At 51.1% G+C, this 140,043-nt stretch overlaps 7 protein-coding genes and 3 pseudogenes across 12 annotated transcripts in view; 7 read left to right on the top strand and 3 right to left on the bottom strand.

The window, feature by feature from the left end:
* Positions 1-47,738: 47,738 nt before the first annotated feature.
* Positions 47,739-108,450, bottom strand: LOC310891824 (olfactory receptor 14C36-like; annotated as a pseudogene). Its single transcript has 2 exons — positions 108,125-108,450; positions 47,739-48,880 (listed from the first exon to the last, which is right to left on the bottom strand). The product of its transcript is annotated as an olfactory receptor 14C36-like (transcript).
* LOC310891831 (uncharacterized protein) lies at positions 60,602-65,101 on the bottom strand (the record flags this gene model as incomplete). Its single annotated transcript, XM_083854058.1, has 7 exons — positions 60,602-60,757; positions 60,943-61,057; positions 61,328-61,453; positions 61,733-61,878; positions 62,186-62,323; positions 64,564-64,634; positions 65,033-65,101. The coding sequence occupies 7 exons, from the start codon at positions 65,099-65,101 to the stop codon at positions 60,637-60,639; spliced, it is 786 nt and encodes a 261-aa protein (XP_083710184.1). The 3' UTR covers positions 60,602-60,636.
* LOC310891829 (uncharacterized protein) lies at positions 65,062-75,941 on the bottom strand. 3 transcript variants are annotated; one of them, XM_083854056.1, is made up of 5 exons: positions 75,460-75,896; positions 73,082-73,219; positions 72,629-72,774; positions 72,224-72,349; positions 71,423-71,653 (listed from the first exon to the last, which is right to left on the bottom strand). In XM_083854056.1, exons 1-5 carry the CDS (start codon positions 75,693-75,695, stop codon positions 71,583-71,585), a joined length of 717 nt encoding a protein of 238 aa, XP_083710182.1. In that variant the 5' UTR covers positions 75,696-75,896; the 3' UTR covers positions 71,423-71,582. The 3 variants fall into 3 exon arrangements, 2 of the variants coding, with proteins under 2 accessions (XP_083710182.1, XP_083710183.1); XM_083854057.1 differs by lacking the exon at positions 75,460-75,896 and adding an exon at positions 73,688-73,811; XR_014577740.1 differs by lacking the exons at positions 71,423-71,653; positions 72,224-72,349; positions 72,629-72,774; positions 73,082-73,219 and adding exons at positions 65,062-65,289; positions 74,711-75,033; positions 75,929-75,941 and having other exon boundaries at positions 75,460-75,530.
* Positions 91,267-94,895, top strand: LOC310891828 (olfactory receptor 14C36-like; the record flags this gene model as incomplete). Its single annotated transcript, XM_083854055.1, has 1 exon — positions 91,267-94,895. Exon 1 carries the CDS (start codon positions 93,939-93,941, stop codon positions 94,893-94,895), a length of 957 nt encoding a protein of 318 aa, XP_083710181.1. The 5' UTR covers positions 91,267-93,938.
* LOC310891827 (olfactory receptor 14C36-like) lies at positions 96,913-98,811 on the top strand (annotated as a pseudogene). The gene has a single exon. The product of its transcript is annotated as an olfactory receptor 14C36-like (transcript).
* Positions 100,330-102,241, top strand: LOC310891825 (olfactory receptor 14C36-like; annotated as a pseudogene). Its single transcript has one exon. The product of its transcript is annotated as an olfactory receptor 14C36-like (transcript).
* A 9,642-nt stretch (positions 108,451-118,092) lies between the features above and the next one.
* Positions 118,093-119,007, top strand: LOC310891826 (olfactory receptor 14C36-like; the record flags this gene model as incomplete). The annotated part of the gene is made up of 1 exon (XM_083854054.1): positions 118,093-119,007. One exon carries the CDS (start codon positions 118,093-118,095, stop codon positions 119,005-119,007), a length of 915 nt encoding a protein of 304 aa, XP_083710180.1.
* A 5,511-nt stretch (positions 119,008-124,518) lies between these two features.
* LOC310891834 (olfactory receptor 14C36-like) lies at positions 124,519-125,463 on the top strand (the record flags this gene model as incomplete). Its single annotated transcript, XM_083854061.1, has 1 exon — positions 124,519-125,463. One exon carries the CDS (start codon positions 124,519-124,521, stop codon positions 125,461-125,463), a length of 945 nt encoding a protein of 314 aa, XP_083710187.1.
* Positions 125,464-129,771: 4,308 nt separating this feature from the next.
* Positions 129,772-137,581, top strand: LOC310891833 (uncharacterized protein; the record flags this gene model as incomplete). Its single annotated transcript, XM_083854060.1, has 5 exons — positions 129,772-129,792; positions 130,258-130,398; positions 134,568-135,344; positions 135,573-135,668; positions 137,290-137,581. 5 exons carry the CDS (start codon positions 129,772-129,774, stop codon positions 137,554-137,556), a joined length of 1,302 nt encoding a protein of 433 aa, XP_083710186.1. The 3' UTR covers positions 137,557-137,581.
* A 1,304-nt stretch (positions 137,582-138,885) lies between these two features.
* The window catches only part of LOC310891832 (kinesin-like protein KIF22), a gene marked incomplete at its 3' end in the record, with an annotated part of 2,507 nt that continues 1,349 nt past the window's right edge, over positions 138,886-140,043 (top strand). Inside the window, exon 1 of the mRNA XM_083854059.1 lies at positions 138,886-139,702. Within this exon, the coding sequence (XP_083710185.1) occupies positions 139,618-139,702 (85 nt within the window). The 5' untranslated portion in view covers positions 138,886-139,617. The remainder of the gene's footprint in view (positions 139,703-140,043) is intronic.

Below are 140,043 nucleotides of genomic sequence, written 5' to 3'. Positions count from 1 at the left end.
CATCTTCCTCTCTCAAGAGGGAACCGTGAGGCCATCTGCTTTTGTAATGAGAACGCTTATGTGACCTGCTGGAGTAAGGCTGAGTCAATTTGTCAAAGTCTTTATCACCGTGAGAGAACTTTCTCTCTCTACTGTCTCCTGCTGCATGAGGTGAACAGTAATCCTTGTAATATCTACATTTTTCCCATTTCCGTGGTTCATCTTGATAGTATCTTTCTCTGCTCCAACTTCCTTCCCCTTTGGAATGGTAATAGCTAGTGCTATCTTGTTCTGATCTTCCTCTGCTTCGAGATCTGTACTTTGAATCTTTTACTGGTCTTCTGCCACTATCAGGGCTGTTCCTTTCACTATGGAAAGATCTGTACCTGCTGCCCTCCCAATACTCCTGCTTGTGACGCTTTTGCTTAACGACTTCCACACTCTGAGAGCACCTTCTCTTGCTGGAATGACCATCTTTTTGACTCTCCTTCTCTTCAGTAGGAGAATGTTCCCTCTTTCTCTGGTAATGCTCTTTGTCAGGTTTTTTAGTCTCGTCCTTTGTATCTTGGCATCTACCTGTAACAGCTAAGGAGGAAAGGTTTTTAGAACTACATTCAGCGTCAGACTTTAGAGAGGAAGTTTGCCGCAATTTCTCACCAGTCTCAGAAGACTCTTTCATGTAGAAAACATTTTCTTTTGAAATCAGTTCATGTGCAACTCGTGTGCAATGTGAATCATGCAATGTGAATTCATGTGCAATGTGAATCAACGATGTGGCAGCCGGGACTCCTGGGTCCTGATGCTAGGGCTGCCCTGAGCCCCAGGGCTCCTCTGGCCATGGCTCAGAATTCTCCTGATGGGGGACAGTCCAGGGCCAGGTTTCCCTGGGAGCTGGTGCCTCTTTGGGATCTGGCTCTGGGAGGAAAGACCTCTGGTGTCCCAGGGACTGGCATGGCCTGCAGCTCCCACAGGCCTCTCAGGAATGTCCCAGGAGTGCCTGCATGGTGTTTTTCTGGGGTGCTTGTGTATGCCTGCATGTGTCATCGCCTGGGTGAGGTGCTTGCCAAGAGGTTGTGAGCTGGCTGGCCTGGAGCCTGACCTGTCTTTTCCTTGCTTTCCAGAGACTGAGGCTATCTGGGATGCTGTATCCAAGTACATTCTGGAAGAGCTGAAGCGGGATAAGGTGGGTTGGTGTCCTGGGCCCTGCAAAGCAATCCCACCATGGCAGTGCACTGAGACTGCCCAGGGTGCCCAGAGCAGCTTCTTGGCTAGCTGGGAGAGAAACCAAGGCCAGATGTGCTCTGCCTCTCAGGTGTTTGGCACACCCTAGGGCTTCACTCTTCCCTGCGGTCTGAGTGGGGAGGGCGAGCAGAGAGAGGGGGGAATATCCTGGCTCCGTGCCTAGGACAATTGCTGGGAGTCAGTCGCAGGCCTAATCCGTGTGCTGGAAACCTCCGGGTGCTTCTCTAGCCAAGGGATGTTGGCAAATCCTGTGGGGGGGGGTGATGAAAGAAACAGAGGATGTGGCTCTTTTGCAAAGCTTTCCAAAGTGCCCCACCTTGCCCCATTGTCCCTCAGGAGTGGGCAGGGCACAGAGCAGTGTCCCCCTGCTCTGACAGTCATCCCTTTTCCCGTCTCTCAAGAACTCCCTCATCAGCCTTTCTGTCTTTTCTGTGTGCAGAGCGTTCGGGTTGCAGGACTCGGGACCTTTGCTGTTGTCCAAGAGCAATTCCATAGCAAAGAAGAGCCGCTCTTGGTTCGAAGGCCTTTCTTCGAGCTGGACATCGATGAGTTGTGGCTGGAGGAGATCTACTGTCCCACTGAGCTCCTCCCTGGTGAGAAGGCAGCAGCCCCCCTCTTCCTGCCCCATGTCCGGAACGGTTTGTTCTCCCTGCTCTTTGGAAAGGCCTGGGAGTAGTAGAGGATTGTCTCCAACGGTCAGGGTACAGCTTGAGTTCCCCAAAAGAAACCGTGCCCCAGGAGCTCTTTCTCTTAGCGACCCTTTCTCTGGGAACTTGTCTGAACGTTGCAAGCAACTTGGGCTTGCCGTGGCACTGAGGACTTTGCTTCTCCTTGCAGATGGTGTCAAGATTGAGCCGCTGAACTACATGCAGCTATCACGAGCCACCTCCTTCCCACTGCACGTGGTGAAGAACTGTGTGCAAGAGACCATCCTCTTGTACTGCTTCCTCCTGAGGAGCAAGGAGCACATCCCCTTTGCCTTCAGGGACATTGGTGTTCTGACGTGCGAAGACGGTTTCCTGTGCATGAAGTTTTATCTGGACTGTGTCAAATGTCTGGAGAGCACTGCGGACCTGGTCGCACTGCTCCACAGGGTAAGTTGGTGAGGTTTTGGGGCTACTTCAATTTCTTTGGGAATCCTAGCGAAGGGTGAGCAATCTGACTGCTATTGGCCAGCCTGGACGTGGCAGGCCAGTCAAATGCCTTTCCCCACGCTTGCCCCCTTAGCTGCTTTCTCCATTAACAAAGAGAGTTTCTTCTGAGCATCTGGGCGCTTGCCCCTGCAAAAAGCCTGGCAGTGTTACTGTACAGCCTCCATATTCTGCCATGCAGCTCCTGCAGAGCAGAACAAAGGTTCATGGAAGAGGCTTTGGAGGAGGGCTTTGTAGAGAAGTCTTTCTTTTGGCTTGGGAGACAGGTTTGCTTCCTGTCAATGAGAGCCGTGAGAAAACCGCCTCAGAAACCCTCCAGCAGGTCTGTCTCTCTTTGCAGAGAATGTGGCCGGCGCATCCGACTACCTTCAGTGGAGAGACCACCACTCGTGGGATCCCGATGTTCCCAAGGTGAGTGCGTTTCCTCCGCAGCCCTTGGCTGACCCAGAGGGAGGCTTCCCACCTCCTGCTTTGGAACGTGCGCGGCTGGGTCTCCACCTTCAGCACCCAGTCAGGGCTAAATCCCGGGGGACTGGTTCCTGCTTAACTAATGCTGAGTTTCGGCTACGAGTGTCTTCACCTGGAGGGGAGGGGCATTGTGGTTGTGTTCCTTGTGCCCGCGCTGCCGCAATTCCCGTCAGAGAGAGTTGCCTGCATGTGGAGGGGAATTTAGGCTACCTTTTCTGGTGCTGCGGGAAGACTGACAACAAACCCCATGCATGGACATGACGGAAAAGGGATGCCATGCCTTGTGCGACACCAGGAGGATTACTGCCAGCAAGCTGCAACGGGTAGGAGGCCAGCCTTCTTCAAGCCCGTGTCATCGTTTGTTTGCCAGGTTTCATCTGACTGTGAGGAGAAGGCCAGAGGCCAAAGTTTCCACCACCTCGCAGGAGGAAGCTGCAGGAGAGCGCAGGATGAGAAGAGGTAAGGGAACAGGTCCCTGCTGTCTGGAGGTGGTCCCTGTCCCGTGCTGGCTGACTTGAACCAGGTTAAAAGGCAGTGCCCACGCAGCTGCTCTGAAGAGCTTCCTCCTTTTCTAGTTTCAGAGTGCCATCCTGGCAAGCTGCTGCAGAGGAGGAAGAGGCTTTCCGACCCCATCCTGACAAGCTGGGAGCCGGGCACAAGGCAGCAAGACGTGGAGAAGTTTCTTTTGAAATCAGTTCATGTTCTTTTGAACTTCTTGGTTTCTCCTTGCCTCCACGGTCATCACATTGGTACTGTTCAAGGTATTCATCATTCGCAGTAGATTTTGGAGGTCCCAGGACACTGCACAAAATAAAAACACAGTTCTCACTTTTGCTGAAGGAGGTGAATATTAAGAGTAAAACCTTCTTAAGTAAAAAAAAAAAAAACAACAACAGCAACAAAAAAAAACCACTCAGGACTGCAGGAAAACTCTAAAAGATATGCCATTTAGAAAGCTATCCTGTGATTATTACACCTTCTTCAGCTCCCAGAGAAAGTGTTTTTTCCCCTCTTGCTTCTGAAGCCAATGCACTAAAAAACCAAACACATCTGTCTCCCTCCACCTGCTGCTCTGAATAATAGCCAAAATATGCAAAACCACTGGATTTGTTCTCCCCACAGAGCTGAAAAAACAACAGTTGAAACATATTTTTCTACCTCTCTCCCAAGAATATACAGTCACATATCCTATGGCTGAAAAAAAAGGGGGGGGGGGGGGGGCTGAGGAGGAACAGCCAATGTTGAAAATGAAGAAAAGCAGCCCATTTCTCTATAAGTCTTAAGCCTATGCTAGTAGGAAAACAAAACAAAACAACACAAAACAAAACAAAAACAGTAGAACAATAGCAGGAAGTTTACATATTCTCCAGGTTTTAAATTGCAAAGCCTCCTCTGGAGGATCAAGAGCTGTGGGTTCAGTGTGCTTAGGAGAAATCAGACCTACATCTGAACCAAAAATATTTCAGTATTATCACTCCGAATAAGCAGTCAGCACTGTTTCTATGTTATGAAATAGCTGAACATAGCATGTTATTCAAATGAATTATTCAGGCAGGTTTTTTTAGGAAGACTGTGTTTCACTAGAACATTACTAGCCTGTAAGCCTCAAGTCATCATCTGGCATCTTGACTACTAAACCTCCTTTCTACCTACTATATTCTTTTCCAAGATACAGCTGCCCAAATTTATTTTTCCTACTTGGTTGGCCTGAATTTAATAAGGCATCTTGCAACTCTTCCTCTTGTTTGACACTTAATCATCAAGTCAAATTACAATTATTTGCCTTTAACCTCTTTATTTCAAGCTTTCTTTCCTAGTGGTCATTCAAAAATGGAAAAAAAAAAAAACTCCATCAACCTTCTTTTTTAATATCCAGCAGACTGTTCAGTCATCAAGCATTTAAAGACTGCTTTAAATAATCTCTAGATTAATCTAAAAGGAAACCCATAAACATGCTGCAGCTGCTTACCTTTAATATACTCGCTGGATGCGATGGAGCTCTATTTCTTGCTTTCACCTGCACTGGAAGGCTTTCCTTCTTTGTCAGGTTGTTCACTGCCCTCACTTCTGCATTGCTCTCATAAAGAGCCATCTGGAGGACGGGATTCTTCCTTCTTCTCCCGGGTTTTCTTCTGGAAACGAGGATCTAAGTATTCCAAGAAGCCGTTCGCTTTCCTGATGTTTCTCCTTTTTCTTCTTTTTGTTACGCTTGCGATTGGCATTGTCAAAGTGGAGCGCAGAGAAATACAAATCATAAAGTCTGAAACAAACACGCAAGTTAAAAAGAGAAAAAAAGGTGTGGCACTTGTTGCATATAGGAAACTTTATTTATTTTACCACAGGGGATGATTTGCCGCATGGCAGCTATTTTGTGGTACTTTTATGCACATGTAACTTCCTTTAGATGCAGCAAACTTAAGCCCTCAGATTGAAGGACCGTAGGTCCTGGTTGGGACACAGATCATTAACAATGGGTAGCTCTGCAATATGTGCAAGTAAACAAAAAAAAAAGTTTTAACCTAATCCAGAATGGTGTGCAGATGTGATTCGAACTACGTGGTCCAAAGCTAGTGCTCTGACACAATTCAGCAATATCTTTCCTGTCTTCACTGATCAACCTAATGATCCCCAGTCATGATCCCCAGCCAGATTATGCTATCTAAATAACGTAGAAACTATGAAAAAAACCAAAACATGAGAAGCCCCCAGAAAAGAATTAGGAAAAAAAATGCTGCTTATGCTGGAATCCCTGCTTACTTGGAATCCTTCTCTCCCTGTTTATCTTCAGACTTCTTTTTCTTCTAGAACTTCTTATATTTTTTCATGTTTTCGCCACCTAAAAGCTCCTTTTCTACCTTTCCGCGTTTCCTTTCTATTTCACTTTCACTACCTCCTGCACGAGTATATTGTCTTTTTCTGTTTCCTTCTTTTGCCCTTTTCTGGCGACAGTTCTCCAAATGAGCTGACACAGGTGGAAGTGCATGTCTCTCACGCGAATGTTTTCCAGAATGTTGCTGAGCTACTGAGCGACGATGCGAGTCTGCTCTGGGTGTGCTGAAGTGATGTACATCTTCCTCTCTCAAGAGGGAACCGTGAGGCCATCTGCTTTTGTAATGAGAACGCTTATGTGACCTGCTGGAGTAAGGCTGAGTCAATTTGTCAAAGTCTTTATCACCGTGAGAGAACTTTCTCTCTCTACTGTCTCCTGCTGCATGAGGTGAACAGTAATCCTTGTAATATCTACATTTTTCCCATTTCCGTGGTTCATCTTGATAGTATCTTTCTCTGCTCCAACTTCCTTCCCCTTTGGAATGGTAATAGCTAGTGCTATCTTGTTCTGCTCTTCCTCTGCTTCGAGATCTGTACTTTGAATCTTTTACTGGTCTTCTGCCATTATCAGGGCTGTTCCTTTCACTATGGAAAGATCTGTACCTGCTGCCCTCCCAATACTCCTGCTTGTGACGCTTTTGCTTAACGACTTCCACACTCTGAGAGCACCTTCTCTTGCTGGAATGACCATCTTTTTGACTCTCCTTCTCTTCAGTAGGAGAATGTTCCCTCTTTCTCTGGTAATGCTCTTTGTCAGGTTTTTTAGTCTCGTCCTTTGTATCTTGGCATCTACCTGTAACAGCTAAGGAGGAAAGGTTTTTAGAACTACATTCAGCGTCAGACTTTAGAGAGGAAGTTTGCCGCAATTTCTCACCAGTCTCAGAAGACTCTTTGATGTAGAAAACATTTTCTTTTGAAATCAGTTCATGTGCAACTCGTGTGCAATGTGAATCATGCAATGTGAATTCATGTGCAATGTGAATCAACGATGTGGCAGCCGGGACTCCTGGGTCCTGATGCTAGGGCTGCCCTGAGCCCCAGGGCTCCTCTGGCCATGGCTCAGAATTCTCCTGATGGGGGACAGTCCAGGGCCAGGTTTCCCTGGGAGCTGGTGCCTCTTTGGGATCTGGCTCTGGGAGGAAAGACCTCTGGTGTCCCAGGGACTGGCATGGCCTGCAGCTCCCACAGGCCTCTCAGGAATGTCCCAGGAGTGCCTGCATGGTGTTTTTCTGGGGTGCTTGTGTATGCCTGCATGTGTCATCGCCTGGGTGAGGTGCTTGCCAAGAGGTTGTGAGCTGGCTGGCCTGGAGCCTGACCTGTCTTTTCCTTGCTTTCCAGAGACTGAGGCTATCTGGGATGCTGTATCCAAGTACATCCTGGAAGAGCTGAAGCGGGATAAGGTGGGTTGGTGTCCTGGGCCCTGCAAAGCAATCCCACCATGGCAGTGCACTGAGACTGCCCAGGGTGCCCAGAGCAGCTTCTTGGCTAGCTGGGAGAGAAACCAAGGCCAGATGTGCTCTGCCTCTCAGGTGTTTGGCACACCCTAGGGCTTCCCTCTTCCCTGCGGTCTGAGTGGGGAGGGCGAGCAGAGAGAGGGGGGAATATCCTGGCTCCGTGCCTAGGACAATTGCTGGGAGTCAGTCGCAGGCCTAATCCGTGTGCTGGAAACCTCCGGGCGCTTCTCTAGCCAAGGGATGTTGGCAAATCCTGTGGGGGGGGTGATGAAAGAAACAGAGGATGTGGCTCTTTTGCAAAGCTTTCCAAAGTGCCCCACCTTGCCCCATTGTCCCTCAGGAGTGGGCAGGGCACAGAGCAGTGTCCCCCTGCTCTGACAGTCATCCCTTTTCCCGTCTCTCAAGAACTCCCTCATCAGCCTTTCTGTCTTTTCTGTGTGCAGGGCGTTCGGGTTGCAGGACTCGGGACCTTTGCTGTTGTCCAAGAGCAATTCCATGGCAAAGAAGAGCCGCTCTTGGTTCGAAGGCCTTTCTTCGAGCTGGACATCGACGAGTTGTGGCTGGAGGAGATCTACTGTCCCACTGAGCTCCTCCCTGGTGAGAAGGCAGCAGCCCCCCTCTTCCTGCCCCATGTCCGGAACGGTTTGTTCTCCCTGCTCTTTGGAAAGGCCTGGGAGTAGTAGAGGATTGTCTCCAACGGTCAGGGTACAGCTTGAGTTCCCCAAAAGAAACCGTGCCCCAGGAGCTCTTTCTCTTAGCGACCCTTTCTCTGGGAACTTGTCTGAACGTTGCAAGCAACTTGGGCTTGCCGTGGCACTGAGGACTTTGCTTCTCCTTGCAGATGGTGTCAAGATCGAGCCGCTGAACTACATGCAGCTATCACGAGCCACCTCCTTCCCACTGCACGTGGTGAAGAACTGTGTGCAAGAGACCATCCTCTTGTACTGCTTCCTCCTGAGGAGCAAGGAGCACATCCCCTTTGCCTTCAGGGACATTGGTGTTCTGACGTGCGAAGACGGTTTCCTGTGCATGAAGTTTTATCTGGACTGTGTCAAATGTCTGGAGAGCACTGCGGACCTGGTCGCACTGCTCCACAGGGTAAGTTGGTGAGGTTTTGGGGCTACTTCAATTTCTTTGGGAATCCTAGCGAAGGGTGAGCAATCTGACTGCTATTGGCCAGCCTGGACGTGGCAGGCCAGTCAAATGCCTTTCCCCACGCTTGCCCCCTTAGCTGCTTTCTCCATTAACAAAGAGAGTTTCTTCTGAGCATCTGGGCGCTTGCCCCTGCAAAAAGCCTGGCAATGTTACTGTACAGCCTCCATATTCTGCCATGCAGCTCCTGCAGAGCAGAACAAAGGTTCATGGAAGAGGCTTTGGAGGAGGGCTTTGTAGAGAAGTCTTTCTTTTGGCTTGGGAGACAGGTTTGCTTCCTGTCAATGAGAGCCGTGAGAAAACCGCCTCAGAAACCCTCCAGCAGGTCTGTCTCTCTTTGCAGAGAATGTGGCCGGCGCATCCGACTACCTTCAGTGGAGAGACCACCACTCGTGGGATCCCGATGTTCCCAAGGTGAGTGCGTTTCCTCCGCAGCCCTTGGCTGACCCAGAGGGAGGCTTCCCACCTCCTGCTTTGGAACGTGCGCGGCTGGGTCTCCACCTTCAGCACCCAGTCAGGGCTAAATCCCGGGGGACTGGTTCCTGCTTAACTAATGCTGAGTTTTGGCTACGAGTGTCTTCACCTGGAGGGGAGGGGCATTGTGGTTGTGTTTCTTGTGCCCACGCTGCCGCAATTCCCGTCAGAGAGAGTTGCCTGCATGTGGAGGGGAATTTAGGCTACCTTTTCTGGTGCTGCGGGAAGACTGACAACAAACCCCATGCATGGACATGACGGAAAAGGGATGCCATGCCTTGTGCGACACCAGGAGGATTACTGCCAGCAAGCTGCAACGGGTAGGAGGCCAGCCTTCTTCAAGCCCGTGTCATCGTTTGTTTGCCAGGTTTCATCTGACTGTGAGGAGAAGGCCAGAGGCCAAAGTTTCCACCACCTCGCAGGAGGAAGCTGCAGGAGAGCGCAGGATGAGAAGAGGTAAGGGAACAGGTCCCTGCTGTCTGGAGGTGGTCCCTGTCCCGTGCTGGCTGACTTGAACCAGGTTAAAAGGCAGTGCCCACGCGGCTGCTCTGAAGAGCTTCCTCCTTTTCTAGTTTCAGAGTGCCATCCTGGCAAGCTGCTGCAGAGGAGGAAGAGGCTTTCCGACCCCATCCTGACAAGCTGGGAGCCGGGCACAAGGCAGCAAGACGTGGAGAAGTTTCTTTTGAAATCAGTTCATGTTCTTTTGAACTTCTTGGTTTCTCCTTGCCTCCACGGTCATCACATTGGTACTGTTCAAGGTATTCATCATTCGCAGTAGATTTTGGAGGTCCCAGGACACTGCACAAAATAAAAACACAGTTCTCACTTTTGCTGAAGGAGGTGAATATTAAGAGTAAAACCTTCTTAAGTAAAAAAAAAAAAAACAACAACAGCAACAAAAAAAAACCACTCAGGACTGCAGGAAAACTCTAAAAGATATGCCATTTAGAAAGCTATCCTGTGATTATTACACCTTCTTCAGCTCCCAGAGAAAGTGTTTTTTCCCCTCTTGCTTCTGAAGCCAATGCAGTAAAAAAACCAAACACATCTGTCTCCCTCCACCTGCTGCTCTGAATAATAGCCAAAATATGCAAAACCACTGGATTTGTTCTCCCCACAGAGCTGAAAAAACAACAGTTGAAACATATTTTTCTACCTCTCTCCCAAGAATATACAGTCACATATCCTATGGCTGAAAAAAAAGGGGGGTGGGGGGGCTGAGGAGGAACAGCCAATGTTGAAAATGAAGAAAAGCAGCCCATTTCTCTATAAGTCTTAAGCCTATGCTAGTAGGAAAACAAAACAAAACAAAAACAGTAGAACAATAGCAGGAAGTTTACATATTCTCCAGGTTTTAAATTGCAAAGCCTCCTCTGGAGGATCAAGAGCTGTGGGTTCAGTGTGCTTAGGAGAAATCAGACCTACATCTGAACCAAAAATATTTCAGTATTATCACTCCGAATAAGCAGTCAGCACCGTTTCTATGTTATGAAATAGCTGAACATAGCATGTTATTCAAATGAATTATTCAGGCAGGTGTTTTTAGGAAGACTGTGTTTCACTAGAACATTACTAGCCTGTAAGCCTCAAGTCATCATCTGGCATCTTGACTACTAAACCTCCTTTCTACCTACTATATTCTTTTCCAAGATACAGCTGTCCAAATTTATTTTTCCTACTTGGTTGGCCTGAATTTAATAAGGCATCTTGCAACTCTTCCTCTTGTTTGACACTTAATCATCAAGTCAAATTACAATTATTTGCCTTTAACCTCTTTATTTCAAGCTTTCTTTCCTAGTGGTCATTCAAAAATGGAAAAAAAAAACCTCCATCAACCTTCTTTTTTAATATCCAGCAGACTGTTCAGTCATCAAGCATTTAAAGACTGCTTTAAATAATCTCTAGATTAATCTAAAAGGAAACCCATAAACATGCTGCAGCTGCTTACCTTTAATATACTCGCTGGATGCGATGGAGCTCTATTTCTTGCTTTCACCTGCACTGGAAGGCTTTCCTTCTTTGTCAGGTTGTTCACTGCCCTCACTTCTGCATTGCTCTCATAAAGAGCCATCTGGAGGATGGGATTCTTCCTTCTTCTCCCGGGTTTTCTTCTGGAAACGAGGATCTAAGTATTTCAAGAAGCCATTCGCTTTCCTGATGTTTCTCCTTTTTCTTCTTTTTGTTACGCTTGCGATTGGCATTGTCAAAGTGGAGCGCAGAGAAATACAAATCATAAAGTCTGAAACAAACACGCAAGTTAAAAAGAGAAAAAAAGGTGTGGCACTTGTTGCATATAGGAAACTTTATTTATTTTACCACAGGGGATGATTTGCCGCATGGCAGCTATTTTGTGGTACTTTTATGCACATGTAACTTCCTTTAGATGCAGCAAACTTAAGCCCTCAGATTGAAGGACCGTAGGTCCTGGTTGGGACACAGATCATTAACAATGGGTAGCTCTGCAATATGTGCAAGTAAACAAAAAAAAAAGTTTTAACCTAATCCAGAATGGTGTGCAGATGTGATTCGAACTACGTGGTCCAAAGCTAGTGCTCTGACACAATTCAGCAACATCTTTCCTGTCTTCACTGATCAACCTAATGATCCCCAGTCATGATCCCCAGCCAGATTATGCTATCTAAATAACGTAGAAACTATGAAAAAAAACAAAACATGAGAAGCCCCCAGAAAAGAATTAGGAAAAAAAATGCTGCTTATGCTGGAATCCCTGCTTACTTGGAATCCTTCTCTCCCTGTTTATCTTCAGACTTCTTTTTCTTCTAGAACTTCTTATATTTTTTCATGTTTTCGCCACCTAAAAGCTCCTTTTCTACCTTTCCGCGTTTCCTTTCTATTTCACTTTCACTACCTCCTGCACGAGTATATTGTCTTTTTCTGTTTCCTTCTTTTGCCCTTTTCTGGCGACAGTTCTCCAAATGAGCTGACACAGGTGGAAGTGCATGTCTCTCACGCGAATGTTTTCCAGAATGTTGCTGAGCTACTGAGCGACGATGCGAGTCTGCTCTGGGTGTGCTGAAGTGATGTACATCTTCCTCTCTCAAGAGGGAACCGTGAGGCCATCTGCTTTTGTAATGAGAACGCTTATGTGACCTGCTGGAGTAAGGCTGAGTCAATTTGTCAAAGTCTTTATCACCGTGAGAGAACTTTCTCTCTCTACTGTCTCCTGCTGCATGAGGTGAACAGTAATCCTTGTAATATCTACATTTTTCCCATTTCCGTGGTTCATCTTGATAGTATCTTTCTCTGCTCCAACTTCCTTCCCCTTTGGAATGGTAATAGCTAGTGCTATCTTGTTCTGCTCTTCCTCTGCTTCGAGATCTGTACTTTGAATCTTTTACTGGTCTTCTGCCATTATCAGGGCTGTTCCTTTCACTATGGAAAGATCTGTACCTGCTGCCCTCCCAATACTCCTGCTTGTGACGCTTTTGCTTAACGACTTCCACACTCTGAGAGCACCTTCTCTTGCTGGAATGACCATCTTTTTGACTCTCCTTCTCTTCAGTAGGAGAATGTTCCCTCTTTCTCTGGTAATGCTCTTTGTCAGGTTTTTTAGTCTCGTCCTTTGTATCTTGGCATCTACCTGTAACAGCTAAGGAGGAAAGGTTTTTAGAACTACATTCAGCGTCAGACTTTAGAGAGGAAGTTTGCCGCAATTTCTCACCAGTCTCAGAAGACTCTTTGATGTAGAAAACATTTTCTTTTGAAATCAGTTCATGTGCAACTCGTGTGCAATGTGAATCATGCAATGTGAATTCATGTGCAATGTGAATCAACGATGTGGCAGCCGGGACTCCTGGGTCCTGATGCTAGGGCTGCCCTGAGCCCCAGGGCTCCTCTGGCCATGGCTCAGAATTCTCCTGATGGGGGACAGTCCAGGGCCAGGTTTCCCTGGGAGCTGGTGCCTCTTTGGGATCTGGCTCTGGGAGGAAAGACCTCTGGTGTCCCAGGGACTGGCATGGCCTGCAGCTCCCACAGGCCTCTCAGGAATGTCCCAGGAGTGCCTGCATGGTGTTTTTCTGGGGTGCTTGTGTATGCCTGCATGTGTCATCGCCTGGGTGAGGTGCTTGCCAAGAGGTTGTGAGCTGGCTGGCCTGGAGCCTGACCTGTCTTTTCCTTGCTTTCCAGAGACTGAGGCTATCTGGGATGCTGTATCCAAGTACATCCTGGAAGAGCTGAAGCGGGATAAGGTGGGTTGGTGTCCTGGGCCCTGCAAAGCAATCCCACCATGGCAGTGCACTGAGACTGCCCAGGGTGCCCAGAGCAGCTTCTTGGCTAGCTGGGAGAGAAACCAAGGCCAGATGTGCTCTGCCTCTCAGGTGTTTGGCACACCCTAGGGCTTCACTCTTCCCTGCGGTCTGAGTGGGGAGGGCGAGCAGAGAGAGGGGGGAATATCCTGGCTCCGTGCCTAGGACAATTGCTGGGAGTCAGTCGCAGGCCTAATCCGTGTGCTGGAAACCTCCGGGTGCTTCTCTAGCCAAGGGATGTTGGCAAATCCTGTGGGGGGGGGTGATGAAAGAAACAGAGGATGTGGCTCTTTTGCAAAGCTTTCCAAAGTGCCCCACCTTGCCCCATTGTCCCTCAGGAGTGGGCAGGGCACAGAGCAGTGTCCCCCTGCTCTGACAGTCATCCCTTTTCCCGTCTCTCAAGAACTCCCTCCTCAGCCTTTCTGTCTTTTCTGTGTGCAGGGCGTTCGGGTTGCAGGACTCGGGACCTTTGCTGTTGTCCAAGAGCAATTCCATGGCAAAGAAGAGCCGCTCTTGGTTCGAAGGCCTTTCTTTGAGCTGGACATCGATGAGTTGTGGCTGGAGGAGATCTACTGTCCCACTGAGCTCCTCCCTGGTGAGAAGGCAGCAGCCCCCCTCTTCCTGCCCCATGTCCGGAACGGTTTGTTCTCCCTGCTCTTTGGAAAGGCCTGGGAGTAGTAGAGGATTGTCTCCAACGGTCAGGGTACAGCTTGAGTTCCCCAAAAGAAACCGTGCCCCAGGAGCTCTTTCTCTTAGCGACCCTTTCTCTGGGAACTTGTCTGAACGTTGCAAGCAACTTGGGCTTGCCGTGGCACTGAGGACTTTGCTTCTCCTTGCAGATGGTGTCAAGATTGAGCCGCTGAACTACATGCAGCTATCACGAGCCACCTCCTTCCCACTGCACGTGGTGAAGAACTGTGTGCAAGAGACCATCCTCTTGTACTGCTTCCTCCTGAGGAGCAAGGAGCACATCCCCTTTGCCTTCAGGGACATTGGTGTTCTGACGTGCGAAGACGGTTTCCTGTGCATGAAGTTTTATCTGGACTGTGTCAAATGTCTGGAGAGCACTGCGGACCTGGTCGCACTGCTCCACAGGGTAAGTTGGTGAGGTTTTGGGGCTACTTCAATTTCTTTGGGAATCCTAGCGAAGGGTGAGCAATCTGACTGCTATTGGCCAGCCTGGACGTGGCAGGCCAGTCAAATGCCTTTCCCCACGCTTGCCCCCTTAGCTGCTTTCTCCATTAACAAAGAGAGTTTCTTCTGAGCATCTGGGCGCTTGCCCCTGCAAAAAGCCTGGCAATGTTACTGTACAGCCTCCATATTCTGCCATGCAGCTCCTGCAGAGCAGAACAAAGGTTCATGGAAGAGGCTTTGGAGGAGGGCTTTGTAGAGAAGTCTTTCTTTTGGCTTGGGAGACAGGTTTGCTTCCTGTCAATGAGAGCCGTGAGAAAACCGCCTCAGAAACCCTCCAGCAGGTCTGTCTCTCTTTGCAGAGAATGTGGCCGGCGCATCCGACTACCTTCAGTGGAGAGACCACCACTCGTGGGATCCCGATGTTCCCAAGGTGAGTGCGTTTCCTCCGCAGCCCTTGGCTGACCCAGAGGGAGGCTTCCCACCTCCTGCTTTGGAACGTGCGCGGCTGGGTCTCCACCTTCAGCACCCAGTCAGGGCTAAATCCCGGGGGACTGGTTCCTGCTTAACTAATGCTGAGTTTCGGCTACGAGTGTCTTCACCTGGAGGGGAGGGGCATTGTGGTTGTGTTTCTTGTGCCCACGCTGCTGCGATTCCCGTCAGAGAGAGTTGCCTGCATGTGGAGGGGAATTTAGGCTACCTTTTCTGGTGCTGCGGGAAGACTGACAACAAACCCCATGCATGGACATGACGGAAAAGGGATGCCATGCCTTGTGCGACACCAGGAGGATTACTGCCAGCAAGCTGCAACGGGTAGGAGGCCAGCCTTCTTCAAGCCCGTGTCATCGTTTGTTTGCCAGGTTTCATCTGACTGTGAGGAGAAGGCCAGAGGCCAAAGTTTCTACCCCCTCGCAGGAGGAAGCTGCAGGAGAGCGCAGGATGAGAAGAGGTAAGGGAACAGGTCCCTGCTGTCTGGAGGTGGTCCCTGTCCCGTGCTGGCTGACTTGAACCAGGTTAAAAGGCAGTGCCCACGCAGCTGCTCTGAAGAGCTTCCTCCTTTTCTAGTTTCAGAGTGCCATCCTGGCAAGCTGCTGCAGAGGAGGAAGAGGCTTTCCGACCCCATCCTGACAAGCTGGGAGCCGGGCACAAGGCAGCAAGACGTGGAGAAGTTTCTTTTGAAATCAGTTCATGTTCTTTTGAACTTCTTGGTTTCTCCTTGCCTCCACGGTCATCACATTGGTACTGTTCAAGGTATTCATCATTCGCAGTAGATTTTGGAGGTCCCAGGACACTGCACAAAATAAAAACACAGTTCTCACTTTTGCTGAAGGAGGTGAATATTAAGAGTAAAACCTTCTTAAGTAAAAAAAAAAAAACAACAACAGCAACAAAAAAAAACCACTCAGGACTGCAGGAAAACTCTAAAAGATATGCCATTTAGAAAGCTATCCTGTTGATTATTACACCTTCTTCAGCTCCCAGAGAAAGTGTTTTTTCCCCTCTTGCTTCTGAAGCCAATGCAGTAAAAAACCAAACACATCTGTCTCCCTCCACCTGCTGCTCTGAATAATAGCCAAAATATGCAAAACCACTGGATTTGTTCTCCCCACAGAGCTGAAAAAACAACAGTTGAAACATATTTTTCTACCTCTCTCCCAAGAATATACAGTCACATATCCTATGGCTGAAAAAAAAAGGGGGGGGGGGGGGGGGGCTGAGGAGGAACAGCCAATGTTGAAAATGAAGAAAAGCAGCCCATTTCTCTATAAGTCTTAAGCCTATGCTAGTAGGAAAACAAAACAAAACAACACAAAACAAAACAAAAACAGTAGAACAATAGCAGGAAGTTTACATATTCTCCAGGTTTTAAATTGCAAAGCCTCCTCTGGAGGATCAAGAGCTGTGAGTTCAGTGTGCTTAGGAGAAATCAGACCTACATCTGAACCAAAAATATTTCAGTATTATCACCAACTTATGTTACTCTGAATAAGCAGTCAGCACTGTTTCTATGTTATGAAATAGCTGAACATAGCATGTTATTCAAATGAATTATTCAGGCAGGTTTTTTTAGGAAGACTGTGTTTCACTAGAACATTACTAGCCTGTAAGCCTCAAGTCATCATCTGGCATCTTGACTACTAAACCTCCTTTCTACCTACTATATTCTTTTCCAAGATACAGCTGCCCAAATTTATTTTTCCTACTTGGTTGGCCTGAATTTAATAAGGCATCTTGCAACTCTTCCTCTTGTTTGACACTTAATCATCAAGTCAAATTACAATTATTTGCCTTTAACCTCTTTATTTCAAGCTTTCTTTCCTAGTGGTCATTCAAAAATGGAAAAAAAAAAAAACTCCATCAACCTTCTTTTTTAATATCCAGCAGACTCTTCAGTCATCAAGCATTTAAAGACTGCTTTAAATAATCTCTAGATTAATCTAAAAGGAAACCCATAAACATGCTGCAGCTGCTTACCTTTAATATACTCGCTGGATGCGATGGAGCTCTATTTCTTGCTTTCACCTGCACTGGAAGGCTTTCCTTCTTTGTCAGGTTGTTCACTGCCCTCACTTCTGCATTGCTCTCATAAAGAGCCATCTGGAGGACGGGATTCTTCCTTCTTCTCCCGGGTTTTCTTCTGGAAACGAGGATCTAAGTATTCCAAGAAGCCGTTCGCTTTCCTGATGTTTCTCCTTTTTCTTCTTTTTGTTACGCTTGCGATTGGCATTGTCAAAGTGGAGCGCAGAGAAATACAAATCATAAAGTCTGAAACAAACACGCAAGTTAAAAAGAGAAAAAAAGGTGTGGCACTTGTTGCATATAGGAAACTTTATTTATTTTACCACAGGGGATGATTTGCCGCATGGCAGCTATTTTGTGGTACTTTTATGCACATGTAACTTCCTTTAGATGCAGCAAACTTAAGCCCTCAGATTGAAGGACCGTAGGTCCTGGTTGGGACACAGATCATTAACAATGGGTAGCTCTGCAATATGTGCAAGTAAACAAAAAAAAAAGTTTTAACCTAATCCAGAATGGTGTGCAGATGTGATTCGAACTACGTGGCCCAAAGCAAGTGCTCTGACACAATTCAGCAATATCTTTCCTGTCTTCACTGATCAACCTAATGATCCCCAGTCATGATCCCCAGCCAGATTATGCTATCTAAATAACGTAGAAACTATGAAAAAAACCAAAACATGAGAAGCCCCCAGAAAAGAATTAGGAAAAAAAATGCTGCTTATGCTGGAATCCCTGCTTACTTGGAATCCTTCTCTCCCTGTTTATCTTCAGACTTCTTTTTCTTCTAGAACTTCTTATATTTTTTCATCTTTTCGCCACCTAAAAGCTCCTTTTCTACCTTTCCGCGTTTCCTTTCTATTTCACTTTCACTACCTCCTGCACGAGTATATTGTCTTTTTCTGTTTCCTTCTTTTGCCCTTTTCTGGCGACAGTTCTCCAAATGAGCTGACACAGGTGGAAGTGCATGTCTCTCACGCGAATGTTTTCCAGAATGTTGCTGAGCTACTGAGCGACGATGCGAGTCTGCTCTGGGTGTGCTGAAGTGATGTACATCTTCCTCTCTCAAGAGGGAACCGTGAGGCCATCTGCTTTTGTAATGAGAACGCTTATGTGACCTGCTGGAGTAAGGCTGAGTCAATTTGTCAAAGTCTTTATCACCGTGAGAGAACTTTCTCTCTCTACTGTCTCCTGCTGCATGAGGTGAACAGTAATCCTTGTAATATCTACATTTTTCCCATTTCCGTGGTTCATCTTGATAGTATCTTTCTCTGCTCCAACTTCCTTCCCCTTTGGAATGGTAATAGCTAGTGCTATCTTGTTCTGATCTTCCTCTGCTTCGAGATCTGTACTTTGAATCTTTTACTGGTCTTCTGCCATTATCAGGGCTGTTCCTTTCACTATGGAAAGATCTGTACCTGCTGCCCTCCCAATACTCCTGCTTGTGACGCTTTTGCTTAACGACTTCCACACTCTGAGAGCACCTTCTCTTGCTGGAATGACCATCTTTTTGACTCTCCTTCTCTTCAGTAGGAGAATGTTCCCTCTTTCTCTGGTAATGCTCTTTGTCAGGTTTTTTAGTCTCGTCCTTTGTATCTTGGCATCTACCTGTAACAGCTAAGGAGGAAAGGTTTTTAGAACTACATTCAGCGTCAGACTTTAGAGAGGAAGTTTGCCGCAATTTCTCACCAGTCTCAGAAGACTCTTTGATGTAGAAAACATTTTCTTTTGAAATCAGTTCATGTGCAACTCGTGTGCAATGTGAATCATGCAATGTGAATTCATGTGCAATGTGAATCAACGATGTGGCAGCCGGGACTCCTGGGTCCTGATGCTAGGGCTGCCCTGAGCCCCAGGGCTCCTCTGGCCATGGCTCAGAATTCTCCTGATGGGGGACAGTCCAGGGCCAGGTTTCCCTGGGAGCTGGTGCCTCTTTGGGATCTGGCTCTGGGAGGAAAGACCTCTGGTGTCCCAGGGACTGGCATGGCCTGCAGCTCCCACAGGCCTCTCAGGAATGTCCCAGGAGTGCCTGCATGGTGTTTTTCTGGGGTGCTTGTGTATGCCTGCATGTGTCATCGCCTGGGTGAGGTGCTTGCCAAGAGGTTGTGAGCTGGCTGGCCTGGAGCCTGACCTGTCTTTTCCTTGCTTTCCAGAGACTGAGGCTATCTGGGATGCTGTATCCAAGTACATTCTGGAAGAGCTGAAGCGGGATAAGGTGGGTTGGTGTCCTGGGCCCTGCAAAGCAATCCCACCATGGCAGTGCACTGAGACTGCCCAGGGTGCCCAGAGCAGCTTCTTGGCTAGCTGGGAGAGAAACCAAGGCCAGATGTGCTCTGCCTCTCAGGTGTTTGGCACACCCTAGGGCTTCACTCTTCCCTGCGGTCTGAGTGGGGAGGGCGAGCAGAGAGATGGGGGAATATCCTGGCTCCGTGCCTAGGACAATTGCTGGGAGTCAGTCGCAGGCCTAATCCGTGTGCTGGAAACCTCCGGGTGCTTCTCTAGCCAAGGGATGTTGGCAAATCCTGTGAGGGGGGTGACGAAAGAAACAGAGGATGCGGCTCTTTTGCAAAGCTTTCCAAAGTGCCCCACCTTGCCCCATTGTCCCTCAGGAGTGGGCAGGGCACAGAGCAGTGTCCCCCTGCTCTGACAGTCATCCCTTTTCCCGTCTCTCAAGAACTCCCTCATCAGCCTTTCTGTCTTTTCTGTGTGCAGGGCGTTCGGGTTGCAGGACTCGGGACCTTTGCTGTTGTCCAAGAGCAATTCCATGGCAAAGAAGAGCCGCTCTTGGTTCGAAGGCCTTTCTTCGAGCTGGACATCGATGAGTTGTGGCTGGAGGAGATCTACTGTCCCACTGAGCTCCTCCCTGGTGAGAAGGCAGCAGCCCCCCTCTTCCTGCCCCATGTCCGGAACGGTTTGTTCTCCCTGCTCTTTGGAAAGGCCTGGGAGTAGTAGAGGATTGTCTCCAACGGTCAGGGTACAGCTTGAGTTCCCCAAAAGAAACCGTGCCCCAGGAGCTCTTTCTCTTAGCGACCCTTTCTCTGGGAACTTGTCTGAACGTTGCAAGCAACTTGGGCTTGCCGTGGCACTGAGGACTTTGCTTCTCCTTGCAGATGGTGTCAAGATTGAGCCGCTGAACTACATGCAGCTATCGCGAGCCACCTCCTTCCCACTGCACGTGGTGAAGAACTGTGTGCAAGAGACCATCCTCTTGTACTGCTTCCTCCTGAGGAGCAAGGAGCACATCCCCTTTGCCTTCAGGGACATTGGTGTTCTGACGTGCGAAGACGGTTTCCTGTGCATGAAGTTTTATCTGGACTGTGTCAAATGTCTGGAGAGCACTGCGGACCTGGTCGCACTGCTCCACAGGGTAAGTTGGTGAGGTTTTGGGGCTACTTCAATTTCTTTGGGAATCCTAGCGAAGGGTGAGCAATCTGACTGCTATTGGCCAGCCTGGACGTGGCAGGCCAGTCAAATGCCTTTCCCCACGCTTGCCCCCTTAGCTGCTTTCTCCATTAACAAAGAGAGTTTCTTCTGAGCATCTGGGCGCTTGCCCCTGCAAAAAGCCTGGCAATGTTACTGTACAGCCTCCATATTCTGCCATGCAGCTCCTGCAGAGCAGAACAAAGGTTCATGGAAGAGGCTTTGGAGGAGGGCTTTGTAGAGAAGTCTTTCTTTTGGCTTGGGAGACAGGTTTGCTTCCTGTCAATGAGAGCCGTGAGAAAACCGCCTCAGAAACCCTCCAGCAGGTCTGTCTCTCTTTGCAGAGAATGTGGCCGGCGCATCCGACTACCTTCAGTGGAGAGACCACCACTCGTGGGATCCCGATGTTCCCAAGGTGAGTGCGTTTCCTCCGCAGCCCTTGGCTGACCCAGAGGGAGGCTTCCCACCTCCTGCTTTGGAACGTGCGCGGCTGGGTCTCCACCTTCAGCACCCAGTCAGGGCTAAATCCCGGGGGACTGGTTCCTGCTTAACTAATGCTGAGTTTCGGCTACGAGTGTCTTCACCTGGAGGGGAGGGGCATTGTGGTTGTGTTTCTTGTGCCCGCGCTGCCGCAATTCCCGTCAGAGAGAGTTGCCTGCATGTGGAGGGGAATTTAGGCTACCTTTTCTGGTGCTGCGGGAAGACTGACAACAAACCCCATGCATGGACATGACGGAAAAGGGATGCCATGCCTTGTGCGACACCAGGAGGATTACTGCCAGCAAGCTGCAACGGGTAGGAGGCCAGCCTTCTTCAAGCCCGTGTCATCGTTTGTTTGCCAGGTTTCATCTGACTGTGAGGAGAAGGCCAGAGGCCAAAGTTTCCACCCCCTCGCAGGAGGAAGCTGCAGGAGAGCGCAGGATGAGAAGAGGTAAGGGAACAGGTCCCTGCTGTCTGGAGGTGGTCCCTGTCCCGTGCTGGCTGACTTGAACCAGGTTAAAAGGCAGTGCCCACGCAGCTGCTCTGAAGAGCTTCCTCCTTTTCTAGTTTCAGAGTGCCATCCTGGCAAGCTGCTGCAGAGGAGGAAGAGGCTTTCCGACCCCATCCTGACAAGCTGGGAGCCGGGCACAAGGCAGCAAGACGTGGAGAAGTTTCTTTTGAAATCAGTTCATGTTCTTTTGAACTTCTTGGTTTCTCCTTGCCTCCACGGTCATCACATTGGTACTGTTCAAGGTATTCATCATTCGCAGTAGATTTTGGAGGTCCCAGGACACTGCACAAAATAAAAACACAGTTCTCACTTTTGCTGAAGGAGGTGAATATTAAGAGTAAAACCTTCTTAAGTAAAAAAAAAAAAACAACAACAGCAACAAAAAAAAAACACTCAGGACTGCAGGAAAACTCTAAAAGATATGCCATTTAGAAAGCTATCCTGTTGATTATTACACCTTCTTCAGCTCCCAGAGAAAGTGTTTTTTCCCCTCTTGCTTCTGAAGCCAATGCAGTAAAAAACCAAACACATCTGTCTCCCTCCACCTGCTGCTCTGAATAATAGCCAAAATATGCAAAACCACTGTATTTGTTCTCCCCACAGAGCTGAAAAAACAACAGTTGAAACATATTTTTCTACCTCTCTCCCAAGAATATACAGTCACATATCCTATGGCTGAAAAAAAAAGGGGGGGGGGGGGGGGGGCTGAGGAGGAACAGCCAATGTTGAAAATGAAGAAAAGCAGCCCATTTCTCTATAAGTCTTAAGCCTATGCTAGTAGGAAAACAAAACAAAACAACACAAAACAAAACAAAAACAGTAGAACAATAGCAGGAAGTTTACATATTCTCCAGGTTTTAAATTGCAAAGCCTCCTCTGGAGGATCAAGAGCTGTGAGTTCAGTGTGCTTAGGAGAAATCAGACCTACATCTGAACCAAAAATATTTCAGTATTATCACCAACTTATGTTACTCTGAATAAGCAGTCAGCACTGTTTCTATGTTATGAAATAGCTGAACAGAGCATGTTATTCAAATGAATTATTCAGGCAGGTTTTTTTAGGAAGACTGTGTTTCACTAGAACATTACTAGCCTGTAAGCCTCAAGTCATCATCTGGCATCTTGACTACTAAACCTCCTTTCTACCTACTATATTCTTTTCCAAGATACAGCTGCCCAAATTTATTTTTCCTACTTGGTTGGCCTGAATTTAATAAGGCATCTTGCAACTCTTCCTCTTGTTTGACACTTAATCATCAAGTCAAATTACAATTATTTGCCTTTAACCTCTTTATTTCAAGCTTTCTTTCCTAGTGGTCATTCAAAAATGGAAAAAAAAAAAAACTCCATCAACCTTCTTTTTTAATATCCAGCAGACTGTTCAGTCATCAAGCATTTAAAGACTGCTTTAAATAATCTCTAGATTAATCTAAAAGGAAACCCATAAACATGCTGCAGCTGCTTACCTTTAATATACTCGCTGGATGCGATGGAGCTATATTTCTTGCTTTCACCTGCACTGGAAGGCTTTCCTTCTTTGTCAGGTTGTTCACTGCCCTCACTTCTGCATTGCTCTCATAAAGAGCCATCTGGAGGATGGGATTCTTCCTTCTTCTCCCGGGTTTTCTTCTGGAAACGAGGATCTAAGTATTCCAAGAAGCCGTTCGCTTTCCTGATGTTTCTCCTTTTTCTTCTTTTTGTTACGCTTGCGATTGGCATTGTCAAAGTGGAGCGCAGAGAAATACAAATCATAAAGTCTGAAACAAACACGCAAGTTAAAAAGAGAAAAAAAGGTGTGGCACTTGTTGCATATAGGAAACTTTATTTATTTTACCACAGGGGATGATTTGCCGCATGGCAGCTATTTTGTGGTACGCTGTGCACATGTAACTTCCTTTAGATGCAGCAAACTTAAGCCCTCAGATTGAAGGACCGTAGGTCCTGGTTGGGACACAGATCATTAACAATGGGTAGCTCTGCAATATGTGCAAGTAAACAAAAAAAAAAGTTTTAACCTAATCCAGAATGGTGTGCAGATGTGATTCGAACTACGTGGTCCAAAGCTAGTGCTCTGACACAATTCAGCAATATCTTTCCTGTCTTCACTGATCAACCTAATGATCCCCAGTCATGATCCCCAGCCAGATTATGCTATCTAAATAATGTAGAAACTATGAAAAAAAACAAAACATGAGAAGCCCCCAGAAAAGAATTAGGAAAAAAAATGCTGCTTATGCTGGAATCCCTGCTTACTTGGAATCCTTCTCTCCCTGTTTATCTTCAGACTTCTTTTTCTTCTAGAACTTCTTATATTTTTTCATGTTTTCGCCACCTAAAAGCTCCTTTTCTACCTTTCCGCGTTTCCTTTCTATTTCACTTTCACTACCTTCTGCACGAGTATATTGTCTTTTTCTGTTTCCTTCTTTTGCCCTTTTCTGGCGACAGTTCTCCAAATGAGCTGACACAGGTGGAAGTGCATGTCTCTCACGCGAATGTTTTCCAGAATGTTGCTGAGCTACTGAGCGACGATGCGAGTCTGCTCTGGGTGTGCTGAAGTGATGTACATCTTCCTCTCTCAAGAGGGAACCGTGAGGCCATCTGCTTTTGTAATGAGAACGCTTATGTGACCTGCTGGAGTAAGGCTGAGTCAATTTGTCAAAGTCTTTATCACCGTGAGAGAACCTTCTCTCTCTACTGTCTCCTGCTGCATGAGGTGAACAGTAATCCTTGTAATATCTACATTTTTCCCATTTCCGTGGTTCATCTTGATAGTATCTTTCTCTGCTCCAACTTCCTTCCCCTTTGGAATGGTAATAGCTAGTGCTATCTTGTTCTGATCTTCCTCTGCTTCGAGATCTGTACTTTGAATCTTTTACTGGTCTTCTGCCATTATCAGGGCTGTTCCTTTCACTATGGAAAGATCTGTACCTGCTGCCCTCCCAATACTCCTGCTTGTGACGCTTTTGCTTAACGACTTCCACACTCTGAGAGCACCTTCTCTTGCTGGAATGACCATCTTTTTGACTCTCCTTCTCTTCAGTAGGAGAATGTTCCCTCTTTCTCTGGTAATGCTCTTTGTCAGGTTTTTTAGTCTCGTCCTTTGTATCTTGGCATCTACCTGTAATAGCTAAGGAGGAAAGGTTTTTAGAACTACATTCAGTGTCAGACTTTAGAGAGGAAGTTTGCCGCAATTTCTCACCAGTCTCAGAAGACTCTTTCATGTAGAAAACATTTTCTTTTGAAATCAGTTCATGTTCTTTTGAACTTCTTGGTTTCTCCTTGCCTCCACGGTCATCACATTGGTACTGTTCAAGGTATTCATCATTCGCAGTAGATTTTGGAGGTCCCAGGACACTGCACAAAATAAAAACACAGTTCTCACTTTTGCTGAAGGAGGTGAATATTAAGAGTAAAACCTTCTTAAGTAAAAAAAAAAAAACAACAACAGCAACAAAAAAAAAACCACTCAGGACTGCAGGAAAACTCTAAAAGATATGCCATTTAGAAACCTATCCTGTGATTATTACACCTTCTTCAGCTCCCAGAGAAAGTGTTTTTTCCCCTCTTGCTTCTGAAGCCAATGCAGTAAAAAACCAAACACATCTGTCTCCCTCCACCTGCTGCTCTGAATAATAGCCAAAATATGCAAAACCACTGTATTTGTTCTCCCCACAGAGCTGAAAAAACAACAGTTGAAACATATTTTTCTACCTCTCTCCCAAGAATATACAGTCACATATCCTATGGCTGAAAAAAAAGGGGGGGGGGGGGCTGAGGAGGAACAGCCAATGTTGAAAATGAAGAAAAGCAGCCCATTTCTCTATAAGTCTTAAGCCTATGCTAGTAGGAAAACAAAACAAAACAAAAACAGTAGAACAATAGCAGGAAGTTTACATATTCTCCAGGTTTTAAATTGCAAAGCCTCCTCTGGAGGATCAAGAGCTGTGGGTTCAGTGTGCTTAGGAGAAATCAGACCTACATCTAAACCAAAAATATTTCAGTATTATCACTCCGAATAAGCAGTCAGCACCGTTTCTATGTTATGAAATAGCTGAACATAGCATGTTATTCAAATGAATTATTCAGGCAGGTTTTTTTAGGAAGACTGTGTTTCACTAGAACATTACTAGCCTGTAAGCCTCAAGTCATCATCTGGCATCTTGACTACTAAACCTCCTTTCTACCTACTATATTCTTTTCCAAGATACAGCTGTCCAAATTTATTTTTCCTACTTGGTTGGCCTGAATTTAATAAGGCATCTTGCAACTCTTCCTCTTGTTTGACACTTAATCATCAAGTCAAATTACAATTATTTGCCTTTAACCTCTTTATTTCAAGCTTTCTTTCCTAGTGGTCATTCAAAAATGGAAAAAAAAAAACCTCCATCAACCTTCTTTTTTAATATCCAGCAGACTGTTCAGTCATCAAGCATTTAAAGACTGCTTTAAATAATCTCTAGATTAATCTAAAAGGAAACCCATAAACATGCTGCAGCTGCTTACCTTTAATATACTCGCTGGATGCGATGGAGCTCTATTTCTTGCTTTCACCTGCACTGGAAGGCTTTCCTTCTTTGTCAGGTTGTTCACTGCCCTCACTTCTGCATTGCTCTCATAAAGAGCCATCTGGAGGACGGGATTCTTCCTTCTTCTCCCGGGTTTTCTTCTGGAAACGAGGATCTAAGTATTCCAAGAAGCCGTTCGCTTTCCTGATGTTTCTCCTTTTTCTTCTTTTTGTTACGCTTGCGATTGGCATTGTCAAAGTGGAGCGCAGAGAAATACAAATCATAAAGTCTGAAACAAACACGCAAGTTAAAAAGAGAAAAAAAGGTGTGGCACTTGTTGCATATAGGAAACTTTATTTATTTTACCACAGGGGATGATTTGCCGCATGGCAGCTATTTTGTGGTACTTTTATGCACATGTAACTTCCTTTAGATGCAGCAAACTTAAGCCCTCAGACTGAAGGACCGTAGGTCCTGGTTGGGACACAGATCATTAACAATGGGTAGCTCTGCAATATGTGCAAGTAAACAAAAAAAAAAGTTTTAACCTAATCCAGAATGGTGTGCAGATGTGATTCGAACTACGTGGTCCAAAGCTAGTGCTCTGACACAATTCAGCAATATCTTTCCTGTCTTCACTGATCAACCTAATGATCCCCAGTCATGATCCCCAGCCAGATTATGCTATCTAAATAATGTAGAAACTATGAAAAAAAACAAAACATGAGAAGCCCCCAGAAAAGAATTAGGAAAAAAAATGCTGCTTATGCTGGAATCCCTGCTTACTTGGAATCCTTCTCTCCCTGTTTATCTTCAGACTTCTTTTTCTTCTAGAACTTCTTATATTTTTTCATCTTTTCGCCACCTAAAAGCTCCTTTTCTACCTTTCCGCGTTTCCTTTCTATTTCACTTTCACTACCTCCTGCACGAGTATATTGTCTTTTTCTGTTTCCTTCTTTTGCCCTTTTCTGGCGACAGTTCTCCAAATGAGCTGACACAGGTGGAAGTGCATGTCTCTCACGCGAATGTTTTCCAGAATGTTGCTGAGCTACTGAGCGACGATGCGAGTCTGCTCTGGGTGTGCTGAAGTGATGTACATCTTCCTCTCTCAAGAGGGAACCGTGAGGCCATCTGCTTTTGTAATGAGAACGCTTATGTGACCTGCTGGAGTAAGGCTGAGTCAATTTGTCAAAGTCTTTATCACCGTGAGAGAACTTTCTCTCTCTACTGTCTCCTGCTGCATGAGGTGAACAGTAATCCTTGTAATATCTACATTTTTCCCATTTCCGTGGTTCATCTTGATAGTATCTTTCTCTGCTCCAACTTCCTTCCCCTTTGGAATGGTAATAGCTAGTGCTATCTTGTTCTGATCTTCCTCTGCTTCGAGATCTGTACTTTGAATCTTTTACTGGTCTTCTGCCATTATCAGGGCTGTTCCTTTCACTATGGAAAGATCTGTACCTGCTGCCCTCCCAATACTCCTGCTTGTGACGCTTTTGCTTAACGACTTCCACACTCTGAGAGCACCTTCTCTTGCTGGAATGACCATCTTTTTGACTCTCCTTCTCTTCAGTAGGAGAATGTTCCCTCTTTCTCTGGTAATGCTCTTTGTCAGGTTTTTTAGTCTCGTCCTTTGTATCTTGGCATCTACCTGTAATAGCTAAGGAGGAAAGGTTTTTAGAACTACATTCAGTGTCAGACTTTAGAGAGGAAGTTTGCCGCAATTTCTCACCAGTCTCAGAAGACTCTTTCATGTAGAAAACATTTTCTTTTGAAATCAGTTCATGTTCTTTTGAACTTCTTGGTTTCTCCTTGCCTCCACGGTCATCACATTGGTACTGTTCAAGGTATTCATCATTCGCAGTAGATTTTGGAGGTCCCAGGACACTGCACAAAATAAAAACACAGTTCTCACTTTTGCTGAAGGAGGTGAATATTAAGAGTAAAACCTTCTTAAGTAAAAAAAAAAAAAACAACAACAGCAACAAAAAAAAAACCACTCAGGACTGCAGGAAAACTCTAAAAGATATGCCATTTAGAAACCTATCCTGTGATTATTACACCTTCTTCAGCTCCCAGAGAAAGTGTTTTTTCCCCTCTTGCTTCTGAAGCCAATGCAGTAAAAAACCAAACACATCTGTCTCCCTCCACCTGCTGCTCTGAATAATAGCCAAAATATGCAAAACCACTGGATTTGTTCTCCCCACAGAGCTGAAAAAACAACAGTTGAAACATATTTTTCTACCTCTCTCCCAAGAATATACAGTCACATATCCTATGGCTGAAAAAAAAGGGGGGTGGGGGGGCTGAGGAGGAACAGCCAATGTTGAAAATGAAGAAAAGCAGCCCATTTCTCTATAAGTCTTAAGCCTATGCTAGTAGGAAAACAAAACAAAACAAAAACAGTAGAACAATAGCAGGAAGTTTACATATTCTCCAGGTTTTAAATTGCAAAGCCTCCTCTGGAGGATCAAGAGCTGTGGGTTCAGTGTGCTTAGGAGAAATCAGACCTACATCTAAACCAAAAATATTTCAGTATTATCACTCCGAATAAGCAGTCAGCACCGTTTCTATGTTATGAAATAGCTGAACATAGCATGTTATTCAAATGAATTATTCAGGCAGGTTTTTTTAGGAAGACTGTGTTTCACTAGAACATTACTAGCCTGTAAGCCTCAAGTCATCATCTGGCATCTTGACTACTAAACCTCCTTTCTACCTACTATATTCTTTTCCAAGATACAGCTGTCCAAATTTATTTTTCCTACTTGGTTGGCCTGAATTTAATAAGGCATCTTGCAACTCTTCCTCTTGTTTGACACTTAATCATCAAGTCAAATTACAATTATTTGCCTTTAACCTCTTTATTTCAAGCTTTCTTTCCTAGTGGTCATTCAAAAATGGAAAAAAAAAAACCTCCATCAACCTTCTTTTTTAATATCCAGCAGACTGTTCAGTCATCAAGCATTTAAAGACTGCTTTAAATAATCTCTAGATTAATCTAAAAGGAAACCCATAAACATGCTGCAGCTGCTTACCTTTAATATACTCGCTGGATGCGATGGAGCTCTATTTCTTGCTTTCACCTGCACTGGAAGGCTTTCCTTCTTTGTCAGGTTGTTCACTGCCCTCACTTCTGCATTGCTCTCATAAAGAGCCATCTGGAGGACGGGATTCTTCCTTCTTCTCCCGGGTTTTCTTCTGGAAACGAGGATCTAAGTATTCCAAGAAGCCGTTCGCTTTCCTGATGTTTCTCCTTTTTCTTCTTTTTGTTACGCTTGCGATTGGCATTGTCAAAGTGGAGCGCAGAGAAATACAAATCATAAAGTCTGAAACAAACACGCAAGTTAAAAAGAGAAAAAAAGGTGTGGCACTTGTTGCATATAGGAAACTTTATTTATTTTACCACAGGGGATGATTTGCCGCATGGCAGCTATTTTGTGGTACTTTTATGCACATGTAACTTCCTTTAGATGCAGCAAACTTAAGCCCTCAGACTGAAGGACCGTAGGTCCTGGTTGGGACACAGATCATTAACAATGGGTAGCTCTGCAATATGTGCAAGTAAACAAAAAAAAAAGTTTTAACCTAATCCAGAATGGTGTGCAGATGTGATTCGAACTACGTGGCCCAAAGCTAGTGCTCTGACACAATTCAGCAATATCTTTCCTGTCTTCACTGATCAACCTAATGATCCCCAGTCATGATCCCCAGCCAGATTATGCTATCTAAATAACATAGAAACTATGAAAAAAAACAAAACATGAGAAGCACCCAGAAAAGAATTAGGAAAAAAAATGCTGCTTATGCTGGAATCCCTGCTTACTTGGAATCCTTCTCTCCCTGTTTATCTTCAGACTTCTTTTTCTTCTAGAACTTCTTATATTTTTTCATGTTTTCGCCACCTAAAAGCTCCTTTTCTACCTTTCTGCGTTTCCTTTCTATTTCACTTTCACTACCTCCTGCACGAGTATATTGTCTTTTTCTGTTTCCTTCTTTTGCCCTTTTCTGGCGACAGTTCTCCAAATGAGCTGACACAGGTGGAAGTGCATGTCTCTCACGCGAATGTTTTCCAGAATGTTGCTGAGCTACTGAGCGACGATGCGAGTCTGCTCTGGGTGTGCTGAAGTGATGTACATCTTCCTCTCTCAAGAGGGAACCGTGAGGCCATCTGCTTTTGTAATGAGAACGCTTATGTGACCTGCTGGAGTAAGGCTGAGTCAATTTGTCAAAGTCTTTATCACCGTGAGAGAACTTTCTCTCTCTACTGTCTCCTGCTGCATGAGGTGAACAGTAATCCTTGTAATATCTACATTTTTCCCATTTCCGTGGTTCATCTTGATAGTATCTTTCTCTGCTCCAACTTCCTTCCCCTTTGGAATGGTAATAGCTAGTGCTATCTTGTTCTGATCTTCCTCTGCTTCGAGATCTGTACTTTGAATCTTTTACTGGTCTTCTGCCATTATCAGGGCTGTTCCTTTCACTATGGAAAGATCTGTACCTGCTGCCCTCCCAATACTCCTGCTTGTGACGCTTTTGCTTAACGACTTCCACACTCTGAGAGCACCTTCTCTTGCTGGAATGACCATCTTTTTGACTCTCCTTCTCTTCAGTAGGAGAATGTTCCCTCTTTCTCTGGTAATGCTCTTTGTCAGGTTTTTTAGTCTCGTCCTTTGTATCTTGGCATCTACCTGTAATAGCTAAGGAGGAAAGGTTTTTAGAACTACATTCAGTGTCAGACTTTAGAGAGGAAGTTTGCCGCAATTTCTCACCAGTCTCAGAAGACTCTTTCATGTAGAAAACATTTTCTTTTGAAATCAGTTCATGTTCTTTTGAACTTCTTGGTTTCTCCTTGCCTCCACGGTCATCACATTGGTACTGTTCAAGGTATTCATCATTCGCAGTAGATTTTGGAGGTCCCAGGACACTGCACAAAATAAAAACACAGTTCTCACTTTTGCTGAAGGAGGTGAATGTTAAGAGTAAAACCTTCTTAAGTAAAAAAAAAAAAAAACAACAACAGCAACAAAAAAAAACCACTCAGCACTGCAGGAAAACTCTAAAAGATATGCCATTTAGAAACCTATCCTGTGATTATTACACCTTCTTCAGCTCCCAGAGAAAGTGTTTTTTCCCCTCTTGCTTCTGAAGCCAATGCAGTAAAAAACCAAACGCATCTGTCTCCCTCCACCTGCTGCTCTGAGTAATAGCCAAAATATGCAAAACCACTGGATTTGTTCTCCCCACAGAGCTGAAAAAACAACAGTTGAAACATATTTTTCTACCTCTCTCCCAAGAATATACAGTCACATATCCTATGGCTGAAAAAAAAGGGGGGGGGGGGGGTTGAGGAGGAACAGCCAATGTTGAAAATGAAGAAAAGCAGCCCATTTCTCTATAAGTCTTAAGCCTATGCTAGTAGGAAAACAAAACAAAACAAAAACAGTAGAACAATAGCAGGAAGTTTACATATTCTCCAGGTTTTAAATTGCAAAGCCTCCTCTGGAGGATCAAGAGCTGTGGGTTCAGTGTGCTTAGGAGAAATCAGACCTACATCTGAACCAAAAATATTTCAGTATTATCACTCCGAATAAGCAGTCAGCACCGTTTCTATGTTATGAAATAGCTGAACATAGCATGTTATTCAAATGAATTATTCAGGCAGGTTTTTTTAGGAAGACTGTGTTTCACTAGAACATTACTAGCCTGTAAGCCTCAAGTCATCATCTGGCATCTTGACTACTAAACCTCCTTTCTACCTACTATATTCTTTTCCAAGATACAGCTGTCCAAATTTATTTTTCCTACTTGGTTGGCCTGAATTTAATAAGGCATCTTGCAACTCTTCCTCTTGTTTGACACTTAATCATCAAGTCAAATTACAATTATTTGCCTTTAACCTCTTTATTTCAAGCTTTCTTTCCTAGTGGTCATTCAAAAATGGAAAAAAAAAAACCTCCATCAACCTTCTTTTTTAATATCCAGCAGACTGTTCAGTCATCAAGCATTTAAAGACTGCTTTAAATAATCTCTAGATTAATCTAAAAGGAAACCCATAAACATGCTGCAGCTGCTTACCTTTAATATACTCGCTGGATGCGATGGAGCTCTATTTCTTGCTTTCACCTGCACTGGAAGGCTTTCCTTCTTTGTCAGGTTGTTCACTGCCCTCACTTCTGCATTGCTCTCATAAAGAGCCATCTGGAGGATGGGATTCTTCCTACTTCTCCCGGGTTTTCTTCTGGAAACGAGGATCTAAGTATTCCAAGAAGCCGTTCGCTTTCCTGATGTTTCTCCTTTTTCTTCTTTTTGTTACGCTTGCGATTGGCATTGTCAAAGTGGAGCGCAGAGAAATACAAATCATAAAGTCTGAAACAAACACGCAAGTTAAAAAGAGAAAAAAAGGTGTGGCACTTGTTGCATATAGGAAACTTTATTTATTTTACCACAGGGGATGATTTGCCGCATGGCAGCTATTTTGTGGTACGCTGTGCACATGTAACTTCCTTTAGATGCAGCAAACTTAAGCCCTCAGATTGAAGGACCGTAGGTCCTGGTTGGGACACAGATCATTAACAATGGGTAGCTCTGCAATATGTGCAAGTAAACAAAAAAAAAAGTTTTAACCTAATCCAGAATGGTGTGCAGATGTGATTCGAACTACGTGGTCCAAAGCTAGTGCTCTGACACAATTCAGCAATATCTTTCCTGTCTTCACTGATCAACCTAATGATCCCCAGTCATGATCCCCAGCCAGATTATGCTATCTAAATAACGTAGAAACTATGAAAAAAAACAAAACATGAGAAGCCCCCAGAAAAGAATTAGGAAAAAAAATGCTGCTTATGCTGGAATCCCTGCTTACTTGGAATCCTTCTCTCCCTGTTTATCTTCAGACTTCTTTTTCTTCTAGAACTTCTTATATTTTTTCATGTTTTCGCCACCTAAAAGCTCCTTTTCTACCTTTCCGCGTTTCCTTTCTATTTCACTTTCACTACCTTCTGCACGAGTATATTGTCTTTTTCTGTTTCCTTCTTTTGCCCTTTTCTGGCGACAGTTCTCCAAATGAGCTGACACAGGTGGAAGTGCATGTCTCTCACGCGAATGTTTTCCAGCATGTTGCTGAGCTACTGAGCGACGATGCGAGTCTGCTCTGGGTGTGCTGAAGTGATGTACATCTTCCTCTCTCAAGAGGGAACCGTGAGGCCATCTGCTTTTGTAATGAGAACGCTTATGTGACCTGCTGGAGTAAGGCTGAGTCAATTTGTCAAAGTCTTTATCACCGTGAGAGAACTTTCTCTCTCTACTGTCTCCTGCTGCATGAGGTGAACAGTAATCCTTGTAATATCTACATTTTTCCCATTTCCGTGGTTCATCTTGATAGTATCTTTCTCTGCTCCAACTTCCTTCCCCTTTGGAATGGTAATAGCTAGTGCTATCTTGTTCTGATCTTCCTCTGCTTCGAGATCTGTACTTTGAATCTTTTACTGGTCTTCTGCCATTATCAGGGCTGTTCCTTTCACTATGGAAAGATCTGTACCTGCTGCCCTCCCAATACTCCTGCTTGTGACGCTTTTGCTTAACGACTTCCACACTCTGAGAGCACCTTCTCTTGCTGGAATGACCATCTTTTTGACTCTCCTTCTCTTCAGTAGGAGAATGTTCCCTCTTTCTCTGGTAATGCTCTTTGTCAGGTTTTTTAGTCTCGTCCTTTGTATCTTGGCATCTACCTGTAATAGCTAAGGAGGAAAGGTTTTTAGAACTACATTCAGTGTCAGACTTTAGAGAGGAAGTTTGCCGCAATTTCTCACCAGTCTCAGAAGACTCTTTCATGTAGAAAACATTTTCTTTTGAAATCAGTTCATGTTCTTTTGAACTTCTTGGTTTCTCCTTGCCTCCACGGTCATCACATTGGTACTGTTCAAGGTATTCATCATTCGCAGTAGATTTTGGAGGTCCCAGGACACTGCACAAAATAAAAACACAGTTCTCACTTTTGCTGAAGGAGGTGAATGTTAAGAGTAAAACCTTCTTAAGTAAAAAAAAAAAAACAACAGGAACAAAAAAAAAACCACTCAGGATCGCAGGAAAACTCTAAAAGATATGCCATTTAGAAACCTATCCTGTGATTATTACACCTTCTTCAGCTCCCAGAGAAAGTGTTTTTTCCCCTCTTGCTTCTGAAGCCAATGCAGTAAAAAACCAAACGCATCTGTCTCCCTCCACCTGCTGCTCTGAATAATAGCCAAAATATGCAAAACCACTGTATTTGTTCTCCCCACAGAGCTGAAAAAACAACAGTTGAAACATATTTTTCTACCTCTCTCCCAAGAATATACAGTCACATATCCTATGGCTGAAAAAAAAGGGGGGTGGGGGGGCTGAGGAGGAACAGCCAATGTTGAAAATGAAGAAAAGCAGCCCATTTCTCTGTAAGTCTTAAGCCTATGCTAGTAGGAAAACAAAACAAAACAAAAACAGTAGAACAATAGCAGGAAGTTTACATATTCTCCAGGTTTTAAATTGCAAAGCCTCCTCTGGAGGATCAAGAGCTGTGGGTTCAGTGTGCTTAGGAGAAATCAGACCTACATCTGAACCAAAAATATTTCAGTATTATCACTCCGAATAAGCAGTCAGCACCGTTTCTATGTTATGAAATAGCTGAACATAGCATGTTATTCAAATGAATTATTCAGGCAGGTTTTTTTAGGAAGACTGTGTTTCACTAGAACATTACTAGCCTGTAAGCCTCAAGTCATCATCTGGCATCTTGACTACTAAACCTCCTTTCTACCTACTATATTCTTTTCCAAGATACAGCTGTCCAAATTTATTTTTCCTACTTGGTTGGCCTGAATTTAATAAGGCATCTTGCAACTCTTCCTCTTGTTTGACACTTAATCATCAAGTCAAATTACAATTATTTGCCTTTAACCTCTTTATTTCAAGCTTTCTTTCCTAGTGGTCATTCAAAAATGGAAAAAAAAAAACCTCCATCAACCTTCTTTTTTAATATCCAGCAGACTGTTCAGTCATCAAGCATTTAAAGACTGCTTTAAATAATCTCTAGATTAATCTAAAAGGAAACCCATAAACATGCTGCAGCTGCTTACCTTTAATATACTCGCTGGATGCGATGGAGCTCTATTTCTTGCTTTCACCTGCACTGGAAGGCTTTCCTTCTTTGTCAGGTTGTTCACTGCCCTCACTTCTGCATTGCTCTCATAAAGAGCCATCTGGAGGACGGGATTCTTCCTACTTCTCCCGGGTTTTCTTCTGGAAACGAGGATCTAAGTATTCCAAGAAGCCGTTCGCTTTCCTGATGTTTCTCCTTTTTCTTCTTTTTGTTACGCTTGCGATTGGCATTGTCAAAGTGGAGCGCAGAGAAATACAAATCATAAAGTCTGAAAGAAACACGCAAGTTAAAAAGAGAAAAAAAGGTGTGGCACTTGTTGCATATAGGAAACTTTATTTATTTTACCACAGGGGATGATTTGCCGCATGGCAGCTATTTTGTGGTACGCTGTGCACATGTAACTTCCTTTAGATGCAGCAAACTTAAGCCCTCAGATTGAAGGACCGTAGGTCCTGGTTGGGACACAGATCATTAACAATGGGTAGCTCTGCAATATGTGCAAGTAAACAAAAAAAAAAGTTTTAACCTAATCCAGAATGGTGTGCAGATGTGATTCGAACTACGTGGCCCAAAGCTAGTGCTCTGACACAATTCAGCAACATCTTTCCTGTCTTCACTGATCAACCTAATGATCCCCAGTCATGATCCCCAGCCAGATTATGCTATCTAAATAACGTAGAAACTATGAAAAAAAAACAAAACATGAGAAGCCCCCAGAAAAGAATTAGGAAAAAAAATGCTGCTTATGCTGGAATCCCTGCTTACTTGGAATCCTTCTCTCCCTGTTTATCTTCAGACTTCTTTTTCTTCTAGAACTTCTTATATTTTTTCATGTTTTCGCCACCTAAAAGCTCCTTTTCTACCTTTCCGCGTTTCCTTTCTATTTCACTTTCACTACCTTCTGCACGAGTATATTGTCTTTTTCTGTTTCCTTCTTTTGCCCTTTTCTGGCGACAGTTCTCCAAATGAGCTGACACAGGTGGAAGTGCATGTCTCTCACGCGAATGTTTTCCAGAATGTTGCTGAGCTACTGAGCGACGATGCGAGTCTGCTCTGGGTGTGCTGAAGTGATGTACATCTTCCTCTCTCAAGAGGGAACCGTGAGGCCATCTGCTTTTGTAATGAGAACGCTTATGTGACCTGCTGGAGTAAGGCTGAGTCAATTTGTCAAAGTCTTTATCACCGTGAGAGAACTTTCTCTCTCTACTGTCTCCTGCTGCATGAGGTGAACAGTAATCCTTGTAATATCTACATTTTTCCCATTTCCGTGGTTCATCTTGATAGTATCTTTCTCTGCTCCAACTTCCTTCCCCTTTGGAATGGTAATAGCTAGTGCTATCTTGTTCTGATCTTCCTCTGCTTCAAGATCTGTACTTTGAATCTTTTACTGGTCTTCTGCCATTATCAGGGCTGTTCCTTTCACTATGGAAAGATCTGTACCTGCTGCCCTCCCAATACTCCTGCTTGTGACGCTTTTGCTTAACGACTTCCACACTCTGAGAGCACCTTCTCTTGCTGGAATGACCATCTTTTTGACTCTCCTTCTCTTCAGTAGGAGAATGTTCCCTCTTTCTCTGGTAATGCTCTTTGTCAGGTTTTTTAGTCTCGTCCTTTGTATCTTGGCATCTACCTGTAACAGCTAAGGAGGAAAGGTTTTTAGAACTACATTCAGCGTCAGACTTTAGAGAGGAAGTTTGCCGCAATTTCTCACCAGTCTCAGAAGACTCTTTCATGTAGAAAACATTTTCTTTTGAAATCAGTTCATGTTCTTTTGAACTTCTTGGTTTCTCCTTGCCTCCACGGTCATCACATTGGTACTGTTCAAGGTATTCATCATTCGCAGTAGATTTTGGAGGTCCCAGGACACTGCACAAAATAAAAACACAGTTCTCACTTTTGCTGAAGGAGGTGAATATTAAGAGTAAAACCTTCTTAAGTAAAAAAAAAAAAACAACAACAGCAACAAAAAAAAACCACTCAGCACTGCAGGAAAACTCTAAAAGATATGCCATTTAGAAACCTATCCTGTGATTATTACACCTTCTTCAGCTCCCAGAGAAAGTGTTTTTTCCCCTCTTGCTTCTGAAGCCAATGCAGTAAAAAAACCAAACACATCTGTCTCCCTCCACCTGCTGCTCTGAATAATAGCCAAAATATGCAAAACCACTGTATTTGTTCTCCCCACAGAGCTGAAAAAACAACAGTTGAAACATATTTTTCTACCTCTCTCCCAAGAATATACAGTCACATATCCTATGGCTGAAAAAAAAGGGGGGTGGGGGGGCTGAGGAGGAACAGCCAATGTTGAAAATGAAGAAAAGCAGCCCATTTCTCTGTAAGTCTTAAGCCTATGCTAGTAGGAAAACAAAACAAAACAAAAACAGTAGAACAATAGCAGGAAGTTTACATATTCTCCAGGTTTTAAATTGCAAAGCCTCCTCTGGAGGATCAAGAGCTGTGAGTTCAGTGTGCTTAGGAGAAATCAGACCTACATCTGAACCAAAAATATTTCAGTATTATCACCAACTTATGTTACTCTGAATAAGCAGTCAGCACTGTTTCTATGTTATGAAATAGCTGAACATAGCATGTTATTCAAATGAATTATTCAGGCAGGTTTTTTTAGGAAGACTGTGTTTCACTAGAACATTACTAGCCTGTAAGCCTCAAGTCATCATCTGGCATCTTGACTACTAAACCTCCTTTCTACCTACTATATTCTTTTCCAAGATACAGCTGTCCAAATTTATTTTTCCTACTTGGTTGGCCTGAATTTAATAAGGCATCTTGCAACTCTTCCTCTTGTTTGACACTTAATCATCAAGTCAAATTACAATTATTTGCCTTTAACCTCTTTATTTCAAGCTTTCTTTCCTAGTGGTCATTCAAAAATGAAAAAAAAAAAACCTCCATCAACCTTCTTTTTTAATATCCAGCAGACTGTTCAGTCATCAAGCATTTAAAGACTGCTTTAAATAATCTCTAGATTAATCTAAAAGGAAACCCATAAACATGCTGCAGCTGCTTACCTTTAATATACTCGCTGGATGCGATGGAGCTCTATTTCTTGCTTTCACCTGCACTGGAAGGCTTTCCTTCTTTGTCAGGTTGTTCACTGCCCTCACTTCTGCATTGCTCTCATAAAGAGCCATCTGGAGGACGGGATTCTTCCTACTTCTCCCGGGTTTTCTTCTGGAAACGAGGATCTAAGTATTCCAAGAAGCCGTTCGCTTTCCTGATGTTTCTCCTTTTTCTTCTTTTTGTTACGCTTGCGATTGGCATTGTCAAAGTGGAGCGCAGAGAAATACAAATCATAAAGTCTGAAAGAAACACGCAAGTTAAAAAGAGAAAAAAAGGTGTGGCACTTGTTGCATATAGGAAACTTTATTTATTTTACCACAGGGGATGATTTGCCGCATGGCAGCTATTTTGTGGTACTTTTATGCACATGTAACTTCCTTTAGATGCAGCAAACTTAAGCCCTCAGATTGAAGGACCGTAGGTCCTGGTTGGGACACAGATCATTAACAATGGGTAGCTCTGCAATATGTGCAAGTAAACAAAAAAAAAAGTTTTAACCTAATCCAGAATGGTGTGCAGATGTGATTCGAACTACGTGGTCCAAAGCTAGTGCTCTGACACAATTCAGCAACATCTTTCCTGTCTTCACTGATCAACCTAATGATCCCCAGTCATGATCCCCAGCCAGATTATGCTATCTAAATAACGTAGAAACTATGAAAAAAAACAAAACATGAGAAGCCCCCAGAAAAGAATTAGGAAAAAAAATGCTGCTTATGCTGGAATCCCTGCTTACTTGGAATCCTTCTCTCCCTGTTTATCTTCAGACTTCTTTTTCTTCTAGAACTTCTTATATTTTTTCATGTTTTCGCCACCTAAAAGCTCCTTTTCTACCTTTCCGCGTTTCCTTTCTATTTCACTTTCACTACCTTCTGCACGAGTATATTGTCTTTTTCTGTTTCCTTCTTTTGCCCTTTTCTGGCGACAGTTCTCCAAATGAGCTGACACAGGTGGAAGTGCATGTCTCTCACGCGAATGTTTTCCAGAATGTTGCTGAGCTACTGAGCGACGATGCGAGTCTGCTCTGGGTGTGCTGAAGTGATGTACATCTTCCTCTCTCAAGAGGGAACCGTGAGGCCATCTGCTTTTGTAATGAGAACGCTTATGTGACCTGCTGGAGTAAGGCTGAGTCAATTTGTCAAAGTCTTTATCACCGTGAGAGAACTTTCTCTCTCTACTGTCTCCTGCTGCATGAGGTGAACAGTAATCCTTGTAATATCTACATTTTTCCCATTTCCGTGGTTCATCTTGATAGTATCTTTCTCTGCTCCAACTTCCTTCCCCTTTGGAATGGTAATAGCTAGTGCTATCTTGTTCTGATCTTCCTCTGCTTCGAGATCTGTACTTTGAATCTTTTACTGGTCTTCTGCCATTATCAGGGCTGTTCCTTTCACTATGGAAAGATCTGTACCTGCTGCCCTCCCAATACTCCTGCTTGTGACGCTTTTGCTTAACGACTTCCACACTCTGAGAGCACCTTCTCTTGCTGGAATGACCATCTTTTTGACTCTCCTTCTCTTCAGTAGGAGAATGTTCCCTCTTTCTCTGGTAATGCTCTTTGTCAGGTTTTTTAGTCTCGTCCTTTGTATCTTGGCATCTACCTGTAATAGCTAAGGAGGAAAGGTTTTTAGAACTACATTCAGTGTCAGACTTTAGAGAGGAAGTTTGCCGCAATTTCTCACCAGTCTCAGAAGACTCTTTCATGTAGAAAACATTTTCTTTTGAAATCAGTTCATGTTCTTTTGAACTTCTTGGTTTCTCCTTGCCTCCACGGTCATCACATTGGTACTGTTCAAGGTATTCATCATTCGCAGTAGATTTTGGAGGTCCCAGGACACTGCACAAAATAAAAACACAGTTCTCACTTTTGCTGAAGGAGGTGAATATTAAGAGTAAAACCTTCTTAAGTAAAAAAAAAAAAACAACAACAGCAACAAAAAAAAACCACTCAGCACTGCAGGAAAACTCTAAAAGATATGCCATTTAGAAACCTATCCTGTGATTATTACACCTTCTTTAGCTCCCAGAGAAAGTGTTTTTTCCCCTCTTGCTTCTGAAGCCAATGCAGTAAAAAACCAAACGCATCTGTCTCCCTCCACCTGCTGCTCTGAGTAATAGCCAAAATATGCAAAACCACTGTATTTGTTCTCCCCACAGAGCTGAAAAAACAACAGTTGAAACATATTTTTCTACCTCTCTCCCAAGAATATACAGTCACATATCCTATGGCTGAAAAAAAAAGGGGGGGGGGGGGGGCTGAGGAGGAACAGCCAATGTTGAAAATGAAGAAAAGCAGCCCATTTCTCTGTAAGTCTTAAGCCTATGCTAGTAGGAAAACAAAACAAAACAAAAACAGTAGAACAATAGCAGGAAGTTTACATATTCTCCAGGTTTTAAATTGCAAAGCCTCCTCTGGAGGATCAAGAGCTGTGGGTTCAGTGTGCTTAGGAGAAATCAGACCTACATCTGAACCAAAAATATTTCAGTATTATCACTCCGAATAAGCAGTCAGCACCGTTTCTATGTTATGAAATAGCTGAACATAGCATGTTATTCAAATGAATTATTCAGGCAGGTTTTTTTAGGAAGACTGTGTTTCACTAGAACATTACTAGCCTGTAAGCCTCAAGTCATCATCTGGCATCTTGACTACTAAACCTCCTTTCTACCTACTATATTCTTTTCCAAGATACAGCTGTCCAAATTTATTTTTCCTACTTGGTTGGCCTGAATTTAATAAGGCATCTTGCAACTCTTCCTCTTGTTTGACACTTAATCATCAAGTCAAATTACAATTATTTGCCTTTAACCTCTTTATTTCAAGCTTTCTTTCCTAGTGGTCATTCAAAAATGGAAAAAAAAAAACCTCCATCAACCTTCTTTTTTAATATCCAGCAGACTGTTCAGTCATCAAGCATTTAAAGACTGCTTTAAATAATCTCTAGATTAATCTAAAAGGAAACCCATAAACATGCTGCAGCTGCTTACCTTTAATATACTCGCTGGATGCGATGGAGCTCTATTTCTTGCTTTCACCTGCACTGGAAGGCTTTCCTTCTTTGTCAGGTTGTTCACTGCCCTCACTTCTGCATTGCTCTCATAAAGAGCCATCTGGAGGATGGGATTCTTCCTACTTCTCCCGGGTTTTCTTCTGGAAACGAGGATCTAAGTATTCCAAGAAGCCGTTCGCTTTCCTGATGTTTCTCCTTTTTCTTCTTTTTGTTACGCTTGCGATTGGCATTGTCAAAGTGGAGCGCAGAGAAATACAAATCATAAAGTCTGAAACAAACACGCAAGTTAAAAAGAGAAAAAAAGGTGTGGCACTTGTTGCATATAGGAAACTTTATTTATTTTACCACAGGGGATGATTTGCCGCATGGCAGCTATTTTGTGGTACGCTGTGCACATGTAACTTCCTTTAGATGCAGCAAACTTAAGCCCTCAGATTGAAGGACCGTAGGTCCTGGTTGGGACACAGATCATTAACAATGGGTAGCTCTGCAATATGTGCAAGTAAACAAAAAAAAAATTTTTAACCTAATCCAGAATGGTGTGCAGATGTGATTCGAACTACGTGGTCCAAAGCTAGTGCTCTGACACAATTCAGCAATATCTTTCCTGTCTTCACTGATCAACCTAATGATCCCCAGTCATGATCCCCAGCCAGATTATGCTATCTAAATAACGTAGAAACTATGAAAAAAAAACAAAACATGAGAAGCACCCAGAAAAGAATTAGGAAAAAAAATGCTGCTTATGCTGGAATCCCTGCTTACTTGGAATCCTTCTCTCCCTGTTTATCTTCAGACTTCTTTTTCTTCTAGAACTTCTTATATTTTTTCATCTTTTCGCCACCTAAAAGCTCCTTTTCTACCTTTCCGCGTTTCCTTTCTATTTCACTTTCACTACCTTCTGCACGAGTATATTGTCTTTTTCTGTTTCCTTCTTTTGCCCTTTTCTGGCGACAGTTCTCCAAATGAGCTGACACAGGTGGAAGTGCATGTCTCTCACGCGAATGTTTTCCAGAATGTTGCTGAGCTACTGAGCGACGATGCGAGTCTGCTCTGGGTGTGCTGAAGTGATGTACATCTTCCTCTCTCAAGAGGGAACCGTGAGGCCATCTGCTTTTGTAATGAGAACGCTTATGTGACCTGCTGGAGTAAGGCTGAGTCAATTTGTCAAAGTCTTTATCACCGTGAGAGAACTTTCTCTCTCTACTGTCTCCTGCTGCATGAGGTGAACAGTAATCCTTGTAATATCTACATTTTTCCCATTTCCGTGGTTCATCTTGATAGTATCTTTCTCTGCTCCAACTTCCTTCCCCTTTGGAATGGTAATAGCTAGTGCTATCTTGTTCTGATCTTCCTCTGCTTCGAGATCTGTACTTTGAATCTTTTACTGGTCTTCTGCCATTATCAGGGCTGTTCCTTTCACTATGGAAAGATCTGTACCTGCTGCCCTCCCAATACTCCTGCTTGTGACGCTTTTGCTTAACGACTTCCACACTCTGAGAGCACCTTCTCTTGCTGGAATGACCATCTTTTTGACTCTCCTTCTCTTCAGTAGGAGAATGTTCCCTCTTTCTCTGGTAATGCTCTTTGTCAGGTTTTTTAGTCTCGTCCTTTGTATCTTGGCATCTACCTGTAATAGCTAAGGAGGAAAGGTTTTTAGAACTACATTCAGTGTCAGACTTTAGAGAGGAAGTTTGCCGCAATTTCTCACCAGTCTCAGAAGACTCTTTCATGTAGAAAACATTTTCTTTTGAAATCAGTTCATGTTCTTTTGAACTTCTTGGTTTCTCCTTGCCTCCACGGTCATCACATTGGTACTGTTCAAGGTATTCATCATTCGCAGTAGATTTTGGAGGTCCCAGGACACTGCACAAAATAAAAACACAGTTCTCACTTTTGCTGAAGGAGGTGAATATTAAGAGTAAAACCTTCTTAAGTAAAAAAAAAAAAACAACAACAGCAACAAAAAAAAACCACTCAGCACTGCAGGAAAACTCTAAAAGATATGCCATTTAGAAACCTATCCTGTGATTATTACACCTTCTTCAGCTCCCAGAGAAAGTGTTTTTTCCCCTCTTGCTTCTGAAGCCAATGCAGTAAAAAACCAAACGCATCTGTCTCCCTCCACCTGCTGCTCTGAATAATAGCCAAAATATGCAAAACCACTGTATTTGTTCTCCCCACAGAGCTGAAAAAACAACAGTTGAAACATATTTTTCTACCTCTCTCCCAAGAATATACAGTCACATATCCTATGGCTGAAAAAAAAGGGGGGTGGGGGGGCTGAGGAGGAACAGCCAATGTTGAAAATGAAGAAAAGCAGCCCATTTCTCTATAAGTCTTAAGCCTATGCTAGTAGGAAAACAAAACAAAACAAAAACAGTAGAACAATAGCAGGAAGTTTACATATTCTCCAGGTTTTAAATTGCAAAGCCTCCTCTGGAGGATCAAGAGCTGTGGGTTCAGTGTGCTTAGGAGAAATCAGACCTACATCTGAACCAAAAATATTTCAGTATTATCACTCCGAATAAGCAGTCAGCACCGTTTCTATGTTATGAAATAGCTGAACATAGCATGTTATTCAAATGAATTATTCAGGCAGGTTTTTTTAGGAAGACTGTGTTTCACTAGAACATTACTAGCCTGTAAGCCTCAAGTCATCATCTGGCATCTTGACTACTAAACCTCCTTTCTACCTACTATATTCTTTTCCAAGATACAGCTGTCCAAATTTATTTTTCCTACTTGGTTGGCCTGAATTTAATAAGGCATCTTGCAACTCTTCCTCTTGTTTGACACTTAATCATCAAGTCAAATTACAATTATTTGCCTTTAACCTCTTTATTTCAAGCTTTCTTTCCTAGTGGTCATTCAAAAATGGAAAAAAAAAAACTCCATCAACCTTCTTTTTTAATATCCAGCAGACTGTTCAGTCATCAAGCATTTAAAGACTGCTTTAAATAATCTCTAGATTGATCTAAAAGGAAACCCATAAACATGCTGCAGCTGCTTACCTTTAATATACTCGCTGGATGCGATGGAGCTCTATTTCTTGCTTTCACCTGCACTGGAAGGCTTTCCTTCTTTGTCAGGTTGTTCACTGCCCTCACTTCTGCATTGCTCTCATAAAGAGCCATCTGGAGGATGGGATTCTTCCTACTTCTCCCGGGTTTTCTTCTGGAAACGAGGATCTAAGTATTCCAAGAAGCCGTTCGCTTTCCTGATGTTTCTCCTTTTTCTTCTTTTTGTTATGCTTGCGATTGGCATTGTCAAAGTGGAGCGCAGAGAAATACAAATCATAAAGTCTGAAACAAACACGCAAGTTAAAAAGAGAAAAAAAGGTGTGGCACTTGTTGCATATAGGAAACTTTATTTATTTTACCACAGGGGATGATTTGCCGCATGGCAGCTATTTTGTGGTACTTTTATGCACATGTAACTTCCTTTAGATGCAGCAAACTTAAGCCCTCAGATTGAAGGACCGTAGGTCCTGGTTGGGACACAGATCATTAACAATGGGTAGCTCTGCAATATGTGCAAGTAAACAAAAAAAAAAGTTTTAACCTAATCCAGAATGGTGTGCAGATGTGATTCGAACTACGTGGTCCAAAGCTAGTGCTCTGACACAATTCAGCAACATCTTTCCTGTCTTCACTGATCAACCTAATGATCCCCAGTCATGATCCCCAGCCAGATTATGCTATCTAAATAACGTAGAAACTATGAAAAAAAACAAAACATGAGAAGCCCCCAGAAAAGAATTAGGAAAAAAAATGCTGCTTATGCTGGAATCCCTGCTTACTTGGAATCCTTCTCTCCCTGTTTATCTTCAGACTTCTTTTTCTTCTAGAACTTCTTATATTTTTTCATCTTTTCGCCACCTAAAAGCTCCTTTTCTACCTTTCCGCGTTTCCTTTCTATTTCACTTTCACTACCTTCTGCACGAGTATATTGTCTTTTTCTGTTTCCTTCTTTTGCCCTTTTCTGCAACAATGCTTGGACTCCCCATCCTCCAGCCCAGCCCAGGAGCAAGGAGGTCAGGAAGAGGTGGAGGAAGGCTGAGAACCCTGCCCCAACAGAGGATTTGGGAGCAGCAGCCAAGCTGGAGAGACTCCAGCCTGAGTAAGTGTGTGCCGGCTCCGTTCCCGTCGTGGGGCACTCAGTACCTGTTGAGTGATGTCAGGACATGTCCAGGAGCCCGGTCCCTGAGTCCTGGGGTTGCCTCTGACACCCTTTGATTCCTCCTAAAACGGGCGTGACCTTGGTTACCGCCAAGGCCTAAAACTCATCACAGGTTGGAAGGGTGGGTGCACGTGGCACCGCATGGGTGCAGGGTCTGGATGAGGGGAGAGGCAGAAGGGGTGTCTGACAGAGGCTGAGGGATCCCTTTCTCCTGTGGAGGCACTCCCACCTTCCTGCCCTCTGCCCACCTTCCTGCCCTCTGCCCAGCCCAGCCCAGCCTCTCATGCTGGGCTGGCCCCAGGGCAGTGCCCACCACAGGCTGCTGCAGGTCTCTGGGCACTGCCACCACAGCCCCAGCCCCTCTGAAGGGCACGGCAGCTCCTGGGGGCACAGAGGGCTCAGCCCCACAGATGGGACATCCAAGGCACAAGCCAGCCCCCGGGAGGCCTGCAGCCCCTCCGTGCCATCCCTGGGGGTCTTCAGGCAGCTCCTCCTGCCCCAGGGCCAGGGCAGCCGGGCCCGAGCTGCTGGAGCCAGAAAGGGTTTGCTGGTCCCGTTACTTCCTCATCAGCTGAGATCAGGTCTCAGACAAAGAAGAGGCTGTAGCTGCATTTAGTTTGCTTAAATATGCCGAGAGCCTGGGGATAGCTTCTGCCGAGAGGCAAAACCCCTCTCTCAGCAGATGGGATGAGGAACAAAGCCTTCATCCTGTTAGCCTGATCTCACAGTGATACCCAGGCACAAAGCTGCCAGGCTGTCACCGTGACTGTGGCAGGGTGCCGCCCTGGCCAGCAACAAGCAGCATTCCAGGAGCATCCAGCCCTATTGCTTCTTGTGCAACTGAATGGCCGCCTTCCTGAGCCTGTCGGGCTTCTCGGGCGTTCGACACCGCAAAGAAAAGGGAAGACAAGGCGGTGAGGCACAGGGAGCGAGCAAAGGCAGGGGCGGGCAGGGGCGCCCCGGGCACACAGGCCAGGTCCCCCCCTCAGGCCCCGAGACGCCCCCAGCCCGCCCACGACTCCTAAGATGGCGGCGCCCGCCCTGCCTGGTCAGGCGGTCGCACGGTTGCCATGGCAGCGAGCCCCAGGCAGCCGGCAGGGGGTGGGGCTCCGTTTGCCTGGCGGCTCTGGCAGCCAATCGGAGCCCGGCAACCGGTGCTGCTTCTTTCCTCTGCTCTCACTTCCGCGCTCTCCTCCGGGGCCTTGTGTTGGGTTGGGCCCGATTGCTCCTGGAGCTTGGGCACAGTGCTGCTGTGTGGCAGTCCTGTGACTGCAGGCGGGGACGAGCAAGGGATAAGTCTTTGCCACAGCATTTGCATCACGTGAAGGGAAGCTGCTCGGGATAGCACCTGAGGGCTTGGGTCTTCTTGCGCAGTTGCTGTCAAACACACTCACCAGAAAACAGACTCTAAATAGGGACCTTGTTTTGCTTGTTTCCACACGGGCTCAGGGTGATAAGGGACGTTTTTAGCCTAGAGAAGAGGAGGGTCTGAAGGGATCTCACCAATGCCTATAAATACGAGATGAAGGTGTTTTTTTTTCATATTTGTTTTTCCCCTTATATTTGTTGGTTTTTGTCTTTCTTATGAAGTTGTTAACTATCTGAACCCACGAGTTCTCACACTTTTACCTTTTTCAATTCTCTCATTCATCCTGCTGTGAGGGGAGAGGGGAAAAAATGGCTGTGCGGTGCTTAGGTGCCTGGCAGGTTTTACAGCATCAGTCCCTGTGTGTCTTCCCTTCCTTGTGCATGCTGTCTCCCACTGGAGCTGCAGAGTCATCTTTTGCCTGTGGACATCTTAATGCGGTACTGTCCCTATGGGTGACTCCAGCTTGACTGATCTCTCTCTTTGTGAGGCTCCAGTCACTGCCTACCCTGGGCAAATGCTGTTCCCAGTTGAACCGGTTTGTGTGTGCTCAGCTGTATCCGTGTGTGCACGTTTGTGTGTGTGTACAAGACGGTGTGTTTATGTACACACATGGGCGTATTTGCTTGTTAGCGCAAGAGTGTTGGGTACTCTGGGGCAATTTCTCCTGGTTGCTGATGCAACAAGAAGCTGGGCTGGATCTTAGGACTGAGGGACCTTTCCTGATGGCCTGAGGGGATGGTATATGGAGCATCAGGATGTTCTCAGTAGGCTCTCTTTTCCCATGGGGCTTGCAGAGGCTTCCAGCCATGCAGAGATCCAAGGATGTTGCAAGGATCCAAGGGCTTGCTCTTTCTGTGATCACAGCTTCACTCCAGTCCTTCAAGTGTACATGAGCTGAGAAGCCTCGTCCGGTGGTGACTTTTGAGGTAAGGGCCAACAGATAGCTTGGGGGAAACTGTCTCAAGGATGCGTGCTGGCCCTGGGAACTGAAGGACAGAAGCAAACAGACACAGCTGCACAGGGTGAGAAGTAGACCCAGCTGGGTTGGGATCACTGCTGCCAAACCCTCTCACTGGGTTCCATGGTTGTGGCAGGTGCTCGGAAAGACTAGGGAACATTTCAAGGACACCAGAGGTTTCCAGCTGTCTTTCTAGATCCACCTGATGGTAATTCCTCGGAGATGACAGCAATTCCTCTCCATACTCCCCACCTTGTGCGTGATGGTCCCCCACTGAATCCCCCAGGCATTGCAGAGTCCTTGTGTGCCTGTGGACATCTAAGTTTGGCACTCTCCCTATGGAGACTTCATCTTGGGGGAAGTGATCTCTCACTTTGTGGGGCTCCAGTCACTGACCACTCTGGGCACATGCTACTCAGGGAGAACACCTGGGCTCTTCAGGCAGCTCCCCATTAATTTCCTGGAGGATGTCCTCTGCCCTGACAGTTGTGGGACAGTCACGGCTGTGTACCTCAGTGACTGTTCACCATTTCTGCTGTCATCAGACACCAACAGGTTACTCCTAAATCCTACCCTCGGTCTCTCACAGCTCACAAAATGAGCTTTTTCTTTCCCTTATCCGTGGAGCAACAGGCTTTTCGGGGAGCAGCTGCTCAGCCCTGGTCTTGGCACCAGCTTTGAAAGAAGAACCAAGTCTTCAAGAAGAGCACTGGGGAGATGCAATTTTATTAGGCAGATGCTATCACAGAGTTTACTCTGGCCTGCTGTTATACACATATTATAAAGCCTCAAGAGTAAACAGAACAGTTTCATTCCGCAGTAGATGGCCGATGAATAAAGAAACATATTTCTAAGAAATTAGTAAATGCAAATGATACTGAGGATAAAAACTTCAATAATGATAAACAAGGAGCAGGCCTGCAAGGGAAGTCGTTTGTGTAGATAGAGGGGAAATTTATCACTAATCAGAAATATCCATGCAATCACTTTCCTAACAGCACTCTTAAGCTCCTTGTTTCTCATGCTGTAGATGAGGGGGTTCAATGCTGGAGGTACAACCGAGTACAGAACTGCCACTACCAGGTCCAGAGATGGTGAGATGGAGGGGGACTTTAGGTAGGCAAATATGGTCATGCTGAGAAACAGGGAGACCACGGCCAGGTGAGGGAGGCACGTGGAAAAAGCTTTGAGCTGTCCCTGCTCAGAGGGCATCCTCAGTACAGCCCTGAAAATCTGCACATAGGACAGCACGATGAAAACAAAACACCCAGACGCTAAACAGAATCCAACCATAATTATCCAAACTTTCCTGAGGTAGGAGTTTGAGCAGGAGAGCTTGAGGACCTTTGGAACTTCACAGAAGAACTGGTCCACAGCATTGCCTTGGCAAAGTGTCAGAGAAAATGCATTAGCAGTGTGCAGCACAGCATGGAGAAAGCCACTGCCCCAGGCAGCTGCTGCCATCTGGGCACAAGCTCTGCTGCCCAGGAGGGTCCCGTAGTGCAGGGGCTTGCAGATGGCAACGTAGCGGTCGTAGGACATGACAGTGAGAAGATAATACTCTGCTGAAAACAAAAAGACCTGGGCAGCACATCCTGCATAGGAAATGGCCCTGGTGTCCCAGAGGCAATTGACCACGGCTTTGGGGAGAGTGGTGGAGATGCAGCCCAAGTCGAGGAGGGCGAGGTTGAGGAGGAAGAAGTACATGGGGGTGTGGAGGCAGTGGTCGCAGGCTACGGCGGTGAGGATGAGGCCGTTGCCCAGGAGGGCAGCCAGGTAGATGGCCAGGAAGAGCCCAGAGTGCAGGAGCTGCAGCTCCCGCGTGTCTGCGAATGGCAGGAGGAGGAACTCGCTGATGGAGCTGCTGTTGGACATCTGACGCCTGTTGGGTATGGAGATGTGTACATGTAGTAAAAGGCAATGAAAAGTTAGGACAGGTTTCTCTGAGTGAACCCTGTGCCATTTCTTGTAGACCTCCCCCTGCCATACTCAAATGCTTTTTGTTTCTCTGCTGGAATCTTTCATTTAGCTCCATGACACGAGCTTCATTTTTAAGGTTCAGTGTGCAATGAGGAGCAGGCGCCTCTGCTGCTGGTCTCGCGAGGGAATCAGTCCTGACCCAGTGCAGGGAGTACATAGGAACATAGCAGGAGGGCAAGGTTTTATTTTCAGATTTTGTCAGATGAAATCCCTTCTTACGCAAAAGAGCATAGAATCACAGAATGGCTCGGGTTGGAAGAGACCTTACAGATAATCCATTTCCAAACGCCTTGCCATGGGCAGGGATGCTACCCACTAGGTCAGGATGTCCAGGACCTCATCCAACCTGGTCCTGAACACCTCTAGGAATAGGACATTCACAGCCTATCTGGGCAATATGTTTCAGTACCTCGCCTCCCTCTGAGTGAAGAATTTCCTGCTAATCTCTAATCTAAATCTCCCCTCTTTTAGTTTAACAAATTTCCCCTGATCCTGTCATGATTTGATTGATCAAAAAAATAGCTCTCCATCTTTTTTATAAGACCCCTTTAAATATGGAAAAGCTGCAGTGAGGTCACCCTGATCAGCCCCAGCTCTCTCAGCCTTTCTTCGAAGGAGAGGTGCTCCAGCATGCTGATCATCTTCATGTCAGCATGTTAACATCTGCATTCCGGAGCTACATAATGTAGTTGGCAGAAAGGAGTTTTAGGGGCAATTTTTTATACACATTCTCTTCCCCCTCTTCATGCCCAAACAGTGTTCTCTAAAGTCAGAAATCCTGAGCATTTCTGCTGCACTCACAGGGAATGGTTGTGAGACCTGAGAGGCAAAGGGATTCCCTGTGGCTCAGAGCAGAGTGAGGGAGCTGGCTGGACTTGTCTCCAATGGCCCAGAGCTTTTGTAGATGGAGGGCAATCACATTTATGTTACCCTGAAAAGAAGCCAGATGCTGCTGAGACCAGATGAATCCACTGCCAATCTGTCAATGCCCAGCCTTTCTCAAGGTACCTGAACAAGGTCGCAGCACCACACCTCTAGTCAAGGACACCCATCATTCGTTTCACCAACCCGACAGTTGCATGTAGCATCTCTCTGCTTCTTCCCTGGGTTTCACATAACACAGAGATGCTATGGAAAAGATTTGCATCCTGCAGGACAGCTCACAGATTGAAAGGACACCCCAAGGAGATAACCAAATGGCCTAGTGATGGTCTTTCGTGAAGGGAAAGTCAACTCTCTCCCCAGCCTCAAAAACTGCATTGCCCACGACCCCCAGGCAGCTGACCCCCTCTGCAGTTGCAGCACAGGTGGAAATGGGCGCATGGCTGGAGAGATGCACCTCTGCTCTGCTGGAGCTCTGGCTGCAGAAGACATGCCCCATGCCTTGGACCCATGGGCGTGAGGGCAGAGGGTTTTCTGGGTGGGAGAGGAGGCAAGGGGGCATGCTCAGAGGAAGGGGTCTGCACTGAATGGAAATAATATGGAGTTTTCTGATGAATTCTCCCTCTGACAAGATTTCTGATTAACTTTCCCCTCATTCCTTGATCATATCCCTGATGCCTGAAGGTTTTATTTCTGGGAGTTGTTTCCCTGTCTCATGTCTTATTCCTGTTTCTGCTCACAGCCTCAACCAAATCTGTGTGCAGTAATCGTTGCCCTTCAGAAACCTGCCTGTATGCAAGAGACTGCCTAGGTGCATGTGCATCTTTGCAGGTGCAAAAGGACCTGTCAGAAAGCCCTGCTGGGTTCAGCAAAGTTGATGCTGTCACTTTCAGTATGAAGAGGAGAGGCTGAAGGTACATTTGGGGCAGCTCACAAACATACCGATCCTCAGAGTTACAGTTCAGGAGTCTCAGCAATGTGCTCAAACTCACAGCTCCTCTTCCACTTCTTCCTGCTTCCCCTCCTGTCCAGTAGAGTAGGCAATTGAAAAGAGGGCAGAAAATCCCTATTTTGACCTTGTTTGCTTAGAAAAAATTGCTTGGGAAATGCCCTTGTCGTACAATGGAGCTGTGAGCAGGCTGCCCCAGGCAGCAGCCTCCCGCCAGCAGCAGGACCCTGCCCTGCCGGGGGGGCTCCTTCCACCCGCAGCTTCTCCGCGCAGCGCCCTGGGCAGCTCCCCGGGCAGGCTGAGTGCTGAGCCTGGCAGGCGGCAGAGGCCCTGCCCCGGCACACAGCCCCTGGGGCACAGCAGGGACCCTGCTCTGCACCACAGCCCTGGGCACCCCTGCCTGCACCCGCGGCTTCTCCTTCCTCCAGGAGCTGCGGCTGCATTGCCCTCCAGCCAGAGACTTACCGGGGTCAGGGCTGGCAAGTGTTCTCCCCCAGTGAGCTCTGTGCATCCTGCCACTTCTGCCTGCCTTTACCCACTCTGTCTCTGCAGGCAGTGCCCCCAGCCCTGCTGCGCTGGGCAGAGGAGCTGCTCCTGGGCAGAGCTGGCTCTCTGCAGCGCTGCCCGCTTGCCAGGAGCTCCCCTTGGGCCCAGGAGCCCGGCCCAGCTCAGCAGCACAGGCCCAGCCCAAGGCCTCCCTTGCTCTGCCCCCCACCAGGCTCCCTGCCCATGGCCCTGGGGCTGCAGGGGAACCTGCTGGGAAACAGCCCAAAGGGATCCCTGGGGTTCCCTCCCTCACCTGGCACACACACTTCTTCACACCTGGGTCATTTCTCCTAGCAGAAAACCAATTTAAGTGTAACAATCTCATCTTGTTGTCCCAGTATCAGTTTGGACATGAAGTCGTGGTCAGGGACTGATCTCCTTCATCCCCACTTGAGGAAGGAATTCAGCAGAGTCAGTCGAGGCATCTCATGCTGCTTGTTATTCCTGGGGCTGGAAGGGGTCTCAGCTCCCTCCCATGTCTGCCGCAGACCCGCAGGAGCTGGGATTCCTCTGGCCTCAGTTCAGGTGTCCACAACATAGGCAGCTTAATGCGAATTACTGAGCCACGATAGCTCCTTAGTGGAGATGGAGGACAGGCAGGAGCTGTTCAGATGCAAACATCTGGTGAAATTTGTGGATGATCCCCTGGGAGTGTGGTGGAGGCATATGTCCTTTGGGTAACTGAAATGGCAGCAGATGCCACATGTAGGACAACTGAACCTGTCCCTACTCCTTTTGTGCAGGGCAGCCTGCAGAGGCTGTCAGCAGAGCAAAAGGAGTCATGTGTCACAGGGAGAGCTAAACCTATTCTGTTCTCTTTTAAATGTTCTGTTCTCTTTTAACTGTTCTGTTCTCTTTTAAATGTTCTCTTTTTCCTTTCTCTTCTACATGTCCCTTGGCTGTAATGGCTGTTGTGTCACGGACATCTCCACAGGGCCTCAGCTCTCACCAGCAAGGTCTCCCTGCCCTTTGTGCCTTGAGGCAGGACTCTGCAGGGGTACAACAGCTGGTGGGTGGGGACAAAATCAGTGGTTACTTTGCAAACTACACCCTTAACAGTTCATGGGACCTTAGGGCGTGCATCCACGGGTACAGGGAGAGTGTTCTGGCCTGGAGGTACTGGTTCCTTATGATCCCAGGAAGGGATCGGACAGCAGCATTCAGATACTGTAAGGGATCATTTAACTGCTCTTAGAGCTAAGACTGTAAGGAGAGAAGACTATAGATGACCTACTGAATCTGGTGTGACTTCATTCTAGACTCAGTACTCCACTGTTAGTTGCAGCTCTCCATTAGACATTTGCACTGACCCTATGGGATTATTAAAGGGTGAACAAATTTTGCTGATCAGTCCTTGGCTCTCCAGTTAATGAATCAGCATATATATGGTAATCAGGGAGTCTCGGATAGTGCCATATTGCCACTGGTGCACCATTTGGGTAGCTACTGGCACTTTGACCCTGAGCAACCCCACAACAGAAGGTTACCATGAGAGACTAGGCAAGGTAGAAAAGTGTTTAATGTGCATAAATCACCTCCAGCATGGCCAATTCCATCAGATACAGGCTCCCTCTCTCCCTGGTGGTCCATTTGCCTGGGTGACATGCAACATCTTCCTTGAAGGGATACCTTTCCTTTACACCTGACAGGAGTTGCCTCAAGAGAGTGAGGGTTTGTGCCCCCTTTCCAACTGCTTTGTTAATGCCCCCTTCCCTGGGGAGGGATCCCAGCTGCTTGGCATCCCTGCCCTCTAATTCCAGGCTACTGGCCCTGTTATCCCAGTATCAGATCAGCCGGGTGACAATGTGCTGGCCTAGATGATGGCTGAAATCTTTTTACACATCTCACAACTCCCCAAGGAACAGTGATCAGGTGCTTACTGATGATTTTATGTTATCTCACTCTTCATCCACCTGTTCCTCTGATGGCCCTGCTTGGGAGTAGCCTGCCTTGTCATCTTCTTCCTCCTTCCCTGTATGAGTAGGAGCTTCTTTCCTTGCTAAACAAGCTGATTTTATCTCTCTTGTTTCTTCTCATGTCTACGTATGACTGATACAGGCACAGGTTGGTTCTGTGGCCCAGTCGCAGGGATTGGAGTTGTGTAGATTGCAACTCAGTAAGCAAAGGCCAAGCCCCAGCACATTGCAGTGATTTCTGTCTCTTTGGAATTGCCAGGGTGATGACAGTCCTTTTTCAAGCATTCTGTGATTATTTTTTTAGGATTCTGCACTTGTTCATGGGTGAAGTAACAAAGCATTGCAGGTGCCTACAGTTCTAGGTGCCTGCCCATATCCTCCCACATTCCCTGCCACTCACAATTATCCTGCCTCAAGGCACATCACTGTGTGGCATTCTAGAAGTAGGTTACCCTAACCTTAAACAAAACCTGAAACACATTCAGGAGAAATAAGAATAAGTTGGTTTGAACATCCCAAGGATATTGAAAGTTTTGAAGAGCTATTGTAACTAGCCTGGAGGAGAAAGGGGGAGGTGAAGGAGAAATGGAGAGGGAAGAAGTAGGGAGAAGAAGTGTCCCCCCTCATCCCTCCCATAGATTGTCTCCCCGAGGAGAAAAGGTAAAGACTGTTAATTATGAATAGTTTCCGAGAGAAGGTTCCTCAAGTATGGAGGTGACAGCAATGCTGAGTACAACTACCAGATTAGTCTCATGACCAGCAATTTCATCATAACATGAGGCAGCGTCACCCAGTAGAGTAAACTAATAACCATAAACCAGCCCCCAGAAAGCCCCCAGCACAACAGGGAATACACCGAGTACGTAATGTGCTATCTAACAGAATTCTGAGGCGAAACACAACTACTACACCGAGATTAAAAAATAAATAAAAAAATACACCTTGTGGTCAGCAGCTATGAAGCAGACATAATGCTTGTAACCATTTTATTTTAACATGATCTGGTCATATCTGTTATTATCTCAACCCTTTGGGCCCCACGCAGGACCCATTCAGGAAGGAGGGCATCCCACAGGAGAGACCCAGAGAGGGCAGAGATGGATTGTCAAGGAGCGGTGGAGACAAGTGTCATGGACTGACTGCAATCCCCATTCCCCTGCACCACTCAGGGGAAGGAGTTACAAGGGGCTGGATGGGGGGAATGGTGTTTTTAGTTTGCTTGTGGTTCCTGCTGGTTGTAGTCCACTGGTAATAGGCAATACATTCTATTAATCTACCTATGCTAAGTCTGCCTTTCCCGTGATGATAATTGGTGCCCATGATGGTATTTGGTGGGTGACCTCGTGCTCTGCCTCAACCCCTGAGGTCTTTTCATCATATTTTCTCCCCCTTTTCCTCGTAGAATCATAGAATCATAGAATATCCCGAGTTGGAAGGGACCCATAAGGATCATCAGGTCCAACTCCTGGCACCGCACAGGTCTGCCCAAAAGTTTAGACCATGTGACTAAGTGCCCAGTCCAATCTCTTCTTAAATTCAGACAGGCTTGGTGCAGTGACTACTTCACTGGGGAGCCTGTTCCAGTGTGTGACCACCCTCTCGGTGAAGAACCTCTTCCTGATGTCCAGCCTAAACTTCCCCTGCCTCAGCTTCACACTGTTCCCACAGGTGCTGTAGGTTGGAAGTGAAAGAGCAGTTGCCGTGGAGTTCAACTGCGTAGCTGGATAACACCACCACAGTAATGGAGATGGAAAGGGTTCAGCACCAGGACTGTGGCCACCCAGGGATGGCATCTCAACACCCAGGACATGCTGTGCCAGCCTGGCTGCACAGAAGAGAAGGAACAGAGGTTCCCCTGAAGGAGAGCAGTAGAAGAGGAAGGCTTGATTTCCAACACAGGAATTTCTGGCACATCCCTGAGAGGCCTGTGGGAGCTGCAGGCCACACCAGTCTCTGGGACACCAGAGGTCTTTCCTCCCAGAGCCAGATTCCAAAGAGGCACCAGCTCCCAGGGAAACCTGGCCCTGGATTGTCCCCATCAGGAGAAGTCTGAGCCATGCCCAGAGGAGCCCTGGGGCTCAGGGCAGCCCTAGCATCAGGACCCAGGAATCCTGACTGCCACATTGTCCCCTCAGCCCAGAAGGACCCTCAGGCAGGGCTCTTGCAGCAGCCATCAGCCCTATCCAGCCTCCTCCCAAAGCCCTGGACATGAAGCTCTGGACAGCTGACAGCCCCTCGGCCACCCCTTGGGAAGGGGCTCCTGACACCCTCACCTTTGGGGGAGAGCTGCAGGAGCACTGGGAATGCAGAAGTCAGATCAGAGGTGATGGTCACACTCCAGCAACCCTCCATCTCACTTGCTGCTGGCCCTCAGCTCAGGACAAGGGATGCCCGCCCTGGCTCCTCAACCACAGCTCCTCTGCAAGGTGCCCCTGCTCCTCCGCCCGTCAGCGAGGGTCGCCCAGTGCAACCTTGCTGCCTGCTGCCCCCACTCCTGGCCACAGAAGGACAGCGGTGGGGAGCACCCAAGCAGTGCCCAGCAGGGACCAGGCCTTGCAGGGAAGTGCCGGCACTGGCGCTGCTCCAGTGAAGATATCCTGGTGATGCAGTGCATCCCTTTGTGACATCAGCACGTGTCATCTGAAGGCTTATGATGTCAGCAGCATGGAGACAGCACAGCTCAGGAGAGAGACGAGAGATTTCCTTTCTTGTCCTGAGAAACAGTCACCTCCCTTCTGCCCAGTTCTTTAGCAGCAGTTCCTGGCAAAGCCACCAGGAACATCTCCACATGGTGACAAAGGCCATAGAATAAAGGATTGGAGTGCTGGAGAAGTCCCCACTGTCTGCCTGCCCCAACACGCCTCTGCTCTGACCCTCTGACATCCCCCTCTGACATCAGCACGTGTCATTTGAAGGCCTATGAGGTCAGCAACAAGGAGATGGCGCAGGTCGGGAGAGAGACGAGAGATTTCCCTTCTTGTCCTGAGAAACTGTCACCTCCCTTCTGCCCTGTTCTTTTCCACAGGATCTTGACAAATCTACCAGGAACATCTCCAAATGGTGACAAAGGCCATTGGATATAGGAAGTGGAGCGCTGGAAAAGTCACCGCTGTGTTCCTGCCCCAACACACCTCTGATCTTGGAAGCCCTTCCAGGAAGGTGGGGTTTGAGGCCTGTCCTGGGGCTGGGCCTTTTTCAAGAAAAAGATGGGAGCAAAGGCACCTGGGATACAGCAGTCCCTCACCGCACCTGAACTTGGCTGAACAACAGCCAGCCTTTGCTGTTGTCCGAGTAGGATGTGTTATACGGAGGGAATTGCAGCCCCGCACATCCCACGGGGCTCTGTGCTTTGAGGAGGCCTCAGCACCATCCCCCTGTCTGCCATGCGGGAGGCAGAGGTGGTACACGAGGGAATGGCAAACATACCCTCAGCACGTCATGGTGAGGGAGAGGAGTAGGGCATGCGCTGCAGATGAAGAGGAGAGTGGGGAGAACCGTCTGGGACAGACGCAGCGTGCTCCTGAAGGCTGCCGCAGCCTCCCCGCGGCCCGTGGCCATGATTCCCCCCCCCGCCATCACCCCACCCCCACTCCCCCCCGGCTGTTTTCCAGGTCAGCGTGGATCATCCCACAGCCTCAACAGAACGTATGGGTGACCATGGCTAATGCCACAGGCCAGGATATTACGTGCCTGAGTCTTGCTGCACCGCAGCACCCCTTTTGCATCTGTCGGGTCGGAGCGCTGCTGAGACGGGAACGGCTAGCCCGCTTATGTGACCAAGCCATGGCCTGAGAGCCACGCTGCGAGGCCTGGAGCGACTCCTGGAATGGTTGGTTATCCAGAGCTGGGCAGACACCAAGCCTCCCGTCCCAAGAATTGAGCCTCCTGGGCTCGTTGCCAGCGACCTACTGCACATTTTTCACCTATACAGGGAAAAACAACTCAGTGTCATGGTGGGTGAATAGTACGGAACCTGGTTTGGCTAGTGCTCGAGCGTTAACCACCCTGAATCGCCTAGCGTGCTGACTAAGTAAATTTAGTGATGCCACTAGTGCTGCGCTACCTGGCTTGCTGCTTGACGTAAATATTAATAAGGCATGCTACGCTACAAAATAGAGCTGGGATTGATTTTTGTTACTTGTCCATGGTCATGATTGCGAGGACTTTGCAGGTATGTCTTATATGAACCTGAGTGATCATTCCCACTTGGTACACGTGAAGATACAGGAATTACAAGAATTAACCAAACAACTGAAGACAAATGATAGCAGGACCCCATTTGGAGACTGGACATGAGGGTGGCCGTGGCTACAAAACTACTGTTATTTGGTTGCTTATTATGTGTAATTTTTCCTGTGCATTGCATTCTGTCTTCCATGTCTATTGTCCCTGGTGCGGTCAGTAAGAGCTTGACTCAGCCCTGATCGGGCACTGCCATGTGCGGTGCCTTGGCAGCATGGCTGTGGGACCACGCGTGGGGCAGTGGGGCGATAAGGTCTCCCTTGAGCCTCCTAGGAGGAATGCAGGAACATTTACCGAGCAGCCAGGGATCAAGTTCAGAAAGCTAAGCCCCACCAGAATTGACTCTTGTCAGGAGCGTCAGGGGCAACAGGAAGGGCTTCTACAGGTATATTGGTGATAAAAGTAAGACTAGGGAAAACGTGGGCCCTCTGCTGAAGGAAATGGGAGACCTGGTTACGTGGTACATGGAGGAGGCTGGGGTAGTCAATGACTTTTTTGCTTCAGTCTTCACTGTCAAGTGCTCTAGCCACACTAGCCAATTCACAGAATACAAAGGAACAGACTGGGAGAATGAGGTACTGCAGAGCCTCCTGGGAACTATTCCAAGGCACGTGGAAAACAAAGAGGTGCTTGGTGACAGTCAGCGTGGCTCCAGTAAGGGCAGATCATGCCTGAAAAATCTGGTAGCCTTCTACAGCAGGGTTACAGCACTGGTGGATAGGGGAAGAGCAGCTGCCGTCATCTACCTGGACTTCTGCAAGGCATTTGACACTGTCCTGCATGACATCCTTGTCTCCAAATTGGAGAGTCGTGGATATGATGGATGAGCAACTCCATGGGCAAGGAATTGGCTGGATGGTTGCACTCAGAGAGTTGTGGTCAACGGCTTCATGCCCAAGTGGAGATCAGTGATGAGTCGTGTCCCTCAGGAGTCAGTATGGGGCCGGCACTATTTAATATATTTGTCAGCGACATGGACGGTAGATTGAGTGCACTCTCAGCACGTTTGCTGATGACTCTAAGCTGTGTGGCACGGTCGACACGCTGGAGGGAAGGGATGCCATCCAGGGGGACCTGCACAGGCTTGAGAGCTGGGCCGATGCAAACCTCGTGAGGTTCAACAAGGCCAAGTGGAAGGTCCTGCACCTGGATCAGGGCAATCCTAAGCACAAATCCAGGCTGGGTGGAGAATGGGTTGAGAGCAGCCCTGAGAAGGGCCTGGGAGCATTGGTGGGTGAGAGACTCCGCATGAACTGGCAATGTGCACATGCCATAAAAAAAAAGAAAGCCAGCCGTATCGCGGGCTGCATCAAAAGAAGTGTGGCCACGAGGCTGATCAGAGGGTTGTCCCACGAAGACAGGCTGGGAGAGTTGTTCAGTCTAGAGAAGAGAAGGCTCTGGGCAGACCTCATTGCAGCCTTCCAGTACCAAAAGGGGGCCTCCAAGAAAGCTGCGCAGGGACTCTTTCTCAGGGGGTGTAGTGATAGGACAAGGACTAGTGGTTTTAAACTAAAAAGGAGTAGATTTGGAGTAGATATAGGGCTACTCGGCTCCACCAGGTCTGAATCTCTGAACGTTAAGGCTACTTCTTTGCAACTGTGCATTTCCCGTCTCTACCTGATTCTTCAGGCATTTGGAAAGTTCGGTCTGTAGAAGGCTCAGCCTTTGCCTGATTCTGTCAGTTTTCTTCCAGCTCTCTACTATCATTTCTCATCTCCAGAGCTGGAAGTGATCAGGATCCAGGAGGTCTTGTACGTGCTTTGGTGAGCATTTCTTTTCAGCCCCTAAACGCTGAATACCAGCCACCAGGCCTGCAGTTTGAGCCATCTGTGCCTCTTACTTGTCTCCTCATGCTCTGTAAACATCTTTTCAATCCACTTGTTCCAATCAACCCAAGAATTTACTAGCACAGGTCCCATTTGGGTGCCCACACAATGCTCTAGTTTCCTTGTAAATATAACCCTAAGGGAACAGAAGCAAAGGATCGGTCCCCCAGCATATTATAAGCATTATGTACACGCAATCTCAGCAAGACACACAACTTGACCAGATCCTGCTGACTACCCCAGATGCTCTGGAGCCCAGTACAGACCGATACCACCCAGCATGGTCCTGCCCGGCCACTGGAACCCAGCCCAGTGCCCAGGGTCCCCAGCTCTCCGCCCAGGCTGAGGGACACGGCTGCCAGTTTCCCCTTTGCAGGTTCAACCAGCAACGAAGCTGAGCACCTGTGCCAGGGACACCCAGGGAGGACACTGATACAGCCGGTCACACAGATGACCACAGACAAGGCGCTGCTTGCAACAGCACCCACACACAGGACACACGTAACACACAGGCACAGACAGCCGAGTCCCCTCCTGACTGGGGCTGGCAGAGACAGCAGGTCACTGCTGCAGGCACACACACGGCACTCTCGGGGTTCACAAGCACATACACACCCGCACACCTGGCCCTGAGAGTCCTTTCAGATGCCCTCAGATTCCCCATGCCTCTGCCTGCTCCTCGTCCCCATGGGCCTCCCCTGCAGGTCTGCCACGGAGCTCCCCTAGCTAGGAGGGAGCTATGGGGACGTGGGCTGAGACACAGACTTCTGCACTGGAAATGCGCGCAACTGGCAGCGATGAGCATCATGACGGGAAGCCACACTTAGACAGCGCAGGCATAGCAATGGGAGCCTTGGAAAGAGCTCTCCTTTCAACCCACATTCCTCTTTCAAAGCAGAGATCCAGCTTATGCGTACTCAAGTCTAGGGTGGATGAAGTGACACAAGCAGTCTGTTTGGGAAGAGCCCCGGTGCTCTTTATTTTCCATTCAGGGGTGGAAAGCGGGGGAGCGTCCCAGCCCCTTTGCTCAGAGCTCCGCTGCTGCCGCCGTCGCCATTCCCAGCACCTTCCCCTCCACTGCGGTACCAGCATCTAGCGCTAGGGAGTCAAAAGAAAAAGAGGATGAGCAGGTTGTGTACAGGCTGAACACAGAGAAATACTGCAGGCTTAGCTCGGGCCGTGCACGTAGGGGTCTGCTTCCCAGGAAGCTTCAAGGCTGCCGTGAAGTGAGACAGATGCCTCGTGCCCAAGCTCACGACAAGGTCCCCAGGGGTGCAGCTCACCAGCCTGGGGCTGGGTCAGGTGGAGCGGAGGACCCTGGGTATTCTGCACAGGTATTCCCCCTCAGGGCAAGGTGTCCTGGTGTCAGCGCTCTCCAAAGGAAGGACAGACTCTTGGCTTTGGAAAGGGGAGAGGCAGCCATCCAGGGGACCCCTCTGTTTTCAGACAGGACTTTCACATCCCACATGGGAAAGCCTGTTCTGGGTGCCCAGCCGCTCCCCGTCAGGTGTCAGGGAGCTCCAGTCCCAAAGTCTCCAGAGTCTCCAAAGCCCGCGTCTGTCTCGGGAGGGGTGTTGGAGACGTGCCCTCTTTCTCCCAGTGCTGCCCCCAGGGGAAGGATGGGCCTTGCAGCAGTGGGAAGCACCATCCCTTTTTGGAGATACTTACCAGGGGAGCTGCTGCTGCTGCTCTTGCCGCAGCCGGTTTGCCTCCGCAACATTTCTGAATACGCTTTGTTGATGGCGATGTGGCTCCAACCTTTCCAAAACTTGGCGTGCTCGTGGGGAAAGGCGGCTGCAACAACAGGAGAAAGGGATCCCTCAGCCTCTCTCAGACACCCCTTCTGCCTCTCCCGTCATCCAGACCCTGCACCCATGCAGTGCCACCTGCACCCACCCTTCCAACCTGATTTTTAGGCCTTGGTGGTAACCAAGGACATGCCCGCTTTAGGAGGAATCAAAGGGTGTTAGAGGCAAGCCCAGGACTCAGGGACCAGGCTCCTGGACATGTCCTGACATCACTCAACAGCTACTCCAGTGCCCCAGGACGGGAACGGAGCCGGCACACACTTACTCAGGCCGGAGTCTCTCCAGCTTGGCTGCTGCTCCCAAATCCTCTGCTGGGGCAGGGTTCTCAGCCTTCCTCCACCTCCTCCTGACCTCCTTGCTCCTGGGCTGGGCTGGAGGATGGGGGGTCCAAGCATGTTGGCTGTTGAATCGCTGCAAGGAGAAGACACTCTCATCAAACAGGACTGGACACACAGGTGCTGTTTCCCAGAGGACCTCTTGAAAGGGCCCTGCAACAGGACCTGCGAACCAGGCGACTCGGCGCTGCCAGCCCACGTCTGGCTGCTGCTTTTATCCCTCCCTTTCTGCTGACAACCTCTCCCTCACAGGGAGGAGCAGGCAAAGCCCTGCCCTGCGGCCTGGTGCCCGTCCTGCTCCCACCACCCTGGGACCTGCCGCCCTCGGAGCCCTGGCGGAGAGGATCGCTGCTGTTCTCAGCGCTGTTGATCACTGCCAGTACCTGGGGTATCTGTTGGTCCTCCCCATCAGACCAGGCTTCCCATGCAGCCATTTCTGCCCGGGCTTGCTCTTGTAGCTTTTGGTACGTGGGCCATGAGCAGTCTGTTTGGTCCCACTGTGAAGACAGGTTCCAGACCTCCTGGAGGAAAAAAAAAAAAAACAAAAACACAACAGCAGACAGGATTGGTCTCAGCTGTCCCTCAGGCCTAACCCGCACTCCTGCCCCCTCGCCTCAGCCGGTCTGTCAGCAGTGCTTCGACCCTCAAGGACGAGGGGCCCTGAAGCTAGGCCAGGCTCCTCAACTCGTGACAAACACAGCTGAACAGCCCGCGGTGACCAAAGCCCTCTGCCATCAATGACCCAGAAAGGCCTTGTTCCTTTTCCATGGCCCCTGGTCAAAATGAAATGGCTCGTGGCAACACGGGAGGCAGTAAGAGGCAGGGAAGGTGTGCGGGACGCCACCTTCCGTCTCCTGAGGAAGAGATGAAGGAGGTAACAAACGTGAAAATAAATGCATCCCAAGGGACCTGCTCGGGATCGCTCCACACAAAGAGGCTTTTGCACAGGCCCAAACAGCACGGTCATTGCAGCAAGGCAGAGCAGGTACCTGCAGCGCTCTCCTGGAGGCTTCAGGAGCAGGGAGCGCAGTGGTGGTGGACATGGCTTCAGGAGCTGTTTCCTGCCTGTCTGTCCTCTTCGTCCTGGGGGTGCTGCCTGGACACGGGGGGAGCACGCTGCAAACAGACACCAGGAGGAGGCTGCATGAGCCCAGGGGAATTCGGTCTCCAGTCCGCGCTCGCAAGCTGCGTCAGCCTCTGCAGCAGACGACAGTTCCGCAGCGAGCGGGCGTATTGGACTGGCCGTGTTCACTTCAGCAGAGACAGAGAGAGCCAAACGCGAAGCTGTGGCACCACCTGCCTTCAGGAAGGCTCGGGATGCCCGTATCCAGGCCCTTTTTGGTGGAAGAAGGAGAGGAGCGGTGTCTTGTGCAAGGACAGGAGCCGAGAGACACCATTATGGCCCACCCGGGCTTTACCTCAGCTTCTCCTCTGTGGCCCTGAAACACGGTGCGCTTACGGGTGGAAAACAGGTTATCGCTGGGGAGCCAGTAGCATCGGAGAAAACCGTCAGGTAAGGAGGGCAGTCATGCCACCTCCCTACCTCAGCACTCTCTTGTGCCTGCCACAACGTTTGGGATAGCATTTGAAAAAAATGCCTGAAAGAAACTTTTCCATCTGGTATCACAGCTCCTTAGGCTGGAAGAAACAGCAGGGGAGATGGGGCCACGGCAATCCTAAGCCACGGTGAGACATGTTAGAATGAAGGCAGGGGACATTTGCTCCCACAGACAAGAAGATGGACTCTGCTGCAATGTGGGGGGACTCCTGAAGGGAGAAGAGCTTCTGCAACAAGGCCCTGCATTCAGCTCCCCCAGGGATCGGGGCCCTGGTGGAAAATGAAGCTGGTGTGCCAGTCTCAGGCAAACGTGCTGCACGCTTGCCATCCGTTGAGAGAGCGGCCTCCGCTAGGACGTGTGTCAGGAGCCACCCTGCGGCTGGTGGGTCCAAAGGGGACATCTCTCCTGTGTGGCTGCAAGTGGCTCCTTCCTCCTTTCCCCCAGGGGTCTCACCTGGTAGACGGCTTCTTCTCCACATCTTGCTGCCTTGTGCCCGGCTCCCAGCTTGTCAGGATGGGGACGGAAAGCCTCTTCCTCCTCTGCAGCAGCTTGCCAGGATGGCACTCTGAAACTAGAAAAGGAGGAAGCTCTTCAGAGCAGCCGCGTGGGCACTGCCTTTTAACCTGGTTCAAGTCAGCCAGCACGGGACAGGGACCACCTCCAGACAGCAGGGACCTGTTCCCTTACCTCTTCTCATCCTGCGCTCTCCTGCAGCTTCCTCCTGTGAGGTGGTGGAAGCTTTGGCCTCTGGCCTTCTCCTCACAGTCAGATGAAACCTGGAAAACAAACGATGACAGGGGCTTGAAGAAGGCTGGCCTCCTTCCCGTTGCAGCTTGCTGGCAGTAATCCTCCTGGTGTTGCGCAAGGCATGGCATCCCTTTTCCGTCATGTCCATGCATGGGGTTTGTTGTCAGTCTTCCCGCAGCACCAGAAAAGGTAGCCTAAATTCCCCTCCACATGCAGGCAACTCTCTCTGACGGGAATCGCAGCAGCGCGGGCACAAGAAACACAACCACAATGCCCCTCCTCTCCAGGTGAAGACACTCGTAGCCGAAACTCAGCATTAGATAACCAGGAACCAGTCCCCGGGGTTTAGCCCTGACTGGGTGCTGAAGGTGGAGACCCAGCCGCGCACGTTCCAAAGCAGGAGGTGGGAAGCCTCCCGCTGGGTCAGCCAAGGGCTGCGGAGGAAACACACTCACCTTGGGAACATCGGGATCCCACGAGCGGTGGTCTCTCCACTGAAGGCGGTCAGATGTGCCGGCCACATTCTCTGCAAAGAGACACAGACCTGCTGGAGGGTTTCTGAGGCGGTTTTCTCACGGCTCTCATTGACAGGAAGCAAACCTGTCTCCCAAGCCAAAAGAAAGCCTTCTCTCCAAAGCCCTCCTCCAAAGCCTCTTCCATGAACCTTTGTTCTGCTCTGGAGGAGCTGCATGGCAGAATATGGAGGCTGTACAGTAACACTGCCAGGCTTTTTGCAGGGGCAAGCGCCCAGATGCTCAGAAGAAACTCTCTTTGTTAATGGAGAAAGCAGCTAAGGGGGCAAGCGTGGGGAAAGGCATTTGACTGGCCTGCCATGTCCAGGCTGGCCAACAGCGGTCGGATTCCTCACCCTTTGCTAGGATTCCCAAAGAAATTGAAGTAGCCCCCAAAACCTCACCAACTTACACTGTGGAGCAGTGCGACCAGGTCCGCAGTGCTCTCCAGACGTTTGACACAGTCCAGATAAAAGTTCATGCAGAGGAAACCATCTTTGCACGTCAGAACACCAATGTCCCTGAAGGCAAAGGGGACGTGCTCCTTGCTCCTCAGGAGGAAGCAGTACAACAGGATGGTCTCTTGCACACAGTTCTTCACCACGTGCAGTGGGAAGGAGGTGGCTCGCGATAGCTGCACGTAGTTCAGCGGCTCGATCTTGACACCATCTGCAAGGAGAAGCAACATCCTCAGTGCCACAGCAAGCCCAAGTTGCTTGCAACATTCAGAACAAGTTCCCAGAGAAAGGGTCGCTAAGAGAAAGAGCTCCTGGGGCACGGTTTCTTTTGGGGAACTCAAGCTGTACCCTGACCGTCGGAGACAATCCTCTACTTCTCCCGGGCCTTTCCAAAGAGCAGGGAGAACAAACCGTTCCGGACATGGGGCAGGAAGAGGGGGGCTGCTGCCTTCTCACCAGGGAGGAGCTCAGTGGGACAGTAGATCTCCTCCAGCCACAACTCATCGATGTCCAGCTCGAAGAAAGGCCTTCGAACCAAGAGCGGCTCTTCTTTGCTATGGAATTGCTCTTGGACAACAGCAAAGGTCCCGAGTCCCGCAACCCGAACGCCCTGCACACAGAAAAGACAGAAAGGCCGATGAGGGAGTTCTTGAGAGACGGGAAAAGGGATGACTGTCAGAGCAGGGGGACACTGCTCTGTGCCCTGCCCGCTCCTGAGGGACAATGGGGCAAGGTGGGGCACTTTGGAAAGCTTTGCAAAAGAGCCGCATCCTCTGTTTCTTTCGTCTCCCCCCTCACAGGATTTGCCAACATCCCTTGGCTAGAGAAGCGCCCGGAGGTTTCCAGCACACGGATTAGGCCTGGGACTGACTCCCAGCAATTGTCCTAGGCACGGAGCCAGGATATTCCCCCATCTCTCTGCTCGCCCTCCCCACTCAGACCGCAGGGAAGAGGGAAGCCCTAGGGTGTGCCAAACACCTGAGAGGCAGAGCACATCTGGCCTTGGTTTCTCTCCCAGCTGGCCAAGAAGCTGCTCCGGGCACCCCGGGCAGTCTTAGAGCACTGCCACGGTGCTCGGGCAGGGATTGCTCTGCAGGGCCCAGGACACCAACCCACCTTATCCCGCTTCAGCTCTTCCAGGATGTACTTGGATACAGCATCCCAGATAGCCTCAGTCTCTGGAAAGCGAGGAAAAGACACGTCAGGCTCCAGGCCAGCCAGCTCACAACCTCTTGGCAAGCACCTCACCCAGGCGATGACACATGCAGGCATACACAAGCATCCCAGAAAAACACCATGCAGGCACTCCTGGGACATTCCTGAGAGGCCTGTGGGACCTGCAGGCCACGCCAGTCTCTGGGACACCAGAGGTCTTTCCTCCCAGAGCCAGATCCCAAAGAGGCACCGGCTCCCAGGGAAAGCTGGCCCTGGACTGTCCCCCATCAGGAGAAGTCTGAGCCATGGCCAGAGGAGCCCTGGGCCTCAGGACAGCCCTGGCATCAGGACCCAGGAGTCCTGGCTGCCACATTGTCCCCTGAGCCCAGCGGGACCCTCAGGCAGGGCTCTCGTGGCAGCCACCAGCTCTGTGCAGCACCACCACCACCCCCCAGCCCAGGACCTGCAGCTTGGGACAGCTGACAGCCCCTGGGACACCCCTTGGGAAGGGGCTCCTGACACCCTCACCTTTGGGGGAGAGCTGCAGGAGCACTGGGAATGCAGAAGTCAGATCAGAGGTGATGGTCACACTCCAGCAACCCTCCATCTCACTTGCTGCTGGCCCTCAGCTCAGGACAAGGGATGCCCGCCCTGGCTCCTCAACCACAGCTCCTCTGCAAGGTGCCCCTGCTCCTCCGCCCGTCAGCGAGGGTCGCCCAGTGCAACCTTGCTGCCTGCTGCCCCCACTCCTGGCCACAGAAGGACAGCGGTGGGGAGCACCCAAGCAGTGCCCAGCAGGGACCAGGCCTTGCAGGGAAGTGCCGGCACTGGCGCTGCTCCAGTGAAGATATCCTGGTGATGCAGTGCATCCCTTTGTGACATCAGCACGTGTCATCTGAAGGCTTATGATGTCAGCAGCATGGAGACAGCACAGCTCAGGAGAGAGACGAGAGATTTCCTTTCTTGTCCTGAGAAACAGTCACCTCCCTTCTGCCCAGTTCTTTAGCAGCAGTTCCTGGCAAAGCCACCAGGAACATCTCCACATGGTGACAAAGGCCATAGAATAAAGGATTGGAGTGCTGGAGAAGTCCCCACTGTCTGCCTGCCCCAACACGCCTCTGCTCTGACCCTCTGACATCCCCCTCTGACATCAGCACGTGTCATTTGAAGGCCTATGAGGTCAGCAGCAAGGAGATGGCGCAGGTCGGGAGAGAGACGAGAGATTTCCCTTCTTGTCCTGAGAAACTGTCACCTCCCTTCTGCCCTGTTCTTTTCCACAGGATCTTGACAAATCTACCAGGAACATCTCCAAATGGTGACAAAGGCCATTGGATATAGGAAGTGGAGCGCTGGAAAAGTCACCGCTGTGTTCCTGCCCCAACACACCTCTGATCTTGGAAGCCCTTCCAGGAAGGTGGGGTTTGAGGCCTGTCCTGGGGCTGGGCCTTTTTCAAGAAAAAGATGGGAGCAAAGGCACCTGGGATACAGCAGTCCCTCACCGCACCTGAACTTGGCTGAACAACAGCCAGCCTTTGCTGTTGTCCGAGTAGGATGTGTTATACGGAGGGAATTGCAGCCCCGCACATCCCACGGGGCTCTGTGCTTTGAGGAGGCCTCAGCACCATCCCCCTGTCTGCCATGCGGGAGGCAGAGGTGGTACACGAGGGAATGGCAAACATACCCTCAGCACGTCATGGTGAGGGAGAGGAGTAGGGCATGCGCTGCAGATGAAGAGGAGAGTGGGGAGAACCGTCTGGGACAGACGCAGCGTGCTCCTGAAGGCTGCCGCAGCCTCCCCGCGGCCCGTGGCCATGATTCCCCCCCCGCCATCACCCCACCCCCACTCCCCCCCGGCTGTTTTCCAGGTCAGCGTGGATCATCCCACAGCCTCAACAGAACGTATGGGTGACCATGGCTAATGCCACAGGCCAGGATATTACGTGCCTGAGTCTTGCTGCACCGCAGCACCCCTTTTGCATCTGTCGGGTCGGAGCGCTGCTGAGACGGGAACGGCTAGCCCGCTTATGTGACCAAGCCATGGCCTGAGAGCCACGCTGCGAGGCCTGGAGCGACTCCTGGAATGGTTGGTTATCCAGAGCTGGGCAGACACCAAGCCTCCCGTCCCAAGAATTGAGCCTCCTGGGCTCGTTGCCAGCGACCTACTGCACATTTTTCACCTATACAGGGAAAAACAACTCAGTGTCATGGTGGGTGAATAGTACGGAACCTGGTTTGGCTAGTGCTCGAGCGTTAACCACCCTGAATCGCCTAGCGTGCTGACTAAGTAAATTTAGTGATGCCACTAGTGCTGCGCTACCTGGCTTGCTGCTTGACGTAAATATTAATAAGGCATGCTACGCTACAAAATAGAGCTGGGATTGATTTTTGTTACTTGTCCATGGTCATGATTGCGAGGACTTTGCAGGTATGTCTTATATGAACCTGAGTGATCATTCCCACTTGGTACACGTGAAGATACAGGAATTACAAGAATTAACCAAACAACTGAAGACAAATGATAGCAGGACCCCATTTGGAGACTGGACATGAGGGTGGCCGTGGCTACAAAACTACTGTTATTTGGTTGCTTATTATGTGTAATTTTTCCTGTGCATTGCATTCTGTCTTCCATGTCTATTGTCCCTGGTGCGGTCAGTAAGAGCTTGACTCAGCCCTGATCGGGCACTGCCATGTGCGGTGCCTTGGCAGCATGGCTGTGGGACCACGCGTGGGGCAGTGGGGCGATAAGGTCTCCCTTGAGCCTCCTAGGAGGAATGCAGGAACATTTACCGAGCAGCCAGGGATCAAGTTCAGAAAGCTAAGCCCCACCAGAATTGACTCTTGTCAGGAGCGTCAGGGGCAACAGGAAGGGCTTCTACAGGTATATTGGTGATAAAAGTAAGACTAGGGAAAACGTGGGCCCTCTGCTGAAGGAAATGGGAGACCTGGTTACGTGGTACATGGAGGAGGCTGGGGTAGTCAATGACTTTTTTGCTTCAGTCTTCACTGTCAAGTGCTCTAGCCACACTAGCCAATTCACAGAATACAAAGGAACAGACTGGGAGAATGAGGTACTGCAGAGCCTCCTGGGAACTATTCCAAGGCACGTGGAAAACAAAGAGGTGCTTGGTGACAGTCAGCGTGGCTCCAGTAAGGGCAGATCATGCCTGAAAAATCTGGTGGCCTTCTACAGCAGGGTTACAGCACTGGTGGATAGGGGAAGAGCAGCTGCCGTCATCTACCTGGACTTCTGCAAGGCATTTGACACTGTCCTGCATGACATCCTTGTCTCCAAATTGGAGAGTCGTGGATATGATGGATGAGCAACTCCATGGGCAAGGAATTGGCTGGATGGTTGCACTCAGAGAGTTGTGGTCAACGGCTTCATGCCCAAGTGGAGATCAGTGATGAGTCATGTCCCTCAGGAGTCAGTATGGGGCCGGCACTATTTAATATATTTGTCAGCGACATGGACGGTAGATTGAGTGCACTCTCAGCACGTTTGCTGATGACTCTAAGCTGTGTGGCACGGTCGACACGCTGGAGGGAAGGGATGCCATCCAGGGGGACCTGCACAGGCTTGAGAGCTGGGCCAATGCAAACCTCGTGAGGTTCAACAAGGCCAAGTGGAAGGTCCTGCACCTGGATCAGGGCAATCCTAAGCACAAATCCAGGCTGGGTGGAGAATGGGTTGAGAGCAGCCCTGAGAAGGGCCTGGGAGCATTTGTGGGTGAGAGACTCCGCATGAACTGGCAATGTGCACATGCCATAAAAAAAAAGAAAGCCAGCCGTATCGCGGGCTGCATCAAAAGAAGTGTGGCCACGAGGCTGATCAGAGGGTTGTCCCACGAAGACAGGCTGGGAGAGTTGTTCAGTCTAGAGAAGAGAAGGCTCTGGGCAGACCTCATTGCAGCCTTCCAGTACCAAAAGGGGGCCTCCAAGAAAGCTGCGCAGGGACTCTTTCTCAGGGGGTGTAGTGATAGGACAAGGACTAGTGGTTTTAAACTAAAAAGGAGTAGATTTGGAGTAGATATAGGGCTACTCGGCTCCACCAGGTCTAAATCTCTGAACGTTAAGGCTACTTCTTTGCAACTGTGCATTTCCCGTCTCTACCTGATTCTTCAGGCATTTGGAAAGTTCGGTCTGTAGAAGGCTCAGCCTTTGCCTGATTCTGTCAGTTTTCTTCCAGCTCTCTACTATCATTTCTCATCTCCAGAGCTGGAAGTGATCAGGATCCAGGAGGTCTTGTACGTGCTTTGGTGAGCATTTCTTTTCAGCCCCTAAACGCTGAATACCAGCCACCAGGCCTGCAGTTTGAGCCATCTGTGCCTCTTACTTGTCTCCTCATGCTCTGTAAACATCTTTTCAATCCACTTGTTCCAATCAACCCAAGAATTTACTAGCACAGGTCCCATTTGGGTGCCCACACAATGCTCTAGTTTCCTTGTAAATATAACCCTAAGGGAACAGAAGCAAAGGATCGGTCCCCCAGCATATTATAAGCATTATGTACACGCAATCTCAGCAAGACACACAACTTGACCAGATCCTGCTGACTACCCCAGATGCTCTGGAGCCCAGTACAGACCGATACCACCCAGCATGGTCCTGCCCGGCCACTGGAACCCAGCCCAGTGCCCAGGGTCCCCAGCTCTCCGCCCAGGCTGAGGGACACGGCTGCCAGTTTCCCCTTTGCAGGTTCAAGCAGTAACGAAGCTGAGCACCTGTGCCAGGGACACCCAGGGAGGACACTGATACAGCCGGTCACACAGATGACCACAGACAAGGCGCTGCTTGCAACAGCACCCACACACAGGACACACGTAACACACAGGCACAGACAGCCGAGTCCCCTCCTGACTGGGGCTGGCAGAGACAGCAGGTCACTGCTGCAGGCACACACACGGCACTCTCGGGGTTCACAAGCACATACACACCCGCACACCTGGCCCTGAGAGTCCTTTCAGATGCCCTCAGATTCCCCATGCCTCTGCCTGCTCCTCGTCCCCATGGGCCTCCCCTGCAGGTCTGCCACGGAGCTCCCCTAGCTAGGAGGGAGCTATGGGGACGTGGGCTGAGACACAGACTTCTGCACTGGAAATGCGCGCAACTGGCAGCGATGAGTATCATGACGGGAAGCCACACTTAGACAGCGCAGGCATAGCAATGGGAGCCTTGGAAAGAGCTCTCCTTTCAACCCAAACTCCTCTTTCAAAGCAGAGATCCAGCTTATGCGTACTCAAGTCTAGGGTGGATGAAGTGACACAAGCAGTCTGTTTGGGAAGAGCCCCGGTGCTCTTTATTTTCCATTCAGGGGTGGAAAGCGGGGGAGCGTCCCAGCCCCTTTGCTCAGAGCTCCGCTGCTGCCGCCGTCACCATTCCCAGCACCTTCCCCTCCACTGCGGTACCAGCATCTAGCGCTAGGGAGTCAAAAGAAAAAGAGGATGAGCAGGTTGTGTACAGGCTGAACACAGAGAAATACTGCAGGCTTAGCTCGGGCCGTGCACGTAGGGGTCTGCTTCCCAGGAAGCTTCAAGGCTGCCGTGAAGTGAGACAGATGCCTCGTGCCCAAGCTCACGACAAGGTCCCCAGGGGTGCAGCTCACCAGCCTGGGGCTGGGTCAGGTGGAGCGGAGGACCCTGGGTATTCTGCACAGGTATTCCCCCTCAGGGCAAGGTGTCCTGGTGTCAGCGCTCTCCAAAGGAAGGACAGACTCTTGGCTTTGGAAAGGGGAGAGGCAGCCATCCAGGGGACCCCTCTGTTTTCAGACAGGACTTTCACATCCCACATGGGAAAGCCTGTTCTGGGTGCCCAGCCGCTCCCCGTCAGGTGTCAGGGAGCTCCAGTCCCAAAGTCTCCAGAGTCTCCAAAGCCCGCGTCTGTCTCGGGAGGGGTGTTGGAGACGTGCCCTCTTTCTCCCAGTGCTGCCCCCAGGGGAAGGATGGGCCTTGCAGCAGTGGGAAGCACCATCCCTTTTTGGAGATACTTACCAGGGGAGCTGCTGCTGCTGCTCTTGCCGCAGCCGGTTTGCCTCCGCAACATTTCTGAATACGCTTTGTTGATGGCGATGTGGCTCCAACCTTTCCAAAACTTGGCGTGCTCGTGGGGAAAGGCGGCTGCAACAACAGGAGAAAGGGATCCCTCAGCCTCTCTCAGACACCCCTTCTGCCTCTCCCGTCATCCAGACCCTGCACCCATGCAGTGCCACCTGCACCCACCCTTCCAACCTGATTTTTAGGCCTTGGTGGTAACCAAGGTCATGCCCGCTTTAGGAGGAATCAAAGGGTGTTAGAGGCAAGCCCAGGACTCAGGGACCAGGCTCCTGGACATGTCCTGACATCACTCAACAGCTACTCCAGTGCCCCAGGACGGGAACGGAGCCGGCACACACTTACTCAGGCCGGAGTCTCTCCAGCTTGGCTGCTGCTCCCAAATCCTCTGCTGGGGCAGGGTTCTCAGCCTTCCTCCACCTCCTCCTGACCTCCTTGCTCCTGGGCTGGGCTGGAGGATGGGGGGTCCAAGCATGTTGGCTGTTGAATCGCTGCAAGGAGAAGACACTCTCATCAAACAGGACTGGACACACAGGTGCTGTTTCCCAGAGGACCTCTTGAAAGGGCCCTGCAACAGGACCTGCGAACCAGGCGACTCGGCGCTGCCAGCCCACGTCTGGCTGCTGCTTTTATCCCTCCCTTTCTGCTGACAACCTCTCCCTCACAGGGAGGAGCAGGCAAAGCCCTGCCCTGCGGCCTGGTGCCCGTCCTGCTCCCACCACCCTGGGACCTGCCGCCCTCGGAGCCCTGGCGGAGAGGATCGCTGCTGTTCTCAGCGCTGTTGATCACTGCCAGTACCTGGGGTATCTGTTGGTCCTCCCCATCAGACCAGGCTTCCCATGCAGCCATTTCTGCCCGGGCTTGCTCTTGTAGCTTTTGGTACGTGGGCCATGAGCAGTCTGTTTGGTCCCACTGTGAAGACAGGTTCCAGACCTCCTGGAGGAAAAAAAAAAAAAACAAAAACACAACAGCAGACAGGATTGGTCTCAGCTGTCCCTCAGGCCTAACCCGCACTCCTGCCCCCTCGCCTCAGCCGGTCTGTCAGCAGTGCTTCGACCCTCAAGGACGAGGGGCCCTGAAGCTAGGCCAGGCTCCTCAACTCGTGACAAACACAGCTGAACAGCCCGCGGTGACCAAAGCCCTCTGCCATCAATGACCCAGAAAGGCCTTGTTCCTTTTCCATGGCCCCTGGTCAAAATGAAATGGCTCGTGGCAACACGGGAGGCAGTAAGAGGCAGGGAAGGTGTGCGGGACGCCACCTTCCGTCTCCTGAGGAAGAGATGAAGGAGGTAACAAACGTGAAAATAAACGCATCCCAAGGGACCTGCTCGGGATCGCTCCACACAAAGAGGCTTTTGCACAGGCCCAAACAGCACGGTCATTGCAGCAAGGCAGAGCAGGTACCTGCAGCGCTCTCCTGGAGGCTTCAGGAGCAGGGAGCGCAGTGGTGGTGGACATGGCTTCAGGAGCTGTTTCCTGCCTGTCTGTCCTCTTCGTCCTGGGGGTGCTGCCTGGACACGGGGGGAGCACGCTGCAAACAGACACCAGGAGGAGGCTGCATGAGCCCAGGGGAATTCGGTCTCCAGTCCGCGCTCGCAAGCTGCGTCAGCCTCTGCAGCAGACGACAGTTCCGCAGCGAGCGGGCGTATTGGACTGGCCGTGTTCACTTCAGCAGAGACAGAGAGAGCCAAACGCGAAGCTGTGGCACCACCTGCCTTCAGGAAGGCTCGGGATGCCCGTATCCAGGCCCTTTTTGGTGGAAGAAGGAGAGGAGCGGTGTCTTGTGCAAGGACAGGAGCCGAGAGACACCATTATGGCCCACCCGGGCTTTACCTCAGCTTCTCCTCTGTGGCCCTGAAACACGGTGCGCTTACGGGTGGAAAACAGGTTATCGCTGGGGAGCCAGTAGCATCGGAGAAAACCGTCAGGTAAGGAGGGCAGTCATGCCACCTCCCTACCTCAGCACTCTCTTGTGCCTGCCACAACATTTGGGATAGCATTTGAAAAAAATGCCTGAAAGAAACTTTTCCATCTGGTATCACAGCTCCTTAGGCTGGAAGAAACAGCAGGGGAGATGGGGCCACGGCAATCCTAAGCCACGGTGAGACATGTTAGAATGAAGGCAGGGGACATTTGCTCCCACAGACAAGAAGATGGACTCTGCTGCAATGTGGGGGGACTCCTGAAGGGAGAAGAGCTTCTGCAACAAGGCCCTGCATTCAGCTCCCCCAGGGATCGGGGCCCTGGTGGAAAATGAAGCTGGTGTGCCAGTCTCAGGCAAACGTGCTGCACGCTTGCCATCCGTTGAGAGAGCGGCCTCCGCTAGGACGTGTGTCAGGAGCCACCCTGCGGCTGGTGGGTCCAAAGGGGACATCTCTCCTGTGTGGCTGCAAGTGGCTCCTTCCTCCTTTCCCCCAGGGGTCTCACCTGGTAGACGGCTTCTTCTCCACATCTTGCTGCCTTGTGCCCGGCTCCCAGCTTGTCAGGATGGGGACGGAAAGCCTCTTCCTCCTCTGCAGCAGCTTGCCAGGATGGCACTCTGAAACTAGAAAAGGAGGAAGCTCTTCAGAGCAGCCGCGTGGGCACTGCCTTTTAACCTGGTTCAAGTCAGCCAGCACGGGACAGGGACCACCTCCAGACAGCAGGGACCTGTTCCCTTACCTCTTCTCATCCTGCGCTCTCCTGCAGCTTCCTCCTGTGAGGTGGTGGAAGCTTTGGCCTCTGGCCTTCTCCTCACAGTCAGATGAAACCTGGAAAACAAACGATGACACGGGCTTGAAGAAGGCTGGCCTCCTTCCCGTTGCAGCTTGCTGGCAGTAATCCTCCTGGTGTCGCGCAAGGCATGGCATCCCTTTTCCGTCATGTCCATGCATGGGGTTTGTTGTCAGTCTTCCCGCAGCACCAGAAAAGGTAGCCTAAATTCCCCTCCACATGCAGGCAACTCTCTCTGACGGGAATCGCAGCAGCGCGGGCACAAGAAACACAACCACAATGCCCCTCCTCTCCAGGTGAAGACACTCGTAGCCGAAACTCAGCAGTAGATAACCAGGAACCAGTCCCCGGGGTTTAGCCCTGACTGGGTGCTGAAGGTGGAGACCCAGCCGCGCACGTTCCAAAGCAGGAGGTGGGAAGCCTCCCGCTGGGTCAGCCAAGGGCTGCGGAGGAAACACACTCACCTTGGGAACATCGGGATCCCACGAGCGGTGGTCTCTCCACTGAAGGCGGTCAGATGTGCCGGCCACATTCTCTGCAAAGAGACACAGACCTGCTGGAGGGTTTCTGAGGCGGTTTTCTCACGGCTCTCATTGACAGGAAGCAAACCTGTCTCCCAAGCCAAAAGAAAGCCTTCTCTCCAAAGCCCTCCTCCAAAGCCTCTTCCATGAACCTTTGTTCTGCTCTGGAGGAGCTGCATGGCAGAATATGGAGGCTGTACAGTAACACTGCCAGGCTTTTTGCAGGGGCAAGCGCCCAGATGCTCAGAAGAAACTCTCTTTGTTAATGGAGAAAGCAGCTAAGGGGGCAAGCGTGGGGAAAGGCATTTGACTGGCCTGCCATGTCCAGGCTGGCCAACAGCGGTCGGATTCCTCACCCTTTGCTAGGATTCCCAAAGAAATTGAAGTAGCCCCCAAAACCTCACCAACTTACACTGTGGAGCAGTGCGACCAGGTCCGCAGTGCTCTCCAGACGTTTGACACAGTCCAGATAAAAGTTCATGCAGAGGAAACCATCTTTGCACGTCAGAACACCAATGTCCCTGAAGGCAAAGGGGACGTGCTCCTTGCTCCTCAGGAGGAAGCAGTACAACAGGATGGTCTCTTGCACACAGTTCTTCACCACGTGCAGTGGGAAGGAGGTGGCTCGCGATAGCTGCACGTAGTTCAGCGGCTCGATCTTGACACCATCTGCAAGGAGAAGCAACATCCTCAGTGCCACAGCAAGCCCAAGTTGCTTGCAACATTCAGAACAAGTTCCCAGAGAAAGGGTCGCTAAGAGAAAGAGCTCCTGGGGCACGGTTTCTTTTGGGGAACTCAAGCTGTACCCTGACCGTCGGAGACAATCCTCTACTTCTCCCGGGCCTTTCCAAAGAGCAGGGAGAACAAACCGTTCCGGACATGGGGCAGGAAGAGGGGGGCTGCTGCCTTCTCACCAGGGAGGAGCTCAGTGGGACAGTAGATCTCCTCCAGCCACAACTCATCGATGTCCAGCTCGAAGAAAGGCCTTCGAACCAAGAGCGGCTCTTCTTTGCTATGGAATTGCTCTTGGACAACAGCAAAGGTCCCGAGTCCCGCAACCCGAACGCCCTGCACACAGAAAAGACAGAAAGGCCGATGAGGGAGTTCTTGAGAGACGGGAAAAGGGATGACTGTCAGAGCAGGGGGACACTGCTCTGTGCCCTGCCCGCTCCTGAGGGACAATGGGGCAAGGTGGGGCACTTTGGAAAGCTTTGCAAAAGAGCCGCATCCTCTGTTTCTTTCGTCACCCCCCTCACAGGATTTGCCAACATCCCTTGGCTAGAGAAGCGCCCGGAGGTTTCCAGCACACGGATTAGGCCTGGGACTGACTCCCAGCAATTGTCCTAGGCACGGAGCCAGGATATTCCCCCATCTCTCTGCTCGCCCTCCCCACTCAGACCGCAGGGAAGAGGGAAGCCCTAGGGTGTGCCAAACACCTGAGAGGCAGAGCACATCTGGCCTTGGTTTCTCTCCCAGCTGGCCAAGAAGCTGCTCCGGGCACCCCGGGCAGTCTTAGAGCACTGCCACGGTGCTCGGGCAGGGATTGCTCTGCAGGGCCCAGGACACCAACCCACCTTATCCCGCTTCAGCTCTTCCAGGATGTACTTGGATACAGCATCCCAGATAGCCTCAGTCTCTGGAAAGCGAGGAAAAGACACGTCAGGCTCCAGGCCAGCCAGCTCACAACCTCTTGGCAAGCACCTCACCCAGGCGATGACACATGCAGGCATACACAAGCATCCCAGAAAAACACCATGCAGGCACTCCTGGGACATTCCTGAGAGGCCTGTGGGACCTGCAGGCCACGCCAGTCTCTGGGACACCAGAGGTCTTTCCTCCCAGAGCCAGATCCCAAAGAGGCACCGGCTCCCAGGGAAAGCTGGCCCTGGACTGTCCCCCATCAGGAGAAGTCTGAGCCATGGCCAGAGGAGCCCTGGGCCTCAGGACAGCCCTGGCATCAGGACCCAGGAGTCCTGGCTGCCACATTGTCCCCTGAGCCCAGCGGGACCCTCAGGCAGGGCTCTCGTGGCAGCCACCAGCTCTGTGCAGCACCACCACCACCCCCCAGCCCAGGACCTGCAGCTTGGGACAGCTGACAGCCCCTGGGACACCCCTTGGGAAGGGGCTCCTGACACCCTCACCTTTGGGGGAGAGCTGCAGGAGCACTGGGAATGCAGAAGTCAGATCAGAGGTGATGGTCACACTCCAGCAACCCTCCATCTCACTTGCTGCTGGCCCTCAGCTCAGGACAAGGGATGCCCGCCCTGGCTCCTCAACCACAGCTCCTCTGCAAGGTGCCCCTGCTCCTCCGCCCGTCAGCGAGGGTCGCCCAGTGCAACCTTGCTGCCTGCTGCCCCCACTCCTGGCCACAGAAGGACAGCGGTGGGGAGCACCCAAGCAGTGCCCAGCAGGGACCAGGCCTTGCAGGGAAGTGCCGGCACTGGCGCTGCTCCAGTGAAGATATCCTGGTGATGCAGTGCATCCCTTTGTGACATCAGCACGTGTCATCTGAAGGCTTATGATGTCAGCAGCATGGAGACAGCACAGCTCAGGAGAGAGACGAGAGATTTCCTTTCTTGTCCTGAGAAACAGTCACCTCCCTTCTGCCCAGTTCTTTAGCAGCAGTTCCTGGCAAAGCCACCAGGAACATCTCCACATGGTGACAAAGGCCATAGAATAAAGGATTGGAGTGCTGGAGAAGTCCCCACTGTCTGCCTGCCCCAACACGCCTCTGCTCTGACCCTCTGACATCCCCCTCTGACATCAGCACGTGTCATTTGAAGGCCTATGAGGTCAGCAGCAAGGAGATGGCGCAGGTCGGGAGAGAGACGAGAGATTTCCCTTCTTGTCCTGAGAAACTGTCACCTCCCTTCTGCCCTGTTCTTTTCCACAGGATCTTGACAAATCTACCAGGAACATCTCCAAATGGTGACAAAGGCCATTGGATATAGGAAGTGGAGCGCTGGAAAAGTCACCGCTGTGTTCCTGCCCCAACACACCTCTGATCTTGGAAGCCCTTCCAGGAAGGTGGGGTTTGAGGCCTGTCCTGGGGCTGGGCCTTTTTCAAGAAAAAGATGGGAGCAAAGGCACCTGGGATACAGCAGTCCCTCACCGCACCTGAACTTGGCTGAACAACAGCCAGCCTTTGCTGTTGTCCGAGTAGGATGTGTTATACGGAGGGAATTGCAGCCCCGCACATCCCACGGGGCTCTGTGCTTTGAGGAGGCCTCAGCACCATCCCCCTGTCTGCCATGCGGGAGGCAGAGGTGGTACACGAGGGAATGGCAAACATACCCTCAGCACGTCATGGTGAGGGAGAGGAGTAGGGCATGCGCTGCAGATGAAGAGGAGAGTGGGGAGAACCGTCTGGGACAGACGCAGCGTGCTCCTGAAGGCTGCCGCAGCCTCCCCGCGGCCCGTGGCCATGATTCCCCCCCCGCCATCACCCCACCCCCACTCCCCCCCGGCTGTTTTCCAGGTCAGCGTGGATCATCCCACAGCCTCAACAGAACGTATGGGTGACCATGGCTAATGCCACAGGCCAGGATATTACGTGCCTGAGTCTTGCTGCACCGCAGCACCCCTTTTGCATCTGTCGGGTCGGAGCGCTGCTGAGACGGGAACGGCTAGCCCGCTTATGTGACCAAGCCATGGCCTGAGAGCCACGCTGCGAGGCCTGGAGCGACTCCTGGAATGGTTGGTTATCCAGAGCTGGGCAGACACCAAGCCTCCCGTCCCAAGAATTGAGCCTCCTGGGCTCGTTGCCAGCGACCTACTGCACATTTTTCACCTATACAGGGAAAAACAACTCAGTGTCATGGTGGGTGAATAGTACGGAACCTGGTTTGGCTAGTGCTCGAGCGTTAACCACCCTGAATCGCCTAGCGTGCTGACTAAGTAAATTTAGTGATGCCACTAGTGCTGCGCTACCTGGCTTGCTGCTTGACGTAAATATTAATAAGGCATGCTACGCTACAAAATAGAGCTGGGATTGATTTTTGTTACTTGTCCATGGTCATGATTGCGAGGACTTTGCAGGTATGTCTTATATGAACCTGAGTGATCATTCCCACTTGGTACACGTGAAGATACAGGAATTACAAGAATTAACCAAACAACTGAAGACAAATGATAGCAGGACCCCATTTGGAGACTGGACATGAGGGTGGCCGTGGCTACAAAACTACTGTTATTTGGTTGCTTATTATGTGTAATTTTTCCTGTGCATTGCATTCTGTCTTCCATGTCTATTGTCCCTGGTGCGGTCAGTAAGAGCTTGACTCAGCCCTGATCGGGCACTGCCATGTGCGGTGCCTTGGCAGCATGGCTGTGGGACCACGCGTGGGGCAGTGGGGCGATAAGGTCTCCCTTGAGCCTCCTAGGAGGAATGCAGGAACATTTACCGAGCAGCCAGGGATCAAGTTCAGAAAGCTAAGCCCCACCAGAATTGACTCTTGTCAGGAGCGTCAGGGGCAACAGGAAGGGCTTCTACAGGTATATTGGTGATAAAAGTAAGACTAGGGAAAACGTGGGCCCTCTGCTGAAGGAAATGGGAGACCTGGTTACGTGGTACATGGAGGAGGCTGGGGTAGTCAATGACTTTTTTGCTTCAGTCTTCACTGTCAAGTGCTCTAGCCACACTAGCCAATTCACAGAATACAAAGGAACAGACTGGGAGAATGAGGTACTGCAGAGCCTCCTGGGAACTATTCCAAGGCACGTGGAAAACAAAGAGGTGCTTGGTGACAGTCAGCGTGGCTCCAGTAAGGGCAGATCATGCCTGAAAAATCTGGTGGCCTTCTACAGCAGGGTTACAGCACTGGTGGATAGGGGAAGAGCAGCTGCCGTCATCTACCTGGACTTCTGCAAGGCATTTGACACTGTCCTGCATGACATCCTTGTCTCCAAATTGGAGAGTCGTGGATATGATGGATGAGCAACTCCATGGGCAAGGAATTGGCTGGATGGTTGCACTCAGAGAGTTGTGGTCAACGGCTTCATGCCCAAGTGGAGATCAGTGATGAGTCATGTCCCTCAGGAGTCAGTATGGGGCCGGCACTATTTAATATATTTGTCAGCGACATGGACGGTAGATTGAGTGCACTCTCAGCACGTTTGCTGATGACTCTAAGCTGTGTGGCACGGTCGACACGCTGGAGGGAAGGGATGCCATCCAGGGGGACCTGCACAGGCTTGAGAGCTGGGCCAATGCAAACCTCGTGAGGTTCAACAAGGCCAAGTGGAAGGTCCTGCACCTGGATCAGGGCAATCCTAAGCACAAATCCAGGCTGGGTGGAGAATGGGTTGAGAGCAGCCCTGAGAAGGGCCTGGGAGCATTGGTGGGTGAGAGACTCCGCATGAACTGGCAATGTGCACATGCCATAAAAAAAAAGAAAGCCAGCCGTATCGCGGGCTGCATCAAAAGAAGTGTGGCCACGAGGCTGATCAGAGGGTTGTCCCACGAAGACAGGCTGGGAGAGTTGTTCAGTCTAGAGAAGAGAAGGCTCTGGGCAGACCTCATTGCAGCCTTCCAGTACCAAAAGGGGGCCTCCAAGAAAGCTGCGCAGGGACTCTTTCTCAGGGGGTGTAGTGATAGGACAAGGACTAGTGGTTTTAAACTAAAAAGGAGTAGATTTGGAGTAGATATAGGGCTACTCGGCTCCACCAGGTCTAAATCTCTGAACGTTAAGGCTACTTCTTTGCAACTGTGCATTTCCCGTCTCTACCTGATTCTTCAGGCATTTGGAAAGTTCGGTCTGTAGAAGGCTCAGCCTTTGCCTGATTCTGTCAGTTTTCTTCCAGCTCTCTACTATCATTTCTCATCTCCAGAGCTGGAAGTGATCAGGATCCAGGAGGTCTTGTACGTGCTTTGGTGAGCATTTCTTTTCAGCCCCTAAACGCTGAATACCAGCCACCAGGCCTGCAGTTTGAGCCATCTGTGCCTCTTACTTGTCTCCTCATGCTCTGTAAACATCTTTTCAATCCACTTGTTCCAATCAACCCAAGAATTTACTAGCACAGGTCCCATTTGGGTGCCCACACAATGCTCTAGTTTCCTTGTAAATATAACCCTAAGGGAACAGAAGCAAAGGATCGGTCCCCCAGCATATTATAAGCATTATGTACACGCAATCTCAGCAAGACACACAACTTGACCAGATCCTGCTGACTACCCCAGATGCTCTGGAGCCCAGTACAGACCGATACCACCCAGCATGGTCCTGCCCGGCCACTGGAACCCAGCCCAGTGCCCAGGGTCCCCAGCTCTCCGCCCAGGCTGAGGGACACGGCTGCCAGTTTCCCCTTTGCAGGTTCAAGCAGTAACGAAGCTGAGCACCTGTGCCAGGGACACCCAGGGAGGACACTGATACAGCCGGTCACACAGATGACCACAGACAAGGCGCTGCTTGCAACAGCACCCACACACAGGACACACGTAACACACAGGCACAGACAGCCGAGTCCCCTCCTGACTGGGGCTGGCAGAGACAGCAGGTCACTGCTGCAGGCACACACACGGCACTCTCGGGGTTCACAAGCACATACACACCCGCACACCTGGCCCTGAGAGTCCTTTCAGATGCCCTCAGATTCCCCATGCCTCTGCCTGCTCCTCGTCCCCATGGGCCTCCCCTGCAGGTCTGCCACGGAGCTCCCCTAGCTAGGAGGGAGCTATGGGGACGTGGGCTGAGACACAGACTTCTGCACTGGAAATGCGCGCAACTGGCAGCGATGAGTATCATGACGGGAAGCCACACTTAGACAGCGCAGGCATAGCAATGGGAGCCTTGGAAAGAGCTCTCCTTTCAACCCAAACTCCTCTTTCAAAGCAGAGATCCAGCTTATGCGTACTCAAGTCTAGGGTGGATGAAGTGACACAAGCAGTCTGTTTGGGAAGAGCCCCGGTGCTCTTTATTTTCCATTCAGGGGTGGAAAGCGGGGGAGCGTCCCAGCCCCTTTGCTCAGAGCTCCGCTGCTGCCGCCGTCACCATTCCCAGCACCTTCCCCTCCACTGCGGTACCAGCATCTAGCGCTAGGGAGTCAAAAGAAAAAGAGGATGAGCAGGTTGTGTACAGGCTGAACACAGAGAAATACTGCAGGCTTAGCTCGGGCCGTGCACGTAGGGGTCTGCTTCCCAGGAAGCTTCAAGGCTGCCGTGAAGTGAGACAGATGCCTCGTGCCCAAGCTCACGACAAGGTCCCCAGGGGTGCAGCTCACCAGCCTGGGGCTGGGTCAGGTGGAGCGGAGGACCCTGGGTATTCTGCACAGGTATTCCCCCTCAGGGCAAGGTGTCCTGGTGTCAGCGCTCTCCAAAGGAAGGACAGACTCTTGGCTTTGGAAAGGGGAGAGGCAGCCATCCAGGGGACCCCTCTGTTTTCAGACAGGACTTTCACATCCCACATGGGAAAGCCTGTTCTGGGTGCCCAGCCGCTCCCCGTCAGGTGTCAGGGAGCTCCAGTCCCAAAGTCTCCAGAGTCTCCAAAGCCCGCGTCTGTCTCGGGAGGGGTGTTGGAGACGTGCCCTCTTTCTCCCAGTGCTGCCCCCAGGGGAAGGATGGGCCTTGCAGCAGTGGGAAGCACCATCCCTTTTTGGAGATACTTACCGGGGGAGCTGCTGCTGCTGCTCTTGCCGCAGCCGGTTTGCCTCCGCAACATTTCTGAATACGCTTTGTTGATGGCGATGTGGCTCCAACCTTTCCAAAACTTGGCGTGCTCGTGGGGAAAGGCGGCTGCAACAACAGGAGAAAGGGATCCCTCAGCCTCTCTCAGACACCCCTTCTGCCTCTCCCGTCATCCAGACCCTGCACCCATGCAGTGCCACCTGCACCCACCCTTCCAACCTGATTTTTAGGCCTTGGTGGTAACCAAGGTCATGCCCGCTTTAGGAGGAATCAAAGGGTGTTAGAGGCAAGCCCAGGACTCAGGGACCAGGCTCCTGGACATGTCCTGACATCACTCAACAGCTACTCCAGTGCCCCAGGACGGGAACGGAGCCGGCACACACTTACTCAGGCCGGAGTCTCTCCAGCTTGGCTGCTGCTCCCAAATCCTCTGCTGGGGCAGGGTTCTCAGCCTTCCTCCACCTCCTCCTGACCTCCTTGCTCCTGGGCTGGGCTGGAGGATGGGGGGTCCAAGCATGTTGGCTGTTGAATCGCTGCAAGGAGAAGACACTCTCATCAAACAGGACTGGACACACAGGTGCTGTTTCCCAGAGGACCTCTTGAAAGGGCCCTGCAACAGGACCTGCGAACCAGGCGACTCGGCGCTGCCAGCCCACGTCTGGCTGCTGCTTTTATCCCTCCCTTTCTGCTGACAACCTCTCCCTCACAGGGAGGAGCAGGCAAAGCCCTGCCCTGCGGCCTGGTGCCCGTCCTGCTCCCACCACCCTGGGACCTGCCGCCCTCGGAGCCCTGGCGGAGAGGATCGCTGCTGTTCTCAGCGCTGTTGATCACTGCCAGTACCTGGGGTATCTGTTGGTCCTCCCCCTCAGACCAGGCTTCCCATGCAGCCATTTCTGCCCGGGCTTGCTCTTGTAGCTTTTGGTACGTGGGCCATGAGCAGTCTGTTTGGTCCCACTGTGAAGACAGGTTCCAGACCTCCTGGAGGAAAAAAAAAAAAAACAAAAACACAACAGCAGACAGGATTGGTCTCAGCTGTCCCTCAGGCCTAACCCGCACTCCTGCCCCCTCGCCTCAGCCGGTCTGTCAGCAGTGCTTCGACCCTCAAGGACGAGGGGCCCTGAAGCTAGGCCAGGCTCCTCAACTCGTGACAAACACAGCTGAACAGCCCGCGGTGACCAAAGCCCTCTGCCATCAATGACCCAGAAAGGCCTTGTTCCTTTTCCATGGCCCCTGGTCAAAATGAAATGGCTCGTGGCAACACGGGAGGCAGTAAGAGGCAGGGAAGGTGTGCGGGACGCCACCTTCCGTCTCCTGAGGAAGAGATGAAGGAGGTAACAAACGTGAAAATAAACGCATCCCAAGGGACCTGCTCGGGATCGCTCCACACAAAGAGGCTTTTGCACAGGCCCAAACAGCATGGTCATTGCAGCAAGGCAGAGCAGGTACCTGCAGCGCTCTCCTGGAGGCTTCAGGAGCAGGGAGCGCAGTGGTGGTGGACATGGCTTCAGGAGCTGTTTCCTGCCTGTCTGTCCTCTTCGTCCTGGGGGTGCTGCCTGGACACGGGGGGAGCACGCTGCAAACAGACACCAGGAGGAGGCTGCATGAGCCCAGGGGAATTCGGTCTCCAGTCCGCGCTCGCAAGCTGCGTCAGCCTCTGCAGCAGACGACAGTTCCGCAGCGAGCGGGCGTATTGGACTGGCCGTGTTCACTTCAGCAGAGACAGAGAGAGCCAAACGCGAAGCTGTGGCACCACCTGCCTTCAGGAAGGCTCGGGATGCCCGTATCCAGGCCCTTTTTGGTGGAAGAAGGAGAGGAGCGGTGTCTTGTGCAAGGACAGGAGCCGAGAGACACCATTATGGCCCACCCGGGCTTTACCTCAGCTTCTCCTCTGTGGCCCTGAAACACGGTGCGCTTACGGGTGGAAAACAGGTTATCGCTGGGGAGCCAGTAGCATCGGAGAAAACCGTCAGGTAAGGAGGGCAGTCATGCCACCTCCCTACCTCAGCACTCTCTTGTGCCTGCCACAACGTTTGGGATAGCATTTGAAAAAAATGCCTGAAAGAAACTTTTCCATCTGGTATCACAGCTCCTTAGGCTGGAAGAAACAGCAGGGGAGATGGGGCCACGGCAATCCTAAGCCACGGTGAGACATGTTAGAATGAAGGCAGGGGACATTTGCTCCCACAGACAAGAAGATGGACTCTGCTGCAATGTGGGGGGACTCCTGAAGGGAGAAGAGCTTCTGCAACAAGGCCCTGCATTCAGCTCCCCCAGGGATCGGGGCCCTGGTGGAAAATGAAGCTGGTGTGCCAGTCTCAGGCAAACGTGCTGCACGCTTGCCATCCGTTGAGAGAGCGGCCTCCGCTAGGACGTGTGTCAGGAGCCACCCTGCGGCTGGTGGGTCCAAAGGGGACATCTCTCCTGTGTGGCTGCAAGTGGCTCCTTCCTCCTTCCCCCAGGGGTCTCACCTGGTAGACGGCTTCTTCTCCACATCTTGCTGCCTTGTGCCCGGCTCCCAGCTTGTCAGGATGGGGACGGAAAGCCTCTTCCTCCTCTGCAGCAGCTTGCCAGGATGGCACTCTGAAACTAGAAAAGGAGGAAGCTCTTCAGAGCAGCCGCGTGGGCACTGCCTTTTAACCTGGTTCAAGTCAGCCAGCACGGGACAGGGACCACCTCCAGACAGCAGGGACCTGTTCCCTTACCTCTTCTCATCCTGCGCTCTCCTGCAGCTTCCTCCTGTGAGGTGGTGGAAGCTTTGGCCTCTGGCCTTCTCCTCACAGTCAGATGAAACCTGGAAAACAAACGATGACACGGGCTTGAAGAAGGCTGGCCTCCTTCCCGTTGCAGCTTGCTGGCAGTAATCCTCCTGGTGTCGCGCAAGGCATGGCATCCCTTTTCCGTCATGTCCATGCATGGGGTTTGTTGTCAGTCTTCCCGCAGCACCAGAAAAGGTAGCCTAAATTCCCCTCCACATGCAGGCAACTCTCTCTGACGGGAATCGCAGCAGCGCGGGCACAAGAAACACAACCACAATGCCCCTCCTCTCCAGGTGAAGACACTCGTAGCCGAAACTCAGCAGTAGATAACCAGGAACCAGTCCCCGGGGTTTAGCCCTGACTGGGTGCTGAAGGTGGAGACCCAGCCGCGCACGTTCCAAAGCAGGAGGTGGGAAGCCTCCCGCTGGGTCAGCCAAGGGCTGCGGAGGAAACACACTCACCTTGGGAACATCGGGATCCCACGAGCGGTGGTCTCTCCACTGAAGGCGGTCAGATGTGCCGGCCACATTCTCTGCAAAGAGACACAGACCTGCTGGAGGGTTTCTGAGGCGGTTTTCTCACGGCTCTCATTGACAGGAAGCAAACCTGTCTCCCAAGCCAAAAGAAAGCCTTCTCTCCAAAGCCCTCCTCCAAAGCCTCTTCCATGAACCTTTGTTCTGCTCTGGAGGAGCTGCATGGCAGAATATGGAGGCTGTACAGTAACACTGCCAGGCTTTTTGCAGGGGCAAGCGCCCAGATGCTCAGAAGAAACTCTCTTTGTTAATGGAGAAAGCAGCTAAGGGGGCAAGCGTGGGGAAAGGCATTTGACTGGCCTGCCATGTCCAGGCTGGCCAACAGCGGTCGGATTCCTCACCCTTTGCTAGGATTCCCAAAGAAATTGAAGTAGCCCCCAAAACCTCACCAACTTACACTGTGGAGCAGTGCGACCAGGTCCGCAGTGCTCTCCAGACGTTTGACACAGTCCAGATAAAAGTTCATGCAGAGGAAACCATCTTTGCACGTCAGAACACCAATGTCCCTGAAGGCAAAGGGGACGTGCTCCTTGCTCCTCAGGAGGAAGCAGTACAACAGGATGGTCTCTTGCACACAGTTCTTCACCACGTGCAGTGGGAAGGAGGTGGCTCGCGATAGCTGCACGTAGTTCAGCGGCTCGATCTTGACACCATCTGCAAGGAGAAGCAACATCCTCAGTGCCACAGCAAGCCCAAGTTGCTTGCAACATTCAGAACAAGTTCCCAGAGAAAGGGTCGCTAAGAGAAAGAGCTCCTGGGGCACGGTTTCTTTTGGGGAACTCAAGCTGTACCCTGACCGTCGGAGACAATCCTCTACTTCTCCCGGGCCTTTCCAAAGAGCAGGGAGAACAAACCGTTCCGGACATGGGGCAGGAAGAGGGGGGCTGCTGCCTTCTCACCAGGGAGGAGCTCAGTGGGACAGTAGATCTCCTCCAGCCACAACTCATCGATGTCCAGCTCGAAGAAAGGCCTTCGAACCAAGAGCGGCTCTTCTTTGCTATGGAATTGCTCTTGGACAACAGCAAAGGTCCCGAGTCCCGCAACCCGAACGCCCTGCACACAGAAAAGACAGAAAGGCCGATGAGGGAGTTCTTGAGAGACGGGAAAAGGGATGACTGTCAGAGCAGGGGGACACTGCTCTGTGCCCTGCCCGCTCCTGAGGGACAATGGGGCAAGGTGGGGCACTTTGGAAAGCTTTGCAAAAGAGCCGCATCCTCTGTTTCTTTCGTCACCCCCCTCACAGGATTTGCCAACATCCCTTGGCTAGAGAAGCGCCCGGAGGTTTCCAGCACACGGATTAGGCCTGGGACTGACTCCCAGCAATTGTCCTAGGCACGGAGCCAGGATATTCCCCCATCTCTCTGCTCGCCCTCCCCACTCAGACCGCAGGGAAGAGGGAAGCCCTAGGGTGTGCCAAACACCTGAGAGGCAGAGCACATCTGGCCTTGGTTTCTCTCCCAGCTGGCCAAGAAGCTGCTCCGGGCACCCCGGGCAGTCTTAGAGCACTGCCACGGTGCTCGGGCAGGGATTGCTCTGCAGGGCCCAGGACACCAACCCACCTTATCCCGCTTCAGCTCTTCCAGGATGTACTTGGATACAGCATCCCAGATAGCCTCAGTCTCTGGAAAGCGAGGAAAAGACACGTCAGGCTCCAGGCCAGCCAGCTCACAACCTCTTGGCAAGCACCTCACCCAGGCGATGACACATGCAGGCATACACAAGCATCCCAGAAAAACACCATGCAGGCACTCCTGGGACATTCCTGAGAGGCCTGTGGGACCTGCAGGCCACGCCAGTCTCTGGGACACCAGAGGTCTTTCCTCCCAGAGCCAGATCCCAAAGAGGCACCGGCTCCCAGGGAAAGCTGGCCCTGGACTGTCCCCCATCAGGAGAAGTCTGAGCCATGGCCAGAGGAGCCCTGGGCCTCAGGACAGCCCTGGCATCAGGACCCAGGAGTCCTGGCTGCCACATTGTCCCCTGAGCCCAGCGGGACCCTCAGGCAGGGCTCTCGTGGCAGCCACCAGCTCTGTGCAGCACCACCACCACCCCCCAGCCCAGGACCTGCAGCTTGGGACAGCTGACAGCCCCTGGGACACCCCTTGGGAAGGGGCTCCTGACACCCTCACCTTTGGGGGAGAGCTGCAGGAGCACTGGGAATGCAGAAGTCAGATCAGAGGTGATGGTCACACTCCAGCAACCCTCCATCTCACTTGCTGCTGGCCCTCAGCTCAGGACAAGGGATGCCCGCCCTGGCTCCTCAACCACAGCTCCTCTGCAAGGTGCCCCTGCTCCTCCGCCCGTCAGCGAGGGTCGCCCAGTGCAACCTTGCTGCCTGCTGCCCCCACTCCTGGCCACAGAAGGACAGCGGTGGGGAGCACCCAAGCAGTGCCCAGCAGGGACCAGGCCTTGCAGGGAAGTGCCGGCACTGGCGCTGCTCCAGTGAAGATATCCTGGTGATGCAGTGCATCCCTTTGTGACATCAGCACGTGTCATCTGAAGGCTTATGATGTCAGCAGCATGGAGACAGCACAGCTCAGGAGAGAGACGAGAGATTTCCTTTCTTGTCCTGAGAAACAGTCACCTCCCTTCTGCCCAGTTCTTTAGCAGCAGTTCCTGGCAAAGCCACCAGGAACATCTCCACATGGTGACAAAGGCCATAGAATAAAGGATTGGAGTGCTGGAGAAGTCCCCACTGTCTGCCTGCCCCAACACGCCTCTGCTCTGACCCTCTGACATCCCCCTCTGACATCAGCACGTGTCATTTGAAGGCCTATGAGGTCAGCAGCAAGGAGATGGCGCAGGTCGGGAGAGAGACGAGAGATTTCCCTTCTTGTCCTGAGAAACTGTCACCTCCCTTCTGCCCTGTTCTTTTCCACAGGATCTTGACAAATCTACCAGGAACATCTCCAAATGGTGACAAAGGCCATTGGATATAGGAAGTGGAGCGCTGGAAAAGTCACCGCTGTGTTCCTGCCCCAACACACCTCTGATCTTGGAAGCCCTTCCAGGAAGGTGGGGTTTGAGGCCTGTCCTGGGGCTGGGCCTTTTTCAAGAAAAAGATGGGAGCAAAGGCACCTGGGATACAGCAGTCCCTCACCGCACCTGAACTTGGCTGAACAACAGCCAGCCTTTGCTGTTGTCCGAGTAGGATGTGTTATACGGAGGGAATTGCAGCCCCGCACATCCCACGGGGCTCTGTGCTTTGAGGAGGCCTCAGCACCATCCCCCTGTCTGCCATGCGGGAGGCAGAGGTGGTACACGAGGGAATGGCAAACATACCCTCAGCACGTCATGGTGAGGGAGAGGAGTAGGGCATGCGCTGCAGATGAAGAGGAGAGTGGGGAGAACCGTCTGGGACAGACGCAGCGTGCTCCTGAAGGCTGCCGCAGCCTCCCCACGGCCCGTGGCCATGGGCCTCCAGAGCAGGAGGAGCCCGTGGAAGAGGCTGAGGTGGAGGGGCAGCCTGCCCCTTGCAGCCAGGCTGCCAGATCGGCCTGCAGGAGACCACTTGTGCCTTTGTGTGCACAACGAAGGAGGAACCCGTCATGATTTAGGATCTAAAGTCTGTCACTTCAGGAGACCTGTGGCATACCGCACGCAGAGGCACGTGGTCTTGTGTCAGCTGGACTATGACAAATGGGCTGCAGGGAAAGACAAGAGTGAGCCAGTGCAGTGCTGGGTGTAGGGCTGGGCCCCGAAACCTCATCTCTTTCCATGTGCTGAAAAGGAGGGAGGATGAAATGAGGGGCCCGAAGCAGAGCACGCCCTGGTGTTCCTGAGGCCAGAAGGAAACAGGCCTGGGCTGTGGAGCCCTGACAGCAGAGGGTCTTTTGTGGTGTTGGTGCAGCCCTGAGTGCCAGTGCTGGAGCTGGGGCTGATCTCCAGGCAGGAGAAGGGGCTGCTGCCAAAGTCCTTGGCTATGGACATCCTGTGATCCAGGGACACAGAAAAAATCACTGGGCTGTGTCTTGACTGAGTGAAGGATGGGGATAAGAAGCAGCAGCAGTGTTTGCAAACACAAGTGGAAACCCAGTGTGATGTGCCTCATGTCCATGCACTGCCTGCCTCTACTGGATAGAGGAGGGACAGACCTTGGCTTGCTGCAGCCCTGGGAAGCGGCCACTTGCTCATAAGCATCAAGTCTGTTGGAGATGCCACCAGGGGTGCCCGTTAAGTACCAGCTATGAATGGCCAGAGCTGTCCTGTGGGTCCTGTGCTGCCCGTGTCAGCTGCTTGCTCCAGTGGTGCTGGGCAGCGCTGGCATCTCAGGTAGCACTGCAGGCCTGGAACTGGCTATTACATGGAACAGCTGCCCTGAACGAGGTTAGGCAATGTAGGGATGTCTGTGAGACAAGTGCCGTTACAGTCACTGGAGATGGAGGGAAAACCAGATGGAGAAGAGGGAGAGAGAGACTCAGGTCTCCCTGTGGCACAGCTCTCCATTGGGTCAGGTGGATACCTCTACAGGCTGCCCTGAGCCTACTGAGGAGGGACAGGTTTAGTTGTCCTAAATGTGTGCATTTGGTGTCACTTCAGCTGGCCAAAGGCATTCCCCACCAGCCTCCAAGGAAATGCCCCCAGGTGCTGCCCAGTCCCTCAGGGTTCCTCCATGAGAGCTTGCAGATACCTGCACGTCCCTCTGCCCCCTGACATGTCACCAGGTGTTTGCAGCCCCCTGATTTCCTCCATCTCCATTAATGATGTTGGAGCTGAGAAAAGGAGCTCACCTTCAGGTGCCCATGTGGTGTACATTAAAGGGAGGGCAGAGGAATTCCAGGTCCTGTGGGTCTGGGGCAGGCATGGGAGTGAGATGAGCCCCGTTCTAGTCCCAGTCCTAAAATCCATCATGAGATGTCTCAACAGACTCTGCAGAATCCCTTCCCTGAACAGGGGATAAAGAAGAAGATTCCCTGACTTTGTCTGGATGCCCAAACTGATAGCGGGACAAGAAGATGTGATTGTTACACTTAATTGGTTTTCTGTTAGGTGAAATGAGCCTGCTGCCAAGTGTGCGTGCCCAGGGGAGGGAGGGAACCCCAGGGATCCCTTTGGGCTGTTTCCCAGCAGGTTCCCCTGCAGCCCCAGGGCCATGGGCAGGGAGCCTGGTGGGGGGCAGAGCAAGGGAGGCCTTGGGCTGGGCCTGTGCTGCTGAGCTGGGCCGGGCTCCTGGGCCCAAGGGGAGCTCCTGGCAAGCGGGCAGCGCTGCAGAGAGCCAGCTCTGCCCAGGAGCAGCTCCTCTGCCCAGCGCAGCAGGGCTGGGGGCACTGCCTGCAGAGACAGAGTGGGTAAAGGCAGGCAGAAGTGGCAGGATGCACAGAGCTCGCTGGGGGAGAACACTTGCCAGCCCTGACCCCGGTAAGTCTCTGGCTGGAGGGCAATGCAGCCGCAGCTCCTGGAGGAAGGAGAAGCCGCGGGTGCAGGCAGGGGTGCCCAGGGCTGTGGTGCAGAGCAGGGTCCCTGCTGTGCCCCAGGGGCTGTGTGCCGGGGCAGGGCCTCTGCCGCCTGCCAGGCTCAGCACTCAGCCTGCCCGGGGAGCTGCCCAGGGCGCTGCGGGGAGAAGCTGCGGGTGGAAGGAGCCCCCCCGGCAGGGCAGGGTCCTGCTGCTGGCGGGAGGCTGCAGCCTGCTCAGAGCTCCACAGCACCACAAGGGTGTATCCAAGGGGACTTTGCAAAAGCAGAGACAAGGAAGGGTTTACCTAATCCTGTTTTGGTATTTCTGAGTCTCTGCTTTCAGTTTTCTCCTTTTGTCTCAGTGGGGATAGAAATAGGTGCTTTTATTTCCAAGAAGAGGCTGAGGCTGCTAAACCATCACAAGGAGATTTACAAGGATTCCAGCAAGTCCCTTTCCTGCCCCTCATCCCATAGAAAGCTCCACCACCACACGTGCAGTGCCAGCAGGGTCTGTGTGACCTGGTCTCTAGGACGTGCCCCCAGCGAGCTGCCCCTGGGCAGAGCCCTGCTGCCAGGAGGTGTCTGCAGGGCAGAGCTGAGCACCCAGCGGGTGGGATGGGGGCTGTGACCTGCAGGCAGGAGGCGTGGGGACAGAGACCCAGCTGCAGGCAGGGACAGCTGCAGGCAGCAGGGCCATGGGCAGGGAGTGAGAGGGAGCTGCTCCACGTCTAGCAGCCCCATGGAGAAGACACGTCAGTCCTAAGGCTGTAGAAATGCTGCTGGATGGCTGTATGTGGGCAGCTGCTATGATCCCTCTGTGTCCATGGTGAAAAGCAGGGGGCTGAGATCCTCCTCAGGTACGATGAGATGGGTGAGGGGTTTGGAGATCTGTCCTTTGAACCTGGATTCCTCTGCTCTCAGCAGCATCCAGGTTTTTTCAGGGGAACACCTGAGTGTGACCATCCTCCAGAGGTTCCTGCACAGGGCAGCTGGGACCAGGATGGATGGAGACAACTGCTGTCCTCACTCTGCCCTGACGGACAGTCCCTTTGCCTTGCAGGATCCCCAAGATTTCCCTTGGTGGGCAGTACAAGTGCCAAGGATGTATGCCTTATATACACTTCTCAGGTGTGGGGGGACAAGTATAAAGAAACAGAGCAGAACATTATGCAAAAATCCTTGCTCTGCAGTTGGGTGAATTTTGAGAATGACAAACTGCTAGTTTTAGCTGACAAACTCCTAGTTTTGCCAAGCACAGTTCATCTGAGAGCACCCTGTGTTCCATCTGTATACTGCTCTAGGGCAGGACCGTCTCCTGCAGAGTCCCTTGAGTCCTGAAGCACCAATTTGAGATCTAACAGAGGACCAGTCTTCCCGAAAGTGAAGAGGCAATTTTTTTCAGGTTACCACAAGAAATGGGGTAGGTTTTCCTTACAGAGGTCTACCATAGCATTTTAACTCTTTTTCCTCCTTGGACAGGCCTCCCTATTCAGAGGCAGCAGATCTCCGTTCGCAGGAGGATCAAATATCCAACAGCAGCTGAATCTCTGTCCAGTGAGTTCCTGAAGCCACAGTAATTGGGCAGCTCCTTGTGGGCAACTAGACCAAGCCCTTGAGGACTCTGGCTGGGACCAGGACAAACGGAAAGACTGGCTGTCCTTACTGTAGTAAGGACAGTTCCTTTGCCTCCTGGGACTCACAAGATCTCCCCTGGAATACCTTACAAATGCCAGGGTTTTCTTCCCACATATAAAATGCTTCTGAGTGTGACATAGGCAGCTGGAAGAAACTAAACCACAAACGCTTTTCTGCAGTCAAGAGTATTGACAGTTATAATGCTACATAGATCAGAGAGAGATTAAAGCAGAGAAAACAACCTGTTCTTATTTACCTAGAGCTGTAGGGCAAGTCTGATTCCTCCAGTGCCCACAGCACAGACCGCTGCTCCCAGGGGCACCCTCAAGACATCACCAACCAGATCTCAAGCAAGGTCTCAGAAAGGGGAAAGTAACTGTAGGGGGGCTTCGATGAGAACTGGGGCAGGTTTTCCTCAGAGTTGTCTCTCCTAGTTTATCACCATCTTTTCTTCCTTGTGTAGTTCCCTTTGTCCAGGAAGATCAGATGTCCAACAGCAGCTCCATCACCGAGTTCCTCCTCCTGCCATTCGCAGACACGTGGGAGCAGCAGCTCCTGCACTTCGCGCTCTTCCTGGCCATCTACCTGGCTGCCCTCCTGGGCAACGGCCTCATCCTCACCGCCGTAGCCTGCGACCACCGCCTCCACACCCCCATGTACTTCTTCCTCCTCAACCTCACCCTCCTCGACCTGGGCTGCATCTCCACCACTCTCCCCAAAGCCGTGGCCAATTCCCTCTGGGACACCAAGGCCATCTCCTACTCAGGGTGTGCTGCACAGGTCTTTTCCTTCTTCTTTTTGTTTTCAGCAGAGTATTCTCTTCTCACCATCATGTCCTACGACCGCTACGTTGCCATCTGCAAGCCCCTGCACTATGGGAGCCTCCTGGGCAGCAGAGCTTGTGCCCAGATGGCAGCAGCTGCCTGGGGCAGTGGGGTTCTCTATGCTCTGCTGCACACTGCCAATACATTTTCCCTGCCCCTCTGCCAAGGCAATGCTGTGGAGCAGTTCTTCTGTGAAGTTCCCCAGATCCTCAAGCTCTCCTGCACAGACTCCTACCTCAGGGAAGTTGGATTTCTCATGTTCAGTGCTTTTTTGGGGTTTGGCTGTTTTGTTTTCATCGTGCTGTCCTATGTGCAGATCTTCATGGCAGTGCTGAGGATGCCCTCGGAGCAGGGACGGCACAAAATCTTCTCCACATGCCTCCCTCACCTGTTTGTGGTCTCCCTGTTTCTCAGCACTGCCTTTTTTGCCTACCTGAAGACCCCCTCCGTCTCTTCCCCATCCCTGGATCTGGTGGTGGCAGTTCTGTACTCGGTGGTGCCTCCAGTAGTGAACCCCCTCATCTACAGCATAAGAAACGAGCTCAGAGATGCTGTTAGAAAAGTAGCTTCATGGATGTTTCTTAATATTGATAAATTTCTCCTCTTCCTCCAAAAGTGATTTCCTGGATACTTGTTTCATTATCATTATTGTTACTTTTATCTTCATTGTCACTTCTGTTCATTAGTTTCCTAGAAAAATGGTTTTGAATTATACAGTGTCCATTCAGTTATGAAACTGCTCTGTGTTTTTTTTTTTTGTATTGTTTTGTTTTGTCTACCTATATATCAGCACTGCCTCTCTCTTTGCTTTTCTGTAATAAAACAGAATCTCCCCAATATACTGACAGAAAGTTTTCCTCTCCTTTCGTAGCTGGTGCCAATAACAGAGCTGAACAGTTTTGTAGTTTTTACATGACATTTTTTATGTATCTCAAAAGACAGTAAAGGTGGTAGTGATTAACTGGAAAGTGTCAGACCTGAGCATGACGTAGAATGTATGGAATAAGCGGGGGATATTTTCTTATAATAGACAGCACAGTCAGGGTGAGCCATCCGCCTGCAGCTATTAAGAGCTGACAGAATGGAGCGTCAGTCAGGGAGAACCTTGAGAAATCCCAGGATTTCTCCTGCAGAAACCTCTTGACGTTTACAAGGAGAAGAGCCTAGTCCTGTACCAGACAAGAGGAACCCCACACATCAGGGCAGACTGGGACCATGCTGAGTGAGCCGTGCCCAGGAGGAGGAGGGCCTGGGCACCACGAGCGATGCCATAGAGCAGAGGTGCCTGCTCACCAGGAGCCAGGCCGGCTTCACAGACAGCTGTCTTAGGAGATATTTGTGTCCATGGCTATGGCTGTTGTCTCTGCCACTAAAGCCTATGAGGAGACAGCCAATTGCTAAAGCACCAGAGTCTAATTGACACCTCGCCCACCTATGAACCAGGCACGGGTCAGACTATTTTCCTGCACTTGGCAATGCACATCCCCATCTCCTACTGCCCCAGGAAGAGCCCTGAGCAAGGTGTGACAGAAACAGATCTCCCTTCCAGGGTGCCAGGGGACAAGGTCTGTTCCTTTTCTTTGGAGAAACACATCCAGGTTGTCTACACATCAGTGTCACCTTTACACTGCCTTTGTCTCCTTGTCCTCACTGCCTCCAATGCTCTGCTCTAACGAGCTCCAAGGGAGGCTGTGTCAGTCCTGGCCCTCGGGGGACACTGCAGGAAACTTGCATCTGACCTGGACTTCTTGAGAGATTTCTTCAGTTTGCTCTCAGTGCCTGAGGTTCGTGGGCTCATCACCAAAGCCCCCAGAGGGGTGATTCCAATGCCTTGGGCTGGGCCTCTGCTGCTGAGCTGGGCCGGGCTCCTGGGACAGAGAGAGCTCCTGGCAAGAGGGCCCTGGTGCAGAGAGCCAGCTCTGCCCAGGAGCAGCTCCTCTGCACAGCGCAGCAGGGCTGGGGGCTCTGACTGCAGGTGGCACGGGGAGAGAAGAGAAGGAGAGGGGTTGGAGGCAGATGGGATTGGGAGGATGCTGAGAGCTGACTGCAGGAGAAATCTGCACAGCCCTTGACAAGGTAAGTGTCTGGCTGCAGGGCCATGCAGCTGCACGTCCTGGAAGGGTCTCCTCCTGGGTCTTGTTTCTGGGAGGGCAGTGGGCAATGCAGTGGGCTTTGAGAGTCCTGCTGGATTGCACTGCGAGGTGAGGAAGTCTGGAGGAAGCCCTTTGCAGTGCCCTAGCCCAGGTGCCCCCAGTCAGCCCAGGACACCCTGCCCTGGCTGGCCATGCCGGGCTCTCTGTCAGCTGCCCTGTAGCTCCTGCAGCCATGGAGGTGCCCCTTGGCAGTGCCCTGTTGGGTGGCAGGGTGCTGCAGGGCAGCACTGAGCACAGCCGCGTGGGATGGGGTCTGTGAGCACGGGCGGGGGAAAGAAGAGGTGGGCGCAGAGCAGCAGCTCCCAGCAGGGACAGCTGCAGGCAGCAGAGAGAGGGGCAGGCAGGCAGAAGGAGCTGTTGCCAGGAACGCCGTGGCAGGGGGGATTCGGGCACCTTGTGGCCATGCCCTGCAGTACAGCCGCCTTCCCCTGGAGCAGCCCCTCCCTGGCCTCCTCTCCCCCCTGCAGCCCATGGGCTGCCCAGATGAAGAGAAGCTCCCAACCTCAGTCTGCCTCAGAGCTTCACCCAGAGACAAGGTGAGGATGCTGTCCAGCTGCACTGGGACTGGGGCTTCTCTGCTCTCAGCTGTCTCCAGTTTCGTCTCAGGGAAACACCTGAGTGGGATGCTCCTGCAGCTCACAGAGGGGTGACAAAGGGCAGCTGTGAACAGGACTGCTGGGCAGAGCTGCTCTGCTCAGTCTTCACCAAGGGACAGTCCCTTTGACTACTGGCACCCACAGGATTTCACCAGGTCTGCACAGGAAATCTCACGGAGTTCAACCACCCGATACGTCTCCTAAGGATTATAGGGGCAAATGGAATAAAACACAGCAAACAAACCCCCTGAAGCTTTGCCTCTGCGTTCACATGAGCTTTTTGTAACAGCTCTGCAAATCTCATGGATCTGACAAGTGGACTGAACTTGAGTTTTCCCTGTGTTCCTTTTTCCCTCCCGATGCACAGCAGGAAGTACTCCACAGCAGCCCCTACTCCCAGTGCCACTCTCAGCTAGCATCATCATGAGCTCAAGAGAGCTGCATAAAGGTTCTTTGCAAAGAGAGGCTCAGGCTGGGGGTGATCTAAGACTTCCAATAGGTTTTCCTCAGAGAAGTCTGTTCTGACTTTGTTCTGCCTTCTCCTTTTTAACAGGCAACGATTTCCATTGTCAGGAAATGTCCAACAGCAGCTCCATCAGCGAGTTCCTCCTCCTGCCATTCGCAGACACGCGGGAGCTGCAGCTCCTGCACTTCGCGCTCTTCCTGGGCATCTACCTGGCTGCCCTCCTGGGCAACGGCCTCATCCTCACCGCCGTAGCCTGCGACCACCGCCTCCACACCCCCATGTACTTCTTCCTCCTCAACCTCGCCCTCCTCGACCTGGGCTGCATCTCCACCACTCTCCCCAAAGCCATGGCCAATTCCCTCTGGGACACCAGGGCCATCTCCTATGCAGGATGTGCTGCACAGGTGTTTGCATTTGTTTTCTTGATATCAGCAGAGTTTTATCTTCTCACAGTTATGTCCTATGACCGCCACGTTGCCATCTGCAAGCCCCTGCACTACGGGAGCCTCCTGGGCAGCAGAGCTTGTGCCCATATGGCAGCAGCTGCCTGGGGCAGTGGCTTTCTCAATGCTGTCCTGCACACGGCCAGTACATTTTCCCTGCCCCTCTGCCAAGGCAATGCTGTGGACCAGTTCTTCTGTGAAATCCCTCAGATCCTCAAGCTCTCCTGCTCAGATTCATACCTCAGGGAAGTCAGGGTGCTTGTGTTTAGCTTTTCTTTAAGGCTTTGGTTGTTTTGTTTTCATTGTGTTATCCTATGTGCAGATCTTCAGGGCTGTGCCGAGGATGCCCTCTGAGCGGGGCCAGCTCAAAGCCTTTTCCATGTGCCTCCCTCACCTGGCCGTGGTCTCCCTGTTTCTCAGCACCATCATCTTTGCCTACCTGAAGCCCCCCTCCATCTCTTCCCCATCCCTGGACCATGTGGTGGCAGTTCTGTACTCAGTGGTTCCTCCAGCATTGAACCCCTTCATCTACAGCATGAGGAATAAGGGACTGAAACATGCCCTGTGGAAACTGATATCTTGAGGTGTTTCAGAAGAAATTATCTTTCAGCCATCTTCTGCAAATGACTCATAACGTCACTTATTACAGGAAGAGCCAATATTCTCTTCAATATTCTCTTTTTGTTTGTTTGTTTGTTTGTTTGTGTCTTTGAGTATGTTTCTAGTACCAGTATTTTTTAGCTTTAATTCAGCTGTTGCCCAATAAAATATCATTATTTGTCCCATTTCCAGTTCAGTATGTACATGTTGAGTATATGTACTGAGATTCTGTACCTGAGGAGCCATGCTCTCTGTGAATTTAAACAAAATAAAGGAGCCTGCACTGCCTTCTTTGTCTGATGTCCTTTCTCTGAGACCCGTTCTGGCTCTGCAAGGACAGTGCCCGTGTGCAGGGGTGCAGAGGAAAAGAGTCCCATCCCAGCAGCACAGCCAGGGAGCACCAGTGCTTGGATCTGCAGGGGAAGTTTGAGCCCAGGAAACAGCAGTGAATGGAGCCTGCAGAGCATGAGCCTATCCCAGGTGGCCTGAGCAGAGCTCAAGTGCTCAATCTGGTGTGAACAGGCAGAGGAGAGCTCTGTAGCCCCAGGGCATGCATCAGGCCTGGCAAAGGAGTCCAGCGAGTGATTCGTTGCAGCCCTGGGGCAATGGCAGTGACCCCATGAGCTGGGTCTGCCTCCCCGCCTGCCCAACACAGCCCTGCAGAGTGCCCCTGTGCCCCGGGTACCACAGCCCCCTCGCTCTGCAAAGCAGCACCGCCAGCTGCGGCTGGGGCTGGGGCTGGGGCTGGGAGGGTGCCTCCCCTGAGTGTCTTCTAGGCCAGCTGCAGGCACATGGCTTCTGGACGTCAGCGTGATCTTCACTGTGTGGAAGGAGCTGAGAGACTGCCAACAGGCACGGGGCTTGAACACTGCCTGCAAGGTCCCTCCTGCCCTAGCACCTCCCAGGACTGGCACAGAACTGGCTCCCGTGCATCAGAGAGGCTGGGAGTCCAGCAGCAGTGCCATGGGCTTGAAGGATCACAGCCAGCTCACTTCTACGTGGGCAGAGCCTTGCCCAAGAAGGGGATGTTTTGTAGGTGTGGTGTTACGAGGGCAGTGGTGCCTCAGAAGCTCTAAGTCCAGTAGGACACGAACGGCTGTTAAATGGCCTGTGAGTTGACTTCTTTCTGAAGTAGCCAACAGGTCTTCCCTTGACTTCTGGCTGGGATCAGTGCCTTTAGGCTCACATCTGCTGGTGTCCATGACAGGCCAGCAGATGCACCTGCTTTGCACGTAGGTCATAAGATCCTCTCTTCCTAAGTACCTGGCAGGCCCCGTAGAGGAAGAGGTCTTGGATAGCTGTTGTCATGTCAGAGTGTCCTGGTTCCAGTTAGGACAGAGTTAATTTTTCCTCATAGTAGCTGGTAGGCTGCTATGTTTTGGATTAGGATGAGAAGAGCGCTGATAACATGCTGATGTTTTAATTGTTGCAGAGCAGTGTTTACACCAGGCCAAGGACTTTTCGGCTTCTCGCTCTGTCCTGCCAGCGAGCAGGCTGGGGGTGCAGCAGGAGCTGGGAGGGGACAGACCCAGGACAGCTGACCCAAACTGGCCAAAGGGGTATTCCATACCATCTGACGTCATGCTGAACAATATATAGGGGTGGCTGGCCGGGGTGGGGGGCCGGCTGCTTGGGGATAGGCTGGGCATTGGTCAGCGGGTGGTGAGCAATTGCATTGTGCATCACTTGTTTTGTACACATTATTATTATTATTATTGTTATTATTATCACTATTATTATTATTGTTATTATTATATTCCTGTCTTAATAAACTGTCTTTATCTCAACTCACAGGCTTCACTTTCCCGTTTCTCTCCCCCATCCCAGAGAGGGAGGGGGGAGGGTGAGCGAACGGCTGTGTGGTGTTTAGCTGCCAGCCGGGTTAAACCACAACACACAGGCAACTGGAACAAAGTACACCATGCACTCTATTCTGTAGTCAAGGGTTTTGAGAGTGGTATTGCTGGGAAGTCCACATACATCACAGAGAGATTTAATCAGAGATCCCTCCTGGTTTGTTTTTACATTGAGCTGTAGGGCAGGCCTGACTTCTGCAGAGGCCACAGCAGAGTCCCCTGTTCCCAGTGGCACCACCAACCAAAGCTCAAGCAAGGGAGCAGAAGAAAGGTCTCAGAAAGGAGAAAGTCACTTCTTCAATGAGCAGTAGATTTTTCTCAGACACGCCTCTCCTAATTATCACTGTAATATCCTCCTTGGATTGTCCCCTTTCTCCAGGAGGATGAGATGTCCAACAGCAGCTCCATCACCAAGTTCCTCCTCCTGCCATTCGCAGACACACGGGAGCAGCAGCTCCTGCACTTCGCGCTCTTCCTGGGCATCTACCTGGCTGCCCTCCTGGGCAACGGCCTCATCCTCACCGCCATAGCCTGCGACCACCGCCTCCACACCCCCATGTACTTCTTCCTCCTCAACCTCGCCCTCCTCGACCTGGGCTGCATCTCCACCACTCTCCCCAAAGCCGTGGTCAATTCCCTCTGGGACACCAGGGCCATTTCCTATGTAGGATGTGCTGCACAGGTCTTTTTCTTCTTCTTTTTGTTTTCAGTAGAATATTCTCTTCTCACCATCATGGCCTAAGACCGCTACATTGCCATCTGCAAGCTCCTGCACTATGGGACCCTCCTGGGCAGCAGAGCTTGTGCCCAGATGGCAGCAGCTGCCTGGGGCAGTGGGGTTCTCTATGCTCTGCTGCACACTGCCAATACATTTTCCCTGCCCCTCTGCCAAGGCAATGCTATTGACCAGTTCTTCTGTGAAGTTCCCCAGATCCTCAAGCTCTCTTGCTCTGACTCCTACCTCAGGGAAATTGGGCTTCTCACATTTAGTGTTTTTGTGTTTTTGGGGTGTTTTGTTTACATTGTGCTGTCCTATATGCAGATCTTCAAGGCTGTGCTGAGGATGCCCTCTGAGCGGGGCCGGCACAAAGCCTTTTCCACGTGCCTCCCTCACCTTTTTGTAGTCTCCCTGTTTATCAGCACTGGCATGTTTTCCTACCTGAAGCCCCACTCTGTCTCCTCCCCATCCCTGAACCTGGCAGTGGCAGTTCTGTACTCGGTGCTCCCTCAAGTATTGAACCCCCTTATCTACAGCATGAGGAACCAGGAACTCAAGGATGCCATTAGGAAAGTGATGTCACGGATGTTTTCCAGGATGTGCTGAGGAATTTAATTGGACCTTTCAGCAGATATAGACTCCTTTTCTTTATTTCCATCAGTACATTACAATCATCTGAAATGATGGAACACTTCTAATGCAAATTTTTTTTTTTTGCTTTTTTTTCCCCATGACATTAGAATATTATTTTTTTTAGGATGTGTATTGCAGGAGTAGAAAATGTACTCATCTTCTCCCATACTTGCATTGCCAGGACTCTGTCTCTTATGCACTTCACTTAATCTCCACAGTCCTTCAGGTATTTCCACCTGGCCTGATTAAACAGGCCATATTGGATGCCACCTTTCCAGCAGACTATCTGGACACATGCACTCTCCATTCTTCTCCAGATTCCCCTTTCCTTACTCTTTGGTCATACAGATACATCTCACCTACCCAGTTGGTTTTCGAATCCTGAGGGAGCTTCAAGCTTGCCTGTATTCCAGTTTTCTATCTCATCATCCCTACAGCCAACTCTGTAGTTGTGTTTCTATACATCATTTCCTACCTATCTCAAACATTCCCAAATGTGAAGTCCCACATGGCTGATGAGAGAAGTGCTGGGCATGTGGAGGTGAGCAGCAAGGCTGTCCATGCAGTCTAGGACTTCAAGGGACTGCTTTTCCTATACATACAGAGCTCCTTAGGAGACACATGGGGCCAATGTCAACTAGAGAATGATGCTATCACTTCTTCTGAAAACTCTAAACTCTTTTCCATTACAGGTAGTCCTATGCTGTCCTGTCTGTGCCCCCTTTTCCCTGCAAGCTTTAGCCACCCACCTTGCTTCTCCCCCTTGCTCTCATACATGCATTTCCTTACTCTCATTGATGTCTCCTCACCCTCCCTGGCAGTTCCTTGAAACACAATGGCATGGGCTGACCACAGACTCCTGGGTGACCTCTGGCCCTAACCCATCAGCCTTCTGTTGCACTGTGAACTGATCAGACAGAAGAAACCTCACCAGGATCTTCCAGGTCTGCTGCTGCCCTTCCAGCTTCTCAGGTAGTCATGACCAAGCTGTGTGCCTGTTGCTGTCCCACCATGTGCTCAGACAGAAGGGACTTGAAAACCCATGCCCAAGACCTCTTCCTGCATGGGGCCTAGCAGGCTCTATTCTAGTGAGATTCCAGGGGCTGAAGTTGATTGGTTCAGTTTAGCAAGGAGCAGACAATATTTTTATATATATATATATATATATATATATATATAAAGAAAGCAAGCTTTATTACAAGCTATTTACACACATACCAACCCCAGGGCAATGACAATGGTACCGATGAGTGTGAAGCTTTTCCCAATCATTGATGGCCTAGAGGAAGGAGTCATTAGGCACACCGCTTGAACAGGCATTCCCACTGAGGCAACATTGTCCTTGGTAGTGCGCCTTGTCTCTCTCCTCTGGGGGAGTCCCAGTTTTATTCCCTCCTACCCACTAGCTGTTCTGACACGTGAGGCCAACACATGTCACAAGGGCCACCAGGCTCCTCCTTGGTCTTGTATAAGCATGTCTACAAATGCGCATGTGCACCATTTGAGTTGGGGTTGCACCCACTCCGCGAAGGTTGTTCCATCATCATCTTCTCCTGCTGCCCTCTGGCCAGCTTTTCCAGCTGCAAGTGTCATGGGTATAAGCCAAGCTGCAAAGTTTCACCAGCCTTGCCACAGTTTCACTAGCGTTGTCTCAGAGCTTAGTTAGTTCCTTGTTTTTCTTCCTCTTTTCCCCTGCATATGTGCTCAGCAACTTACACCCCTCCCTACAAGGACGAGCTGTTCCACAATGCACCAAACAACACAATCACAGTCACAAGGTCACTATGTCTTTACACAGGGTTGTAAGGAGGCAGCAAGGACCCAGTGTCACGAGCACAGCATGTCTCCTTATGAGCTTCAGTAGCAGAGACAGCTGCTACAGCCAAGGGGACAAAGACCTTAGTTCGGCTGGGGCCTTGCAGCCTTGCCAGTGCTCTTGGTTTTCTCCACATGTCTGCTGCTGGCCTTCCAACTTCTCAAGTTGACATGACCAAACTGTGTGCCTGTTGCTATCCCACCACGTACTCAGGCAGAAGAGACATGAAAACCCACACCCAAGGCCTCTTGCTGCATGGGACCTATCAGGCTCTCAGACAGAGGGCATCTCACAATCAGTGTGCCAAGCAGGTGCCTTCTGCTGCCTTACCAGGGGATTCTAGCAGGTGCAAGCCAAAAAGCACAGATGTCAGCCAGGAGGCAAGGGCTGACACATCAGCTGCTTCAGAAAGAGGTCACCTCAGATTCTTTGTCCCCAGCCATGTTACTGCTGCTGGCCTGTCAGCTCCAGAGTCAGAGGTGACCAGATGCTTCCTACTGGATTTTAAGTTTCTGAGGCACAACAGACCTCCTAATAACATACCCACCCAACACCTTCCTTGTGGGCCAGCACATGAGGCATTAAAAAAGTAAGCTTCTCACATGAAATTTATGAAGTAAATTTTCTGCCACTGCTAGAAACATTCTTCATAGGATCTACTGTGTTCATAGTGAGACATGATGTATCTCTACCCCTGCCTTTCTCTTTTTCTTTCTCTGCATATTATGTCTTCAGAGAGCTCTCCAATGGAAAGAATCTTTGAATTGCAAAATAACTCATATTCGAGGAGACCCCTGAATGGCATCTTCTTGGACTGTCTTGCTCAAAGCAAACCAAATAGATGAGGTTTCTCAAGGGCTCCTTTCGGCTTGGCACAAACCAGAAAGGGTCTGAAAGCATCCTCCATCCTGTAATTCCGACATTTAATAACAACACTCAATAGTGTTGGCACAAGTGCTGATCACTGAGGGATGCTGCTAGGAACTGCCTGACAGCAGAACTTTGCACAACGGATGACACCTGGGCCTGATTGTCCTGCCAAATTCCCACCCACAGCCTCATCCATTAGTTACGTCCACATAGCACCATTCTCACTACAACAAGTCTCTGGGAGACAATGTCAACGGCCTTGCTAAACTGCAGGTAGACAGTGTCACTTTCTTTCTCCTCCCCTATGGGTTCAGCAATCCCTTTTTTGTCCTTGAAGTGCCTGGAAGTAGCTGTGGAAAAGCTTGCCCCATCACCTTCCCAGGGACTGAGGTGAGGCTGACCAGCCTTAATTCTCCCCACCCTCCTCTTTCCTCTTCCGGAAGACAGGTCTGATGTCATTCCAAGTCTCCAGAAAGCTCTCTGGTCCCCCCGGCACATTTGCTGACACAGTCCGGAAAGGCAGGGGAGGGTGATGCAGCAGACTGGGGCATTTGCAATGAATCTGTCCAGGACAGGTGAGATGGATTTCATGGAGGTGGTGGGGGTTGTTCCTGGTGTCACACATGGAAGTGTCAGGGCTCTGTGAGGTGTCCACATCTGAGCTGGCCTCATGTACTTCTTGTAAACACAGCAGTGTTCAGAGACATGAGTCTTGCACATCCAAAGACAGGGCACTGCAGTGGTTGTGGTGTCCTTCTGGCTCGTGTTGCCTCTCCCAAAGGCTGAGAGGCGTCTCAGCCCTGTGGTACATCGCCCTGCTCTGCACTTGTCTGAGATACCCCACGGCATGAGGAACGGACACAGGCTGAGGGCATTTGTGCTCAGGTTTGCCTTACATGCACACAATATGCACATTGAAGCCTCATCTGTACAGGGCACACGTGGCCTTCTGACTGAGCCATTCTGTGTCCCTCTGTGGAGGAACAAACCACCTCTCTGAGCTGGGCTGAGAGCCCTGGTCCTGGAGCTCCTCAGGCAGCTCCTGCTGCCCCCGAGCCCTGGCGGCCTGCCCCAAGCTGCATACGTACCAAGGGGTTTCTCTTTCCAGGGATCCCCTGCACACACACAGGGCCCCACTCTCCTCCCAGGACTTCCCACCTCAACAAAGAGCCTTTCCCAGGAAGGAGTACACCTGTGCTGGCCTGGCCAGCCATTCCTGCACCCTCTCCCCATGCATCCCACAGCCCCAGCTGGTGGTGCTGCTCTGCAGAGCAAGGGGGCTGTGGTGTCCAGGACACAGGGGCACTCTGCTACTCTGCAGGGCCGTGCTGTGCAGGCTGGGAGGTAGAGACAGGTCATGGGTCTCTTCCACTGACTGCCTCCCACACCAGCTCTTCTGTGGCTGTCAAGGGTGCTCAGCAGTAGCCTTCTTTCTTTCCTCGAGTGCCATCAGAAGTGTTTGGCTGCTGCACTGCATCCAGCCTATGGTGTTTCACTAGGGGTAAAACAAATCAGTCACCAGACTCCCTTCCTTGTTCCCGCTGTGTCCCCTGGGTCGCGGGGCTCTTCTTCTCACACCCAGATCTAGCCCTTTATCTCAGGGGAACTCCACCTGAGACAGGCTCACACTCCGTGGGCTCCATTCACTGCTGACTCCCTGGCAGACGCTGTCCCTGCAGCTCCTCTGGGCTCTCCGGGCAGCTCCTGATTCTTTCCAAAAAATGCTCACCTGCTGCCAGTGTCCTGGTTTCAGCTAGAACAGAGTTAATTTTCCTCCTAGTAGCTGGTAGGGTGCTGTGTTTGAGATTTAGGATGAGAATAATGTTGATAACACACTGATGTTTTGGTTGTCGCAGAGCAGTGCTTACACTAAGCCAAGGACTTTTCAGCTTCTCGCTCTGTCCTGCCAGCGAGCAGGCTGGGGGTGCAGCAGGAGCTGGGAGGGGACAGACCCAGGACAGCTGACCCAAACTGGCCAAAGGGGTATTCCATACCATCTGACGTCATGCTAAACAATATATGGGGGTGGCTGGCCGGGGTGGGGGGGCCGGCTGCTCGGGGATAGGCTGGGCATCAGTCAGCGGGTGGTGAGCAATTGCATTGTGCATCACTTGTTTTGTACACATTATTATTATTATTATTGTTATTATTGTTGTTGTTGTTGTTATTATTATTATCCTTTATTTTCTGTCCTAATAAACTGTCTCTCTCTCAACCCACAGGCTTTGTTTTCCTGATTCTCTCCCCCACCCCAGAGTGGGAGGAGGGAGGGTGAGCAAACGGCTGTGTGCTGCTTAGCTGCCAGCCAGGTTAAACCACAACAGCCAGCCCCATCACATGCTCTAGTGCCCCAGGCAGGTTAATTGGAGACTCTTCACCATACACCTGAGTGCTGGACACCAACAAGCAACACCTGAGCCAGCCCCCATGCCCTCAAACACCCAGCTGGGGCTCTGATCACTTCACCCTGAGCCCATGGAGAAACAGGCAAAGCCAGGTCCCTCTTTGGAGTCCATTTCTGGACTGCAATGTTCTTGACAACAACTGAGAAGGAAGACCTGAGCCCTCAGGCACTACCCTGAGCAGAATCACTTTATGGGACGGAAATGCTGTTCTGGAGGCCAAGTGTGTCACAAAAGTGCCCATTGACTGTCCCTGCCTGTGATCACAGGATTGCCACACAGCAGTACTGTGACCAAGCTACAGGAACAATCAGGCTTACGCCAACAGAAAAGGCTCAGCAGGAGAGTGTGGAAGTGGAATGAAAGCAGCTCTAGACAGACCAAGCACTGGTGCTTCCTGGCAGTGCTGCTGTGATGGGACTCTATTCCTCTCCACTTCTACCCATGGGCATTACCCTGCAACCCCTAGCAAAGTTCTCAGAGGAAGCATCTCAGGCACGCTCCACTGCAGGTTCCTTTATTTTGTTTAAATACGTGAGTAGGATAAATAATGACAATTTACATGGAAAACATTGTTGTCCCTTACTCCCCTCATTAATAAACAAATAAAAACCACCAAAGAACAAAAGACAAGCTTGACATATCATGAGTTACATTACGAGTGCTTTGCAGAAGAAGACAGGCAGTGCATTACTTCTGATGTACACCCACTCATGAGTTTGCGCAGTGCATCCTTGAGCTCCTGGTTCCTCATGCTGTAGATGAGGGGGTTCACTGCTGGAGGAACCACCGAGTATAGAACTGCCACCACCAGATCCAGGGATGGAGAGGAGAGGGAGAGGGGCTTCAGGTAGGCAAAAAAGGCAGTGCTGAGAAAGAGGGATACCACGGCCAGGTGAGGGAGGCACGTGGAAAAGGCTTTGTGCCGTCCCTGCTCAGAGGGCATCCTCAGCACGACCCTGAAGATCTGTACATAGGAGAGAACAATGAATACAAAACACCCCAAAAACACAAAAACACTAAATGTGAGAAGCCCAGTTTCCCTGAGGTAGGAGTCAGAGCAAGAGAGCTTGAGGATCTGTGGGATTTCACAGAAGAACTGGTCCAGGGTATTTCCTCCACAGAGTGGCAATGAAAATGTATTGGCAGTGTGCAGGACAGCATAGAGAAAGCCACTGCCCCAGGCAGCTGCTGCCATATGGGCACAAGCTCTGCTGCCCAGGAGGCTCCCGTAGTGCAGGGGCTTGCAGATGGCAACGTAGCGATCATGGGACATGATGGTGAGAAAATAATACTCTGCTGACATTAAAAAGAAAAAGAAAAAGACCTGTGCAGCACATCCTGCATAGGAGATGGCCCTGGTGTCCCAGAGGGAATTGGCCATGGCTTTGGGGAGAGTGGTGGAGATGCAGCCCAGGTCGAGGAGGGCGAGGTTGAGGAGGAAGAAGTACATGGGGGTGTGGAGGCGGTGGTCGCAGGCTACGGCGGTGAGGATGAGGCCGTTGCCCAGGAGGGCAGCCAGGTAGATGGCCAGGAAGAGCGCAAAGTGCAGGAGCTGCAGCTCCCGCGTGTCTGCGAATGCCAGGAGGAGGAACTCGGTGATGGAGCTGCTGTTCGACATTTTCTGTCTCTGGACATGGGGTTCTGTCCAAGGGGGGAATAACAAGTGAATAGTCAAACATCTACAAAATCTATTGCATAGGTCGTTTAAGCTACTGCTCTCTCACCAACACACAACAGACATGCACTGCCTTACTCCTTTCTGGAAGACCTCTGTGCAACATCCTGGCCAGAGTTCTGGCTGGGTTCTGTTGGTGATGCTCTTTCTGTGAGCAGGAGAAACTGCCCTTTGGCACTGGGAGAGTCAGTTCTGCTCTGCAGCCAAAGGCATAGGAACTGGGTGCGACCTCAGATGCCTGCTGGCCAAGGGCATCTCCCTCTTTGCAGATCCAGAGGAGCAGGTCAAATAATCCCTCAAGAAACAATAAAATTGATGCTGGCACTGGCTTTAGGCTGAGGTCTATGAAAGAACTTGGTGAGATTCTTTAAAGACATGCAGACCTTTTCCAGAGCAATGGTCTAGGAGCCTCAATCTGTAATAAAAACACTGTTCCTCCAATACCAACAGCCTGGCTTACCTGTAGGGCATCAAATAGTGGATTGACTGCTTACCCTAGAGGTAGACCATACCTTGAACTTTCACTTGACAAACCTATTTCAGGTATGTGTGAATTCTCACACCACCACCCCAGGAAATCCAAAGGAAACTCATGACCAAGTTCCCAAGACATTATGTCTGAAGTACTATAATGGATGAGAAGGGGGTTGCTCAAGGGAAGGCGTCTGCAGTGCACAGATGTCAGAGAGATGTCCAGATCTCCCCTGCCATGGTGTTTCTTGGAGCAGCTCCCTCTCACGCCCTGCCCATGGCTCTGCTGCCTGCAGCTGTCCCTGCCTGCAGCTGGGTCTCTGTCCCCACGCCTCCTGCCTGCAGGTCACAGCCCCCATCCCACCCGCTGGGTGCTCAGCTCTGCCCTGCAGACACCTCCTGGCAGCAGGGCTCTGCCCAGGGGCAGCTCGCTGGGGGCACATCCTAGAGACCAGGTCACACAGACCCTGCTGACACTGCACGTGTGGTGGTGGAGCTTTCTAGGGGATGAGGGGAAGGAAAGGGACTTGCTGGGGGTCCTTGTAATGCTCCTTGTGATGGCTTAGAAATGTCAGCCTTCTCTAGGAAATAACAGTATCTATTTCCATTCCCACCGAGCCAAAGAAGAGACGACTGAAAGAAAAGGGTCAGAAAAGCAGAGATTCAAGGCGCTAACCCTTGCCTTTTCTCCTCTCTTGCAATGTGGCTTGAATACACCCTGGTTGTGCTGTGGATCTGTGAGCAGGCTGCCCCAGGCAGCAGCCTCCCGCCAGCTGCAGGACCCTGCCCTGCTGGGGGGCTCCTTCCACCCGCAGCTTCTCCCCGCAGCGCCCTGGGCAGCTCCCCGGGCAGGCTGAGTGCTGAGCCTGGCAGGCGGCAGAGGCCCTGCCCCGGCACACAGCCCCTGGGGCACAGCAGGGACCCTGCTCTGCACCACAGCCCTGGGCACCCCTGCCTGCACCCCCAGCTTCACAGCCCGCAGCCAGCCCGTGACAAGGGAACCCTCGGGGCCTGGCCTCCGTGCATTTTCCTTCTGCTAGAAACTGGTAAGTGTTTTGCTTTAGGCATTGAATCTCCAATGATCTCTCAGTATATCCTCACTCCACTCAGCCCGTAACCTCTATCTCCTATCTCTCCTCTCCCAGTGCCAGCTGCAGGCAGTGCCCCCAGCCCTGCTGCGCTGGGCAGAGGAGCTGCTCCTGGGCAGAGCTGGCTCTCTGCAGCGCTGCCCGCTTGCCAGGAGCTCCCATTGGGCCCAGAAGCCCGGCCCAGCTCAGCAGCACAGCACCCGACCATGACATCGCTTGCTCTGTGCCATTGGGCTCCTTCGAGGTGTCCCCAAGGCCTCAGGACTGACAGCTCCTGAAGTCATCGGGGTCTCTCCTGCAGTGTGGTGTTTGAAGCAGACTGAAGTCATCACCGGCTGCTCCTCTCTGAACATGGGAGAGATGCATTTTAGAAGTGAGATTTGTGCTATTAAAGTGTGGTTGTCAAACACAAGCACAAATGATTCCCTCATTTAACCCCTATTGTGTTCTCACTGCGTGGAAGGACACCTCAGCCATGACATCCACGGATCATTTCACCCCTCTGAACACCCTTCACCATTTCTTTTAGGAACTGAGAAAGAAACATCTTGCTCGTTGGTGTCCTAACAAGATGGGGGGACCAGAATGCTCTAAAATGGTTTCTATGAGTGGAATGGGACACAAAGACATCATTGGTTGAGTTTTCCCAGCTGTCCATCTGGAAGATCCTCTACCCATACACAAATCTCTTCTTCCTCTCTCACATGAACAGCACAGTGACTGGGATGTGGAACACCCTCATCATCGTGCTGGTGCCTACAAGCAAACACCTGCAGATGCCCGTGGCCTTCTTCCTGAGGAAGATTTGTCATCCTTGCAGACCTTGTACAGCTCCACCACCCTGTGCCAGATGCAGGACAGCTTCCTGGCTGGAGACAGTACCTCTTTTACTCACAGAAGTGGTAGCATTATCAGCTGCACCTTCTGCATGAATTGAGTGCTTCCTGCTGGGGGCCATGTCCTATGGTCAGCCCTGGGCCGTATGCCATCCCTGTTCTCTGCAAGAGTCGTGAAGTGGAAGGTCTGACTCCAGAAGGCAGCTGTAACTAAATCAGGGGAATTTCTCTCATGTACAGTAATTATTTCTCCTCCTCCCAGCTACAGTTCTGTGGCCCCAGTGTTGTGGACCCCTTCCGTGATTTTGCCACATTGCTGGAGCTCTCCTGCAGGGCCCCATTGATACTCATGGTCTTTGCTTTCATAATCTGTATTTTGGATCCAATCTTCCTCTTCCCGCTCATGCAGTGTTCATGTGTGTGTGTCCTGCGTTGGCAGGCCCATGGCCTTACCCACCTGCTCTTCTGTCCTCAGTGTCACCGTTTTCTATGACACCATCATAACTCTCCGTGTGAAGCACAGAACAGCCCTCCTAAAAGATATTAACCAAGCCATTTCCCAAACCTTCATCATCCTCCTGGTCAGCCCTCAGGTTGCTTAGAGGTGGTGTGGGAAGGGTGAGAGAGGTGCTGGTGGAGCTGCAGATGTCATCATAAGACCTATCTCAAAAACCTTGGAAAGGACAGATTGATCAAAGACGTTCCTTGGCACTTGGAAAAGGCAGATGTCAAACCCATCTTCTACTAGAAGGGCAAGCTGAAGGATAATTAAGCGTAACCAATGATTAAAATGCCAGCCTTAACCCTAGCCATCAACCCAGACCTAAACTATAAGCCTCAAACCTTGCCCTCATTCTAAACCTTGAGCAGGTTCCTTGAGCAGAACACCAATCCCTCCCTTAAAGCCCTTTCCATTACCTTAACCCTGGAGGGTGACCTCTAATCCCTAAACTTTGTTCTGAACACGTAATCCCCAAAACCCTCCAACATGTACACAGCACATCTCATCTTCAACCCCACTGCTACCCCTAATTTATGCTGTTTGTCCCCTTTGGGCAGGGCAGGGACTGTGAGGTCCTGCGGCAGTGCATGGCTTTGGAAGAGGCATGTGAGGTGACAGGTATGTGATCAGATCAGAGGCCACAGGGAGGAGCTGGCTGGGAATGCTGTGATGAGGTCAGGTGTGCCTCAGGATCTGCTGGGCCTGCAGGAGGCACATGGCTGTGAAGGAGGCTGGGAGGTCACTTCTGTCTCTGGAGCTGACAGACCATCAGGAGGAATGTGGCACAGATAGGGACTGTAAAGGCCAGAAGCATGCACATGGTGTCGAAGATGATGGCGAGTTAACTTCTGTTCTGGTCAGGTGACAGACCACAGGAAGGCTGATGGGATGGGAGTCATGCTTGAGGTATAGTTTGTGAGACCATAGAATCACAGAATGGCTCATGTTGGAAGGGCCCTTAAAGATCATCTAGTTCCAACCCCCCGGCCATAAGCAGGGATGCCACCCATGAAATCAGGTTGCCCAGGGCCTCATTCAACCTGCTCTTGAACAGCTCCAGGGATGGGGCATCTATAAGGTCTCTTGGCAACTTGTTCCAGTGCCTCACCTCCCTCTGAGTGAAGAATTTCCTCCTAAGCTCTAATCTAAATCTCCCCTCTTTTAGCTTAAAAGCATTCCACCTTGTCCTGTCATTATCTGATTGAGCAAAGAGTCACTCCCCATCTTTTTTATAAGCCACCTTTAAGTACTGAAAGGTCACAAAGACGTCACCCAGGAGCCTTCTCTACTCTAGGCTGAACAGCCCCAGCTCTCTCAGCCTTTCTTCATAGGAGAGGTGCTCCAGCCCCTTGATCATCTTCATGGCCCTCCTCTGGACCCGCTTGAACAGATCCACATCCTTCTTGTGCTGGGGGCCCCACACCTGGACACAGGACTCCAGGTGAGGCCTCAGGAGGACAGAACAGAGGGGGGCAATCACTTGCCTCCACCTGCTGGCCAACCCTTTTTTGATGCAGCCAGGGATGTAGTTGGCCTTCTGGGCTACAAGTGCGCACTCATGTTGAGCTTTTTCTCCACCAGAACCCCCAAGACCTTCTCTGCAGGGCTGCTCTCAGTGAGTTCTTCTCCCAGCCTATCCTCATGTCTGGGATTTCCCTGGCCCAGATGCAGCACCTTGCACTCGGACTTGTTGAACCTCATTAGGTTCACATGGGCCCACTTCTCAAGCTTGTCCAGGACCCTCCGGACAGCATCCCTTCCTCTGTTGCATCAACTACACCTCTCAGCTTGGTGTCATCCGCAAATTTGCTGAGGGTGCACTCGATCCCACTGTCTATGTCATTGATAAAGATATTAAAAAGTACTGGTCCGAGGACAGACCCCTAAGGTACACCACTCATCACCAGCCTCCACCTGGACATAGAGCCATTGACCGCTGCTCTCTGGGTGTGACCTTCAAGCCAACTCCTTATCCACTCAATGGTGCACCCATCAAATGCATCTCTCTCCAGTTTGGAGACCAGGATGTCATGTGGGACCGTGTCAAAGGTCTTGCAGAAATTCAAGTAGATGACATTGGTTGGTCTTCCCTTGTTTTCTGATGTGGTCACTCCATTGTGGAAAGCCACCAGATTGGTCAGGCATGATTTACCCTTTGGTGAAGCCATGCTGGCTGTCTGAGATCACCTCTTTGTCTTGCAAGTGCCTTGACATTGATTCCAGGAGGATCTTTTCCATGATCTTGCCAGTCAGTGAGGCGAGGCTCACCATTCTGTAGTTCCCTGGGTCCTCCTTTCTACCCTTTATAAAAAGGGGAGTGATATTTTTCTTTTTCCAGTCACCAGGGACTTCACCCGACTGCCAGGACTTTTCAAATATGATGGAGAGAGGCTTGGCAACTACATCAGCCAGTTCCCTTCGGACCCTGGGATGTATGTCATCAGGCCCCATAGACTTGTACTTGTTGAGTTTCATCAGGTGGTCTCGAACCTCCTCTTCACTTACAGCAGGTGGGACTTTGCCCCCCAGCCTCCATCTATGGGTTCAGGGAAACGAAAGACTTGGGAAGCCTGACTGGCAGTGAAGACTGAGGCAAAGAAGTTGTTGAGTACCTCAGCCTTCTCTGTGTCTGTCATTACCAGTTCACCCCTCTCATCCGTCACAGGGGGTACACTCTCCTTGGCCTTTCTTTTCTGAGCAATGTATCTATAGAATCCCTTCCTGTTACGCTTTGCATCCCTTGCCAAGCTCAGTTCCATCCGTGCCTTGGCTTTCCTTATCCCATCCCTGCTCATCTGAAACTGAAGCATGCGTGAGGGCCTGGGAAAAGGAACCCTGGATCCATAGAAGCCATTTGGGAAACAAAACTTGTAGGTAGGAAGCGCGATTTTGTGGAGGTGCAGAGCTGATGGGCACACTGTGGAGGATGCTCCTAAAGACATGTACGTCCTTTTCCCTCCTGACTACAATGCCACTTCCTTCTCAGGAATGGAGTAAGCCAACAGAGGTGAGACAGATACTCTGCGATCATGAATGTCATCAGAAAGCTGATCCCAATAAAATATGGGAAGGTTAAGAGCAGCCTGGACAAGAAAGACGTGAGATTTTGGGGTGGGAAGAGGAGCATGGAAGCAGAAAATAATGATTTTGTAGAGGTAAGAGGGGTCATGTAATGTAGATATTGCGGTAACACTGACTTAAAACAGTCATGTATGGCCCTTACCTTATTTTAACCAGTAGTTTTAATCCCTAAACCTAAATGCTACTCCAGCACTCTGACAGAAATCCCCTACTCTAATGCTTGAACTCAAAGTATCCCGTGAAGCAAAACTCAGGCCATAGCCCCTTTCCCTTACCTTTATTCTCTTACTCACCCAAATGCCTTCCCTTGACACTAGCATTAAAATGCTCTATTTATCCCTAGACTTCTTGGCAGACCTAAACAAAACCCTAAACCGCAGAGCTTGTCCATACCCTAAACACAGAAGCACACCAAAACTTCCCAGTAAAAGTCTGCTTTACTCTCTAACACAGAAAGGTGAGCCCTAATCCCTAGGGGACTAGAGAGAGGTCAGCTCTGCCTCAGGATCCCCTGCCCCAGCAGGAGGAATGTGGCTGTGGCAGTGACTGTGAGGTCACTTCTGTCTCTGCAGTTGATAGGGCAGCAGCAGGAACATGTCACGGAAAGGGACTGTGAGGTCACTTCTGTCTGAAGTAGCTGACAGGTCACCCTCGACTTCTCCCTGGGATCTGCACTTTTTGGCTGGCATCTGCCAGTGGCCCTGGTAGGCCAGCAGAAGGCATCTGGTTGGCATGCTGACTGTGGGATCCCCTCTGCCTCCATACCCAGGAGGACCCAGGCAGAAAGAAGGCCCGCATATGGGTTGTGCTGTCCCTTCTGCTTGAGTCCATGACTGGACAGCAGGAGGCACAAGGCTTGGGTGTGTCTAGCCAAGAAGTGCAAGGCCAGCAGCAGGCCCATGGCTTGGAAGATGCTGGTGAGGTGACTTCTGTCTGGTGGACTGACAGGCCGCAAGAAGGCTGATGGGTTGGGATGCCTACTTTAGGAGTGGTTTCCACCCTGATGGAGCTTTCTTTGGTGGCAGGAAAGATCAGGAGAGAAAAAACTGCCACAAAGTGCACATTGGAAGGTTGGCACTGGCCATGAGGAGGAAGAAATGCCCAGGGGATCAACTGCTCTTGCTCTAGAGACTGAGGCAAAGAAGGCATTAAGTGCCTCAGCCTTTACCTCATCTCTTGTCACCAGGTTTCCTCCCACATCCAATAAAGGAAGATGATTCTCCTTAATCCTCCTTTATTTAAAGTGTTTATATAAACAGTTTTTTTTTTCTTTGACAGTAATAGACTGATTGACCTCCAGCTGGGCTTTGGCCCTTCTAATTTTGACCTGCACAGCCCCATAACATTTAGGACACAGCTCCAGACAAACTGACAGTATGCATGAGAATGAAGAACAGAAAAGGTGGAACCTGGCAGCATTCCATCCCCTACCCTTCTGTGACTCTATGCTGCAATTCCATTCAGCTGGTTACTCCTGTATTATCCAAACTTTCCTGCAACTCCTGATGCTGCCATCTTGTCAGAGAGAGCACAATCACGTGAAGGTTGAACTGTCTGCCTGCAGACATTAAACGCTGACAAACTGGAGCATCAGTGTGGGGGAATCTTGAGAAACTGCAGGATTCTGCCTACAGAAACATCCTGACATTTACAACGAGAAGAGCCTGGTCCTACACCAGAGGAAGAGGAACCCCACACATCAGGACAGATTGGGACCCTGCTGCGTGAGCAGTGCCAAGGAGGAGGAGGGCCTGGGCACCATGAGGGATCTCATACAAGCTACTCAGCTAAGACCCGGTGTGACACAACATGGACAAGTGTCTACAGCCAGCTGGGAAAGAGGTGTAGGTCTGGGAGACACTAGGATACTCTGGCCTTTACAGGAGCAAGGACATAGGCAAGGCTGAAAGTCCCAACAGGACCCAGGTCTTTGTGTCCATGGCTATGGCTGTTGTCTTTGCCACTGAGGCCTATGAGGAGACAGCTTATCGTTAAAGCACCAGGGCCCCATTGCCTCCTCACCACCAACCATGAACCAGGCAGGGGTCGTACCATTCTCCTGCACTTGGCCATCCACATCCCCATCTCCTACTGCCCCAGGAAGAACCCTGAGCAAGGTGTGACAGAAACAGATCTCCCTTCCCAGGGGCCTGGGGACAAGGCCTAGTCCTTTTCTTTGGTGAAACACATCCAGGTTGTCTACACATCAGTGTCACCTTCACATTGCCTTTGTCTCCTTGTCCTCACTGCCTCCAATGTTCTGCTCTAACGAGCTCCAAGGGAGGCTGTGTCAGTCCTGGCCCTCGGGGGACACTCCAGGAAACTTGCATCTGACTTGGACTTCTTGAGAGATTTCTTCAATTGTCTCTCAGTGCCTGAGGTTCGTGGGCTCATCACCAAAGCCCCCAGAGGGGTGACTACAATGCCTTGGGCTGGGCCTCTGCTGCTGAGCTGGGCCGGGCTCCTGGGACAGAGAGAGCTCCTGGCAAGAGGGCCCTGGTGCAGAGAGACAGCTCTGCCCAGGAGCAGCTCCTCTGCCAAGTGCAGCAGGGCTGGGGGCTCTGACCGCAGCAGAGACACAGAGAGGAGAGAAGGAGAGGGCTTGGAGGCAGTTGGGAGTGGGAGGATGCTGAGAGCTGATTGCAAGAGAAATCTGCACAGCCCTTGACAAGGTAAGTGTCTGGCTGCAGGGCCATGCAGCTGCACGTCCTGGAAGGGTCTCCTCCTGGGTCTTGTTTCTGGGAGGGCAGTGGGCAATGCAGTGGGCTTTGAGAGTCCTGCTGGATTGCACTGCGTGGTGAGGAAGTCTGGCAGAAGCCCCTTGGAGTGTCATAACCTAGCTGCCCCTAGTAAACCAAGAGCAGAGTGGCCAAGCCTGCTCCAGACACTGCAGGGGTGCAGCTGGGATGCTGGGACACCCCAGCTTGCAAATATTCATCTCTGTCCTTGGGGCGTCCTCCTGGTGTGCAGGCTGCTCTCCAGCAGGATGCAGCTCTCTCATGGCATCCTTGTGTTATCCAGGTGCCCGAAGGAGAAGACACCCCCGTTCTAAGGCCATGTCCGTGCTGCTGGATGGCTGTCTGTGGGCAGCTGGAGGGAGGCATCTGCAGCCCTGGCAAAGAGAGAAAAGCTGAGATCCTGCTCATGCACCTGCAGACAAGGTGAGGATTCTGTCCAGCTGCACTGGGACTGGGGCTTTAAGCTGTCTCCATTTATTGGGAAACACAAGAGTGTGATCATTGCCCTAAGCAAAAGAAAATCTGCCTTGCTCTACACCGTGGTTGGAGGTGTACTTTGCAACAACACTGCAAAGTTCATGGAACTGATAAGTGGACTGAACTTGAGTTTCCCCCATGGTCCTGCTTGCCGCCTGCTTCACGGCAGGAGGGACTCCTCTGGAGCCCACAGCAATCCCTGCTCCCAGTGCCACTCTCAGACAGCATCAGCTGGGACTCGAGTGATAGAGCTGCAGAAATGTTCTCTTGCAAAGAGAGAGGCTCAGGCGTGGGTTGCTCTAAGTTTTGTGATAGCTTTTCCTCAGAGAAGTCTCTTCTAACTTTTTTCTGCCTTATCCTCTTCAACAGACATCTGTGGCCAATGTCAGAAAATGCCCAACAGCAGCTCCATCACCGAATTCCTCCTCCTGGCATTCGCAGACACGCGGGAGCTGCAGCTCCTGCACTTCGCGCTCTTCCTGGGCATCTACCTGGCTGCCCTCCTGGGCAACGGCCTCATCCTCACTGCCGTAGCCTGCGACCACCGCCTCCACACCCCCATGTACTTCTTCCTCCTCAACCTCGCCCTCCTCGACCTGGGCTGCATCTCCACCACTCTCCCCAAAGCCATGGCCAATTCCCTCTGGGACACCAGGGCCATCTCCTATCAAGGGTGTGCTTCACAAGTCCTCTTTTTTGTCTTCTTCTTTGGTTCAGAGTATTCAATTCTCACCATCATGTCCTATGACCGCTACATTGCCATCTGCAAGCCCCTGCACTACGGGAGCCTCCTGGGCAGCAGAGCTTGTGCCCAGATGGCAGCAGCTGCCTGGGGCAGTGGCTTTCTCAATGCTGTCCTGCACACAGCCAGTACATTTTCCCTGCCCCTCTGCCAGGGCAATGCTGTGGAGCAGTTCTTCTGTGAAATCCCCCACATCCTCAAGCTCTCTTGCTCAGATGCCTACCTCAGAGAATTTGAGCTACTTGTTTTCAGTTTTTCTTTAGTATTTGGTTGTTTTGTTTTCATTGTGTTATCCTATGTGCAGATCTTCAGGGCTGTGCTGAGGATGCCCTCTGAGCAGGGCCGGCACAAAGCCTTTTCCACGTGCCTCCCTCACCTGGCCGTGGTCTCCCTGTTTGTCAGTACAGACATGTTTGCCTACCTGAAGCCCCCCTCCATCTCTTCCCCATCCATGGACCTGGTCGTGTCATTTCTGTACTCCGTGGTGCCCCCGGCAGTGAACCCCCTCATCTACAGCATGAGGAACCAGGAGCTCAAGGATGCCTTGAGGAAACTGATGACCTGATATTTTTCAAAAAAAAAAAAAAAAAAAGCCCATTTTCTTCTGCATATGACTCATAATTCATTGCAGGAACACGGTTATCTTTTTGGTCATTTTTCATACTCTGGAGAGCGTCATCACAAGCTCAGAGCTGTGGGGTGTATGGGTAGGAGGTTCAGCAATAGCTGGCCAGGCCATTGCTCATTGCTCACTTGGGAAATGCTCCCTGGGAGACAGGATTTCCCAGAAGATCAGGGCCTGCTGTATGTGCATGGGAGATGTGGAAAGAGAAACCCAGTGATGGTGCCAGCAGGCACATCATATGCATGTGGAGAGATGAACATGATGGAGCACAAAGTCCATCAGCTATTCCTACAATTGTCACGAAGGCCAGTTGGGCAGATAGCGTCACAAGACCAAGTAACGTCCCCTGGGAAGCCACCTGAAGGCAGCTCTGGGATGTGCTTCCTTGAACCGTGGTCCCTGTGCCCATTCCTCATGTCCTGGGTTATCTCAGACGAGGGAAGAGCAGGGTGAGGTACTGCAGGGCTGAGGTGCCTCCCAGCCTCTGGCAGTGGCTGCAGGAGCCAGAGGGACACTGCAAATAGTGCATTGCACTGTGCATGGGTGTGCAAGCCCTTGACTCATATCTCTCAACAGCCCTGTGTGCATGAGGCAAGCTCAGATGTGGACACCTCACAGAGCCCTGCCATTGCCCTGTGTGACTCCAGAAACAACCCCCAGTGTCCCTGTGAGATTTCTGTCACCCCCCTTGCACAGGTTCATTGCAGATGCCCCTCTCTGCTATGTCACACTACCCTGCCTTTCTGGACCAGGCCATCAAGCATTTGGATCAGTAAGATTTCTGGGGACTTGGAAAAGGCAGGCATCAAACACATCTTCAGGAAGGGCAAGAAAAAGGATTGGCAGAATTGCAATTGTCACCTCTACCCCTGGGAACGCGGTGCGGAAAGTCCTGCCACAGCCATCTTCAGGGACATGGAGGAAACAAAGGAACTGCTGAAACAGAAGGGGAGGGGAAAGAAGGCATTGTGGTGAACCTGGACTTTAGCAAGGCCTTTGCCATGGTTTCCTGGAGTCTCCCTTTAGCCAGACTGGTGATATTTGGACTGAAGAAGGGGATGATGTTGGGGGAAGGAAGGTGGCTGGACATCAGTGGAACAAAGTCCCTCAAGGGGTCCCTCAAAAAGGGGCTAGACTTTGGCTAGACTTTTAGCCTAGACATCAGGAAGAGGTTCTTCACCAAAAGGGCGGTTGCACACTGGAACAGGCTCCCCAGTGAAGCAGTCACTGCACCAAGCCTGTCCGAATTTAAGAAGAGATTGGACTGTGCACTTAGGCACATGGTCTAAACTTTTGGGCAGACCTGTGCAGTGCCAGGAGTTGAACTTGATGATCCTTATGGGTCCCTTCCAACTTGGGATATTCTATGATTCTATGAAAGTCTTCCTGCCAGCCAGTTACCAGCAGCACGCTTCAGTCATGGGCACTTGGGCTAACACTGTTGACCCTCTTTTTTATCTTCCTTTATGATGGCATTGAACACATTTCTCAATCTTGATCTCTTAAACGTGAGTTATTCTTTAATTCAGTGACTTCTTTCCTTGGAGTTCTGCTTGAAGACAGAGGAAGCAGAGGAAGAAGAAAAAAAAAAGTTGGGAAATATATTTTGGTAAATGTTTGCATAAGGCTATTCACAGAAAAAGCGTAATTTGGTTGATTGTACTTGTTCACAGTGCCGTCAATTTTAAAAAAAAAAAAAAAGAGAGAGAGAATAAATCAAGAAAATTCATAGAAAAAAAGCTGGTGGTGCTGCCAAAAAAGACTCTTTCAGCTATTACTTAGAGCCCTTTTATGCACAGGTTTCCATTGTTTCCTAGATCTACTTTTATGGCTGGTTTCAATTCTCTATTCAGAGGTGGCCACTGCCTCCAGGATGCCCTGGGGTAGCCAAGGCACGCAGGTGGGACAAGTGACGCAGGACCTAGGGGAGTACTTTTGGAGCACAAGCTGGGGGGCATGAACTGAGGCTGGGCCCCGCAGGGGCTGTACAGGGCTGCTAAGCACAGAATCATAGAAGGGCTTGGGTTGGAAGGGACCTTAAAGATCCTGTGGTTCCATTAGGTTCACATGCACCCAGATCTCAAGCTTGTGCCGCACTGGTGCTGGCCTAGGCCTTTTATTTCAGGTGCAGGCCTTTTCCTGCAGCATATATCGCATTGGTCATGGCACAAAAATGCTGTTTCTACACCAGCAATCTGGAGCCTCCTTCATGTTAGGCCACATTTCAGTGTCCTTCCTGCTGCTTAGATTTTTTTTATCTCATGGACGAACTGGATCACTGAGTATTCTGAAGCCAATTACCATGCTTTGTGTTGTTTTGTTTTGTTTTGTTTTTTCCTCTGAAGTACAATCATAAAATCATAGAATGGCTTGAGTTGGAACGGACCTCAAAGATCATCTAGTTCCAATCCCCCTGCCATAGGCAGGGACACCACCCACTAGATCAGGTTGCTCAGGGCCTCATCTAACATGGTCTTGAACATCCCCAAGGAAGAAACATCCACAAACTCTCTAGGCAAACTGTTCCAGTACCTTACCACCCTCTGAGTGAAGAATTTCCTCCTAACCTCTAATCTAAATCTCCCTTCTTTTAGTTTAAAACCATTTCCCCTTGTCTTGGGCTGTGTGCCATCCCTGTTCTCTGCAAGGCTCATGAAGTGGAAGGTCTGACTCCAGAAGGCAGCTGTACCTGAACCAGGGGAATTTCTCTCATGTACAGTAATTATTTCTCCTCCTCCCAGCTACAGTGCTGTGGCCCCAGTGTCATGAACCTCTTCTGTGGTTTTGCCCCATTGCTGGAGCTCTCCTGCAGTGCCACAGTGATACTCATGGTTTTGCTTTCATAATCTGTATTTTGGATCCAATCTTCCTCTTCCAAATCATGCAGTTTTCATGTGTGTGCATCCTGTGTTGGCAGACCCAAAGCCTTATCGACCTGCTCTTCTGTCCTCATGAGTGTCACTGTTTTCTATGGCACCATCATCACTTTGTGTGAAGTGCATAACAGTGCATAACAGAAGCTACTAATACAATCACCAAGTCAAAAAAAAAAAAAAAGAAATCAGTATCTTATTCCCTTCAAGCATTTGTTACAGCATTGTTTTTACAGTAATCATAATATTAATCTTTCCACACAGGAACAGGACATACTCATAGGCATGCATAAAAGTTTCTTTGTAGAGAGAAGAACTTTTGGTCTTCCTCCTCAGAGATTTTAACCAAGCCCTTTCCCAAACCAACATCATTCTCCTGGTCAGCCCTCAGGTTGCTTAGAGGTGGTGTGGGAAGGATGAGAGAGGTGCTGGTGGAGCTGCAGATGTAACCATAAGACCTCTCTCAAAGACCTTGGAAAGGCCAGATAAAGGAGAGACGTTGCTCAGGATTTTGAAAAGGTAGATGTAAAAGGCATCTTCTAAAAGAAGGGTAAACACAAGGATGATTAAGCCTAACGAAGGATTAAAATGCCAGCCTTAAACCTAGCCCTCTAACCAAATCTATACTAAAAGCCTCAAAACTTGTGCTTATCCCAAATCTTGAGCAGGCAGCTTGAGCAGAACACCATTCCCTCCCTTAAAGCCCTTTCCATTCCCTTAACCCTGGAGGGTGACCTCTAATTCCTAAACATTAACCTGATCATCTAACCCGCAAAGACCCCCACCATGCACACAGCACACCTCATCTTCAACCCCACTGCTACCCCTAACTTCAGCTCTTTGTCCCCTTGTGGGAGGGCAGGGACTGTGAGGTCCTGCAGCAGTCCCATGGCATTGGAAGAGGCGTGTGAGGTGACAGGTATGTGGTCAGATCAGAGGCCACAGGGAGGAGCTGGCTGGGAATGCTGTGATGAGGTCAGGTGTGCCTCAGGATCTGCTGGGCCTGCAGGAGGCACATGGCTGTGAAGGAGGCTGGGAGGTCACTTCTGTCTCTGGAACTGACAGACCATCAGGAGGAATGTGGCACAGATAGGGACTGTAAAGGCCAGAAGCATGCACATAGCATTGATGATGATGGTGAGGCACCTTCTCTTCTGGTCAGGTGATAGACCACCGGAAGGCTGATGGGATGGGAGTCATGCTTGAGGTATAGTTTGTGAGACCATAGAATCACAGAATGGCTCCTGTTGGATGAGACCAACAGTGCTGGCCCTCAGGGGGACGCTGCAGGAAACTTGCATCTGACTTGGACTTCTTGAGAGATTTCTTCAATTGTCTCTCAGTGCCTGAGGTTCGTGGGCTCATCACCAAAGCCCCCAGAGGGGTGACTACAATGCCTTGGGCTGGGCCTCTGCTGCTGAGCTGGGCCGGGCTCCTGGGACAGAGAGAGCTCCTGGCAAGAGGGCCCTGGTGCAGAGAGCCAGCTCTGCCCAGGAGCAGCTCCTCTGCACAGCGCAGCAGGGCTGGGGGCTCTGACTGCAGGTGGCACGGGGAGAGAAGAGAAGGAGAGGGGTTGGAGGCAGATGGGATTGGGAGGATGCTGAGAGCTGACTGCAGGAGAAATCTGCACAGCCCTTGACAAGGTAAGTGTCTGGCTGCAGGGCCATGCAGCTGCACGTCCTGGAAGGGTCTCCTCCTGGGTCTTGTTTCTGGGAGGGCAGTGGGCAATGCAGTGGGCTTTGAGAGTCCTGCTGGATTGCACTGCGAGGTGAGGAAGTCTGGCAGAAGCCCCTTGGAGTGTCATAACCTAGCTGCCCCTAGTAAACCAAGAGCAGAGTGGCCAAGCCTGCTCCAGACACTGCAGGGGTGCAGTTGGGATGCTGGGACACCCCAGCTTGCAAATATTCATCTCTGTCCTTGGGGCGTCCTCCTGGTGTGCAGGCTGCTCTCCAGCAGGATGCAGCTCTCTCATGGCATCCTTGTGTTATCCAGGTGCCCGAAGGAGAAGACACCCCCGTTCTAAGGCCATGTCCGTGCTGCTGGATGGCTGTCTGTGGGCAGCTGGAGGGAGGCATCTGCAGCCCTGGCAAAGAGAGAAAAGCTGAGATCCTGCTCATGCACCTGCAGACAAGGTGAGGATTCTGTCCAGCTGCACTGGGACTGGGGCTTTAAGCTGTCTCCATTTATTGGGAAACACAAGAGTGTGATCATTGCCCTAAGCAAAAGAAAATCTGCCTTGCTCTACACCGTGGTTGGAGGTGTTCTTTGCAACAACACTGCAAAGTTCATGGATCTGATAAGTGGACTGAACTTGAGTTTCCCCCATGGTCCTGCTTGCCGCCTGCTTCACGGCAGGAGGGACTCCTCTGGAGCCCACAGCAATCCCTGCTCCCAGTGCCACTCTCAGACAGCATCAGCTGGCACTCAAGTCATAGAGCTGCAGAAATGTTCTCTTGCAAAGAGAGAGGCTCAGGCGTGGGTTGCTCTAAGTTTTGTGATAGCTTTTCCTCAGAGAAGTCTCTTCTAACTTTTTTCTGCCTTATCCTCTTCAACAGACAACTGTGGCCAATGTCAGAAAATGCCCAACAGCAGCTCCATCACCGAGTTCCTCCTCCTGCCATTCGCAGACACGCGGGAGCTGCAGCTCCTGCACTTCGCGCTCTTCCTGGCCATCTACCTGGCTGCCCTCCTGGGCAACGGCCTCATCCTCACCGCCGTAGCCTGCGACCACCGCCTCCACACCCCCATGTACTTCTTCCTCCTCAACCTCGCCCTCCTCGACCTGGGCTGCATCTCCACCACTCTCCCCAAAGCCATGGCCAATTCCCTCTGGGACACCAGGGCCATCTCCTATCAAGGGTGTGCTTCACAAGTCCTGTTTTTCGTCTTCTTCTTTGGTTCAGAGTATTCTCTTCTCACCATCATGGCCTACGACCGCTACGTTGCCATCTGCAAGCCCCTGCACTATGGGACCCTCCTGGGCAGCAGAGCTTGTGCCCAAATGGCAGCAGCTGCCTGGGGCAGTGGCTTTCTCAATGCTGTACTGCACACGGCCAGTACATTTTCCCTGCCCCTCTGCCAAGGCAATGCTGTGGAGCAGTTCTTCTGTGAAATCCCCCACATCCTCAAGCTCTCTTGCTCAGATGCCTACCTCAGAGAATTTGAGCTACTTGTTTTCAGTTTTTCTTTAGTATTTGGTTGTTTTGTTTTCATTGTGTTATCCTATGTGCAGATCTTCAGGACTGTGCTGAGGATGCCCTCTGAGCAGGGCTGGCACAAAGCCTTTTCCACGTGCCTCCCTCACCTGGCTGTGGTCTCCCTGTTTGTCAGTACAGACATGTTTGCCTACCTGAAGCCCCCCTCCATCTCTTCCCCATCCATGGACCTGGTCGTGACAGTTCTGTATTCAGTAGTGCCTCCGGCTGTGAACCCCCTCATCTACTGCATGAAGAACCAGGAACTAAGGGATGCAGTGAGGACACTGCTTGAATACACATATTTTCAGCATATTCGCCTAGAATAATATGCCTATAATCAGAAATCCCAGCTTTTCTCAGAAAAAAAAAAATTACATACTTTTTTATTATTATCTATCCATACTATTATTTTCTCTAACTTTTTTTTTCTGATTTATAAAATACTATTCTTAGCCTCCTACAGGTTAATTATTTTCTGATAAAGCACTGCTTTTTATTAGATAAACCCAATATCGAAGTCATCAGAATTTCATTGGTCTCAGCTGCCATCTCGTCCCTTCTCCTCTGGAGCTGGGGGAGCAGCCCCAGCACGCAGGTGGGGCTCAGGGCCTAGAGCCCAGCTGCCACATGGAGGAGCAGCCCCGGTGGCCCTCGCGGCTGCCCCTCACTGCCCGCTGGGCTCTGCCTCTCTGCTGCCTTTGGGTCGGGGCTGCTGCTTCCCTGGAGCCATGGCCATGGCCAGCAGCAGGACGTGGTCTTTTCACTGCTGCTCTCTTTTGGCTTCCACATTGTTCTCTTGTGCTCTTGTACGTGGGTTAGCCCTCAGATCTCGTGTACCTTGGTGACAGTCCTGTTGTCTCTGCAGTGGCATCCCTGTCCCAGCAGGCAGCAGCAGGCAATGTGCAGCCCTGTGTCACAGCTGCCCTCCCTGATACCACGGCAGTAACAAATGGGGCTCTGCAGGGCAAACCCAGAAGCCTGGATGCCTCTTCCAATGCTGCTGTTAGGAACAGAGCCAAGGATTTGCTCCATGCTCTTCTGTTTTCTGGGGTTCTTCATGGAGTGTAGGACACAGGCTGAAAGTCCCAGCGCGGTGTGTGGGTAGCAAAGGACTGGACCAAGAGCTCCCTTTATGGCCTCACCTGTCTAATCAGACAACAACTGGTCTCAGACTCCTCTTCATGGGACTAGGCACCCTGCAGTGGGGTGGATTGATGATGGCAGCCTGGAGAGGAATCTGGAGGTGCCAGGAGAGATCAGGGCAACCCTGGGACAATGTGCTCATTGGGTAGTGATTAAAACCTCATAAAATTAGTGACCATCCAAAGAAGATTTTGGCAAAGGGAAAGGCCAATCAGAGAACTCTGTGGGCTAAGGAGGGCTCTGCAATGCCAGGGGAGGTGGTGAAGAGCCAGCAAGCGAAGGCCCATGAAACTGCATTGTAATTGAGGAGACCTTCTTTAAAGCCTCGTAGGCCAGGTCTGGTGCAGGACTTGTCCAGCACCCTGAGCAGCACGGGCAGGGGAGGGTCCCCACAGGGTCTCAGGGCACAACAGCCCCTGACTCTGCACAGCAGCACCGCCAGCTCAGGGCCTGGCGGGGAGCATGGCAGGGAAGCAGCAATGGCCGGCCAGGCCAGCACGGACACACTGCCCTGGGCAAGGCTCTCTGGGAGCAGGGATGGCCCTGGGAAAGAGCAGGGCAGCATTTCTGGGCCTGCACAGATGGGTAAAGGAAGAAGAGTAAGCTCTTTGTGTAGGCACCTGCTCGGGGCAGGCTGCTCTGTGCCTGGGCCAGGCCTCTTGTGCTGGCCTGGGGAGCGGGGCTGGCCCTGCGGGGCACAGGCACTCTGTGCTGGGGATCTCCCAGGCAAGAGACCAGGGCTCCTGCAGCTTCACCGACCTCCATTTCCTTGCACCATAGCCAGCCTCCTCCTTGCTCACCCCAGGCAGCAACATGCACGAGCTGCCTCCTTCCTCCTCCTCTAGAGGGCAGAGGGGAGGGAACAGCATAAATAAGTAAAACTCACAGATTGAGAGAAAGACACATAAGAATAGGAAAGGAAAAGAAAAAAGAAAGAAATGAAAATCAAACGCCAAACATAATGAGCATTTTGTAACTCATCAGTTCCCACTAGCAGACCGTTGTGCAGGCAGTCTCTGAGAAACTGCCACCTTGTCTTGGAAAGATGATCCCAACATGTATTGCTGAGCACTATGTTATGTGCCATGGATCATCCATTGGGTCAGGCTGGGTCAGCTGTCACAGCGGGTTCCCCTCCCAGCCTTTTGCCCACCCACAACCAACTCGCTGGTAGGGCAGAGTAAGAAGCAGAGAAGGCCTTGATGCTGTTCACGCACTGCTCAGGAACAGCGAGCACAGCCGTGGGTGGCCAACACTGCTCTGGTCACATCAAAAACACAGCACAACAGGGGCTGCTCTGCAGAGAGTAACTCCGTCCCAGCCAGAGCCAGTGCAGGGCCCCATGCTGGACAAGAAAGCTCGCTCTGAGCTCTGGAAGGAGCCAGGAAGGTGCTAATAAGCACCAGGACAATTGAGGAAGCCCAAAGGCCCTTCTGAAGGGAAGGGTCACTGAGTGCCACCTGAGAGGCAGTGCTGGGCAGCGGGGAGGGCCAGGAGAAAGACTTGTGAGAAGGCTGTGAGAAACAAGGAAATCCAGGGCTTTAGCAGATCCTTAAAGTCCTGCCTGAGTCCCCAAATGGAAAGCAATGTATGTCTGTGGGTGGACAAGGAGGAAGTGATGAGTCCCGGATCTGGGGCAGGGCTGAAGGTCCCTGCGTGAAGCTGGGCTGATGGAGAAGTGTCCACCTTGCACGTGTGCCTCAGCCTGGGAGAAGCGGCCTGCCTGAGGTGCGGGATGGCTGGGCTGTGCTCAGCCATGCTCCAGGAGCTGACCTTGCTCTCTTCCTCCCCGCCACTCCCCACACGGGGCAGGCCCTCAGGAAACACCCCTGAGCCTGAAGACGCACCGACCTGCTGCGGTGAGGTGCCACTACTGCAGGGGAAGAGGGGAGGGTTGGAGAGACACGTGGGGCCTGCGGGCAAGAGTGGTGTGGCTTGAGAAAGTGAGTGCCTGGGAAAAGTTACCCTCGATCCATAGGAGCCGTTCTGGAAAGAAAACTTGTATGCAGGAACCACACTGTTCTGGAGGTGCAGAGCTGCTGGGCACGTTGTGGAGGGTGCTCTGATGGACTTTTTTGTCATTTTCTATCGTGTCTTAAGTGCCGCTTTTCTCAGAAATAGAGTAGCCAACAAGAGGTGTGATGGATACGCTGAGATCATGATAGCCATCAGAAAGCTGATCCCAATGAGATGACTGATATGGGGAGGTCAGGAGAAACCCTGGTGAGGAGAGACGTGAGATTTGGGGGAGGGAATAGGGTCTTGCCCAGCAGAAATTAAGGATTTTGTAGAGGTAAGAGGGTTCAGGTTATGCTGGTGCTGCTGTAGCAGTGACTTAATGAAGGGATGAAAGACACGGACTCCTGATGGCTCTTGAACTGGAGACGTTTATTGCCCTTTTTCACTACTGCATATACTTTCCCCGTAGCCCCACGCGCTGTCCACGCGCCCGAATCTGTCATACAATTGGTTAGAGACCCTCAGACACGTGCCTCGAGTCAGCCAGCAATTGGCCACTGCCCAAAGCTCATCTTTAACACCGTAGCCAATTTACTTTATCTCCACCTTGCTCAAGTTTTTGTTTCTACCGCTTGTTTCCTCATTATCTCTAATTCAGGGATGTGTGAAACAGCATGAAGCCACCTGCGAATTCCTTTCCCACAATTCCCCCTTTTTTATTTTCAACCAACCAAATGCTTTCTGTAGGTTTTTCTATCAATCACCGCAGACATTGCAATAAGCAAGGTACAATAAGCAACAGGGTGAAAATCACATGCAGGATTACAATTGTAAAGTAGCGTGCCTACTAGAATCTACATCAGTCAACAAGCCACTAAGCGCTAGGGATGTTGTTTCGCAGTGATGCTGCATCTCACTCGCACAGCACAATCACACAATCACGCAAAGAGGCCTCTTGCACTTCTCATTCATACCACAAGAAAATATCACTTAAAATAATTTGTCCATGGCTTCAGGAGGTCCTTGTCTACTCCCGTGGTAAGCGGCTGAGAGTGGAGACCCCTCTGAGGAAAAATGCTGGGGGTGCACCTAGGGGCATTCCACAGTCAATCCCACAGCCGAGCAGAGCGGCTCCTGACGCAAGGAATGATGCTATTATAGTTTTGTATAATTACAGCAAAGAGATGCATTGCAATAAGGAGCAAGTGTGGCGTTGACCGTTTGTTTCATGATTTGCTTTTTTGCCTGAGAAATTAAACCTTACACATGCTGTTGCTGTTTCACATCCCAGGATATCTAATTCCTGTGGCTCTAGGGGCGCTTGCGGCAAGTAGACAGTCCAGTCTTTGTTATCTGCCGGGTTCCCCACCAGACATGTCATGAATGGCTCGTTAGCACTAGCCCGGGACAGGCACATCGCTTCTTGTCCTGTCATGTTGGCGAGGGTGACCCAGATGTTGCAGCGTGGTTGGATGGAGACCCAGGGCTGGCAATAATCGATGACAGCGGCGATTGTGAGGAGGAGGCCAACCATGGCGTTACCTCCCTTGCTGGTACCCATCTTGGTCCGTGACCTGTGGAGACACAGGCATACCCTCGACCCCAAGTTATTAGGGCTGGGGTCCCTCCCAAAGACCCTCCCAAACACCTGTATTTAATTTTTTTACTATTACTAAGGCCTGCTCTGACTGTGGCACCCGTGACAGTGTGGAATTCATACTTTTGTAATGTTTTATTGTGGGCGGTACCTCTTTGTGAGGAAAGGGTAATGATAGGTGATTTATTACGTAAAGTGCCTTTCCCAACCTGTTCTGTGGTGTTTCCTGGGTGTCTCCCCCTTTTTGTTTATTTAGCAGTGTTTTCAAGGTGCGATGTGTGCGCTCAACAGTGGCTTGACCCGTGGGGGAATGAGGAATGCCTGTGGTGTGTCAGATAACCCAAGTTTGAAAAAAGGTTTGAAGGGAGTGACTAGTATAGGCGGGGCCACTGTCGGTTTTTATTTCCTTTGCGATGCCTAGCGCTGCGAAAGCAACACGGAGGTGAGCCTGGACGTGGCGACTAGTTTCACCCACCGCAACTGTCGCTCAAATAGCATGAGAGAAAGTATCTACCAATACGTGAACATTTTTCAAGCGACCAAATTCTGGAATATGCGTCACGTCAGTCTGCCATAACTGTAAGGACCGTAGACTTCTATGGTTTACCGTTAAAGATGGGGTCAAAACATGTTGTTGACAGTCAGGACATGTTTGGGCAATCAATTTGGCGTCAGTGATCGATATAGTGAATTGTTTCGCCAAGACTTTGGCGGATTGATGGAAAAAAGGCATGGGATAACCGTGCTTGCTCCAGCACCTTAGGCACCAGGGAGGTCAGGGTCATATTAGTTAGCTGGTCAGCGTGTGTGTTACCCTCTGCAAAAATACCGGGTAACATGGTGTGGCTCCACATATGAATAATACAATATGGGTGCACTTGCTGCTCTACCAAAAATAACAGTTCTTTAAATTTTAGAAACAAGTTTTCCTTTGGGATATGTCTCAAATTGGCCCTCTCAATGCGCTGAGCGACACTTACAGCATATTGCGAGTCTGATACAATATCCAAAGGTACTAGGTTTTTCTTTTTTTTTTCCTTCTCTTTTTTTTTTTCTCTTTTTTTCTCTCTTTTTTTTTTATTTAGCACATTTTTATTGAGAGTGCAGCACAGATACTTTCCCTGAAACAATTACTTCAAAACATTTATGAATATAAATTGTCAAAAATATGCTAACAAATTTACTTAAATACATACATTAAAAAAAAAAAAACAACTGAAAAACAAATATTTAACAGCCTAAGACACATTCACAATGTAATTTCTCCATCATTTATGGTTTTTATCTCTAACACAAGAGGACACAAGTCTGAAAATCTGCATATATTAAGGTATCACAAAGCATAGAAAATATATGAAAATATCTACTAGCATTTGGCACAATGCAAATATTCTACCCCAAGAGAGAGAAACAGTGTAATATTTTGAGCTACACAGATTGTTATTCACGCAAATTGTGATGTTACAACAGCAACTCTTGTCTTAGTTGGAAAAACCCAAAGGTGGTGAGCAGGGGACACGGTGGTTTGTGAGAAAGCACGTTCAGGTGCTTAGCCGTCTAATTTAGCTGGATGAGGAACAATGTGATGTTTTCCTGTTGTTAAACGTTGCCATCTGTATCGCTGGCACAAAAATTATTCGTACTGGAGCAAACAATTTGTGAGTAGCATATGCCAACAGGAATGTGCCTGTACCAGCAGCCCTTTTAGATTGCAGCGATGACTCACTGAAACCAAGTTTGAAGAGAACCGCAGTCATATCCACGCCACTTGACGCAGCCAGGTAGAAGATTCCTAGAGATACTAGTGAAATTCCAACGTGGAATGAAACCCCTACAGCACCACATTCTTTGAAAACTTTTTTCAGCTGCTGGGATTTACTGAGTTTGCGTTCACTGCTGAGATCTGTGGCTGCCTTTTCAGGGGATCCACCCACACCCTCGGCCGAGCTGCCGCCGGCGGCCCGCAGCGCCAGCAGAGGGGCCGGCGGGCTGAGGGGGAGCCGGCCCGGGGGTGGGGGGGATGGCGGGGGGCAGCAGCGGCGGCGGCGGAGGGCGGCGGTGAGCGGGGTCCCGCGGGGCGGAGGGCCCGGGCGCAGCAGCGGGCGGAACACGGCAGCGCCCGGTGCGCGCGGGCGTGCGCTCAAACCTGAGAAACGCAGCAGCCGGCGGCGGGGCGGGTGTGCGGGTGCTCGGAGGTGACAGCGGGGGTGCAGGTGGCGCTGGACCCTGCGTTAGCGTTGCATTTCAACTCTATCCTTTGGAAACCATATCTCGGAAACCATTAACAATTACACCTATTGCCTTTTCGCGCTCCGCTTCCCGTTTCCCCGCTGCCGTCGTAAAGGTTGTCCCTCTGCATTATGCTTCCAATGGCACTGGCTAGCCCAGTGCCATCCCTTGCCGCACCGTGGGCAAGCAGCGGGAGGAGCAGGGTTACCACGTCCCCCCTCCCGCTCCTCGCTGTGGACATTCAGCAGCAAAATGTCCCGTGGCTTGGCAGCGGGAACACCGTTTACCTCCGATTTGAAGCACAGCGCCAAAAGCTCCGGCCAAAGCGGCAGTGTGATGTTCTATGGATCCAACTCGACTGCATGCCTCTATCATTTGTACTAATGTAGTATTAGCAGGCAGGGCTTGGAGTATTTTCTTACAGTCTGTGTTTGCATTGTCCACTGCCAGTTTTAGCATAAGGGCCTCTTTGGCCTCGTGGTTGTCAATTTGTTTGCCCAAAGCGTCTCGCAATCTATCAATGAATTGCATATAAGGCTCGGTAACTTGTTGCCTAATGCTGGTAAATGATGGCTGGACTTTTCCAGCTTCAGGCAACTTCAGCATAGCCTGGAGGGCCAGAGACGCGGACTGCCACAGGACGGCATCGTTGAGCCTAGCCTGCAATCTCGGATCAAATAACGGCTCGGTCCCCATCAACTGTGGGATCCCGGCTCCCCAGAGGGGGTCGCCAGGCTGCCGTTCTATGTTACCTAGGGCGGCTAATTCGCACCCTTCTTTCCATTTTTGCTCCCAGAATAGTTTTTGTGTTGGCGTTAAAATTAGCGCAGCTATCTGACGGCAATCGTACGGCACCAAAAATTGACCAGTCATAACATTTTCTAACAATGACTGAGTAAATGGTGCGTGTAATCCATATGTAGTCACAGCCTTTCTTAATTCTTTAATTAGGTCCCATTGGAAGGCATGATATTCATTTGGACCATTAGGTCGCACCTGCACCAGGAAAGGCATTCCTACCGCGTCCCCGTCCTTTAGCGCTTCCCGGCGCACTAGCTCCCATCGTTCCCGCGGGTCGAAAGCTCAGGCCTGCAGGGAGGCATTATCGGGGGTAGGCAAGGTGGGAGCCAAGGGGGTCAGCGGGGAGGGGCTCTGCGGCGGCGGTCCGTGGCTCCCTTCCTTGTCATCTCCCAGGTCTATCAAATTGCACCGCTCTGGTGACCTTGCAGGCTCTGATCTCAGTTCGGCTGCTGTTATTGCCCGGGCAGCGGCGTTCTGTACTTCCTTTTCTGCCTGCCACGATCCTAAAGTCTCAGTCACCAGCCGCCACGTAGCCGTTACCTCAGCAGCGTTAGTATCCCCACTGGACGCTGCTTCCCATATTTTTTCCTCTGCTTGGTCCCAAGTTTTTACATCAAATACTGTGGAAGCCATTGAGGGGAGCCCTTGTTTTTGCAAAAATTTCAATAATAGCTTTATTTTAAACGGATCATTTTTTACTCCCCTGTCTATTAGGAGTTGCATTAGTAGTTTCACTATAGCCTCTTCCTCTGCCGAAAGGCTAGCTCCCATGATCAATGCCCAGCCCCTCACCTGTCCTTCAGGTGATGTCCCGGGGTTGAAGCTGCAGTCCAGCTGCGAGCTTGACTCATTCGGCTGGGTTCCCTTCGGACGCTCGTGCAGCGCTGCTCCTCCCTGATCACGTCGGAGTCACCATTTGAAGGGATGCAAGACACAGACTCCTGATGGCTCTTGAACTGGAGACGTTTATTGCCCTTTTTCACTACTACATATACTTTCCCCGTAGCCCCACGCACTGTCCACACGCCCGAATCTGTCATACAATTGGTTAGAGACCCTCAGACACGCACCTCGAGCCAGCCAGCAATTGGCCACTGCCCAAAGCTCATCTTTAACACCGTAGCCAATTTACTTTATCTCCACCTTGCTCAAGTTTTTGTTTCTACCGCTTGTTTCCTCATTATCTCTAATTCAGGGATGTGTGAAACAGTGCAAAGCCACCTGCGAATTCCTTTCCCACACCTGGGTGTCTGGGTGCCCCAAATTGGGGTGTCCCAAAGCCACCTGGGACACTTGGGTCACCCAAATCGGGGTGTCCCCAAATCTCTGGGTGTTTGGGTGCCCCATATCGGGGTGTCCCCAATTTCCTCGGTGTCTGGGTGCCCAAATTGGGGTGTCCCAAAGCCACCTGGGACACTTGGGTCACCCAAATCGGGGTGTCCCCAAATCCCTGGGTGTCTGGGTGCCCCAAATTGGGGTGTCCCCAAGTCCCTGGGTGTCTGGGTGCCCAAACTGGGGTGTCCCAAAGCCACCTGGGACACTTGGGTCACCCAAATCGGGGTGTCCCCAAATCTCTGGGTGTCTAGGTCCCCCAAATTGGGGTCTCCCCAAATCCCTGGCTGTCCGTGCCCCCAAATCGTGCCGCCCCCAAGCCCCTCCCCCCACGTGTCCCCCCGAGACCCTCCCCCTGTGCCCTCCGAGGACACCGGTGTCCTCGCCGCGCCCCCCCGCAGGCACTGGCTGGCGGGGGCGTACCCCCAGTTCGCCGTCCCCTACTTTGTGTACGATGTCTATGCCATGTTCCTGTGCCACTGGCACCGTGGGCGCGTCAAGGGACACGAAGCCGGGCCACCGCCATCCCTGCGGGCAGCCGCTGGCGCCTACCTGCGCAAGGACCTCCTGATGGTGCTCCACCACGCCGCCATGGTGCTCGTCTGCTTCCCTGTGGCCACCATGAGTGGGGGCAGGGACCGGGGGGGACACCTTGGGGACACGGGAATGGTGTGGGGACACGGGAACGGCGTGGGGACACGGGAACGGCGTGGGGATGTGGAGGTGGAGGGATGGTGGCTGGGTGTGGACGTGGTCGTGGAGGTCCACCACACCTTCGTGGGCTTCTTCGTGGTCACGGGGACACTTGGGGACACTTGGGGACACTTGGGGACATGGGGTGGAAGGACATCACCTGGGTATGGAGCTACTCGTGGAGGTCACCACGCTGTGGTCCTTGTTGGCTTCTCCATGGCCATGAGGACAGACGTGCTCATGGAGGTCCACCACGGTGTCGTGGGCTTCTCCGTGGTCATGGGGACACCTGGGGACACCTGGGGACACCTGGGGACATGGGGTGGAAGGACATCGCCTGGGTGTGGAGCTACTCATGCAGGTCACCACGCTGTGGTCCTCATTGGCTTCTCCGTGGCCATGAGGACAGACGTGCTCATGGAGGTCCACCATGCTGTCGTGGGCTTCTCCGTGGTCATGGGGACTCTTGGGGACATTTGAGGACACTTGGGGACACTTGTGGTGGAACACCTCCTTGGTACGGAGCTACTCATGGAGGTCCACCACGGAGTCATGGTGCTCGTTGGCTTCTCCATGTCCCCATGTCCCCATGTCCCCGTGTCCCCACATGTCCCCAAGTGTCCCCAAGTGTCTCCAAATGTCCCCGCGTGTCCCCAAATGTCCCTGTGTCCCCGCCCCCAGCTGTGGCACCAGGGGAAGGGCGACTTCTTCCTGGGTTGCCTGCTGATGGCGGAGCTCAGCACCCCCTTCGTCTGCCTGGGCAAGGTCCTCATCCTGGTGAGCCCCGAAACGCGGCCCCGGGGGGGCAATGGGGTGGCCGGGGGGGCTCCAGCCCCGGGGTCCCCAACCCCTTGAGTCCCCAGAAGAACATGGGGTGGTGGTGGGTCCCCACCCCCACGTGTCCCTCAATATCTGGGTCCCTGGGAGAACATGGGGTGGTGGTGGGCCCCCAAACCCTCGTGTCCCTCAACATTTGGGTCCCCAACCCTTTGTGTCCCCAACCCCTTGAGTCCCCAGAAGAACGTGGGGTGGTGGTGGGTCCCCAAACTCTTGTGTCCCTCAACATTTGGGTCCCCAACCCCTGGGTCTCTGGGAGAACATGGGATGGAGGTGGGCCCCCAACCCCACGTGTCCCTCAACATTTGGGTCCCCAACTCCTTGGGTCCCCAACCCCTGGGTCCCCAGAAGAACATGGAGTGGTGGTGGGTCCCCAAACCCTCGTGTCCCTCAACATTTGGGCCCCCACCCCTCATGTCCCTCAACATTCAGGCCCCCAACCCCTCGTGTCCCCAGCTCCTTGGGTCCCCAACCCCTGGGTCTCCAGCATAACAGGGGATGGTGGTGGGCCCCCAAGCCCTCATGTCTCCAACCCCTTGGGTCTCCAACCTGTTGGGTCTCCAACCTGTTGGGTCTCCAACCTTTTGGGTCCCCAGAAGAACGTGGGGTGGTGGTGGGCTCCCAACCCCTCGTGTCCCTCAACATTCAGGCCCCCAACCCCTTGTGTCACCAGTCCCTGGGTCCCCAGCATGACTTGGGGTGCTGGTGGGCCCCCAACCCCACGCGTCCCTCAATATTTGGGTCCCCAACCCCTTGGGTCCCCAACCCCTTGAGTCCCCAGCATGACTTGGGATGGTGGTGGGTTCCCAGCCCCACGCGTCCCTCAACATTTGGGTCCCCAACCCTTCATGCCCCCAACCCTCGGGTCCCCAACCCCTGGCTCCCCAAGATGACTTTGGTTGGTCCCCAACCCCTCGTGTCCCTCAACATCTGGGTCCCTGGGAGAACATAGGGTGGTGGTAGGCCCCCAACCCCACATGTCCCTCAACGTTTGGGTCCCCAACCCTTTGTGTCCCCAACCCCTGGAGTCCCCAGCAGAACATGGGGTGATGGTGGGTCCCCACCCCACGTGTCCCTCAACATTTGGGTCCCCAACCCTTTGTGTCCCCAACCCCTTGAGTCCCCAGGAGAACATGGGGTGGTGGTGGGCCCCCAACCCCTTGTGTCCCTCAACATTTGGGTCCCCAGCATGACTTGGGGTGGTGCTGGGCCCCCAACCCCACGCGTCCGTCAACATTTGGGTCCCCAACCCTTTGTGTCCCCAACCCCTTGAGTCCCCAGAAGAATACGGGGTGGTGGTGGGTCCCCAACCCCTCGTGTCCCTCAACATCTGGGTCCCCAGGAGAACATGGGGTGGTGGTGGGCTCCCAAGCCCTTGTGTCCTCCAACATTTGGGTCCCCAACCCCTTGTGTCCCCAGCCCTTCATGTCCCCAGCAGAACGTGGGGTGGTGGTGGGCCCCCAACCCCTTGTGTCCCTCGCCACGTGGGTCCCCGGGAGAACATGGGACGGTGGTGGGCCTCCATCCCACGTGTCCCGCACCCCTTTCCCCCCCCCCGCAGTACAAGCGGCAGCACACGGCGCTGCACAAGCTCAACAGGGTGGCCATGCTGGTGACCTTCCTGGGCTGCCACGTGCTCCTCTTCCCCTACCTGTACTGGGCCTACGGGCGCCACCTCGGGGTGCCCCTGCTGCGGGTGCCAGGGGCGCTGCCCCCCGCCTACAACGCCGCCGCCGCCGCCCTCCTGGCCCCCCAGCTCTACTGGTTCGGCCTCATCTGCCGGGAGGCCTGGCGCCTCTTCCGGCCCCCGCCCCGGCACCTGCCCTGAGCCCCGCCGCCACTGCGGGGTGGGCGTCCCGTGGGGTGGGGTGGGGGTGGGGGGGCACCCTGAGGTCCTTCGAGGGGGGTTTAGGGGGGGGTTTAGGGGGTGGCCTGGGGCGGTTGTGGGGGCGGGGGGACTTCTGGGGGCGCACTGAGGTCCGTATGGAGGTCCCAAGGGGGCTCTAGGGTCCTTGTGGGGCACCCTGAGGTCCTTACGGGGGTCTTGGGGTCTTTAGGTGGCACCCTTAGGTCCTAATGGGGAGTCCTGGGGTCCTCATGGGGCACCCTGAGGTCCTTATGGGGGATCCCGAGGTCTTCAGGGGGCACCTTGAGGTCCATAATGGGGTCTCAAGGGGGTTCTGGGGTCCTCAGGGGCACCCTGAGGTCCTTATGGGGGTCTCAAGGGGGTTCCGGGGTCTTCAGAGCGCACCCTGAGGTCCTTAAGGGGGTCCCAAGAGGGTCCTGGGGTCTTCAGGGAGCACCTTGAGGTCCAAAATGGGGTCCCAAGGGGATCCTGGGGTCCTTAGGTGGCACCCTAAGGTCCTTAAGGGGGTCTTGGGGTCTTCAGGGGGCACCCTAAGGTCCATATAGGGGGTCCTGAGGTCTTCAGGGAGCACCTTGAGGTCCTTTTGGGGTCCCAAGGGGATCCTGGGGTATTCAGGGGGCACCTGGGGTCCTTATAGGGCACCCTGATATCCTTAGGGGGGGTCCTGGGGTGTTCAGGGAACACCCTGAGGTCCTTGTGGGGGTCCCAAGGGGGTCCTGGGGTCTCCAGCGGTCCTTATAGGGCACCCTGAGGTCCATGTGGGGAGTCCTGAGGTCTTTAGGGGGCACCCTAAGGTCCTTATGGGGTCCCAAGGAGTTCCTGGGGTCCCTATGAGGCACCCTGATGTCCCTATGGGGAGTCCTGGGGTCTTTCAGGGACACCCTGAGGTCCTTACGGGGGTCCCAAGGGTGTCCTGGGGTCTTCAGAGGGCACCCTGAGGTCCTTATGGGGGATCCTGAGGTCTTCAGGGGGCACCCTGAGGTCCTTATGGGGGTCCCAAGGGAGTTCTGGGGTCTTCAAGGGGTCCTTGGGGTCCTTGTGAGGGTCCCAAGGGAATCTGGGGACTTCAAGGAGCACCTTGAGGTCCTTTGGGGGGTCCCAAGGGGGTCCTGGGGTCCTTAGGGGCACCCTGAGGTCCCTCTGGGGGTCTCAGGGGAGTCACCCCCACCCATGGGTGCCCGCAGGGTGCCCCCGCGCTGTCCTGGCCGCTGCATTAAAGGACTTTGGGGACGGCCCGGCTCCTCCTTGGGGACATGGGGGGGGGGGGGGGATCGTGATGTCACCGCCCCGATGATGTCACCGCCCCGATGATGTCACCGCCCTGATGATGACATCACCACCCCACTGCTGATGTCACACCCTTGAGGTCACTGCCCGCCGGGAGGTCGGGAACTGGGCCCCTTCCCAGTATGAACTGGGGCCATTCCCAGTACGAACTGGGACCCCCAGCCCCATCCCAGTACAAACTGGGACACTTCCCAATACAAACTTGCACCCCCAGCCCTTTCCCAGAATGAACTGGGATCCTTCCCAGTACGAACTGGGACCCCCAGCCCCATCCCAGTACAAACTGGGCCCATTCCCAGTATGAACTGGGACCCCCAGCCCCATCCCAGTACAAACTGGGATCCCCAGCCCCATCCTAGCACAAACTGGGAACTGTCCCAGTAGAAACTGGGCCCACTCCCAGTACAAACTGGGACCCTCAGCCCAATCCCAATACAAACTGGGAACTGTCCCAGTAGAAACTGGGCCCACTCCCAGTACAAACTGGGACCCTCAGCCCAATCCCAATACAAACTGGGCGCAGTCCCAGTGCAAACTGGGCCCTTTCCCAGTACGAACTGGGCGCGTTTGGCTTCGCCCCGCCCCCGTTGCCAGGCAACCGCCGCCGCCACCGCCGTTCCCGCCTCTTTTCCCTCCGTTGCCAGGCAACCGCCGCCATTTTGTCCCCTCCCCTTCCCGCGTTGCCAAGCAACCGCCGCCATTTCGCCCTGCCCCGCCGGGCTGCCCGCACTGCGCATGCGCACCTCCTCGCCTCCCATTGGCTGCCGCCGCGCGGCTTCAAACGGTCGGGCGGGAGCGATGGCGGCGGCGGCTGCGGCCGGTACGGGGAGGCTGAGGGCGCCGGGGGGGGGAATTGGGGGGATCTGAGGGGAATTGGGGGGATCTGGGCGGCCGGAGGGGTTCAGGGAGGTTCTGGGGAGGGGGTGCGAGGCTTTAGGGGGTTCTGGCGGTGAGGGGATGAGGGGTTGTGAGGGGGAAAAGGGCTGAGGGGTCGTTCGGTGAGGGGAGAGGGGCTGTGAGGGGACGTTTTGTGAGGAGACGAGGGGCTGTCAGGGGACGAGGGGCTGTCAGGGGACCGGGGGCTGTTAGGGGGGCATTTTGTGAGGGGACAGGGGGCTGTGAGGCGACGCTTCATGAGGGGACAGGCTGTCAGGCGACGTT

This window comes from Anser anser, assembly GCF_964211835.1.
Source record: "Anser anser genome assembly, contig: HAP1_SCAFFOLD_54, whole genome shotgun sequence".
NCBI classification, from domain to species: Eukaryota; Metazoa; Chordata; class Aves; order Anseriformes; family Anatidae; genus Anser; species Anser anser.
Note: the sequence above shows the minus strand (reverse complement) of the source record. Positions and strands in the feature narration are given on the sequence as shown.

What these genes read in the sequence shown, in the direction of transcription:
- LOC310891829 (XM_083854056.1), bottom strand. Translation starts at nt 75,695, where the DNA reads ATGCAGCTCCTCCAGAGCAGAACAAAGGTTCATGGAAGAGGCTTTGGA. An exon ending in GGGATCCCGATGTTCCCAAG is followed by an intron (nt 73,220 to 75,459) that starts GTGAGTGTGTTT and finishes TTTTTCCTCCAG; the next exon opens with GAGGTCTGGAACCTGTCTTC. An exon ending in AGGACCAACAGATACCCCAG is followed by an intron (nt 72,775 to 73,081) that starts GTACTGGCAGTG and finishes TTCTCCTTGCAG; the next exon opens with CGATTCAACAGCCAACATGC.